At 42.4% G+C, this 144,179-nt stretch overlaps 1 protein-coding gene and 1 long non-coding RNA gene across 2 annotated transcripts; both read left to right on the top strand.

Annotated features, from left to right (window-relative positions):
- The first annotated feature begins 29,388 nt into the window (after positions 1-29,388).
- WDR11 (WD repeat domain 11) lies at positions 29,389-99,798 on the top strand. The gene is made up of 29 exons (XM_060241511.1): positions 29,389-29,696; positions 33,445-33,556; positions 34,205-34,358; positions 43,704-43,877; positions 44,757-44,943; positions 47,363-47,528; positions 49,728-49,842; positions 51,848-52,043; positions 55,014-55,117; positions 60,315-60,491; positions 62,380-62,464; positions 67,214-67,320; positions 68,850-68,925; positions 69,674-69,782; positions 70,189-70,313; positions 75,145-75,292; positions 78,701-78,807; positions 80,649-80,763; positions 81,969-82,140; positions 84,877-84,985; positions 85,760-85,822; positions 86,341-86,406; positions 89,656-89,830; positions 93,314-93,409; positions 93,637-93,802; positions 95,565-95,662; positions 97,348-97,493; positions 98,006-98,085; positions 99,049-99,798. Exons 1-29 carry the CDS (start codon positions 29,611-29,613, stop codon positions 99,204-99,206), a joined length of 3,672 nt encoding a protein of 1,223 aa, XP_060097494.1. The 5' UTR covers positions 29,389-29,610; the 3' UTR covers positions 99,207-99,798.
- Positions 99,799-100,134: 336 nt separating this feature from the next.
- On the top strand, positions 100,135-103,460 carry LOC132573764 (uncharacterized). Its single transcript, XR_009555562.1, has 2 exons — positions 100,135-100,977; positions 102,070-103,460. It is a non-coding gene; the product is annotated as an uncharacterized LOC132573764 (long non-coding RNA).
- The last annotated feature ends 40,719 nt before the right edge of the window (positions 103,461-144,179 follow it).

Genomic DNA, 144,179 nt, shown 5'->3' with positions numbered 1-144,179 from the left:
CCTCACTGGTTGATCTTCAGCTCACTATTCTCTCTCAGCATCACCTTCTTCACACATTGTTCCAGTGATGAAATGAAGGAAGAAGGAATGGCCTGTTTTAAATGACTTTTTAAATATTTGGTGATTTTAACTGTAAGTCACCTCAAGCAGGACTCACAAGAGTAAAAAATAAACCATGGACACAACCCCGAGCTCTTTGAAAGGATGGGATAAAAATCTAACAGACAAAACAAATCGCAAGATGTATTCCTAATAGAATTCTTGAGTGTATGCCTAAAATGTTGTCATCAAAAAGGCTTTTGGTCTGGAAAGTTGTTTTATTGTCCAATACATGGCCATTGAAAGCAGCAGCCTTGCATGTCCTCCTCCTCTGCTCTCCTTCATAGTTTAGCAATGCAAAAGCCTTGGTTCGATGCTATCACTTTGCACATTTCACCACCCTCTGCTTTACTGAATTGGCAGCAGCACTGAAACTCATCACATAATAACATCATGGTCTGTAAAGTGACTCGATGCCACTGGATGAGAAGGAGATGGAAGAGAACATAGGGCTTCTGGTTGGGCGGCTGCTATGCACTGACTGTAGCATAGGCCTTAGAGACACTGAAATCCTGCCATTCTTCCTGTATCATCTAGCAGCTCATTCACACCTGTTTGGAAACAAATATTCACACATATACTCATTCTAAAGGTTACTGGAATTGGTACTCATGCAAAGTCCCTATCTAATACAATACAAGCTACGGCTTCTATTCAAAAGATCTAATTACTAGTCAGAATCTAGAATTGCAGCAGAGTATAGGCACTGGGAAGGCCTCATTATATTTGTACAACATGTAAAATGGATGTAAAAGACTAGGAAAGACAGGAAATCTAGGAAAGCTATCCTTCCTCCCAGGAATAAACTACTGACATTTCCAGTCTTGACCTTTTTGAACCAAAAATACTGCAGTTAGCCCCTCCCTGATGAATATGTTTCACTAAATTTTGTGCACCTAGATTACAGAATTTCAGAGGTAGCCACTAATAGTGGATAGTGCAACTGCTAAATAAAAAAAAGAATCCAGAACACCAAATGTTAAATAAATTTCATTTTTTAAAATCCTAAGTATCCTTTGCAGGTTGAGTCTGACCTGAAGTATGGTATGCAGGGCTCTCTCTTTTCTTTTAGGAATCCCTTCCCTTCCACTATAGCTCCTACTCCCCTCCATAGAGATTTTGAGAGGATAAAATGAAAATATGGGGGTCCAATATTTTTCTCCATACATTGCAAATGAAAAGGCAACTTGGGGTGGCTGATTTAGAGGAAGAGGTTAAGCAGATTTTTCCTGTGTGTCTTTTTGCAACATACTCACAGCCTACTTTAGTGGAAAATAAACTCATGGATGCATTAATCACTGAAGACTGCATGCTCATGTAGTTTGAGCCTCAATGCTAATGAGAACTTTATTTATATGTTCCATTTAAGTTTTTTAAAAGAACATACCCATGATTATAGATCTATTCAGGTGATGTTTTGTTTCCAAGAGTCTCATACAATTGTCAGGTCTTACCTGGCTCCAGGTGAGGGATCTTCCTCACACACATGGTGCAATGATGTCACCAGGAAGTTCCACTGGGCAAGTCACGGGCAGATGCTTTAGCACTTGGGGGGAACCTCTATAGTTATAATAGAGTTTTTTCCAAATGCTGGAGCATCCCCCTGTGATGTGCCTGGTGTGATTACATAACTTCTGGGTGATGTCATCTTGCCAGGCATGTTGTGGCATGCCAGTGCTCTTTGGGGGCTGAGCTCCCCCCATTGGCCAGTTCCATGGTGGCAGGTTGAACCCCTGCCCCTGGAGGAAGGTTGGGATCTCTGAAGTCTCCCCAGCATAAAATTGGAATCAGGATTCAAACTCACACACTCCTTCATTCCCTTTTGCTCCCCTTACAGCAAGTAGAAAGAACAGAATGAACTGGGAAGGGTCCATATTCATGCAAAAAAATATTATTGTATTTATAAAAACATTTATATCCTGATTTTCCTTGTGGCTCAAGGTGGCTCACAAATTAAAAATATTCCAATTTAAAAGCAACAAACTGACCCCCCATAATACCCCACCAAGGAGATGCCTCCTAAAAATGTTTAAAGATGGATATTCCCGATTATTTTCATAGTACAAAACCTACTATATCAAACAACTACAATGCCACAGAGTCAGAGGACTGTCTGTCACAATAGGCCATCTAATAGTAACAACCAGAAATCTCCTTTAAAAAGCACAAACGGCAAGAGGTTGACATTGAAATACATGCAAGATAGTTTTGTTCCGTTTGCTGTACAATGTTGTAATGATGTGAAAATAGCAGTATTTTTAGGGTAACTTAACTTGGGGTCTTTCTTTCAGGTCAAGAAAAAGGATACATCTGAAAGAAAAGTTAAAAATACTTTCTGCAGAGAATGTTTTAGCCAAATTTATTAATAAATGAAAAAAAGAATAGTATTGTCTTGTTTGGTCAGAGGCCCCATGTCTGAAAATGCGAGAGAAAAGATTTAGTGGGAAAGAGTGACTCCTAAATTAGGCAATTTTGAGAAACAGTATTTTGTTCTCCATTTGTACCCAAATTCCCTTTATTTTAGAAACGTGGAGGCTGCTTTGTCTTCCCATGCCATTTATGGAAAAAAGAGCAATTATAAACAGAAACACTGTAAATATAGCCAAGCATAAGAAGGCTGCCAGTTTGTCCAGGAATTTGCCAGGTGATCCTCTTGTGATGCCAAAAGTGGTCATTAACACTACATGCATAAACAGGACAGGACAGTTCAGTAGCTGCTAACAGAGAAGGGACCATCTGTTATATCTTGGGGAAATGCCACTGTCCTTTCTGAGAAATTCCATGAAAAAGAGAATGAGGTATTTTTAAAAACCACACACTGTCAGAACAGATATGCCACTGACCAGGAAAACCACATCTAAGGGCATTTTTATATAAGCTTTGGAAATTGTTACTTATTACCTCAGACAAGAGGTGTCCATTTGTATTGAGAGAATCATGTCGTGAAATTTCTTAATCAAGTAAGAGACTCATCAGCCCAGATGCCTTTTCTGCTACAGCCATCTCCCATCTCATGTGTATTGTTTCAAACTGGGAAAAAAACAGGCAACGTAAACCATGACTGTTCCACATAACGGTTTTACCTGGTGACCGTATTTAGAATACCTTTGCCCCTTCTCTTTCCTATTTGTTTAATTCATAATAAAGTTCTCTGTATCTTCTCCAGTTTGGGTGGGAGAAGACGTTTTCTGCATGGAAGACTTAGACTAATAATGCATGGCAGTGCAGACCTCAGGCTCATCTGTTTACAGAAAATACCAACACCGCAGACCCCTTAATAAAATCAAAAACTAAGCACACTCAAAACTGCATCCACAGGTGCACAAACAGTATGAGAGAAATCCAACAAGTTTTTAGTGGCATGTATGGCCATCAGCTCTAAATTTTTGTATGTCCTAGACAACACACATGCAATGGGCTTCCCTGAGTAAATAGATCTCCCTCAGCAAAAAGCATGTTCTTTTCTCAACGCCATAGGTTGTAGTTTACTCTTTCTTCTTCTTGTCTGAGTACCAGCAACAGTGAGGAGCTGTGAACTAGGGAATTGTAGTGAGGCACAGGCTTGACAATAAGCTGTTCCATGGACCCCTGAGAGCTGCCCAACCTTTTCACTGCTGGCAGAGCAGGTTAAAATACTCTGAAACTGATCTTCTGTAAGGTTTTCTTTACATAACCAGGAATGTTGACCTTTTAAAGGGACAGTAACACCAAATCTATTTGAAATTTGTTTCTTTGGGTAAACCTCTGGCTCCAATGCACTATTCTATTTAAGTGATAAGCCAAAGGACAAAAATATAATGAAGATTGAGATGTCTATGCATAGTTTCTTTTGTAGGGTAACACTGTTTGGTCAACAATATTTGGAGATCACAGAGAGAAGGCAAGCAATATTTTATTTAACAGCATTTTTGACAACCACATTTTTCAAGAAGCTTAAGATATTTTCAACTGTACTAATGGATGTAATATTTCAGCAATGTCATTTTTCTCCCTTGAAGACATTTTGTAGGTTCAGGGCATTTTTATATGTCAATTGTAATAGTTCTTGTGAAGTTCTTTATTCCTACATTAATTTTTAGCAGTGAACATAAAACTTGCTTTTTCAGCACTATTTCAAAGTCAGATCAAATCATCAGTATGCTTGAGGGAAACATTTACATAAACCTTTCAAATCTAAAATTCAAATAGAGAACAGGTCGCAATAGGAAAAATACCATCTTCTGTCTCTTATTCGTTGCATGCTCCACTAAAATATGAAAATAATAGAAATAGCTTCTGTCAGTCAATGTAGTAATTCTAATAAACATTAATGAAGGGTAATAAAATTATGCAAAATTCTGTCACTGTTCATGAACCAACAGATTCACTTTTTATAGAGTTGTCTCATAGTATAATACCACATTACTTAACTATAACCGTGGTTGAGTATAGACACTGAGGAACTAGACAAGATTGATGATGAAGAGATTGAAATTGTTAAAGATTTTCCATTCCTAAATTCAATCATCAATCAAAGGGGAGACTGTAACCAAGCAATCAAGAGATTGAGGCTGGAAAGGATAGTCATGAAGGAGCTAGAAAAGATCCTTAAGTGTAAGGATGTGTTGCTGGCAACCAAGATATATATCATACTGTAGTATTCTCTGTTACTATGTATGGTTGTGAAAGTATGATAATGAAGAAGGCTGACAGCAAGAAAGTGGATTCTTTTGAATTGTGATGTTGGAGCGGAGTATTACAAACACTGTGGATCACCAGAAAGACAAAGTGGGTTCTAGATCAAATAAAGTCTGAGTTTTCCTTAAATGCTAAAACGAATAAATGAATAAAATGCTAAACTGAGGCTATCATACTTTGGTCACATTGTGAGAAGACAACTCACTGACCCCCCCCCCCCAATAATGCTAGGAAAAGTTGAAGTCAGCAGGAAAGGAAGAATACCCCACATGAGATAAATTGATTCAATAAGGAAAGTCATGACCTTCAGTTTTCAAGACCTGAGAAAGGCTGTTAACGGTAGGATGTTTTGGAGGTTGTTCATTCATAGGGTCACCATAAGTCAGAAGGGACTTGACAGCACTTAACATACACATAGACAAACTGCTTATCCCATGGTAAAACATTTCCTGGACTCTGTGCAATGCAGATAGGAGTTCACATGATTCAATATTCCCATATTTTAAAAAAAGAAATCCACTTAGAAAATTAAAAAGCTGACAGAAATAAAGTTTGAGAAGTACCTACAGATCTGGGAACAGAAACTGATAAGGGCAGGCTTAGAGGAGGGGACGGACCTCAGAAAGGTGTAATGCCATACAGTCCACTCTCCAAAGCAGCCATTTTCTTCAGAGGAACTGCACTTTGTTATCTGGAAATCAGTTATAATTCCAGGTTGTCTCCATGCCTTACCTGGAAGATGGAAGCCCTAATTTCAGTGACTATTTCCCTTGTTATATTAATTCACTGTGTGTATGGATGGGGGAGGGTATTCAAAAACACAATACCTTTTTGAAGTGGCCACTTTTACTTGTTACATACTAACCAGATCTGATCCAAGCTGGCCTGGGCAGATCAAATCAGAGCTCTCTTCAAACCTAAACTATGACTATATGCACTCTGCAATTGTGCCAAGAAAGCAAGAAATTTGGCATTTGGTGTAAAGCAGAATTCAGAGTCCTGAATCTCAGACTTTAAATTTTTTTTAAAGTTTCTAACTTTCACACACACACGTCTACCTCCATTACCCCTACAACAGAAGAGGGAAACAAGGCTTCTCCAGTGACTGTGACGAAACAATGCTGAGCTTGACGGTGACATATGAATGGATTTGCACAGAGTTCTGGTCATGTCATTGAAGGTAGGTTTGACTGAGACTCTCAAAATATTTGGAATGTTCTCTTTGGAAAATCCTCTGGAGCAGGTGTGTTCTTGTACTAGTGTTGGGTGCTTAGCATCCAATTACAAGGTTCAATAAATCAGCACATTTGGATTCAGGAAGTAATTTCCCCTCAAGTTATTATTCCAAGGTGCATTCAGCTGCCATCCTGATTATTTGCCTTAGTCAACTTTTTAATTCTTCTTTTTTTTCTGTGAAGCTGATGAGTCCTATGAGGAAAGTTTTTTATATATTGTGAGGGTATGTATCAGAAAGAAAGAGAAAAAATAGATGGATGGCTCTAGTTGCCTTCCAGTTCTTACAATTTTATGATTACCAAACTCTCTGAATTCCTTTTCAGTTGCACCTAGACATGATGTTTCTGCCCCCTCTGCTGGCCAGGTGTTGGATGTCTCCTTGCAATGTTCTCTTGAATCAAACTACACTTGTGTTCTGTTGTGTGAAAATTTCCTCAAAGTTTGTTATGCTGCAATCTGGAATGGAAGGTCATACAAAGGGGGCACATACATTACAGACTAGTTAAATTATGTTGGTCCAAACTTGAATCAGGACAGTGGCTGTTTGCCTTTCCCTGTAAGCTTCAGGAAGGGGAGTTGTGGAAAACTTGGGGAAATAATACAAAGGGGGAAAGGATTAGGATAATCAAGGGTCAACATTGATTAATTTAATCAGTAACTGCAGTGGCCAAGGGAACACAACACATTGCAAACCTGTTGGTAGTATGGAGGACACATGATGGGATGCAGAAGAATCAGGCCTCCTCTGTTCACTCATCTCTTATTTTTTAGGCAAGATCACTCTGGGTCTGAACCCCAGATTGTTGAACTGTATATGGCCCTGACTCTTCCTTACTGAGCATTTGGTAGTTCTTGAGAAAGTATGCCATGTCCTTTCCCCCAAGCAACAAGGTGTCTGGGTCCAGAATAATGGCACCTCTCAAAGGGTTCCTGCCTCGGACCCATAAAGACACCATAGTCCTAGGTTTCTGGTCTGGGTTTCTCCTTCACCTTTTTAATTGATGCCTCAGAGTGCTCGTAAGGTTTATACATGCAACTGAACTGGCATACAACACTGCAAGGGACTCATACTGCATGCAGATAACTCTGATTTAGTACAGGTGTGGCAATTCTTATTCCTCTCTAACCCTGGGCATCATCGTTTTTTGACGCTTTAGCATGAGCAAATTGAACAGAAAATGGTAGGGAATGGCAATAAAGAATTAAATATCAATATTAAACAACAACTCCCTAATAAATATAGCTCTGGAAATAGTAGACCCATTTTTTAATGTTAGGGATATGGGTAAATGGCTCTTCCTCCAATCCAAGATAAGGAATGTCTTTTAGAAATCTCTATAGTTCTTCGGGGGGGGGGGGGCTCCCTGCCCCCCCCAGGGAAAGTGTATGCACAATACATAGCCTCTCCTTTCCTGGTGTAGTGAATGCCGCGTGGTCACTGTCCGGCTATGCCTGGCAGATGGTCACTGCAATGGCCTCTCCTGCATTACTGCATCTGTGGCAACACCTTCCCGCTGGTCCCCCCCCCCCCCGTTTCTCAAAGAGTTTGCCACGTCATGGTGCGACCGAATGTCCAGCGGTATAACCAGATGGGCAGACTGGGCTCACCAACCTCGCCAGCCAAGAGAAGGAAAACTCTAACATCAAACCCGGGCAGATAGAGCTTGTTAATGTAACACCTACCACCTGGAGGACTCGCTGCCGGCATCCCGGCTTACTGGGCCATGGCAGATGACCCCAAGGTGAAAGGGTGGAGCCAGTACCACGCACACTGTGCTTCACCTAAAAATTCCTCTGCGCAGGCCTGAAGGGCATATCCACATCCACAACCCACAACACACCAAGTCCTGCAGCGATGGGCAAGGGGCGAAACGGCAGGTGGAAGATGCCACTGGAAGCCGCAGTCCCGATCCTGCATGTAGGCAGTTCAGGGTATTGGTCGCCTGATGCTGACCCGGAGACGAAAGCATCTTTCGGCAGCACCCTGAACGACCAAGCAGCCTTATCTAGGGACAGCACTGCTTGCTCCACAAGGACAGGGGCCTAGAAAAGGTGGCCTAAACAAAGCTCGTCTCCCCCCCCCCCCCAGTTGGTTAGCCGCGGTCAACGGGCATCCTTACTTGCGGTCAAAAAATAACAACAAAGAAAAGGCATGCACCTGCCTCACAAAGTGTGCAAAGACTTAAGCTTGTGTGTTGGAACATCAGAACCATGCTTGACACAGTAGACAGTGGTCGCTCTGAACGACGCTCTGCTCTAGTTGCCCACGAACTTCTCAGTTTGAATATTGACATAGCAGCTCTCAGTGAGGTCTGTTTCCCTGAGGAAGGTAGTCTTCAAGAACATGGTGCTGGCTATACCCTCTACTGGTCGAGTAAGTCAAAGGCTGAGAGCCGCCTTTCTGGAGTTGGCTTCATGGTCAGGAACTCCATTGCCTCCAAACTCAAAAACCTGCCAACAGGTCACTCAGATCACATCATGTCCATGCGCCTCCCACTTCAAAACAAGCAGCATGCAACACTCTTCAGTGTGTATGCCCCAACCCTTCAAGCAGATCCTGCAGAAAAGAACAAGTTCTATGCTGATCTACGCAACCTCGTATGGAAGACCCCTACAGAGGACAAGGTGATCATCCTTGGTGACTTCAATGCCAGAGTAGGTAAAGACTCGGAAGCCTGGAAAGGAGTACTTGGCAAACACGGCATTGGCAACTGCAATGATAATGGGCGCCTCCTGCTAGAATTCTGCACGGAGCACCAGCTCACCATCACCAACACTATCTTTCAGCAGAAGAACAGCCTGAAGACAACCTGGATGCACCCACAGTCCAAGCACTGGCACCTTATCGACTACATTCTGGTGCACCAGAGAGACCTTCGAGATGTCTTACACACCCGAGTAATGCCCAGTGCAGAATGTCATACGGATCATCATCTTGTACGCTGCAATCTCTGTCTTCACTTTAAACCCACACCCAGGAGAGGAGGTATCCCTCGGAGGAAGCTTCAGGTTGGCAGCCTTCAGTCAGCCGAAGTTAAAGCTGCCTTCCAGGCAAAACTCCAGTCAAGAATTGAGGACCCCAGTTGCCCCACAGACCCTTCTCCAGAAGCACTCTGGGAACACCTAAAACACCATCCTGTTGATCTCTGAAGAAGTCCTCGGGTTCTCCACAAGGAAAAACAAGGACTGGTTTGACGAGAACAATCAAGAGATCCAAGAATTACTAGCAAAAAAGAGATCTGCCTACCAAGCACATCTTGCTCAGCCCTCCTGTCCCGGAAAAAAAGCAATCTTTCGCGCTGCATGTAGCAACCTCCAGCGCAAGCTTCGAGACATTCAGAACGAGTGGTAGACCAAACTTGCAGAGAGAACCCAGCTGTGTGCAGACACTGGTGATTTAAGAGGGTTCTACGAAGCCCTGAAGGCAGTATATGGCCCATCATATCAGGCTCAGAGTCCCTTGCGTAGTGCAGACGGCCAAGTGCTCCTCACAGACAAGGCATCCATACTGAACCGGTGGTCGGAGTATTTTCAGGCTCTCTTCAGTGCCAATCGCGTAGTTCAAGATTCAGCAATCCACCTCACCCCATTTCAACCAGTGAAAACAGAGTTGGATGAGATCCCCACCCTAGAAGAGACTGTTAAAGCCATCAAGCAACTGAAAAGTGGCAAGGCAGCGGGAGTTGATGGAATCCTACCAGAGATCTGGAAGCATGGGGGCACAGTACTACATAGCGCACTTCACAAAGTACTTGTCACCTGCTGGGAACAAGGCAAACTACCACAGGACTTTCGTGATGCAATCATCATCACTCTACACAAGAACAAAGGGGGAAAGTCAGACTGCTCCAACTACCGGGGGATAACCCTGCTCTCCATCACAGGCAAAATCCTTGCCAGAATACTCCTGAACAGACTGGTGCCCACCATTGCAGAAGAACTCCTCCCAGAGAGCCAGTGTGGCTTCAGAGCTAGCAGGAGCACCACTGACATGGTATTTGTTCTCAGGCAGCTCCAAGAGAAATGCAGGGAACAGAACAAGGGTCTATATGTGACTTTTGTCGACCTTACCAAAGCTTTCGATACCGTTAGCAGGAAAGGCCTGTGGCAAATCATGGAACGTTTAGGATGTCCCCCAAGGTTCCTCAGCATGATCATCCAGCTACATGAAGACCAGCGAGGCCAAGTCAGACACTGCAACGACCTCTCGGAGCCCTTCCCAATAGGCACAGGTGTAAAGCAAGGCTGCGTTCTCGCGCCAACTCTCTTTACGATCTTCTTTAGCATGATGCTTCAAAGAGCCGCAGTAGATCTAGATGATGACGATGGTGTCTACATCCGCTATCGCACTGATGGCAGCCTGTTCAACCTGAGGCGACTAAAGGCTCACTCCAAGACAATGGAAAAACTCATCCGAGAGCTACTGTTTGCTGATGATGCTGCACTCGTATCACTCGGTATCGTATGCACTCGGTATCAGCTCTGCAGCATATGACATCCTGCTTTGCAGAGGCTGCCAAGCTATTCAGCCTAGAAGTTAGTCTGAAGAAGACAGAAGTTCTCCACCAGCCTGCACCCCAGGAAGATTATCACCCTCCCTGCATCACTGTGGGTGAATCAGTTCTGAAGACAGTCCAGCAGTTCAGCTACCTGGGGTGCATCATCTCCTCAGATGCCAAGATTGACAAGGAGATTGACAACAGGCTGGCAAAGGCAAACCATGCATTTGGCCAACTGCACAAAAGAGTGTGGAGCAACAAGCATCTGAAAATAGGCACAAAGATCAATGTTTACAAAGCGGTTCTGATGACAACCCTCATCTACGGCTCCAAATCGTGGGTTTTATACCGTCATCACCTGCAACTCCTTGAGCGCTTTCATCAGCACTGCCTTCGCACCATCCTCAACATCCACTGGAGTAACTTTGTGACCAACACTGAAGTCCTCAAGAGGGCGGAGGTTACAAGCATCAAGGCACTGCTGTTGAAGATGCAGCTGCGCTGGGCAGGGCATATTTCTAGGATGGAAAACCACCGCCTTCCCAAGATTGCTCTGTATGGCGAACTTTCCACTGGCCATTGAAATAGAGGGGCACCAAAGAAGAGGTACAAGGACTCCTTGAAGAAATCCCTTGGCACCTGTTGCATCAACCATCACCAGTGGTCTGACCTAGCCTCAGATCGCAAAGCATGGAGGCACACCATCCACCAGGCTGTCTCTTCCTTTGAGAACGCACGCATAGCTGGTCTTGAGGACAAAAGGAGATTGAGGAAGAATCGCACTGCTACAGCACCAACCCAAAATCAGACTTTTCCCTGCAGCCACTGTGGCTGGATCTGCCTGTCCCGCATTGGTCTTGTCAGCCACCAGCGAGCCTGCAGCAGACATGGACTACTGCACCCTTCTTAAATCTTCGTTCGCGAAGTCAAGCCGAGAGATAGTTCTTCATGGTGTTTTGCAAAGAAGTCTGTCAGTATTCTCTAGACAACAAATTGGTGTGTGCGTATTCCCTAGTTTATATAATATACTAATTGTATTAAACCCAGCGCTGGACCATGGGTGCGTGGCGGCCTAGGCAGGCACTCCCCCACTGCTGCTCCCACTGCAGTGCTGCAAGGCAGAGCTGTGCTCCATCCCACCCAATCTGAGGGCAATCACCTGCTCCCTCCCCTCCTCTTCCCCCCTTCCCTTCCTGTCCCATCCCGTTGCTGCCCATGTGATCGCTGTGCTGGGGCCCTGCCAGACCTGATGCAGCATGCATCTTATCTAAGATGCACGCTGTGTCGGTACTGGCAGGGCCCAGGAGCAGTGATCGCGTGGGCAGCAACGGGATGGGACAGGAAGGGAAGAGGGAGAAGGAGGAGGAGGGGTGGGTGGGTGCCTTGGCTTGGCACCCGGGGGGTGGGATGGAGCATGACACTGTGTTGCAGCACCATGGGGGGCGGCAGTAGGGGGCGCCTGCCAAGGGAAGGGGGGAAGTGATGTTCATTCCCTTGGAGTAGCAGCCTTTGCCACGGTTTGGTCTAGGGACAGGAAGGGAAGGGCACCTTTGGTCTAGGGACAGGAAAGAGGGGAGGAGGAGGGGCTGGGTGCCACGCCTTGGCATGACACCCGGGGTGGGATAAAGCTCCCTAGGGCAGCGCGCTGTGATTGTGCGTGTGGGTGGGTGGGTGGCGATGGGAAGGGAAGGGAGAAAGAAGAGGGGCAGGTGGGCACTGCTCCTTGGCATGGTAGGAAGGGGGGTTGGGATGGAACGTGGTGGGTTGGAGCGTGATGGGGGAAGGGAAAGGAGGGGCAGCTGGCACACACGGGGTGTAGGCAAGCAAACTAGGTGCTTGCCTGGGACACAGGGGAAGCCCAATTTGGTGCCCCCACCCTCCCAATGCCCTAGGCAACTGCCTAGTTTGCCTAGTGGGCAAGCCGGCCCGATTAAACCTATTCTATGCACATTTCCTCAAACTTAAAGGACTTAAGAGCTAAGGAATAACATTTAGGGAGGCACTGCATTTTCTAATGGATCTTTTCCTTCTCTCTCCATACCCAAGGTTTCTCCCTCCATGCCCACACCTAACTTAACCATCTTCTCTTGCTTGTACATAATTCTTCAGTTCTTATTCTAAGCCTAGTGGCATGAATATGTCTGCTATTGTGCAGAGCTTGGCTGCTGAAGGCACTTGATAAATATTAAATATTTATCATTGTTAAGAACTGCAACACTGCAAGCTGAGTAACAGACAGCAGGAAAAAAAGCAATGGTGAAGTGGAGAAACCAAGCCTGAAGGAAGTTGTTTGGACAAGGCTGACTAGTAGTATGTGAGCAGTTGGTAGAATAAAAAGTAGCAGACAGAAGTATGTAAAAGTGCCAGAACAAACTTTAAGTTAAAGTGTCTGATCAACTCCATTCCCTTTCTCTTGCTGTCTGTGTGCCATATGTCTGGGTTTGTGTATGGAGAGATGGGTGTGTGTGTGTGTGTTGTGTGTATATGAGGTGTATTTTCAGATTTTAAGAAGGTGGTATTGTTTTGAGTGCATTGCCCTTTCCAACTGTTATTATTTTCCGAGTAATAGTTCTCCAAGTTCTTACTTCTATTTATCACCAGCCTGTCATTTATCTTTGCCTCGAGACAACTGTGATAGCTAAATATTTTGTTCTGCTGAAGCATTCCTTTACCTTAATGGCTGCAAGTAGAACTGAAATAGGGAGATAACATAGTGCTTAATATTTTAGCCTGCCTAAATATCTGACAAGCTTGTTTCAGAGATCCAATATTATCTCAATTTGAAGGTAAGCCTCTTCTAGCAAAATCCCACTTCTCCATGCAATTGTAGCTTTAAATTTACCCCCCAGCTGCTTCTATGCCTCATCTTAGTGCCTCAATATCCCTGAGTGGACAATTTTCCAAGGTTAAGGGAATGGGGAAAAGGAAGAACATTATTGTCTTTCTCTTGGTTCAAAATGTGCTCTTTAATTTTTTGTCACAATAGTAATATTGTAATTATGTATTTGTGATAATAAAATAGAAAGAGCCATCACATTAGCTTTTAAAGAGAAAAAAAGGAACAAAGCTTCCCCCATCCTATGTAAGGCAGGTACATTGGAATGATGGGTCATCAGTAAGGAGACTCAGAGGCAAGAGCATTTAAATTATATGCATGGTAGCCCTGGGAAGCCTCAGTATTGCCTTTACTGCCCACACCTGACTGGATGCTATATCACTTCTTCAAAACAACAATGCAGACAATGCTGAATTTCTATAAGGCAGTTTCAGTTCTTGGAAAATCAGGCTCAAACATGAATGTAGAATCAGTCTCTAGATGTCTATAAGCAGCATGGAGAAATTAGAGTCATTCAAGATTAAACAGACTTGTGGAATCAACCTTGTACTTTTTTTACAACCCCCATTTATGTTAACAAGATCATGTGTAGAGAAGCCATGATTCATATGTATCTGAAGAAGTGAGCGGTGATTCATGATAGCTTATACCCTGCCACAAATTCTGCTAGTCTTAAAGTGCTACTGGGGTGAGGTCACACGTACCATTAGTGGCGACACAGCTCTGTCTCGCTGACGGATTAAATGTGTTCATTCAGACATCCACATCTGGCAATTGAGCGTCATCCAGGGTCATTCCGCCTTGCTGCGCCTCAATGCCGCATTAATTTGACAGCACAGAAAGTCCGGCCCTTTTTCAAAAAAGCAGCACAAGATCGGCTTTTTCCTGTTTGGACATCTCACACGCGATACTGCCCCTTGGAATGTTTACCGCCCCTCCCGCCTTTTTTTTTTTAAAAAAGCCCCAGCAGACATGCGCATTGCCAGATCATCCGGGAATCTGAGGTGACACTTCTGCTTCTCCAATCAACACAGGATCGGAGGGGGGGGGGGGGGGAAACGTTATCCCACTATTTAGAATAGGGAAAAAAATTTTTTTTTCAATGTGGAGGATTTCCAGATATCATTGTCACTGGCAGTTCCTTGGTTTGAATCGGCAACGTTAATTCCGGAAACTTTCCCCTTCCCCCCTGCCTCTGAAGCAATGTTTATTTCCCACCTCCAAACAGTTAGGCGCATGTTCAATGGACCCCCCCTCCCAGAAATCACCATCTGATCACGCATGCTCCAAGAAAAGAGTGTGATAGTACTGGATGTTTGAATGCTCAACAACAGAATAAGTAGCATTCTTGGATGCTTATCTGAACGACCCTGCATCGAATCAATATTCAGTGGTTCAAATCTGAGCGCTACACACCTGCTTTTAATGTGACGTGTGACCACACCCCTGGACTCTTACTCTTTTCTAGTGATACATAAAGGTAATTTGACTCTACCCTTAGACAATATATATAATGTGCCCAATGGTTTAAAAAACCTAATGAATTCCAGTAGTTTATCTTCGGGGCTGCTTCCACACCAGGGTGATTTTTTTTTGTGTGGTAGTCTTGTTGCTGATATGATTCTGTGTGAAATCGCCCTTGCAACAGAGATTCCAGAGTCAGTGCAGGGTAATACTTTTTTTCTCTGTTTTTAACAGTGATTTCCTTTACACGTCTGATGTGCATTGAGCCTCCCATTCTGAGGAGCATGGGTAACATGGTGCTGCATAGAAATAGCTCAATTCTTTTTAAAAACATTTTTTAAATTTATTTCAATAGAAAAATATACAACCAAACTGTAAAATGTAATAGCCAAGAATACCATCAACACTCTGTTACAAACCCTAAATTCACAGTTACGAACCATCTAGCTTTAGTTGCATCAAGGGAATTGTATCCTTATTGCACAAAAACTCTAAAACTGGTTTCCATGTTTCATTATACTCTGTTAAGGGAACTACTGCACGAGAGTCCCCCCAAAATGGATTATGTATAATCCTGCCCATCAAAAATTGTTCCCAGAGTTTCTGGTACTATTGTCTAAGTGAGGAACTTGTGGGGGACTTCCAGTTCCTGGCAATAACCAAGCAAGCAAAAACAGCCAATGTTGAGACAAAAGTTTTGATGGTTTTATCTATCAGTGAATCAGTCCAAAAATCCAGTAATAAGAATTCTGGGGAATAAGGCAATGGAAGACCCACCATGCTGGAAATCTCTTAATGAACTTCCCTCCAAAAATACTGAACAATATAGCATTCCCACCACATATGTAAGGTATTGCCATCCTGCTCACAAGATCTCCAGCATAATGGGCTCAAAGACTTGTTTCACCCTTGCAACAGAGATTCCAGAGTCAGTACAGGGTAATACTTTTTCTCTGTGTTAAATAAAATAGATTTGTGTGTGCGTGTGCACGTGTGTCAGTGTGTATGTGTAAAGAATAGGCTGTTAATGATCTGTGAACAAAGAGAGGATGACATGAGGAAACATGAAAAAACTGCATATGGGAAATCCTTGTTGTGGAAGCAGCCCAGATTTCTCATGGATTATGTTCTTCATTTTCTTGGTTGCTACATATTAGCAGTCTGTTTTTTGGATTTTAGATCATATGTATTGTTTTACATTACTCATTTAACATGGAGAAGAGACAGCTAAGAGGTGATACGATAACTATCTTCAAGTACTTGAAGGTCTGTCATATAAAGGATGGTGTGGAGTTGTTTTCTGTTACTCCAGAAGGTCAGACCAGAATCAATGGATTGAAATTGATTCAAAAGGATTTTTGGCTAAACATTAGGAAAAACTTCCTGACAGAGTGGTTCCTCAGTGAAACAGGATTCCTCGGGAAATGGTGGGCTTTCCTTCTTTGAATGTTTTTAAACAGAGGGTAGATAGCTGACAGCAATGCCGATTCTGTGAAGTTCTGTGGATCATGAGAGGGAGGGCAGGAAGGGTTGCATCAGTGCTTATTATCATGGTAGTTCCTTACATGTCCAAGGAAATCCTGATCACCACTTTGGGGTCCCACAGCATTTTTTTCTCCAGGTCAGTTTGGCCAAGGATCCTGGAGGTGTGGGTTTGTGTTGCTGTGTTTTTTGCCATCTTCTGGGCATGGAGCAGGGGTCACTGGGGCCAAGGGGGAGGTATTTGTGAATTTTCTGCATTGTGCAGGGGGTTGGACTAGATGACCCTGGAGGTACCTTCCAACTCTATGATTCTATGATTCGTCCATGAAGGTTCTCTTTTTGAAATTTCTTTTCTTCAGATAACTATGCCACGGAGACCTAACTGTCAGAAATACAAGCTTCTAAACCTACAATATTTCTTCATACACACCAGTGTTCACAAAAAGATGGTTCATAACAGCAATTGTGAACACAGCAACTTGAGAAGGGGCCAGTACCATGCAGTGAGAATGATTTATTATTCTGCTTATTAACCCTACAACAATAATTTTTTATTTCATGTACTTGTAGCAAAGATTTTCTGCAATATTCTAGCTTTTTTGACTGCAAAGGTGCATATTTGGAAACAGCATTATCCACTCTTTTTCTGAGCCTATATTCTGAACCAAGTGAAACTTCTTGTCATTTTTAAAGGCAGACGGGAAAGATGTTGTGTTAGTGTAAACTGGATATCACGAAATATATTACATTATGGCCAAGTGTGCTGTCTCTAGGAATGCCCTTAGTTGATGTACCAGCCTCTATTAATAAAAAAGCACACATGGTGTTCTGCTTTTCTATCAGAAGAGCCAGCAGTCCTTCCAAACTGGGAACTGGATGCTTCAGGAGACAGTAATCCACTCAGATTCTTTTTATATTTAATCCCAAAACAGCATTTTCCTTATTCACAGAACTTTCACTTTTCAATATACTTACCAGATCCAATTTATTTATTGATTTCAGACATTTATTTAAGGTTTCCACCATCAATTCAAATTTGATGGAAAGGACGGCTATGAAAGAATATCAGTTTTCCAGCAATTTCATGTAGATATTTAAAAGCATGAAATAAAAGTAGTTCTTCACCAATATCCCATATGTTGTCAGTGAACCAATTTCCTAACAATATTTGCTGAAATAGTTAACAGTGTAAAAACTGCAGTGTGCTCCAGAAAAATGAGCAGGACATATACGTCATTGGCCAAAGTATTTTCCATCCTGAATTTGTGTCAGAGGTCAAAATTAAATGGGTCCAAATAATCCATCTCATCCAGAAAATCTGGAGTTGCAGTAACATCAGAAGTTTCTTTTTTTACCTCCCCCCACACACAAAAAAAGCTGGCAACCAGACAGATACTGTTTTAAATCCATAACATGATTTAGTAATGTCCAGGGGCCATTTTGTAGAAAAAGAGGTTCTGGAACTCATAAGAACAACTCATCTGCATATTCCACACACACTCTGACATCACTGGAAGGTGTACTAAATTACATCAGCTCAGCATCTACCTTAAAACGCTTCTTGAATTATAATTGTCGTAATAAAACCTTTCTCCCATCATACTTTTTAAATTACTTTCTCCTATGTGGCTGCAATGGCACGATGAAGATTTCCATCTCTCTGCTTTATATGCTTTGTTTATTTTCCCATTTTTTGTAGGGAAAAATATTAGAAAGTTTGTCAAATCTCAAGAGTTCAGCAAAATTCTCCCAGGGGGTTTGAACAGTGGAGCACAGGAGCAAGTATTTTTGGGGGCGGGGGGAAGAGAAAGAAAGAGCACAATAACATTTTGTGGTTCCGGAGCTCTGCTCCTGTGAGCTCCTGCCCAAAATGAGGCCTGCTAATGCCAAAATGTAGTAAAATGGATAGTGAAGAGTTAGCTGGGACCTGATTATGGGTTGGAGTAAAACTCCACCCTCCTGGACTGTTTTCTTTTTTCTAGTTTCAGTTTCTGTGTTAGTCTGAAGTTGGTTGCAATAAAACAGTTGTGTCACATTCAGCAACTCCTGTGAGTACAGCAATTAATTTTATGATCACTGTGAAGTCACAAAACAAAGTATACCTTCTTTCATGATCATAGGAAGGTATCCCACTCTGAGGGAGTGACAGTCCTTCCCCTCAAAAAAGCTCCCTCCGGTTAATTTAATTGGCAAGGGTGGCAAAAGGTGGGTCCAAAGGAGACTTCAATGAAAGTGATCGATTTTGTCAGCAAAAGTGCAGACACTAAAAACCATCTTATACCAGTTTTATAAATTGGTCTGTCTACTATACTTTGACTAGGCTAGCCAACCCCCAGGTCCCAGCGGAAGTTCTTCTGCTTTCCCAGGCTCCTTCCCACCCCCATTCAGCTGGTCGGTGGGGGGAAGCCCCGTCCCCAAAGCCACCATGTGATTTTTTTCCCCTCCAAAAGCTCCAGTCTTCTATTGGAAAGGCTTCCTCTTGGGATGGAGTGTCTGTGTTGCTGTGAAGAAGTTGGCAGCAACTCGTGAGTAGAGAGGCCAATCCCCTGCTTCAGACTCACCAGAAACGGGGCAGGGGGAGGGAAACATCTGCTGAGCACTTCATGATTCCCTATGTGGAGATCGATTGGACCAGGGGGTCCAATTCTATGAGCCCCAAAAGAAGGTGCCCCTATCCTTCATTATTTTCTATAGAAGGAAGACATTTAAAAGGGTGTGCTATCCCTTTAAATGTGATGGCCAGAACTCTCTTGGAATTCAATTATGCTTGTCACACCCTTGTTCCTGTCTCTGCCCCCAATGTCTCCTGGCTCCACCCCAAAGTCTCCTGGCTCCACCCCCAAAGTCCTCAGATATTTCTTGAATTGGACTTGGCAACCCTAACTTTGACCAGCAATTGATCTCAGAATGGAGATGCTAGGGACTGAAGCTGGGATTTTAAACATGTAAAGCATGTGCTGTCTCACTAAGGTTCAGGGCTTTTTTTAGCAGGAACACACAGGAATGCAGTTCTGGCTGGCTTGGCATCAGGGGTGTGTGGCCTAATATGCAAATGAGCACTGCTGGGCTTTCCCCCCAAAACAATGGTGAGATCAGGGGGTGTGACCTAATATGCACATGAGTTCCTGCTGAGCTTTTGCTATTAAAAAAGCCCTGCTAAGGCTCAATTTCTATCAGTCAACACGTTTTTGTCATAGACTAAATTAAAAGTGAATATCTTTCTGTGGATTTTAGTATTGCATTCATAAGACATTACTTCCTGAGTAGTACTTATGTGCTTGTTCAACTTGCCTTAGTTTCAAATGTTTACAGCTTGACATGGGGAGGGGATGAATTTGCTTGCATGACTCCTCCATTCTCAAAAGCTTGAGACAAAGGGCAATTTCCTTGAAAAAAGTATGCTCCTAGTTAAGAATATGGCAAACTAGATGTATCCAGCTGGTAGTGTCTACCAGAACAGCCTGTTGTCTGGGAAACAGAATTATCCTATTATTTCCCCAAGCATTCATACTAAAAATGTGTTTATAGCTCTCCACCCGGAACATTAAACCTCCCAATTATTACAACGCATCATCGTAAAAATATATGACTCCAAATCCAATGAAATGCAGCCCCAAATTCTCACCTTGCTGCCTACAAATCTATTCAAGTCAAACAAAAAAGAGAAAATAGCAGCCAGCCTTTACAAACAACTTATCTATGCACAACACTATTTGCAATAGCAAAAGCTCCAGTAATTATAGAAAGCATGAATCAAGAATAACCAAGAGTAATAGAGCAGCGGAAGAGATCATCTCTGGTCTGCCCTTCCATGCAGCTCTTATACTGACCAGCTGCTTAGGCTCTTTTTTTGACTGTCTTCATGCACACACACCAAATCAGCATCTATCCACTTAGTGAGGATGAACCACTGCAACGCTACAAAATGTATGCTTTGCTTTCCATTTTCACAGAGTTCATTAAGCTAAATTATAATCAGAAATCAAGCAGATCATCCTTGAGAACAATAGTTTCATGCCAGATTTTGTTGCAGAACTGAGGGCTACACTAGTGGCTTGTGTCTGAGTTCCCTTGACTCAACCTGCTTTTCCTGCAGTGCAGTCACACGACAGCTGCAAGGAATGGTGAAAATGGCTTTGGACTGGCATATGATCAGAATTCCCACATACAACCCCAGAGTTATGTAAATAACTTTCTGCTAGGAACTTTTCTAGCTTCTCAAAATGGCAGGAGCCCTACCTCCCCCCACATCACAGTTCCAAGTGGAAAAAAGCCCCCTCTGATCTTTAAACTAATATTCCCTGCAGCAGCTACTGTGCAACTGTGGGGAATGCAAGTGGATCAAGTAAACTAAAACATAACTCACGTCCCAAACAATATTCCCTGTAAGCTGTGAAGTCTTGTGAGCAAAAATTCTACTGCCATTAAAGTTGTAAGCTACTGCATAAAATTAGTTTGCTCTGGGGTCATCTTCCTGAGCTAAGACAAAAATGTACGAGCTCAGCTGGAGGCTAAAAAACTGTGAGCTAGCTCACACTAACTCACCTTAGAGGGAACACTGCCCCCAAATGTAACAACTAGTTTGGCCCTGAGTCCTGCTTCTTCCCAATAACTTCAAGGCATTTACTGTATGTAAAGCAGTGATTTTCAGTGGCTGTTGCAACTTGCAAGGAACCTTAGGGTTCTGTAGATGTTTGGTAAGTAGGGTTGCCAGGTCCAACTCAGGAAATATCTGGGGGCTTTGGGGGTGGAGCCAGGAGCAAGGTTGTGGCAAGCATGATTGAACTCTGAAGGGAATTCTGGCCATCACATTTAAAGGAACCACACTTCTTTTAAATGCCTTCCCTACATTGGAAATGATGAATGATAGGGGCACCTACTTTTGGAGCTCATAGAATTGGACCCCCTGGACCCCAGCACACAGGGGATGCTCTAGCATTTGCGGGGGAAACTCCATTTGGGGAACTGCAGTGCTGACTTTTATTTATTTATTTATTTGTTTTAGGGAATCAGAAAGTATCCTGGCTCCACACCCAAAGTCCCCAGGTATTTCCTGAGTTAGATCTGGCAACCCTACTCTGGACACTCATTATTAACACATTGGATAAAACAGCCTTACAGTACCTTCTAATATTTGCAAATAACAGCACACACCCCTCCGCCCATTCCATAATGTGGAAACTATCAAAGGAAAAGCACAGGCCTTTAGTGATGCCATGAGCAGGCCACCTTTAAAGAGTGAACAACTTAAAGGTGGCAAGTTTTGAGTAATGACAGACATAACTCAAATGTAATGGAAGAAGTTGGGCAGATTCAGCACTGAAAACAATTGACTCACACAGCAGCAAATATATTTTCAAGACACTTTAGCCACACTTAAAATGATACAATTTGAGAACTCTGGGTTTAGATCGCTCTGACAATATAAACTGAAGCAGATATTTTCCTTCACTTTTGATATTGCTGGACTGTCTCTCAGGGCAAGATGTCTAGGACATTTATGCTCAGGGCTGGCTCTGCCACTAGGTAAACTAGGCCATTACTCATGTTACTTGGTAACATTATCGGTGACTCAGTGACACTAGGCTCCCCCCTGTGACTCAGTGACATTATCAGTGAAGGGGGAGAGGGCGTCAGAAGTTAGCCATGCCTAGGGTCCCAGACAGTCTAGGGCCGGCCCTAAATTATGCTTGGACGCAGAGGAAAGAAACACTAAGTCAAAGGTCACTGGGAACTAACAGGAACTCTTGTCAGCATTTTGCTATGCTGAACAATCTCCTTGGAGACTTAAGTATTTAACAATATGAGTAAAAAATTTTTTGTGTGAAAACATGTCTATTACTCTTTGCGAGAAGAAAGATAAATGAAAAGCATGTCTCTCGTGCAGGAAGGACTGAAGTCATGAGAGATTTCACATAGAATGCAAGTTTGTGGGATGTATTTGGCTATTTTGTTCTTTATTTCTTATCTCATTTCATAGTAAACAAACTGACAGAGAACATCTATATAAGGTGACACTCTGCCTTTGAGCATCTTATGTATGCAATCACCACCTCCTTCTAACAACATCAGAACAGAAATAGTAACTGTATGAACACTATAGAGTGTCAGGTTTAATGCACTCTATGTGGGTCTGCCTTTGAGGACTGCCCGGATGCTATGGTTGATACAAAATGCTGTTGTCAGAGTGTTGACTGTCATAGGGACTGTCTTGTTCCATCTATGCTGGCTTCCAGTTTGGTTCCAGGCTCAATTCAAGATGCTGGTATTGTCGTGTAAAGTCCTGGGACCAACATAGCTTAAGGACCACCTTCCCCCGTATGAACCTACCCACTCATTCTGGTCATCCTTAGAAGCTCTGCTTCAGTTGCCCACACCATCTGAGGCTATATGGGTGGCAACCAGAGAAAGGGTCTTCTCTGTTGTAGCATCAGAACTTTGAAACTCTTTCCTCAGGGAGATTTGACTGTCTCCCTCTATCAGCGTCTTTTGCTAGCAACTGAAGATTTTTTTGTTTTGTCTGGCATACCCCCAGTAACAGTTTTTGGCCCTCCTTCTAGTGTTGTTTACGTGTTTTAATAGAAATTTATACTTCAACTGTATTTAAATTGCTTACATGTTTTTCTTTGCACTGCCTTGTGGATTCTGATTAGGTGGAAAGGTCGCACAAAAATGTTTTAAATAAAAAATAATAAAATCTGACCACCCCTATAGGCAGGGATTTTGGGGGTGGGAGCTCCCAGGAGTGGAGCTCCACCTGAGTTGGCCAGGGCTCCAACTGGCAAGCTGGGGAAGGTGCGGCTTCAGCTCTAGGAAGGCATGGGGGAGCTTCTGCTGGGCTCCTCCTGAGAGCCAGTTTGATATAGTGTTTAAGTGCATGGACACTTATCTGGGAGAACCGGATTTGATTCCCCACTCCTCCACTTACAGCTGCTGGAATGGCCTTGGGTCAGCCATAGCTCTTGCAGAGTTGTCCTTGAAAGGACTTCTGGGAGAGCTCTCTCAGCCCCACCTACCTCACAGGGTGTCTGTTGTGGGTGCGGGGGGAGGAAGGTAGGGGGAGATTGTGAGCCACTCTGAGATTCAGTGTGAAGGGTGGGTATAAATTCAATATCTTCATCATTTTTTCCCCTTTGCAGCACAATAGGTTTGAGAAAGGTTGGAGAAGAGTTGGGGAAACTCCAGAAGCTGTGCAAAACTACCTCAATGACATGGGGAAGCAAGGGAAAAAACCTATTTCCAACAGCATCAAACCCAGGACATATAACTTGTATGGAAATAGGCTATATAGCAATAACAGCCATTTTGCAAGCAGTTTTGAATTAGACCCAGATTTGAAGAGGAGCTCAGCTCAAACTGAAAATAATGCATTATTTTATCATTATATAGGAAAGCCATAATATCAGGCAGAAATAACTCAAGGAATGTTGTTTAATATGTACTGGAATATAGAGGTCAAAGTACAGGAACTGACAGTTTTTGTATAAACTGACACCCTTATATCCAGGGGTGGTCTGCCTGACGTGCAGTGCAACCTTAGACTATTGCCTAGCCTAGGTCTCCAGGGATGCTTTTGGCCCCAATGCTGCTGCCTTAGCCATCTAGCAACTCAGAGTGCAGGTCAGTTGGCTGGCCGCCTGGATGGTGGTATGGGATTCCTCCAGCTGACTCCACACTCACTTATCCATTGATGTATTGGAGGAAAGTGTGGAGAGGAATGGTGATGGAAACTGTTGCAGGGACAGGGTCAACGAAAACAGCTGCCATGTAGGTTGGAAAATCTGGACTTTCCTGCATACATGGGCATTTCTGGGCAATACTCTGGGATCTCCAAATCAATATGGTCTTTACCATAGATTTCTAGCATATTACTCAGAAGTAGTGTCACTTCTGGGTTCTGATGCCACTCCTAATTTTCTCCTGGAATGTTAGTGGGCAAGTGAACTTTGGTCTACCCAGCTGTTTGTACATGTCTGTGTTCAGGCTAGACCTACCAGGATGCAGAAAATTTTGGACTGGCCCTGCTTATGTCTATGCCTGCTTACTTTCAGCAGCATAGGCAAGTTAAATTGAAAAACATATAATTTTAAACTGAAATTATTGTGTAATGTTTTTCCCACCTCATCTTCCCTGTGAGTGGTGTTCTTACATTGCCAATTGCCCTTTTGCAAATATATTTGAGGATACCTCAGATGTGTTTCCATTTAACCTCATTTTGAAATACTAGGCTCTTTGAAGACTGGATGCTTTGTACTTCTGCAGTCCTTTGCCCTTGTTCTGCACAAACGGAGGCATTAATATGTATGATACTTCATGCACAGTAGAATGAGCATCTGCTCAACAGAGATCTTGCTAAATAGCAAGTGACTATCTATTAATGAAACAAGAAAGCTTTTATTTCACTTAAAACAACAAGGGGGATGTCAATGCTATCTTACTCCAAGTGATCTGAGCAGGGGTCATTTTGTAGAAAATAGGTGGCAGAGCTCATTAGCATAACTCATTAGTGTATGCCGCCCGCCCCCCCACCCAACCAAAAGCAACCCTATGCACGAAAGGAGAGCCCTGGGTGAGCCAGGCCTGCATGGGCTGGCTAGAGATCCAACCAGCCCAAGCAGGCCTCACTCACTTAAGGCTCCACTGCCCCCCCCCCCCCCAGTTAAAAGGCCAGCGAGCCAGCTCCACCCACCTTTGCCCCAAATCACATAAGAAATGGTGAAAGGGTGGAGCAGGCTTCTCCAAGGGTTAATGAGGGCTGCTGGGGGCATGCGAAAGCCCTTGGTGGCTGGCTGGTGGCCCGCTCTCCTAATCCAGGGATTGTTATGCAGTTGCATCTACTATTCAGTGGACAAGGTAGGTGGGGAGGAAGACAGGGAACCGTCAGGAAGGTTCAGGAGCTGTGTTCCCTTGAGCTCCTGCTGAATCTGAGACCTGGATCTGAGTTTCATGAGTTCCATATTTATACAGAAATGATATTGAAACAAGATAATCAGCTGGCAAACCATTACAGCTTATATTGTTTATACACTGGCTTTTTTTGAGGGCTTCATTGCTTTACTGTTTGTTTTTTGGAATTTTTCACAGTTACCTTTTGTTTACAGACAGGCCCATATCTACAGGAGGAGTGAAGGGGGGCAGGCCGCTCCACAGAATACCCCCCCTTCCACCTATATGGCCTCTCTTTTCCTCACTGCTCTCGTTGCTGCTGCTGCTTTCAACACCCTGCTCTCCCCACACTCTTGGTGCCCCACTCTCCCTGCCGCCGCTGCCCTGCTCTCCCTGCCACCACTGCTCTTGCACCACTCTCCCTACTGCCACTGCCCCATTCTTGCCACTGCAGGTTTCGCCGCCCCGCTCTCGCCTCTGCTCTTGCTTCCCAGCTCTCCCCGCCGGTGTTCCCCCACTCTCACTGCCGCCACTGCTCTCACTGCCCCGCTCTCCCTGCTGCTCTCGCAGCCCTGCTCTCCCCGCCACCGCCGCCCCACTCTCCCCACCGCTCTCACTGCAGCCACTGACTTGCTCTCACTGCCACCACTGCTCTTGCCGCCCTGGTCTCCCTGCTGCTCTCACCACCCCACTCTCTCTGCTGCCGCTGCCCTGCTCTTGCTGCCACTGCTCTTGCCACCCCACTCCCCCTGCTGCTCTTGCTGCCCCGCTCTCGCCACCGCCCCGCTCTCACCACTACTCTCGCTGCCCCACTCTCCCTACCGCTGCTGCTCTCGCTACCGCCACTCTAGCCACCCTGCTCTTGCCGCCCCACTATTCCTGCCACCGCTGCTCTTGCTGCCCTCGCCACTCTTGACTGAGAGCGGCTAGATGGCGCATCAGCAGCGCTCTCCACCAAGCCTGGTTTCCCTTGCAAAGGAAGCAGGGCTCGGAGGAGAGCACACTCCACCCAGCTGCTCTCGCCTTGAAAGCAAGAGCAGCCAAGCAGGGCACGTTCTCCTCCAAGCTCAGGTGAGAGCAGCCAAGCGAGGTGCCTTGTTCTCCTCTGAGCTAGACTTTCCTTGCAAGGAGAAAGAGGCAGTGTGCGGCAGCAATGTGCGCACTGCTGCGGGCGGTGGGAAGGGTTGGAGACCTTGCCAGGGGCAGCATCTCTCCCCTGGTCCAGGTTATTAGCAGCCCTGCCCACTTGTCCTCCCCTCTCCTGGAATAAAAACCCAGTTCCAACCAGAGCCAAAGCAAAGCCCGTTTTTTTGGCTGGCTGTGAGTATGTGTGAGGCAGCAGCATCTTGACTGGGGTTTCAAACCACCCCCCCCCACCACCACCACCTATGAGCGGGCAATCTCAAGAGAGAGACAGCTTCGGGGTTTTTGTTTTCAGATGGATATGCATATTCACTTCGTAGGGGACCATAGCAGTTTGGACAGTTTTCCCAAATTATAGGCACCAGAGAACTTTAAACTAAACCACAGATATTTATTTCAACACAAAGTCTTAAACTGGGGATATGGGTGATATATACACAGGCTATAAAGTATCTCACGTAGTTAACAAGTTGCTCATTAACTTCAGGCTTTGTCATATATTCTTTCATTAGGTCTCTCAGGTTTTACAGTTCATTCATAATACACTCTCCACCACTAGTATAGGCTGGCCTCTTGGGTATACTGTGCCAAGTCTTCCAAGTCGACTGGAGCCTCTACTCCCAGCCCTTCAAACTTTCAGACCCACATATATTCCCTCAACCACCTCTCTAGTTCTTAAGAGACGTATATGTGACCGTTCAGGTCTTCACATTGACTCTCCTTCTTAGTCACACACACAGCCCCTTGCTGTTTTTATAGAGCTAGCAGTCAGCTTTTCTTCTCATGAAGACTCTCCACAGCTACTGCCCCAGCTCCCTCAAAGACCAACTCTCTCAGTTTCTGACAGACCACACACTCTCTCTGGCTCTGTCAGGCACTAACTCTCTTCAGCCTCTGTCAGGCACTAACTGACTGCCTCAGCCATTAGCTGTCAATCTCACACTGAGAGTTCTGAGCACTCTGGCCCCCACCCTCAGGCCACCTGACGCAGGCTCTATGCATCCTTGGTTTTATGTTTAACCCATTCCTTACCATCACAGTTACCAATTACCAGTTGGGGGCAGGGAATCCCCTGGTTTGGAGGCCCTCTCCCCACTTCAGGGTTATTAGGAAGTGAGGGGAGGGATGTCCACTGGGCACTCCATTATATCCTATGGAGACCAGTCCCCATAGGATATAATGGAGAATTGATCCGTGGGTATCTGGGGTGGGGTGGGGACTGGTTTTTGAGCCTTAGTCTTTCAGCCCTAATGTCAGATTTTGAGTGAGGTGATGATGATAGGACCAATACAATTGCTATTAACTGGTGAGTAAAAAGCATTCTGCACATATTAAGGCACCGGTATAGCTTGGGGTCCTTGCGAGCTTCTCAGGGCTGGGCGGGAGCTGACAGCTGTGGCTGTGGCAGGGCGAGGAAGGGGGGGGGGGGGTCTGGGAGTTGGCGGTGGCAAGACAAGCTTCAGGGGAGGGGCAGGCGGCGGGAGGGTGAGCTTTTTTGGGGGGGGCAGGCAGGAGTGTGGCAGGCAGGAGCTGGCTGTGGTGGCGACAGGCAAGCAGGAGTGCGACAGGCAGGTGGGAGCTGGCTGCAGCGGCAGCAAAGCGAGCTTGGGGGGGCGGGCTGAGGGAGCTGGCTACGACGGTGGCAGGGCAAACTTTTGGGTGCGCAGTGGCGGGGCGAGCTTCTGGGGACGGGTGGGTGCACGGCAGGCGGACAGGAGCTTGAAACAGCGGCGGTGGGAGGCAAATTAGGTGGCTGTCTTGGGCACCGGGAGGTGGGGGAGCCCAATTTGGCGCACCTCCCTCCTGGCACCCTAGGCAACTGCCTAGTTTGCCTAGTGGGTGAGCCGGCCCTGTTCCCTGAGTCTTGAGCTCTCTTTCCCTGCTCTAGGTCTCCGGGCTGCCTCTGTGGTGTAAACCTGCCTATTGCCCCCTCCTTCCCTGCTGAGCAGGGGCTGCAGTTGAGCCACGTTTGTGTTTTCGGAATCACTCAGAGTGTCTCCGGGAGTGCACTGCTCAGGCATTCTCCTCCAAGCGCAGCTTCCCTTGCAAAGGAAGCTGAGCTTGGAGGAGAACACGCCCTTTCGCCTTCAAGGTGAGAGCAGCTGGGCGGGGCGCCTTCTCTTCTGAGTCCTGCTTCAGCCACGACAATACCCTGCCCAATGCTTTCACCTTCAAGGCGAGAGCAGCTGGGCAGCGGGCATTCTTCTCAGAGCCTGGCATCTCTTGCAAGGGAAGCCGGCTCGGAGAATGCACACTGATGTCCCACCCAGCTGCTTTCACCTTGAGACAGCACACGCCAATGCCGTTCTCAGCTTTCTGGGTCTCCCAGTGGTTCCTCATAGGCAAGGGGAGCACCTCAGGCAGCCACCTGCCTTACTTACTCCCAAGCGCCAGTTATTACTCCCACACACTGCCCACCCCATGGAACACCCCCAATCCCCTCATTAAAAGATGGGACCTGGCAGCCCTATCTAATAGTTACTGTTCTCCAGGAATCTTTCTAATTAATAAAACAAACAAACCTAAATCTGGAAACTCAAAGATGACATAACATTTTTCAAAGGGGGGCATTAAAAATATGCTCCATATGGCTCTGTTCCCTATAGCTACTATAATGAGATATTTTAGAATTTAGATATTGTATAAAACCTGAGGTATCTGTAGCTACTATAGCACTGGCATTTATCATTTTTATTTTATTTGCATTTTCACAATGAAAAATATTCTCAGGTTTCCCTCCATGTGTTTTAGAACTCCTTACAACTCCAAGCAGTCCCTCTCTGCGACAGAGCCTTTTGCCTAAGTAGCATCCCAGACATAAGCGTTTTTTACTGTACATATAAATCGTTAAAGAAATGCTAGGAAATGTTTAAAGGCATCTGGTACTTTTCAGCACACTCAGGTTATTTTCTGATTCATAGTGTGGGCAAGCTAATACTGTCTGGCTTCACTTTCTCCTACTGAGCATGCCCATATGAAACTTGCTCAGTAGTAGTAAACAGGTTCTAGAAGAGACCAGAAAGGAAATCGGGTCGTGTGCGGATGTATGGTTAAGAAAAGAACGAACTTCAGCCACGATTAATTTCCCCTTTCCACGCAAAAAGTTATCCTGGGTGCCGGAACCGATCGTCTCCAGCTGCTAGGGAAACCCGGATCGTTTGGGGGCATGGATCGGCGACGCTCAGGCCGCAGAGGTCGCTTCCTTCTGTAGTCTCCGGTTTCTTCCTTCTTTCCTTGGCCTGTCAGCCGCTCTACGAGGTGTGCCTTGCCTCTCTCTTTCCTCCAGCGATGCAGCCCTACATGGTTAACATCAAGCTATCAGCTCGGACACTCACAGGAGCGCTCAGCTCTCAGAACCGGGGCGCAGCGGATTGGTGAGTAGAGTGGAGAAGATATGGGCGGGGAAGTGCAACATATACACTGGGCGACAGAGTGCCTTTAGGGTGCTTGGGGCTTCTTAATACCGTGAATAGAAGGTTGAAGGGATGTTTAGTGTGCCTGATCTAGTAGTGAGAGGAATTTTATAGCACTGCTTGAGGGGTTTGCTAGGTAAAGGGCGTTCACGGACGTGAGGAGTGGTAGTTGGTTAGATCGTACTGATGTGGATAGAACACAGGAAAGAGAAAAAAAGAGGAGGAGGATATGGATCAGATCAGTCGCCTGTCTAGTTCAACCCCATATGTCTCAAATTGTAATTGCAGAATTTGTAGTAAATACACCACTAGAGCTCTGGTCTTCAAGTAAACTGTGTCTTGAGAAGCTGTTGTCATAGCATGTGTTTTTGTCTCTGTCATTTTTAAAGTTTTCACTGTTAAGTCCTTAACGTAATCGTATTGAGTGTGGTATTTATTTTCCTGTGTTCTCAGTTACTAAACCTGTTGAACTTCACTTTTTAACAACATGTTGGTTTTTTTGTTGCAGTCTACCCAGTATTAATATTTCTATGCTATATGTGTAGCTCTGTGGATTTGACCCTCTTATTGAAGTTTGGGGGAAAGGTATTTTGTCCCTGAGAGGGAGCTGTAGGAGAGTTCTAAGGAAGAAAGAGAAGGTTCTGATGAGAAAAAAGGACACAGAAGTAATCTGGTCTGAGGGCATAGAGTGACCTGAGAAGGAGCCTCAAGACAGCTGCAGCCACTGGAGATCTGCAGCAACACAAAAAACCTGAAGAGCACAATACCACAGACAACTATGAAATGGCTGAAAAGGGGTGAAGATACATTGCACAGCATACTAAGGATGACAGAATTTCTATTACAACTGGATGAGCGAGCTTTGCCAGACAATGAATCTTTGCTTCTCGCTTATGTGCACTTCATAAAAGATGAAAGTCTAGCTTAAGAATTGTTATTTTCAAGGCAGCTAAGAACACATACTAAAGGGAATATTTCATTTTGTTGAGCAGTTCTTCAAAGAGAAGGAAATTCTGCTTTCTAATATTCTTGCTTGTTCAACTGATGGAGCACCATCAATGGCTGGTCACTAGTATGGCTTTGTTGCTTGCCTGAAAAAAAAAGTGCCAGATGTTTTTACCATTCACTGTGTCATTCATTGATAATGCCTGGTTGCAAAAAACCTCAGTGATTACCAAGTAATTTAATGCTGTCATTACTTGCAGCGAATAAAATTAAAGCCCATGCTTTCAATATTGACTATTCTGCAAACTTTGTGTTGAGAATGATTTTGAACATATACTGTGACATGCTGAAGTGTGATACACTTTTATGACCTTTTCGGCACTGTTAAGGAGTTCTTTGAAGACATCAGTGCTTTGTTCAAGTGATGAACTCAAAGAGATCAGGCATGACATTCCTTATTTATCAGTACTGTTTGCAAAGTTCAATGGAATTTGGAGTTACAAAGAAAGAAGGTCAATTTTATTAAGATCAGCCTGCCTGTCATCTCTGCATTTATTTCAGAGTTAATGCTGTTCAAATGCAATATAGACAATCATGAGCTATACCGATTTCCAAGCCTGTCTAAACAGGAAGAGAAAAGTGGAATACAAGATGATGTTCTGCAAGGGGTGTGTGTGTGTGACCATTTGGATATGCTGCATGAAGATATGTCTGAGTGATTTGAGGATCTTCTTTCAATGAAAATTCTAGGTTGGGTGATAAAGCTATTTTTAGTTACTAAGGAAACCACAGTAGTGGAGGAAGAACTAACTGAGCTACAAAATAAGGCTGAACTGAAGCCAAAGCCAAAGAAATTGTACCAAGAGTTTTGGTTACAGAAGGAAATTTCTGATTGCTATGTATTACTATGGACAGTGGTTAAGAAACTTCTTGTTAGCATTTCCAACATCATCATTGATGGAATGGGGTTTTAGTGTGGTCATTCAAGTGTAGTCATCTCCAAGCAAAGAAATTAACTCCAAATTGCTGAACATTTTGATTTAAGACTTCTACTGAGTGACTTTAAACCAGACATTGGGAAACTGACATCACTTCATCAAGCCCATCCATCATGTTAGGAGTTTACTAGATGTGGTATCTAAGATTCTTGCTAAATGAATATCAGACTTTGAATAGCTGGTATCACTGGATCAAGTTAATCAGTTCTGATGAATAAATTAAACAAAAAAGTTTTAATTGAATTTTGAATAAATATACAATTAATTGTTACTGTTTTGAATTTTATTTTTATTTTCTTTAGTGGGTCATGGAAACCACTATTCTGAATAATGCTTTGTTATAGGGTAGCATAGAGGGCACTGTGGATGAGTTTATGGGACCAAGGGATTGGTGGCCTGAAAAAGTTTGGGACCCACTACTTTTTAGCATGGTATCCCACTGAGCTCCCTATCCTCCCCAAACCCCAGCCTTCCCAGGCTGCGCTCCAAATCTCCAGGAATTTACCCACCCAGAGTTGGCAGCTCTGGTGATAGGATTACAGTGTATGTCTGTTTCACCTTGTTATGTTTGTTTCACCTTGTTATGCCATAAGTGAATTGTTCATACCAGACAAATGTGGTTGTTTTTGTTTCATTTCAGTTTAGTCCCTTGCTGTCTTGATAGCAACAGAGCATAGTGTAGGAAAATGTACTATGAGATGAAAGTCTGGCTTCAAATATTAGTGGTGTCATAAGAGGCTTGAAGTAATCCAGTCTTTCAGTCCCCCATCTGTAAATGGGGATATGGATGATAGAAGTCTATCCCATAGGGTTGTTGGAAGGATTACTAAACTGTACTAAATTATATAGACACTAAAGTACTATATAACTGATAAATATTATCTTGTTTATACATTCTGCAAATGCAAACTCTTCCTCCTTTCCATAATTGTGCTCATTACTCCTTTAATGGTATTAAAGATATGTAATTTCAACTGATGTTTTAACAATAAATCTGCCAAAACTGGGGTGGGGAGTTTTGAGATGGAAGCTGGTTTGTTTGATTGAGAAGAAGGCATGTTTTGTTTTATAAAATGAACAGGGATTGAAACATTGAATGGGAGTGATGGATGCAACAGTAAAAATAACACTGAAAAGCAAGGCTTTTTTTGTAGCAGGAACTCCTTTGCATACTAGGCCACACACCCCTGATGTAGCCAATCCTCCAAGAGTTTACAGGGCTCTTAGTACAGAGCCTTCTGTAAGCTCTAGGAGAATTGGCTGCATCAGGGAGGTGTGGCCTAATATGTTTTTATTTATTCTGCATTTTTATATTTTCAAGATTGAGGTTTATATCAATACTGGTTTTTATGTGACTTTTATGGAATGTAAGCTGCCCTGAGCCTGCTTCGATGGGGAGGGCAGGATATAAGCTGAATAAATAAATAAAGAAGTTCCTGCTACAAAAAAAGCCAAGCAACCCTGCTTAAAATAAAAGAGCTCCTGAAAGGTGTACTGGAGGAAGGGCATATGCAGTGACCACACAGAACAGAGGCAGAGGGCTATCATCACTAGAGGATTTTTAAAATTCCTCTTACAAATGGTAAAACTGAGCATATTTTACTGGGATATTCATGTTATATAATAAGTAGAACTCTGGATCATGATGTTTAATCTTACAGTTACTGTGTTTTACACAGCTTTGTCTTCTTTGGGAATCACACCTACAGCAGTTCAGCTAAGTTTCAAGGAAGATTAAGTATAGACTACAATTGTCTTTCTTTCAGGGGCTGGCAAGGCTTGATTGCATATGGATGCCATTCTCTTGTTCTAGTGATTGATTCCAAGACTGCTCAGACCCTACAGGTTTTGGAAAGACACAAAGCTAATGTTGTAAAGGTAATGTTCTTTATTATCTGTCTGTCTGTCTATTTTCTATCATCTGTCTTGGAGGATAGCAAAATATTTTTATCATTTAATATGAAAAAAATGTGGAACCTAAAATTAACAAATTAGCAAAAGTAAAATCTGAAGCAGTCTTTGGATTGGCGCTTGAGGGAACAAAGTAGGATGTAGTGTAGAGATCTGTATGAAGAACTGAGGGGTGGGGAATTGGCAGATGTACTCCCCTGCACACTCCTGTGTGAGTTCTTGTTCTGTTCATGGAAGAGGGGGTAACTTATTTTTCCTCAAGCTGCAGCCGTCCAGCATGCTGCATCAGTTCTGTTCCAGACATTTCAGAATAGGAGGGGGGGGTTTGGTGGGGGCAGGGAGGCAGAAGGATTGAAGAAGGGAGAGAGATCTGTGAGCTCATTCTGTTTTGGTTCACATTTCTAACCCACTGTGTTATTCATGGGGTTGATAATTTGTAAGAAGATTTGTTGCTTATTTTTTTTTTAATTTATATTACTAACCTGACAATAGGGTAAAATCCCATTTCTTTTGTAAACTTGTAATGCTGCTTTGTTGTCAGCCAGAAATCCTTTAAGATATTAGTTGCTCCAACTTACATTACAAATGACTGTCAATTTTATTTCATATCTTTAGGTTAAATGGGCTAAAGAAAACTATCATCACAATATTGGGTCACCTTATTCTCTGCGCTTAGCTTCAGCTGATGTCTCTGGAAAGATCATTGTTTGGGATGTGGCTACAGGAGCTGCTCGCTGTGAAATCCAAGAACACACAAAACCCATCCAGGGTAAGATAACTGCTCTGTTTGTGTGTTATATTGTGACTGAACAGTAAATGCACTTCCCATCTAAAAGAAGAAATGTTGGCGAGGAGTTATGATTCTTAAGTATCCAGATGTTTGAGAAATTGTCTTTTATTTATCATATCTGTGTACAGTTGATTTATGTTTAAGTAAATATTTGTACTTTTTGTGCACATACTGGAATAGTCTGTTTGGCATTTGTTTTGAAATGTTTGGTTGCTGTTCCAGGGAGGGGGGAAGAGAAAGAAACATTTTAAGTACATGTGTATTTCATGCTTTCTATGGCCAATGAGGCTTTATTTTACTTCTGAAAATAGTTTGTCTTTTTGTGAAAGTTAGTGATGCTTGGAAAGCATTCTTTATGACATATTTTAAAAATACTGGATTTTTCTTTGAGGTATTGTTAGATGGGAATGTCATGTGTATAAAATATGGCCTAGGGGTTGCTAAGTTTTTTCATAATTAGTAGGACTTTCTTTCTCTCTCCCCCCCCCCCCCCTTTACTTTTTGCGGCCCTTAAATAAGTCACTTAAGATTGTGGCTTGGATGCTATGGTAAATATCTACGAATTGGGTGCTTGTGGCTTTTTAATTCCTCCTCCCTCCCCCCCCCCCCAAAAAAAAAAAAAGATCTCTAGGGTCATTTTAGGCTGCAACAGGAAGAGGGAAATGAAGAAACCATGTTCTGCTGACAGAAATGTCTACTGTTAGTAGAGGTTTTCTACAGGGTCCAGGCCCATGACTCCTTCTCACTCTAGCTCCTCTAGGAACCTCCTTATGTAATGCTTCCTTCCTGCTTTACAATTATGCATTCTCACATCTGCTATCCATAGCCCCCTCTCTTTGATTTTATTTATATGCGTGTTTACTTCTCCCTTCCCTTTGTCCCATATTGACACTGCCTTGCTTTAATCTCATTGCTGAGGTGTTATGATAAATATGTCACTCTAGGCTTATGAAGTGCTGTTACATTTTAATGAATGTGTTTAATTCAATTTAGCAGCCCCGTGGCTCAGAGTGGTAAAGCTGCAGTACTGCAGTTCAAGCTCTCCGCTTACAACCTGAGTTAGATCCCGGTGGAAGCTGGGTTCAGGTAGCCGACTCAAGGTTGACTCAGCCTTCCATCCTTCTGAGGTTGGTAAAATGAGAACCCAGCTTGCTGGGGGGAAAGTGTAGATGACTGGGGAAGGTAATGACAAACCACCCTGTCATGATGCGACATCACCCCAGAGTCGGAAACAACAGGTGCTCGCACAGGGGACTTACCTTTACCTTTTTGAAAATTTAACTTGCTGTGATACTTCCGTTTGTTTAGATTAGTCCTTTGGGGAGAGGGCTATAGGGTCTGCAGAGTAGGGCCTGTTTTCTGTTTCAGTTCTGTTACATAAGGCAAACTATGGTCCCTCTAAGCATGTTAACAGTTGAATTAAGAAGAGAGCCACTCAGTTGCTAGACAACAGGTTAAATTGGCATTACCTCTGTAGCTGCCTTTCACTAGGTGGTGATGCTTGTAAATGTGTGAGAAGTGATTGCTTTGGTATTACTGTAGCATTTAAGCCTGCACACTTGGCCTCATTCCATGTTTTTTTCCCATTTTACACCTGTAGAGGTGATGGGGAGATTTTTGGTGTTTCTCTCAGGTAGAAAGACACTGGTTTTCCCAAACAACCTTCTGTCTTTCCTTCTTTTCAGCTCTCTGAATGCTCTTTATCCATATCAGTGGAGCATTAGAGGTACATGGGAACATGTACAGACAGACAGATATGAGTGAGAATAAAGAATGTTGTGCTGGCTTCCCTTGTTTGCAGACACAGAGTTGGATCCTACCAAGTTTTCTTTCAGTACAAGGTGGAAGAAGAGAAATATTGTTCTGTTCCCCTTCTCATGCAACTGAGTCCATTGTGTTTTTCTTATCCACATGGGTCTCACAATCCTCAGCATAAGTTCTTCGGGTCTTTGTAGGGGGCTCTCGCCCTGCCGCACCAATTGAAAAGCTGTTACCTATAATCTGTAGTTATGGTTGTCTTTATTATTTGTGCTATAAGTCATAGTATTACATATGCATTGTTACACTTAAGTATTTAGCTGGTACATTTTTGGTAATCTGGACATGTCTGCATGTAAATATTCTACAGTGTACTATAAAAGTCGGTATATATTTAGTAATTACTGTGTACCAGTGATGGTGCTTAGCTTTAAGATGAAAGAGAAAGCTAAGGCCACAGATTGTTAATTTGGTGCTTTAATATGCCTTATGTGTAAGATAAGTATCCACAAAATAGACAGACTCCTGTTGAAGTACAGTGTTAAACATTGGTTTAAGGACAAATTTGCCAAGTCAGCAAGTCTCTGACTCCTTATAACAGACTCTGAACAACAAGGCTGTAAAGCTAGCTAAGGTTTCTTGCTTTCTAATGTGTGTTGCTTCTTAAAAATGTAAAGTCTATGCAGTAATTCTTAATCATTTCCCATGGAGGCCTCCAGATAGCTCTTTTAACATATAATGATGTACGGTAATTTGTTGATCCTAGCACTAAAAACTAGACCATGCCTTGTTATTAGATACAATTCCAAGGAGGACAGTTTTGGGGACAGTTGAAATGTTTGATTATACTGTGTCTGTTTACCTGTTTTACTTCTCTTCATCATAATATTTGGGCTCAGTGAATTAAACTGAAATAATGAAATTACAATAATTTCTTCACAGTTTGATAAACTTTCCATATATTGGCATCTTTTCCCTTCGGAGGCAAAATGGTTTGCATTTCTTGGAAAATTTACTATGAACAAAGTCAGGGTGTGATGTAACGTTCAGATGGCCAAGCTGTTTAGATGTAACAGTAGTTTCAGCAGTGAAAACTTGATCCTGTGGATTTGTTCATAAAGTGAGAGAAATAGAGGGGGAGATTATGTAGAAGTGGCAGTGCAACAGATGAAATGAGGACTGTGCAGCTCTAGTTGCTCTACTGTGCACCACAAGTGCATGATTTGGCTGTTTTATTATTGAATTATAAATCTTCAACAGCATTAGCCATCTAACTAGAACATAGAACTGTGGAAACTAGGAATGGGCACAAAACATCTGATGAACTAAAGTTAGTCATGAATTTTGACCTTTTTGGGGTTTGTGAACTGAAGTTCATGAACTGAAGAACTGTGGGCAAACTACCACAATTTTATGACACAATTAGTGTAGGTTTGTGACAGTGCTTTCGATCTTCCTGAGAAACAGCTGAGCATCTGGGAGCTCCTCACCACTCAGCTGTTTGGTTTAAATGGCTTGGAGCCATTTAAACTCTGCTTTCAGCTCCCTGCAGCTTTTTGTGGAGTTTAAAAGGCCCTGCTTTCTGCTCTCCAAAGCATGGGGTGCAGAAAGGAGGATATAAATGGGAGGGGTGAAGTGCCTTCCTAGAGGCATTTCACTGCCACTTCAGGCTCCCTAGTTCAGTCCCCTTAAACGGCCTGCATAGGGGAGCCTGAAAAATAGCTGGGCCAGCAGGGAAAGACTTCTCCTTGCTGGCCCAGCTGTCTTGGCCTGGGCTCACTTGTGCAGCCCATTTAAAGGGGCTGCAGCAGGCACCCCAAGGCAGTTGAGCTAGAGGGGAGAGACTTCCCCATGCTGGCCCAGCTGTCTCAGGTTCACTCACACAGCCTGTTAAAAGGTCTGCACCAGTGACCCTGAGGCAGCTGAATTGGCACAAAGAGACCTTCCTGTGCCAGCTCAGCTATCTCAGGCTCACTCGTGCAGAGCTCAAGACAGTTGGGCTGGCATAGGGAAGTGTCTCCCTGATGGTTCAGCTGCCTCAGGCTCCCTGGCACAGCCCCTTTAAATGGGCTACATAAAGGAGCCTGAGGCAGCTGAACCATCAGGGAGACCCTAATACCTTAAACAGAAAGGAAGGGTAAAGTGCCTTCCCTTCCCTAAGAAGCTATACACAAAAAAGGAGTAATTGGTTTTCACCCACAGCCTTTTGAAGACGTCTTTTAGGTAGGATAAATTGGGTCAGAAATCTGATGTGTCTATGTAACTGTGACATATTTGCACTTGCAGATATTCTTAATTAATGTCTTTCAGTCAAAATCTCTAATGGATATATTTTTGGGGATCCCTCCTCAAGCATTGGATGATGGGAACATGAGGAAAAAGAGAAACAATGTATTCTACATTTTTATCTTTTAAATAAATTTTTATGTTAATATTTTACACTATCTTTAAGCTCTCGTGTGTGTGTGTTTTACTGAAGAAGCTGTACATCTGCTGTTTTTAGAACTACCCGCATTCATATTATTGTCATCGTTGTGGATTGCTTTTATTCCTGAAGTAAAATTCACAGCATCTTGGTAAAATTAAATTTCCAACATGTGCTTTTACAAACAATTGGTAGTTTATTTTCAAAGCTGTCTCATAAAATGTTTTGTGACCCAGTGTGACCAAAAGGTTTTTCCTTTCTCTAACTGTATTGCCTGAAATGTCATTGAAGTAATTTGAATTTTGTTTTGATTGCTTCTTATGATGAAGTGGGAGCAACATGGTAAAAGCCTAATTTGAAGACACAATAATGAATAATGTTGTGTAGGCTTAAGGAGAGGGTTTTTTTTCAGTTCATGCATGAATTACTACTGGTGTCATTTCATTTTGGTTCTTCAGTAGTTTATTTGAATACGTTTAAGGTTTGGTTAGTACACAATTAAAGTGATTTTGTGTTATCCAAAGAGTGCCAAGATTAAGACAGTGTCAATTTATTCCTTCACTCTACTTTCAGATATCTGAAGCCCATTATAATTTAAAATTCTCATTCCCTCCAATAATTACTTCAGAGGTTTCTTTGACATTCATTTTTCTTAGGTCATATCAGTTCCTCCTTTTACAAACAAGCTTTGAAAATAAACTATCAATTGTTTGTAAAAGCACATGTTGGAAATTTAATTTTACAAAGATGCTGTGAATTTTACTTTGTTTTCCATTTCCAAGGGTTAAGCAGCAATATTTTTTTTTCATAACTAGCAATTAGTTTTAAGTGATAGTGATAGGAAATCAATATGGTGAGGCAAAGGAGAATACCTTATGTTTCAGGAAATGGTATATACTGCAATAAATCATAATCAATTGTTGGTTATCATTGGCTTGGAGTCCATACATGTGCCTTTGATGGGCTGCAGTGAAATAGCTTAAGGGGAAAGGGTTTGTAATCCTTCAATAGTTGTTATTATTTTACTTACTGAGTTTTAGGATGTGTCATATTATGGTGTTTTCCCATGTAGTGGGATGTAATCCAGTGATTTTGATGCAAGTATATATTGGTCACTAGTAATGCCTCTTAGACTGCATAGCAGAAGGGCTGAGAGTTTCACTGATTAAGAAATGCTGATGGCGTCTTGAACTCTGAAAACTGCTTTAAAGAGTATATATATCTAGTACACTTTATACATCTCTCCCTCAAAGAGCTCAAGGAGTATACATAACTTTCCTTTCCCTATGTTATCTTCACAACCACTCTGTGAGATCTGGAGAAAGTGACTATTCCAAGATCACCCAGCAACTGTCATGGCAGTGTAGGGATTTGAATCCATTCCTCCCAGATCCCAGCTGAAACACAAAATATTATACCACAGTGATAACACTCAGAACATCTCTGTATTTATTTATTTAATTCCATTTATATCCTGCCCTTCCCGCCGAGGTGGGCTAAGGGTGGCTTACATGGTCATGCATGTGCATGAGTATAGACATAATAAGACATATGAAGCTGCCTTATACTGAATCAAACCCTTGGTCCATCAAAGTCAGTATTGTCTTCTCATAAAAACCATAAAACAGTTTAAAAACATAGAAGCTTGACATTTCGGTGCTATGATCTTACGTTTCAGATTGATGTTCTCTATGAAGCAGATCTTAGATAGTCCTCTCCGCTGCTGCTGTAAGGTAGATTGCAAGAGGTGGTCCGTATGTTACCTAAAAACTGTAATGGCAGGTGGTCTAGTTTACAAATGCCTGGTGGAAGAGTGCCATCTTACAGGCTCTGCAGAACTGTATGAGCTCTTGCAGGGCCCTAACTTCTTCCTGCAACTCATTCCACCAGTGGGGCCACTACAGAGAACTTTAGTTGTCATGAGGCTGTCCTCTTTATGGCCGGGAATTGAGAGTAGATTTTGTAATCCAGACTGAAGAACTATCCAGGGAACATGTGGGGAAAGGCAATCCCTAAGTATGCAGGCCCCTGACCATATAGGGCCTTAAAGGTGAGAACCAGCACCTTGAAACGAACTCAGTATGTGATAGGCAACCAGTGCAGTGCTTTCAGCACAGGCTGAATGTGCTCTCATAAGGGAAGACCCAGTAACATCCTGACTGCTGCATTCTGTACTAGTTGAAGCTTCTGGGTTTTAGACAAGGGCAGCCCCATGTAGAGGGCATTGCAGTAATCCAATCTTGAGGTGACCGTGGCATGGATCACTGTCGCCAAGTTGCTGCGTTCGAGGTAGGGGACCAACTGCCTTATCAGCTGAAGGTGATAGAAGGCTAATCTGGCGGTGGCTGCCACCTGGGCCTCCATATTTAAGGAGGGATCCAAGAACACCCCTATGCTTTTAACGTTGGGCGCTGGCATAAGTGGTGCCCTATCAAAGGTCGGTAATAAGACCTTGGTTCCTAGACTGCCATGACTTAGGTACAGGACCTCTGTCTTTGTCAGATTCAGTTTCAGTCGACTCAGCTTGAGCCAGCCAGTCACAGCTTGGAGTGCCATGGTCAGATCTTCTGGGGTGGAGTTGGACTGGCCGCCCATTAGTATGTAAAGCTGGATGTCATCTGCATACTGATGACATCCCAGCCCAAACCTCTGGGCAAGGGGGCGCATGTAGATGTTGAACAACATCGGGGAGAGAACTACCCCTTCTGGCACACCACATACAGCTGGGTGCCATTGAGACAATTCCTCCCCTATCGCCATCCTTTGTGCTCGACCCTGAAAGAAAGAGGAAAGCCACTGTATCCCAGCGTTGGCTGCTTTGATTATTTACTCTGAGATGATAGCCATGTTAGTCTGTCTGTAGTAGTAAAAAAGAATAAGAGACCAGTAGCACTTTAAAGACTAACAAATACCTACCACGAATTTTGTTGGTCTCTTACTCTTTTCTTCTGATTATTTACTCATAAGCTTGTTAGGTGTGTGTATACATTTTTCTATAATAGAATTAAAGAGGATTATTTGTCTTCAAGTGCTATCTTACTTTTTAGGGATGTTTGCTAAGGCTGGGATTGAGATCAGATCTAAACAGCAATGTGGGAGAGCTCCAAGGGCATAGTGGGGCTTCCGAGGCCTTCTCTTTTAACCACAGCTTCCTGTAGTTAAAGTTAATGTGCTTCTAAAATGTGGTATCTGGAATAGCACAAGGAGCTGCACTGGAAAAAATTGTATTTGTGCCAGACATTTTGATTACTTTTTCTTGTTTACGCAGTAATCCCCTTTAAATGTACTTGGACAGTATTTGACCATTCAGTTGGCAAATGGTTTTTGACCAGTCAAATGGCCAAATATATGTGGGTCCTCCAAGCCCTGCTTAATAAACAAGTACTGCAGTGCCTCTCAACTTACAATACTCCTTGGTAAAGTTTATGCCAGCTATGCTTTTGGCAAGTTAGCAGGAAATGGGCTGGAATTGTGTGAACTCCTCAGGCCATATATTTAGTGGAGAATGAAGATGATACCTGTGAGTTGTTCAGATAATTTTTTTTTACAGGAGTGGAGTCAATTGTGTCTCTATAGAAGAAATGGAAATTAAAAAACCAGTGATGTTTGTCATATCCTCCTAACCTATGATAGAGAATGTCTGTTCAGACTCTCTCCCCCTCCCTCATTCTTTAAGTTTTTTCTCCTTGTAAATCATGAAATATTTAGCTTGGTGGTTCCAATATGTCACTTACTTTGATTTGTCTTAGAAACACAGCAGATGAAAAATGGTTGGTAGAAACTATTATCAAGGACAGAATGAGTAGGCACATTGATGAACACGGGTTATTGAGGAAGACTCAGCATGGGTTCTGTCAGGGAAGATCTTGCCTCACTAACCTGTTACATTTCTTTGAGGGGGTGAACAAACATGTGGACAAAGGAGACCCAATAGATGTTGTTTAACTTGATTTCCAGAAAGCTTTTGATAAAGTTCCTCATCAAAGACTCCTTAGAAAGCTCGAGAGTCATGGAGTAAAAGAACAGGTCCTCTTGTGGATCAAAAACTGGCTGATTAATAGGAAGCAGAGAGTTAGTATAAATGGGCAGTCTTCGCAGTGGAGGACGGTAAGCAGTGGGGTGCGGCAGGGCTCGGTACTGGATCCCATGCTCTTTAACTTGTTCATAAATGATTTGGAGTTGGGAGTGAGCAGTGAAGTGGCCAAGTTTGCAGATGACCACTAAATTGTTCAGGGTGGTGAGAACCAGAGAGGATTGTGAGGCACTCCAAAGGGATCTGTTGAGGCTGGGTGAATGGGCGTCAACGTGGCAGATGAGGTTCAGTGTGACCAAGTGCAAAGTAATGCACATTGGGGCGAAGAATCCCAGCTACAAATACAAGTTGATGGGGTGTGAACTGGCAGAGACTGACCAAGAGAGAGATCTTGGGGTCGTGGTAGATAACTCACTGAAAATGTCAAGACAGTGTGCGATTGCAATAAAAAAGGCCAACGCCATGCTGGGAATTATTAGGAAGGGAACTGAAAACAAATCAGCCAGTATCATAATGCCCCTGCATAAATCGATGGTGCGGTCTCATTTGGAGTACTGTGCGCAGTTCTGGTTGCCGCACCTCAAGGTTGAAACGCTTGGGGCTCTTTAGCTTGGAGAAACGTCGCCTGCGGGGTGACATGATAGAGGTTTACAAGATAATGCATGGGATGGAGAAAGTAGAGAAAGAAGTACTTTTCTCCCTTTCTTACAATACAAGAACCGTGGGTATTTGATGAAATTACTGAGCAGTCAGGTTAAAATGGATAAAAGGAAGTACTTTTTCACCCAAAGGGTGATTAACATGTGGAATTCACTGCCACAGGAGGTGGTGGCGGCCACAAGCATAGCCAGCTTCAAGAGGTGATTGGATAAAAATATGGAGCAGAGGTTCATCAGTGGCTATTAGCCACAGTGTGTGTGTGTGTGTGTGTGTGTGTGTGTGTATATATATATATATATATATATATATATTGGCCACTGTATGACACAGAGTGTTGGACTGGATCGGTCATTGGCCTGATTCAACATGGCTTCTCTTATGTTCTTAAAAAAAAACAAACAATTGTTGCTATTAGCTTCAAATCTGGCTCCATTTTTCTTTTTGACAGACATGCAGTGGCTGTGGAGCCAGGATGCCTCTCGGGATCTGCTACTTGCAGTTCACCCTCCAAATTACATTGTTTTGTGGAATGCAGATACAGGCACCAAACTTTGGAAAAAAAGCTATGCAGAAAACATCCTTTCTTTTTCATTCAATCCCTTTGATCCATCCAATTTAACATGTAAGTACTATCTAGAAGAATATTCATCACACTTCTGGCCCACAGGAGTGAGTATTATAGTTGTACAAAAGGTAATTTTAACACCTGACATAGGCAGAGAATGCAGTGAGAAACATGAGAGCAGAAATGACCTAGGATAATCATTCATTAACTTGGCTGCTGTGCAAGAATTCAGAAATGACTTAGAAAATATGACTTCATGTAATGAGAACACTGGCCCATAGTGTACCTTAAGAGAAGTCCAGTGTGTACTGAAATAATATTGACATATATGGCCTCATCCCACTTATAAAGGTAAGAAAACCTGGAGATATTGAGAGGATAATGCTTAGAGCACAGTTTTCATTGCGCTATCACTGCTTTTGGCTGTATTCTATTTCGAAGGAACTATGAAACTCAGTGTGATAAGCCAATGTGCAAGGGTAATCTTATATTTAGGACTAGATTCAGCAGAAATGTTCATCATTAGATGGGGAGTTGGGCAGTGTTCTTTTAGGTTCTAGAGGTAGCTTGCGGTGGTTGTGGAGGAGGCTGTCTCATCAGATTTTCCTCTATGTAACTTCTTGTATGGTGCTCCATTTTGTCATAGCAGCCCCGGGACTGTCAGAGAGGACGTGAGGGACAAAAAAGAAGGCTGCTGGGGAAAGGGAAGGCAAGGAAAAACCCATTCTGAATTTTGCAAGCCTTTCCACTGAATCCAACCCTTAGTTTTTTCTTTTAATTTTCAGAACTGACTTTATTGACTTCTACTTGATTGTAATTATCTGTCTGATCTTTTTCCTGAACAATACTTCCACAGGTTTGCTTGCATTTATTCAATTGTTGATCTGTTTGTTCCTCTTATTTTGCTATAACAGCTTTTTTACTCCCTTGTTACAGTGCTTACAAGTGAGGGAATAGTGTTTATATCAGACTTCTCTCCTTCAAAGGCTCCTGCCAGTTCAGGGAAAAAGGTTTACATTTCCAGCCCTCGTTCTAGTCCTGTTCATAACAAGCTGGTGTCTGCCACAGGGGCAAAGAAGGCTCTGGACAAAGTGAAAATTCTCATCACAAATGAAAAGCCAAGGTAACTGCTAAGAGCATGTTTTCTGTGTATGTTACCAGGACTTTGAATGAACATATATTTTGCCTTTCTTTTCCATCCTGAAGCATCTTTTCAGTTTGCCAGTGATTCTATGAACAGACTCATCAAGCTGCATTGTGAATCAGCACTTAGCACCAGATGTTTGTCTAAGTCCTACTTAGACACCAACATCTGGTGCTAAGTGCTTCATGGTATTTCAGGTTGTAAGCCTTTGCAAAAATGTGATCTTTTTAATGGTATCTTAAATGGTTTGAAAAGCCCTGTTTATTTCTATTTACATTTTAGCATGTAAACCATCAGAATTGTCTGGAGACTGGCTATGATACTAGTATATAAGCTAACAGAGGTATTAACACTGGGTATCTGGAGGTGACTGTTGCATGGATCACTTGTAGCTAGGTAGAAGGGAAGGGAAGGGACCAATTGCTTGGCTTGAAGCAGATGGCCTAATGGCCTAAAAATTCAGAGGGGCTTAGGCATGACTAACTTTGCCTGAATTAGAGCATCTGTTTGCAAGTATAAAAAATGTGTACTTGTTAAGTTCTGTTTTTTCCTTTCCTCCACTGAATTTCAGTAATTGTATTTAATAATCATCCTATTCTGCCATCCAGCCCAGAGGAAAGAGGATTCACACACATACATATCTTGGGGTATTTTACACCTTAAATCAGGGGTGTCAAACATCTGACCTGGGGGCCGGATCAGGCCCTTGGAGGGCTCCTATCAGGTCCCTGAGCAACTGCCTGTCATCTGCTTCCTTTTCCCTCTCTCTTGCTTCCTTTTGCATCACAGCTTGCTTTGCCAGGCTTCCTCAATCGCACAGGAGCTACAGAGCAAAGGCTCTATTTTCTCAATTGGCTGAGGCTCCTCTTGGGGAGGAAGAGGGGGAAGGAAGAGCTTGCATTGTCAGGTTATCACAACCACACAGCAGAGCTACTAAGCCAAGCCTCTCTTCCTTCTATTGGCCAAGGCTCCTCCCCCTTTTCGCCCCCTGGGGAAGGAAGAAAAGAGCCAGAGCTTCCTTTGCCCAGTTCCCTGGATCCCATGAGAGAAATACAAAGAAAGCACCTTTAAAACCAAGTGCTAGTGTTTTAAGCATGTTTTAAATAATTAATTGTGCTTGTCTGTACCTTTATAAAGTTTGTATCTCCGCTACCTAATCTTAAATAGGTATACACATGGCCCGGCCCAACATGGTCTGACCCGCCAAAGTCTCATTTATATCAGTTCTGGCCCTCATAACAAATGAGTTTGACACCCCTGCCTTAAATGATGTCAAGCCACATAATTGAAATGTGACACATTTAAAACCAGTGCTGGATCTCCGATAAGGCTAACTCTATTATTATACACATATTTATCAATGCATGTTGAGCCAGTTTGGTGTAGTGGTTAAGTGCGTGGACTCTTATCTGGGAGAACCAGGTTTGATTCCCCACTCCTCCACTTGCAGCTGCTGGAATGGCCTTGGGTCAGCCATAGCTCTCGTAGGAGTTGTCCTTGAAAGGGCAGCTGCTATAAGAGCTTTCTCAACCCCATCCACCTCACAGGGTGTCTGTCGTGGTGGGGGAGGGGGGAAAGGTAAAGGAGATTGTGTCTGCTCTGAGATTCAGAGTATAGGGTGGGATATAAATCCAATATCATCATTATCATCATTATCACCATGTATAATTTTTATCACACCTTTCCTTCAAGGAGCTCAGAAAGGTATACATAGTTCTCCAGTCAATTACTCGTTTATTACAGTCATAGAGTAGCAAACTAAAACATATAGAATAGAATGTCTACAAGAACAATCTTCTATTAAAATATATATTAGTGAATGTGTCACTTAACATTGTACATCAGTAGATTCTGGCAGCTGCACAGAATCTGGTAACTCTATCTGAGGTTTCGGAGCCAGGGTTCTCCAGAAGAAAGAAAGTTTGTGATTCTCATATCCCCATTTTACCACTCTCCAATTTGGTAAGGTATGTTAGTCTGTAGATTAGTGCCTGGCCCAAGGTCACCCAGGGAACTTCATGGCTTGATGGGGATTTGAACACAGGGCTCCAGTTGTAGCTGAACACAGAAACTCCACTGCCTCAAAAACATAAGCGTCAGAAATGTCTCACATGGCTTTCAATAGCCAGTCACTATTTTAAATTAAGAGAACAAATGAAGCCTTTTCTTGGCCCAGGTGAAATATGTGTTTCCTATTCCCATGGAGACTAAAAGTGTTCTTCTAACAAATATGCTACAGTTCTGATAGCTGCACTGCAAGCTGTTCAAGAGCAGAAGCTACAAAACAAGCTTGCTTTCATTGTCAGAACTCTGAATGTTTTGATGCAAATGATAAAAGTTTGTATCTTTGTATTTTTGAAAATGTGCTGAAAAGAGGGTTGTTTGTGGTAAATTCCAGTGCTGAATCCGTAACACTGAATGACTGCCTTCAGCTTTCCTACTTGCCTTCCAAAAGAAACTACATGTTGTTACTCTACCCAAGAGAAATATTGATTCTTGACCTGGAAGTAAACCAGACAGTAGGTGTGATAGCAATTGAAAGAACAGGTGTGCCTTTTCTACAGGTAAGAAATCCATCTTGCAGATAGGCAGTATGTGTTTGCATGTGTGTGTGTCTTTTAATTGATCTTTATTTTTTTTTATTTGACCTTTTCCCCCCCAGAAATATTAGAGGCAATTACAGCCTAAATAGTCAGTACTGTTTAATCTGGCTATAGGGTGAAAGGCAAGTTTGTCTCTTGGCCCTTTTGCCCAGCTTCCTTATGGAATTTTGGTGTTCCTGTTAATAGGCAGAATGCATACAGCAGTTGTCCTCCAGCATGGAAGCAGTAAATCAGAAGGTTCATAAAGAACCAGACCTCAAAGGAGCATTACAACTGATAACTGTAACCCTGAGGATAGTTAGGGTTTTGTCAAAATAATTTTCAACACTTTGATGTGTGCAAGTTGCTGATTGATTGTGGGTTCAAAAATAGAGAATTGTAGTTAATTCGGCAAAGGTATATATTGAAAACACATACAGTAAGCGCTTACCCTTTCTTTTTCTTTTTTCTTTTTTTACTGTTTTTGGGATGGTACATCTTTGTGGTTAGCTTGAAATACAAAGCAATAAAGAAGGTGGAAGAAATTAGACCCTGACATGTCAAACACTGTTTAATTCAGCTCTCTAAAGCCTGTTGCAAATTCCACCTTATTTTGTGGCATTATAAAAATTACCAGAGTGGAAACAATCCTGTGGTGAAAGGAAGTTTGATTTTATGGTTGTTTAGACTTTTCCTTCAGCAATGACATGTGATTTTTCTGAGCATCTGCCTCTGCTTGGCTAGGCAGCTAAGTCAAGCCTGAGGGCTTATCTGAGCTTATTTGATCTTATGGAATCATTAATTTATGTGGGCTAGAAAAATATAAAGTTGAACATCACAGCTATTGTAAATGTGTGAAAATAAAGATGTGTGCTCATGCATGTGGATGGATAAACACTGGAACAAATTTATGACAGGAAAAATTGTGGCATTTTAAAGGTATTAGTCACAAACATTTTCTAGCCCTCATCAGTAAAATATCCTTCATTTGACTCACCTCAGAAGTTTAAAGCAAGATATTGAAACTTTATTCTGCAGATATACTGCCACTCTTGAAACCTGTTAATATAAATTCCTCAACAATCCCTGTGAAATAAATTATATTCATATTTTGAAGGGTTTCCCCTCCTGTCTCCTCTAAAATCTCCACTTGTATTTCACATAAATTGACCTCAAAGGAGCATTACAACTGGTAAATTTCCATATGAGGCTGCACCGGAGTAATTTCAGCCTTTTAAATCCCAGCCCTTTGTTTTCTTGTGCCATGATCTGTACCCCAACCAGCAGAAAAGCAGTAAGAACTCTGCTGGTAAGAAAACGAACTAACTATGTCAGAAAGTAGGGACTGTGCTTGGTGTTCTGCCATGATGATGGACATGCAGTTTTGTTGAGCAGAATTCTCATTGTGTATCTGTGCCCAAAGTGGTTGTGTCTTGCCAACCTGAAACTGATCAATTGCATATTACTGTTGGTATTCAGGCTTAGTATTTTCATTGAGAATTAAAATCTTTCACAAGAGAACAGTATAAATTATTCACCATCTTACTATTCACTACATATACAAAGTACTTTGGTCTTTCACCACATAATATGTATTGACATCAAAGCATGTAAAGGGAGAGAGTGCTTGTTGGTTTTTTAATTTAGTCACCAGCTAGTGAGTATGAAGTTTACAAGCATAGGCTTCTATCCCTATGTCCAGGATGGTATCCTGACAGTCTGTGGTTGGGGCCTGTGGCAGACTCATACACAATTGGAAAAGCAAGGTAGCAGTTTTGTGTGGGGTATAAATCCAATATCATCATCTTCTCTGAAACTCTTAACTCTTGACTCTGTACTCAGTTAGGGTCCAAAACCATTGCATTCAGGGCCACTTTGAGTTCATTGTAACATTCTTCTATGATAGTTTTGAGAATAATTATACCTCGTGGAGGCAGATAGCTGAGGTGTTGGGATTTTTCTAAGAAAATGTTCCAGATTTGGTTACATATGAAGAACATATGTTGATGAGCAAATTGATTTAATCCAAAATACCACCATGGTAGCACCAATAATTTACAAAAATTTAGACATGTCTGATTGTGCTCATTGATAACAATGGGATTTGTGTTGGCTTATTTTTTTTTACCTTTAGAACCTTGGATAAAAATGTTAATTGAAGTTACTTGTTTTAATGGTTAGGTAATCCCATGTTTTCAGCGTGATGGCTTGTTCTGCTTACATGAAAATGGTTGTATAACTTTGCGAGTTCGCAGATCAGCCAGTAATATAAGCAGTACACCAAGTGAAGATCCAGGTGAGGAGTGTTAATATCCAGTGTATGAGACCTATAAATTAATGTATATGTATAAATAATGTATGATATCTATCCTGCTTAAGGGACCTATAAATTAATGCATATTTTGCCATCTTTTTATTGGTTTTTAAGTAATTTACATGTTTTAATGACTTTGTAAGTTTTATTGTTGTTACCCACCCTGAGCCCACTTGTAGGGAGGGAGAGATATAAATCTAATAAAGTCTAGAAAAACAAAACTTTAATACTTTTTTCAACATGGTAGGTAAAAGTTGCATTTGTAGTTGTTGAAATTTGACCAATCAGTTTACCATGTTGTTTGTGTTAAAGATTTATAGTCTGCCTTTTGACCAAGTGATCTCCAAAGTGGCTTTCAGTATATTCAAATAACAGAAGAAAGATGACTTCTAGTGGAATGCATCTCCTGTCTCAGCTCTGAGCAGCTCTTGCTGCTCTCCTGATGGGGGCTGTAGTTAAAGTCAGTATTATAGCATCACTGTATATTTTAGAACCTCAATAGCTTGAGGTTATTTGACTGCAATAAAGATAATCTCTTCAAAATAAAATGTCTTTTTAATTTATCAGACTGGATACTGTTAATCTGATCTGCTAGCAGAGAAGCTTTCCCATGGTGCAAAGAGCTTTCACTGACAGAACATTCAACTGGCTCAAGTCTCCTCGCACCAAAGGAATACTTTTTCTCAAGCACAATATATTCACAAGATGTGGTCCCTTGTCAGAGATTAACATAAATTGTTTACAGAAGTCTTGAAAAGGGCTTAATGGGCATAAGCTACAAATGTAATTGTAAATGTAAGCAGTCTGAAGTTAAATCCATTGAAGACAGACTTCCTGTGGCTGAGAACAGGAGAACTGGGATTGGTTATTCAGCTCCTGATCTTGAATAATGCCCCCCTGACATCAGTACCAATGCTGAAGAGTCTGGGCATGATTCTGGATACATCCTTGTCAATTGAGGGCCAGATCACAACATGACCAGGTCAGCATTCTTTTACTTAAATCAGGTTCAACAGCTGACCCCCATCCTACCTTGGTTGGACCAAGCCATTGTGATCAATGCAATGGTCACCTTCAGACTGTATTATTATAACTTGCTCCATGTAGGGCTCCCCTTGAGACTGACCCGGAAATTCAGCTGGTCCAGTGACAGCGAAGGTCCTAACTGGAATCCCTAGTAGAGCAAATATTCAGCTGGTGCTCCATCTGCTGCCCTGGCTCCAGATTGAATTCCAGATCAAGTTCAAGGTGTTGGTTTTAACCTTTAAATCCCTTTGCAGTCTGGGACCAAGATATTTTTGGGACTATCTCTTCTGGCATACCCCCCAAAGAGTGTTATGGTCCTTAGGTAACAACATGCTGAAGGTCTTGGGGCCAAGGACCATTCACCTGGCTTCAACTAGAGCTAGAGCCTTTTCAGCAATAGCTCCAGCTTTGCAAAATGTACTTCCAAATGAGATCCAGGTCCTGCAGAGCTTAGCTGAATTCTGCAGGACCTGTAACATGGAACTGTATCACCAAGATAAGACCTATTTATTCAGTGTCCTCTGCTTCTTTCCCTCCTCTCTCTCCCTGATAATCAGTGATATAGTTATACACCATCTGGTCAATTGCTTGAATTGTATGTATTGATTTTAATTGTTTTTAAACTGCTTATTTATGTTGTAATGCGCTCTGAGTCCCACAGTTGTGGGGGAGAGCAGAATATAAATTGAATAAATAAATAATTAACTGGTAAATGTGTACATACTTTTTTCCTTGAGCTTGTTTAGTTGTCAGTTGTGTTGACTTTATTTTGTCTGTTTATTCTTCAGTGCATGGTGCAATGGAGCATAGGTTCCTGTATGCTAAAATTATCTACCCTACCTAGCTCAATATTATCTACAAATAGTAGCACTTCATATATTCATGCAGTGAAAAACAGTAGAACTGGCAAAAGAACTTGCATGTTGTGAGTATTTGACATCCAATATTTTGATATTTACAGACCCTGATCCCATTCAGGAACTCATCTATGACTTACGAAGTCAATGTGATGCTATCAGAGTCACCAAGACTGTTCGTCCATTCAGTATGGTGTGTTGTCCAATTAATGAAAATTCTGCAGCTCTTGTAGTTAGTGATGGCAGAGTAATGATATGGGAGTTGAAGTCCACCATTTCAGGCCGAAGTCTACGCATTAGGTAAGATGTCAGTTTTTATTAATTTTTAAAATAAAATTTATTTATTAAATCTAATTCAATACAAAGGGAGGATAGGGAAAATAAATAATAAAAATATAAATCGAACATGCAAGGATCCAATTTAGACCATTGGATGCATATAACAAACAATTTACAAAAATAGTACATAGTATGCTAGGTGTTGAGAAATAGCCTATAATTCATTCTATTAGCCAAAAAAAGAAATTTTCCCAAATAATTCCAAACCTGGGCCCAAAGCAAATCATAATCCATAGCCAAATAAATATCATTTTTGAAGAAAGGATTATCCATTGTCTTTCCCATACTGGTCCCATAAATTATCATACCACATTTCAATCGTGGGGGTATGTGGGGGTTTCCAATTTTTAGCAATCGTCATGAGAGCTATCGCCAACATTGTCGAGATTAAAGATTTCTGATCTTTGCTCGCCAATTTATTAGACCAGATATCAAATAAAAGAAGTTTAAAATCTATTGGAATGGTTAGATTGAATATAAGTTTTATTTGCTCTACTGCTTTATTCCAAAAATTTGACACTGTTGGACATTCCCACCACATATGATATGGGGAGTCTTTAGTTTTGCAATTCCTCCAACAAACTGGACTTGAGACCCTAGAGATTTTACTCATCATGACAGGGTTTAAATAACAAAGTGAATACATTGTTAAAAATTGGAGTTGGATATAAATGCTTTTAGCCTTAATGGAAGGGGAGTTCCAGATCATTTCCCAGTCGCTTTCATCTAGTCTTTGAGGTAGCATTAAATTTCAATGTATACTATAAGAGGGTGGATTTGAGTTAAGAGGCCGGGCCCAGGGGCTATTCCTGTGCTGCGCCCCAGAGCATGTGGCAGACAAGCGTCATTTGGCTGGCCAGTCCAGCCCGACGGTAGGAGCAGGAGCTTTGGGGGTGTCGGTGCTGGGTGGGGCCTCCCGGCATCTTCGGTGGACCGTGCCGTCCTCAGGCACTCATGGGGGTCCCGGGGGTCAGCAGCATGGGGTGGGGGGAGAGTCCTGGCTGGGACCAGTCGGGACTATATTAGGCCACACACCCCTGAAGTAGCCAATCCTCCAGGAGCTTACAGGGCTCTTAGTACAGGGCCTACTACAAAAAAACCCTGATACTATTGTACTAGTTAATATTGATAACCAAAGTCATGGACCATGGTACAGCTGTGGTAGCTGATACTTAGCATAAGTACCATAACGTCCATTTTACACTTGCTGTTTGTTGCTACATGAGCCACAATTATCTACTTTATGTATGACATCTCATTTTTTAGAAATAGTGATATGTTTTGATGAGTCCTTTTTATCATCTTCAGATTTAAGGGCTTCTTAACCTTCAAACAACATTGTAATTTTATTTGCGGTATAATTTCCATTCCGTTCCAAGTCAAATGCTGACGTATAGAAAAAGTCCCACAAAGCTGTTTTTGTTGGTGGTTGCATAAATCATTCTGCTTTCACAGACCTAAAGCATCCAGAACTTGAAAACACACTTTGATATGAGGCAGAATTTATCTTTTGTGTAGATTCACATTTCTCCTTTTGCATAAGGAATATCTCACATCAATGTGGTTCTTTTGCAAAGCTGTTTTTAATTTATTTTTTATGGTTTGAATCTAAGAGGCAGTTGATAAACTTCCATGAATTTTAAAGGACATCACTAAAAAATCCAAAATTAATAATTCCAAACACTTTTGGTAACTTGCATTTTTTCTACCCAACAAATATTACTCTGTGGTGAAGTAACTATTCTTCAGGTTGTCAGGAAGGGCTGCATCTCTCTAGAGCAGTTAAAATGGTTTCTTGTATCAGAATTTTCTTAATGAATTTCTTGGGGTGGATTTTTTGCCCCCGATATATTCCATGGATTGGGATGAAAAAACAATCTCAATGTCAATATGCATAGACTTCTGGACGTCCCCCCCCCACCCCCGTTTTTTTTTTTTTGTTATTGTTTATAGAAAGCAAACTGTGACTGGTTGGTAACTGTCTGTGGTTTGAAAACCCTGTATAGGTGGGTTTGTGAAGGTTTGTAGTTCGTGGGGTCTCACAAACCACAAACCTTTCTGTTTACCACTAGTCAGTTCAAGGTGATGCTGCACAGCTTGCTAAAGCCATTTGTAGGGGTCCCTTTAAATGGGTTTTGCAAGCCACACAGCCACTGTAGCACAACTCACAAGCCACACCATTTCTTCTTTAAATGTCCTCTTTAAGCCCTGCTGTGTCTGCTGACTCGAACCACCCAAAGCTGCCTGGGAGGGTTGTGGGGGTGGGATAGCATGACTCGAGGTTCGCAAACCATGAACCTGGCCCAGTTCATATTTTGGTTCCTACTTTATATATCCCTACTTTACATATCCCTACTTTAGTCCACTTTTCCCTGCATTCTGCCAAAAAAGGACAACCAGGATATAGAAATAACCCACAACTGTTTATTGAGGGTTGTATGTAATCCTATCTGTTTAAGACATGGTCTTAAAACAGTAGGCTACAGCAACACTAAACTGAGCAGAGAATGCAGGAGAGAACTGATCAGCCTTATCTAGTTATTAAACACTAATATGAGAAACATCACTTTTTGCATAAAAAGTATAACTTTGTCAACTGAAATAATATTTTAAAATTGTTAACCCATTGTTATGTGCTGTGATGTACATAGAAGTCTTATGCATTACTCAGTATTTCTTTGTGCCCCCAAGAAATTTCTGTCAGTAGCAAGCTGGCCATCCAGTATTAGGACCTGATAGGTGTTTACCTTATCTGTAACAAAGACCTCTAGTACAGTATTTTGCCAGTATTTCATGTCTAGTAAGGAAAAATATAATAAATCTGCCCTTGGTTGCCTCCTTTGGTCGACAGTCAAGTTCTCTACTTCCATAGCCCATTTTGGTTATATTGTTGCTTGACTGAAAGTCATATGCTGTGGTTCTCTTTTGCAGCGGTTTGAGTGCATCACCTTTGTATTCACCTGTGTCATTCTGTGGAATTCCTGTGGGACCATCACAGAACAAACTTCCAGATTTGTCACTAGATAATATGATAGGTATGTGTGAAGGCAGGCGTTTACTAGCTGCTGAATTTTTAAAAAATCTCATGGTGGAAGCATGAATGAACAGCTGATTGATTATTAGTTTAAAACTGAATGTTGGTTTTTAAAAGTGAATGTTGGAAAAATGACGTTCCTTATGTATAGCCAACCTTGTATTTTCTATTGGACCCCAGGTCTCATTGACATGAAAACACCATTTCTTGGTACAGTTTGAAATCAGGGGACTTCTCACTTCTGCAGAATTGAAACAACTATTTAGATTGATCCATCCTTAGCAAAAGACTCTCTGACCCTCAGTTGCCTCTTGACCAAAAACGAGGCTGTTGAACATCCAAAAATAAGGCTGGGTCTAAAAGCATCAACTTGAGAGCCAGTTTGGTGTAGTGGTTAAGTGCGTGGACTGTTATCTGGGAGTTGATTCCCCAATTCTCCACATGCATCTGCTGATGTGACCTTAAGTCAGTCATGAGTTCTTGCGGAACTGTTTCTGTTGGAGCAAGAATCTACATAAACCCAGTCTGACAGCTACAGTATGACAGCTGGTGATCTAGCTGCCAGGCTAGGTCACAGTGACCTGATCAGCAGACCGGCTTGAGCCGGCAGAAGCCAAGTGATGCAATCTGCTGAGTCAGCACGGCCAGGATTGGCTGCTTGGACTATATATGATCTGTGTGTGCATCACACAGGTCTCTCCCTGTGAGATGGTGGTTAGGCGAAGCACTTTGTCCGTGGAGGTGATATTGTATAGACTGCACAAGAGAGCACTTGTTGTGTATATATGTTAATACACCTTTTGGCACTAGTTGCACGTGTCTGCCTGATTTTCTTTCCTGAAGCCCTGTGTCGGGCAAGTCATCTCCCTCACTCTGCTACTCCCGCTCCGACAGGGTTATGGGCCCAGGGCGGTTCCGCTGCGCGGAGGAGAGAGTTGAGAGTTGAGCTGACTGTGAGTTTGGAAAGAGCCGGAGGCGAGGAACGCCGGTGAAGGACACAGAAGCACCACCGTTCTCTGTTTGAGAGCCAGAGGGACGTCGGCAGCCAGCTGTGAGGAGGAGTCGGCACGATGGCTCAGCAACAGCTTGGAGTAGCCGTTGAGAAGCTCACCTCAGCCAACTACGCGGTGTGGAGCCTGAGAATGCAACACTACCTCAAGCGTGAAGGGCAATGGCTGTTCGTGAGTAACCCCCCTGCCGACTTATCTCCTGCCGAGACTGTGTTATCGGATAAGGCACTGGCCAACATAGTGCTATCTATAGGAGATGACCAGCTGGTTTATGTGCGAGGGAAGGACACTCCCAAGGCTGCCTGGGACGCGTTGAGTGCGGTGCATGTTAGCACCACTGCTGGTTCCCTCATGGCCTTGACAAGGAGGATGTTCCGCACCGTTATGCCGGCTGGAGGGTGTGTGAAAGATCACATCAAACGGCTAACGGACTGTTTCGTTGAGCTGGAGGCAAGAGGCAAGACTGTAGCTCCAGACGACAGAGTGTACATTTTGCTGTCGTCGTTGCCACCTGAGTACACTCCCCTGATAACTTCTCTGGAGACGGTGGACGTAGCGACCCTGACCATGGAATACGTCTGTGCCCACCTGCTTGACTTCCAAGAGAGAATTGCGGCCGTGAGCTGTCCGGGGGTGTCGGCCGGGCAGCGTGCTGTTATCGGTGTGTCCGGGAAGACAGCCAAGAATGAGCCAGCTTTTGCTGCTGGCAGGCGTCCGAAGGTGGAGGAAGTGGAGCCGACTGCGTTTGCAGTCCGTCGCTGCTATGGATGCGGGTCGTCGCAGCACCTGCTCCGAGCTTGCCCTGAGAGGGAGAAGAGGCGGGGGCGTGTGCGGCGAGAGCGGAGGACCGCCAGCCCGTGTGAGGAAGCAACCCGGCTGGTCACGTCTGCAGTAGAGAGCACAGGGTCTGCTTGGATTTTAGACTCCGGGGCAACGAGCCATCTCTGCTGCGAGAAGGAGTTGTTGAAAAACATTGACAGTCCTGAGCATAAGTATGTGAGATTGGCTGATGGGACCACTGCCAATTCTGTTTGCTCAGGCAATGTGGAATTTCCTGCACTGAAATGTATGTTGCAAAATGTGTTGTATGTACCCTCACTGCAGTCTAACCTGTTGAGTGTTAGCACACTGTTTGACCAGGGATACCAGGTGAGATTTGAGAAAACCTGCTGCAAAATCCTGGGAGGTGGGGGAAAGTTGCTTGTGACAGGAAAGAGGGAAGGTAAACTGTATGTGGTCCAGAGTGATTGTGCCCAGGTGGCTCAGGTGTCGAATGAGCCTGTGCACAATAATTGTATACATTTGCTCCATAGGAGACTTGGGCACTGCGGATTTGGGGCGTTAAAGAAAACCCTGGAGCTTGTGCCTAGTTTGAAAGTAAATCCTTGCAAATGTTACTTGGATTGCCAGGTCTGCAAGAAGACCAAAAGCAAGGCGTGTGCTGTTGCTAAAGAAAGCTCAAGGGAAAGCACACGAGCCCTGGAACTAGTCCATTTAGACGTTATTGGCCCATTGCCAAAGAGTCTGTCGGGGAGGAGATACTGCTTGGTGGCCACCGACGACCACACGAGGTACGCGTGGGTTTTCACCATGGTGCATAAGTCTGAGGTGTATAAGACATTCACCAAGTGGGTCAAAGCAGTGGAGAGACAATTAGGGGTTAATCTCCTAGCTGTACAAACCGACAGAGGGGGGGAATTCTTATCTAACCAGATGAAACGTTGGCTGGAGAACAAGGGCATTGCCCACCGTCTGACGAACCCGGCAACGCCCCGAGAAAATGGGCATGGGGCTGTATTGCAGAATGTGATGTATTGCATGTTAGAGGATGCACAACTGCCAATGACCTATTGGGCAGAAACCATACATGCAGCTGTTTTTTTGCAAAATAGGGTTTGGTGTAATACTGTGAAAAATGTGCCTTACAGGTTACTGTTGAACAAGACCCCAGATTTGAGTTCTTTAAAAGTCTTTGGGTCACGGGCTCGGGTTGGCATCCACTCCACGAGTAGCGGGGAGGGGGATGTCCGGGCAGAGAGCCTAATTTTTCTGGGCTACAAGCCAAGGGCCAGGTGTTATCGTTTCTGCAATAGCAAAAGCAAGATAACACTTAATAAGAGTGCCCAGTTCAATGAAGAAAGCAGCTGGCCAAGGTTGCACTCCTTGCAGAAACAATTTGTCCTGCTGCCAAGTAGCGATAACGATGTTGGAGCGCAGCCCAGAACTCCAGCCCAGGAGGTGGCACCCAGTGGGGCTGGAGAAGGTGAGCCGAATGCTGGCACAGAGCCTGACGAGCAGAGTCAGGAGGCAGAGCCTCAAATGCAGGAACTGGAGGTAAAGTGTGAGAGTCAGGAGGTTCAACACCCAATTACAGGGGCAGAGCAACCAGCCCAGGAGGTGGGAACAGAGCAACCCGAAGAAGACAAAGCTGGTCCAAGCACAGGGCCACGGGTGTCTGCCAGGTCCACCAAAGGCCAACGTCCCGCTAGGTACAAGTGTCCCTATGTCACTCTGACTGTCAATCCAGACCCACCCGGATTTGAGGAAATGTTAAAAGAAAAGGCTAAGAAATGGAAAGCCTGGGTGGCAGAATGCGAGGCAAGGGAGAAGGAGGCTGAAGCCAAGCGTCTGAAAGAGCTGGCTGAACAGGAACACGATGATGTGTTTTACAATCATGATGAGTTCCTGAACGAATTCCGGAAAGGGTTCCGAGCTACGTAAATATGAACTGTAATGTTGCTGGTGGACATGTATGTAAACTGTGTAAAGTGTTTTGGTGTACTGGGTTTAAATAGATTAGGAGGTGTGTTGGAGCAAGAATCTACATAAACCCAGTCTGACAGCTACAGTATGACAGCTGGTGATCTAGCTGCCAGGCTAGGTCACAGTGACCTGATCAGCAGACCGGCTTGAGCCGGCAGAAGCCAAGTGATGCAATCTGCTGAGTCAGCACGGCCAGGATTGGCTGCTTGGACTATATATGATCTGTGTGTGCATCACACAGGTCTCTCCCTGTGAGATGGTGGTTAGGCGAAGCACTTTGTCCGTGGAGGTGATATTGTATAGACTGCACAAGAGAGCACTTGTTGTGTATATATGTTAATACACCTTTTGGCACTAGTTGCACGTGTCTGCCTGATTTTCTTTCCTGAAGCCCTGTGTCGGGCAAGTCATCTCCCTCACTCTGCTACTCCCGCTCCGACAGTTTCTCTCAAGCAGTTTCTGTTAGAGCTCTCTCAGCTGCACTTACCTCACAGGATGTCTGTTGTGGGGAAGGGAAGGGAAAGGAGTTTGTAAACCCCTCTGAGGCTCCTTTGGGTAGTGAAGAGTGATGTATAAATCCAGTAGTGATGAGCTGGGTAAAAATCCAGCTCTTCTTTATCATTAAAATATGAACCAGTTCCTTATACACTGTCCAGAATGACAATAAACCACAGCCCTGTTCTGTACTCCAACAACAGTATCTCTTGCATTCTGCTTCCATTTATTCAGTTTCATTGACCCCATTACCAGCTCCAGGCACCTGTTCAACATATTCACCACTATGCCTGACTCAGTGAAAATTGGAAATACAACTGAGTGTCACTTACTGTGGCCCAGGTTTCAAGGACTGGAGTCTATTTAGATGCATGAAGCTCAGGAAACAAGTATAAAAGTTTCTGCTAGTCCTTTGAGATGCCATAAGATTCTTGATTGTGTTTGTTTCTTCCAGCTAACATGGTTGTCCCTACTGAATTTAGTTACTAAGCAATCATATCACGTTATTTCACATGAGCTTCAGTATCTAATTTCTCTGAATATTGTCTTTCCAAATAAAAAGCTGGGTTATTGCAATGAGATGGAATTTGAAATATTGTCTGAGCTCAGTATTAAATCAACAGGTAATAAAATTGTTCTGTTTTGTTTTTTCTTAAGTAAAAAGCTATTTAAACCTGCAGTTTATGCAAACAAATGACAAAATCTACCAGTGACATCTCTTGCACACTTCCACTGAAGTAAGTGCGTGTTGTCCTTGTGATTCCTCTGACATGAGCACAATTGATGCTTGTTTAATGAGGATAATGCTTGATGAGAAATGTGATGACATTTCTAGTTTATATAGTTCATTGTATTTTGTATTTAGTAATTATGTATTGTCAAGTAAAAACCAGAGGTTTTACATGTCTCTTCTGTTTCATATTAAAACAGGCCAAGGCACAATTTCTAGTGAAGAACAACTGAAAAATTACTGTTTGCAAGAAGTGCACCTCAAATTCCTGTTAACAGGGCTTCTTTCAGGACTTCCTTTACCTTCATTTGCTATCCGTATGTGCCCACCACTTACCACAAAAAACATAAAGCAATACCAGCCCCTCCTTGCTGTCGGTAAGTGTAATATGTCATGAATTACAGAGATCCCTATTTAAATCTGACTCCAAGTGGTAACTGGTTCAGGAAGATCTGACATCTGTTTAAATCAAGTGTTCTCTTCAGCCAGAATACTGTGCTTCACTGTGCTCTTTGCTATGCCAGGACCCCTTCTCCCTCAAAGGACTAGTCTGGTATCTTGGACAAGGTGATGGCAGACAATTTTCTTTTTTTCAGCATCTAGGAGGGTCTGCAAATAGGATCAAAATAGGTCCTACAATCACATGGAATGTGTGTCATAAAATACTGGCCAGAGGCTTTTCTGCGAAGAGTGATCCTAAAATTCAAAGGTCTCTTCTCTTTTTTTAAATTCATCAGTACTAAAGATTAATTTCCAGAAAAGACAGTACAACTAACCCATTTTCGCACCTTGCCTGATTTTCCCTTACCTGGTTTATCCTATGTGAGTCTATAGTCAAAACTATTTTAATCCCATAACATCTTTTTATAATAGGTTTCCTGTTATGTCTGTTAGAATTCACCAAACACAATAGACATTTTCACCTGAATGATACATTGCATTTGCAACCCATGGGAAAGCTATGCAGCTTCCCTAGTACATTGTTTCATTCACACAATCAAAGCATTGTTCTAGGAACAATCACGTCATAGCTCAAAGGCTATAGCCATATGCACTCTGGTTCTTGTTGGTCTTTCTCTCTCTTGTTGTGAGTAAGTGACTGTGTGTGTGTGTCTGTTTATGTATGTGTGTATTATCTGGACATCCACTAACTTACATTCCCAACACAAAACTAAGTACAACTTCTTCTTTGAGTGGAATGTCAGTTTATTCTCATCTTTCTCCTCAAATCTCTGTTCTAGAATAGTTTCCTTCTTGTCTCTATACAGCTATCACCTTTATTTTCTGAACTTGTATGAGTGTTTATAGAGTGCTTTTTCAGTTAATAAGTTTTATTGTTATTTCTTTTAATTTTCTTTCATAAAAGCATTTCATTAATTAAGGCCTGATTCATTTGAGAGTGCTACTGAGCGAAAAACCCTTGTAAACATAGGTGGAGATCCTGCTTGTTGCCCCCTCTTGCTTGTTTGGGTCTCCTAACTCAGGAGATCCTCATAACCACTTAGGGTAACATCTTGCATCAGTCCAAAGCAATTAGTGGCTTTAATGACCAATGGTTGGCCTAATTACACACTAAGTATGATTTGTCCTCGCCATACTAGTGCATGCTTTTTTCGGGGGAAGTGGGGGCGCTGCACCTTTGATAATAACACAATCAGTTATTGCCAACTTAGATTTCTTATGGTTAGACTACTGTAAAGTTTTTAATCTGGATTTCTTATGACTCAGGGTGAATCCTTTGAATTCTAGCCTTTCTGATCTGGTGTTAATTCCTACTGGCTGTTTTAAAGAAGCACCCATATATGAAATAAATCTTAAGGCCAGTGCAGCAATTTTACCTGTCTAATAAAACATGTTGAGTCAAAGCACTCTTTCTCTTTATTTCCCTAATTTTTATTCATCACATTGAATGATCGTGAAGTTTGCTAATGAATGAATCACTTTGGGGCTGGACTTTGTAACCTTTAGTGCTTTTCAGAGCCTTGAACAACAACTTACAATTTAAGCATTTCAGTTACTGCAAAGCTCTGCGGTACAAGCAACTGCCTAACTCTTATTAGATTGCTGAGGTTATCCAATTTTCCTAGTATATTTGGGCTACCAGCTGTAAAATGTGGCTAGTGTTTAGTTCAGCGCTGAACTGTGAATGAACCGAGTGCAGGGAAATCTGTCCATCAGAGTACATTAACTTTGTTTCCCAAGCATGCATTTAAAATATTTGTGAGTTTCTGCAGATTTTATAAAAGTTCTAATACCTTTTTGCAGGGACAAGCAATGGCTCTGTCTTGGTGTACAATCTTACCAGTGGACTCCTGCATAAAGAGTTAAGCATTCATTCCTGTGAAGTCAAGTGAGTCTCTTTTAATTGCTAATGGTCCTTGGGGAGAAGAAGATTAAAGTGATTGATGTTCATAAGCAATGTGAGCTTTTGGCACCATGGTAAATAGGAAGACTGTTCAACAGGGTAATCTTCTATAACTAATAGAACTGCAGTTTTGTAAAAACAACTCATTGTGGAAATTAGTTTAAACCTTGTTTAGAATTACAAATATTTGAAGTAGTAACAAATATGCCAGTTAATCAAGGTTGAGTAGGACAAGCAATTTCTTCCCTAGAACACTGCAGCAGGAAGAACTCTGCCTAAATAGATCCAGGTGGGCAGCCATGTTGGTCTGGATTTAGTGGGGTGTAACTCTGCCCACGATACCACCACGCATCTCCTTTTGCCTCCACGAGTTGGAAAAACAACTTGATAGGGATGGGTTGACCAAACCAGTCCCATGGCACCCTTTCAGTTAGCAGGTGGTTAACAGGAACACGTATTTCCTGTTTTCAGAATGCAGTTGTCACATTTTAATGACATTATGTCCAAGGTTACAGTTGACAGCTTTCCTTTTAACAGAATAACTAGATTATGTACAGTATCATTCTTTCAGTTGCACATGTCAAGAGTGCTTTCCCCGCTACCTGGCATCATGGAAATCTGAAAGTGACATATGTAACAGAAGAGAATATACTGTTAGCTGTGGTGTGTGGCAGACAAATTGGAGGTTGGCTTATCAATGTGCTAAATACTCCAAAATACCTAGCAACAATTAATGATGGTAGTAATGAAAGTCCTGCTGTTGGCTAGATCCTATAAAGGATTTGTATTGTGCAGAGTAGTCACTGGAGAAAGCATACTGACTTTGTACCATTTCTTTTTCTGTTTCTAAACTACTAATATACTATAATCATTTTTATATTTTGTTATTCAGCCTTTGTTGTATTTTATTAACATTAAAATGCATTAACATTAAATACCAATGGTAATATTTCACAAATGTGAGTTTAGGAACCATTTAAAATGCTTTATCTCATTAAAGTCCAACCAGTGTATTTAGTTCTATATGCAAAGCTTTAAGCGTAGCTATACTTTCATCTTTTTTCCCTGCTTAATAATTGATACTGTAGCTTCAGTTTTTCCTAATCTTAAATGCTGTGGTATCCAAGTATTAAAAACATTTGAAGATTTTTAGTTTTAGGGATTTTTTTAGTTTTAAATAAAATTAAATTGAAATCTCTATGTGACTCTGATCTGTTGGGAATACCTCAGTAGAATATGAAATCACACACAAATATATTTTTAAAGAGAAGCAGAAGAATGAGAAAATGAGGACCTGTATTTCTTAGCTACAAAGATTATAGAAATGATTTGTGCTTCTCGTTTCCATATATATATATATATATATATATATATATATATATATATATATATATATATATATATATATATATGAAGTAAACAAAATAAATTTTGTTTTATAGGAAAACCCATCCATATGAATCTTCATATAGTTTTAAAAATTGTGGATACCTGGTCAGTTTTTATTTTTTTCTTTGTACATCTAATCAGTTTAGCTCTGATTCACCTAAAAGCACCAGCTTTAAAAATGTGGGCCTATTTTTGGACAGTTAGGTCTGTCAGCCTTAAATGGGAATCATAGCTTAATGGATTGTTTATATTCAGAAGAATGCAAGTATACTTATGAATACCAGGGACAATACAAACAAAGAAAAGTCTGTAGACTTACAGAAGCACCAAAACAGGTCAAGAAGGCATGTGTGTGGCCATCACTGGAAATAGGGTTGTGGACAAGGTAGATCTTAGTCTGTTGGTTGGTGGAGAAGTTGCTTAAGGACTGAGGAGCCAGTCTGTGCTAGGGTGAGTTGTACTCATCCTTAAAAGAGTGGGTTTATAGCTTGCAGGTGCTACTAGATCCTGACCTACAGTTGGAGGGTCAGGTCTTCTCTATGGCAAGTAGTAACTCTTATCAGCTGATTGACAAGCTAACGCCATTTCTTGAAAAGCATGATCTGGCCACAATGACCCATAGGGCTTGACTTTGAAAACTGCTCAGAGATTCAAAAATGTAGTGGCTAGGCTACTGTCAGGGCATGGTATAGGGATCATATCACCCCTGTGCTAAAAGATCGGCACTGGCTACCCAGCTGTTTCCAGGCACAATTCAAAGTGCTGGTCCTTACTTTTGAGGTCCTAATGTCTTGGGGCCAGGGTACCTGAAGCACTGTCTCCTCCCATACTGTCTAGTTCAACAGTTAAGATCAGTCTCCCGAGCTCTGTTTTCTGTGACCACACCTTCAGAGATGAAGTGGGTGGCAGTGAGCAGTGCCGGCACGTGGGAGTCGGCAAAATAGGCGATGGCCTAGGGTGCCGACTCCCAGGGCTGCCTTCCCCCGCCATGATCGCCTCCCCCCCGCCGCTGCCCTCCTGCCTCCCTCTCTCTGTGGCGCTGGAAGCCAGGGCCGTGCTCCACCCCCCCTGCTGACATTGCCACCACTATTGCTTCCCTCCCTCCCGGCATGAATTGCCTTCCTCCCTCACCGCCACCCTCCCTCCCTTCGCACCATGCTCCAGCGCTGTGCTCCCCCCCCCCCCCGAGCCTAGGCTGGTCCTTACCAGCTGCTTTCATACGTGCAGCTTCTAAGCCTTTGAAGGGCCTGCGATAGGAGAGTTCTCTCCTCTCACTTCCAGTTCCAGGAAGGAGGGGAAGCGAACTCTCCTCCTGTGGGCCCTTCAAAGCCTTAGAAGCCGCGCGCATGGAAGCAGCTGGTAAGGACAAGCCTAGGCTTGCGGTGGAGGGGGGGAGCAGAGCGCGGCGCAAAGGGAGGGAGGGAGGAGGGTGGGGGGAGGCAATCGTGCCAGGAGGGAGGCAGCAGCAATGACAGCAGGGGGGAGCATGGCGCTGGCTTGCAGCCCGTGACCGAAATAGGGCGGGATGGTGGGCAGGGGGGTGGGCGATGGAGCGAACGGAAGGGGGGAGGGCGCGAAAGTTTTTTTTTTAAAGGAGGGGGCTGGGGGCAAATTCCAGCCTGGGGCACTGGAAAACTCAGCGCCGGGCCTGGCAGTGAAACAAGGCAGTTTCTCTAATGGCATTTTAACTATGAAATACTCTTCTCCTCAAAACTCATCTATCACCTACTTTGCTTCCTTTTAGATGCCAGGTGAAAACACACCTTTTTAACCTAGGTTTTTAATTAGACGTTTTATCTTTCCAGCTTTTTAATGGTTCAGTTCTGTTTTATGGATAGTTTGTAGGCTACTTATGTCTAATGATTTTTTAATGGCTAGTTATTTATACTGTGGGTTTTAATTGTAAACTGCCTCAAGCAGGACCATGAAGAGGCAACATAGAAATATTCCAAATAAGTAATTAAATGGTCTGATACAGAAAGGTTCTTACTCGAGGGAAATTTTTTATCCACCGCAGCATTTCCACACTTACATTCACTGATACTTATTCTTCCCATGCAAAAGACTGGAAAAGTCTCAAAAGCACTGACTATTTTACTCTCCAGGGTAATATTACCTGTCTCTTGAAGCAATATACTTGCATGTTCTTAATGCCTCATTTCCAAATATCACAGGTAGGATTTACATTCTGAAAGTTCAGTAGGGGCAGTCTTTGTGTTAAAGCTGGAATTTAGAAGTTCAGAGTTGTGAGACTTTAGATCTCTTTATTCCATAGCTTCATTAAAGGGAATGTCACAGATTTCAGTTTGTGTAAAAATCCATGAGCCTTCCACTTTTAAAGAATAGATTCAGTCTATAAAACTAGTGTAGTGTGCCTCTTAATTGTACCCAGTGAATGGTAGCTAGTTTTTATGACAATACTTACGAGGAACTAAAATATTCCATCAGGAGTGCATGCTGTTGGATTCCTGTATTAAAACTAAAGCACTCTAATTTAATGCACTGAAGTAATGCGTGTCACCTCTTACTCAGGACAGTAGCAAAAGGAAAGCTTCAGCAGTGCAAACATTTTTGTTGGAAGCATGCCCATCTCTATTTAGTGAAGCAAATCACATCCAACCCAGGTTATTTCATAGTGTATATGTTCAATAAAACACACGAGGATGTCCTAGAAGGCTCCAATAACAAAAGTTCTTCCTAGGACTTGATTTATCATGCAGCCAACTGGCAAGTGGCTGATCTGTGCCTGAAATACTAAGACATACAATATTTTACCCACAAAGAGGACAACAGTTTGTTGCCTTTTTTCCATATTTGATCTGTGTAGTTGGCTTTTGGATGACATAGAACAGAATATTCTGTTGTCAACTGTAGAGATGTTATAATAATAATCTTTCTACTGTGTTTCCCTAATACCTTGCACTATTGTGGAATCATTTATGGTACCTAATGTTGTAGACATCCTAATGTAAAGAAATTAGATATTTTTTTTTACTTAGTAGCACTTTGCGCATCTGTGTTCTGTGCTTTCCTCCTGCCTTTTGGTTTCTTCTCAGCACCTCAGAGGATGATGTTTTCCTTCTTTGTTCTTAGCTGATGAAATGTGAAAACTTTATATATGTTAGTGCTTTGTACTGCTGTCATTGTTCTGTTGTATTGTGTAGGAGTCTTTGTAGAGTGAGTGAGCTATATTTTTGTCTTCATATAGGAGAAGAGCTTCAAAGTAGGTTCTCCCACTGTATACACTGCAAACTAAGCCACAATACATTTCTCACCCTATTAACCTGCAGCATTTCCTACTGACTTGAATATCTCACATACTGTATGTCAATTCTTCTCTGACAGGGGCATTGAGTGGACAAGCTTGAATGGCTTCCTTTCTTTTGCCACATCAACACCTAATAATCTGGGGCTAGTGAGAAATGAACTACAGCTGGTTGATCTTCCTACAGGTAACTATATTATGAAACGTACCTATTGACAATCAGATAGGTATTTGACATCTGTGAAAGTTTGCATGCAGAATCCTATCTGTTGACTATTTCCCTTCAAATGACAAAGATTGAATGTGTGGAGTGTTTCGTATGGTTTTTGAAAAACTGGAATTAAACATTCTAGGCATCTCATCTCTGCAAGCTGACTGAAGAGTCCATGAATAATCTTTCAAGCGTAAATTAGAAGAAATTTTGATAGCAAAATATTGAGTACTATTAAAATGGTTTACATTTTAACTTCATCTGAGACCTCATATATATTTGGCACTGGTCTAAAAATTCAGTTAACTCATGTTTCTCAGACTTTCTGAAATCTTGCCTTCATCCTAACTCGTCCCTAACTCATCCCTCATCCCTTCATGCTAACTCATCCCTGTCACCATGGGTATCTACCTAACTCCTGCTGCCCCCTTCACTGCTTTTTGCCTGCCCACCTCTTTCTACACACACCATTTTTTTCTGTCTGTCACATTTAGAGGAGTATACAGGGTTCTCCCCCTCCCATTTTATCTTTCAACAACCCTTAGCCCAACCCTTATTCACTGAACAGCTGAATAAGAATTTGAACTCATCTCTCTTCAGTGCAGAACCTTAAATTATTCTTGTCACGTACTCCTCTCGTACCCATAATAAGCTCCCAGGAATGGGGATCCTGCAGTTGTTTCTCTCTCTCCTTCTCCCTCTCCCTTCTTCCCTTCTTCCCTCCCCTCTGACTAGTAACAACAGGAAGCCCTCCAGTGCAGTGACAAATATGTGGACTCTTCAGGACACTGGTGCATCCCCTAGTGTCTTTAGAAAATCAATCTGTTTCTCTGTGTTCAGTTTCCTACGGTTTTCTTAGGAATAGCTTGTATGATCGAGGCACATTAGAACTTTTCAGTCATGAGTACTAATTGTTCAGCTGTTGCCTGCTTGAAAATTCCAGCAAAATACAGTGTGACACTGGAGGTGATAACCTTGTAGAACTTTAAGTTGAAAGGCTGTCTGTAATGGAATGGGCTGAAGCTAAACTAAAATGCTCATAATGCCTCATACTGGGCACTGGATTCTTAATTTACAATTTATGATTGAGAAGATGAAATTTAATAGAAATAGAGAAATTAACAGGCTCTACATTTATTGCCTTGTGGTAGTGGACTCTCACCATCGTTCTCCAATTCTGACATATTTATTGCCATTGCTGTTTTCCCACATAAGGGATGCTATCCAGAATAAACTTGGTATTCTTGCATTTTGTTAGTTTCAGTATTTTGCCACTGGGTTCTAACTTTGTACTGTTTTGTGTGCTTAACCATTGCCCACTAGCTAAATGTAGCACTGCTCACTGTACCTCATTTCATCATCTGAAAAAGTATGCATGCACATGAAAGCTTACATGCTGAATAAAACTTTGTTGGTCTTAAAGGCGCTACTGGACTCCAATTTTGTTTCAGTGGCTTTGCTTGTGCGCGTTACAGTACGCCTTTTGTGTCTTCCTTGTGCATTAGGTAGAAGCATTGCATTTCGTGGGGAACGAGGCACTGATGAACCAGCCATTGAAATGATAAAAGTATCTCACTTGAAGTAAGAAGACTATCCTGGAGAAAATTGATGTGTTATCTTGTGCTGAATAATGTTAAGATCTTTGTAGCAGGCAAGAATAATACAGTACATAGAGAACTGTGTACAGTAGGAAGACAATTGAATAACCAGTATTGGTTTGGCATTCAGATATTCTGCATTCCTGTGTAGGCCATACTTGTGCAAAAGGACAGGAGTTATCTCTGTAATATTGTGCCCCATCTACCTTTGCTTCTTTTCCCCCAGGGATGGTATTGCTTTTGAACTTACTTTTGGCTGCTTCTCATACTATCAGACTACCTGGTATCAAGCCTTACCTGGTTTCGAGCCTTACACTATAATAGTTTCATAAAAGCAACAGCAAATAAGATGTTACATTTGTAGAAAATTTAAAGCTGAATCAGTATATATTTTTATTTTTTAAAAGGCAACATTTTTGTGCAGTACTTTATTACTAAAATTAAAATAGGACAAAGTTTGAGTCCAGTGGCACCTTTAAGACGAACAAAGTGTGCATGCACATGAAAGCTCATACCTTGAATCAAACTTTTTTGGTCTTAAAGGTGCTGATGGACTCAAACTTTGTTCTACTGCTTCAGACCAACATGGCTACCTAGCTGAATCTAAAATTAAACTATTTATTAATATAAAATGTTATCATTTCTAAGCTTGCTTTGTAAACACAAAACAAACTGCATATAATTTTATTAGTTCACAGCATTAAAAGCTCTTTCTCTCTCTTTGTTTTCAGGCAGTATTTGGCAGTTGTGTTTAAAGATAAACCTTTGGAACTGTGGGATATCAGGACGTGTACTCTTCTGAGAGAAATGTCCAAAAACTTTCCTACAATCACTGCTTTGGTAAGCAGTTTTGGTTGTTGTGCTTTTCTTTCAGAAAACTTAAGGCAATGTACAAAAATATACAGGCCCTAACCAGACCGAGGCCAGTGTAATGTCAGGTGCCCCCTCCCCTCCATCTTACTATCTTACCAGTCTAAACCTTGCATTGTTTGAAATGCAGCTATATGCTTCTGCATTTATTTATAGGACACATTTCCTTTGGTGTTGAAATCTTTCACCTGCTTGTCTTCTTAATATAAACAAGCTAGCAAAGAAAAGGAGAGGGCCTGATTCAAATATTGGGCCATTCCATAAAAAACATTGTGCTTATGTGGGTAAATCTGAGTTGAAAATAATCCTTAAAAATTAAAAGTTGTAAATGATTTCTTTATGTAGATTATAAAGATTATACATTCTCTTCTCCCAGGAATGGTCACCTTCACATAACCTGAAGAGTTTACGAAAGAAGCAGCTTGCAGCTCGTGAAGCTATGGCCCGGCAAACTGTTTCTGATACTACTGAACTGAGCACTTTAGAATCTTCTGTGATCAGGTATCTGTGCTGTTCAAGTGAGAAATCACATCCACTTTTCAGCAGCTTGATGTTTTGCCAAAGGTTATACTTAATAGCTTTGTGAGTTTTCACATGAATAAAAATGAAATATTCATCCAAGCTGGGATTTTTGAATTCCCTTTGCTGCCTGAGAGAAATGTAAGGTAACAGACAAAGCATGAGCCAGAGTCAGACTCCCAGTATTACTGTCATATGTAAATTTAAGTCAAGCTTATGTGAGTATGAATTATATGAAAACTATGGTGCATGGATAAATAAGCTAGTGAATATTACTTGAGTCTAAACCTGATAAGACTTGTTTTAGTGATCAGTTGCTCAGAATAATATTCATGTGTGCCCAGCATGCATTGGAATGGATTGCACAATCCTTGAGCATAAGTATGGGGGAAAGTTCTAGCATTTCCTTTCCAACCCCAGGAAATTTAGTTGTGGAACCATATAGACTGAGGGACAGGACTGGTTCTGCCACTAGACAAACTAGGCAATCACCTAGGGTGTCAGCCTTCTGGGTACGCAGAATTGGGTGACTCAGTGATGTTATTACTGCAGGGGAGGGGGGCACCAGAAGTTAGCCTTGCCTAGGTTGCCAGGTAATCTAGGAATGGCCATGTTGAGGGACTTTATTAAGGAGGAGCAAAGAGGAAAAAACTCCCTGCCTGCAGAAAAGGGGACAAAGTCGGTGAAATTGTCCCCTCTTTTGAAAACACCAGATTTTTGTCTGCTTCTCTCTCACTATTTCAGCTCCCCTGAACCCACTTGGTTATTAGTTCAAGTGCACTCTGTAGCCCGAGAAATCAACTTGCCCAGGGACACCCAGGACTGCTGAGAAAGAACAAGCAGGAAGGATCTGTGACCTGACAGATTGCAGGAACCAGCCCCATTGTGGTTGACATGTTTGTAGCTTGCTTTAAAGGAAACTAAATTCTGTGCTCAGAACCTCAAAATCTAGGTTTACAAGAACTAATGCAAAATGAGTTTGCATAAAACATTTCATTGGGGATTTAGAGAGTTTGGAATATTTTTAATAACTGGTTGCATATGAGATACAGAAAGGGAAACAGAACAGGTGACACATTCATTCTCTTTAACATTGGTTTAAGAACATAAGAGAAGCCATGTTGGATCAGGCCAATGGCCCATCCAGTCCAACACTCTAACCCCCTCCTGAAGCTGGCTATGCTTGTAGCCGCCGCCACCTCCTGTGGATAAGGAAGATGGTTGTTGACTGTGCTGATTGTTCTGTGGAATTTGCTGGTTGTTCAACCATCTTTGGTTGAATTTGCTGGTTGTGCAACAACCATCTTCCTTATCTTCAAACGCCTTCCAACCCTCCCAGCAATTAACACAGAACAATGGTCACATTCAACAGCCAGTTTCCTTATCACTACCCTTCCAGGAAGCCCCACCAAACAATGGGCACATCCACAAACTAATTGCCCTTTCATCACACCCCCTCCAGCCTAGAAATAGCAGCTCTCCAGCAGCCCTGGCCCCACTCAATGCACAGCAGCCAAGAAGGTCTGAGCGCCTGCTCCGGCTGCAATGCCACTGAGGATGTTCTCCGCAGCTGAGAACGAAACATCTGGAAGGAAAACTTTCTCCAGTAGAACACAGCACTTGATCCCGAAAGATTCTACAAACCCTAATGATGTTACCAGCCGTGGAAACCTGAAATCTTTGATAGTCCTTCTTACCTTTTACAACTTCCATTACTTTGTTTGTTAACCATGCAGGCCTTTTCTTATACCTGCTTGTGCCTTTCCTAACTTGTGGTATATATTTTATCTGAGCTTCTAGGATTGTAGTTTTAAATAGCCTTCAAGCTTCCCCAAAGGACTGTATTTACCTCTCCTTTCAGTTTCCTCTTCACATTCCTTCTCATCTCAGAGAATTTACCCCTTTTAAAGTTAAACGTGGTTGTGCTGGTCTTTTGGGGCAACTCCCTATTTATGCAAATGGTGAGATCAATAACGTTATGGTCACTGCTCCGAAGCGGTGCAATCACTTTTACATCTCTCACCAAGTCTGGGCATTACTTAGGACCAAATCCAGAATCGCCCCACCCCTGGTAGGTTCTGTGACCATTGCTCCATAGCACAGTCATTGAGAGCATCTAGAAACTCAATCTCTTTCTCTGACCAGAACACATATTGACCCAATCAATCTGTGGGTAGTTAAAATCACCTATTACGATACAGTTTTTACGTTTAGCCACTATCTTTAATCTTTCCATCATATTATAATTGTCCTCTATCTTTTGATTTGGTGGGCGATAACAAACTCCCATAGATTTCCTTTTGGGCCCTCTGTTTCAACCCAAAGCATTTCTAGAAGGGAATCTAATTCTCTGACCTCAGACTTACAGAGCCTCAGACATACAGAACCTCCTCATCTCCAACCCTTCCCTCCCTGTCCTTCTGATATAACTTATATCCAGAAATCACTGTGTCCCACTGATTCTCCTCATTCCACCAAGTTTCTGAAATTCCCACAATGTCTGTGTTTTCTCCCAACACTAAACATTCCAGCTAACCAATTTTACTTTGAATACTTCTAGCATTTGTATACAAACTTCTATAATTTCCCAGGCAAGCTCGGCCTGCAACCTTCCTCCTGCTGCTTCGAGACTTTGGCAGACAGTCCATACTGTTTGTCACCATCTCAGTGGACAACTCTGATCCATTACCCGGTAGAAAAGTAAGAGCTAACCCTTCATCTCTTTGAGATGAGTCCTCCCGAACCAGAGACATTTCATCTCCTGTTGGCTTTCCCCCAAGATTTAGTTTAAAAACTGCTCTGCCACCTTTTTGATTTTAAGCACCAGCAGTCTGGTTTCATCTGGGGATAAGTGGAGGCCGTCTCTTTTGTACAGCTCCCGCTTGTTCCAGAAAGCATCCCAGTGCCTAACAAACTTAAACCTTTCCTCCCTACACCATCGTCTCATCCACACATTGAGACTTTTAATTTGTGCCTGTCTCTCCTGCCCTGCACGTGGAACAGGTAGCACTTCTGAGAAGGCTACCTTGGAGGTCCTGCCTGGCAGCCTAAGTCTCCTGCCTGGCAGCCTAAACTTTTCCTCCAGGACCTCACAACTGCATTTCCCCACATCGTTGGTGCCAACATGCACCACGACACTGGCTCCTCTCCAGCACTGTCTATCAGCCTATCTACTACATGCGTAATGTCCTCTACCTTCGCACCAGGCAGGCAAGTCAGTACGCAGTTTTGCCACCCAGCTGTCTACTTGCCTAAGGATTGAATCACCAGCTACCAAGACCCCCCCCCCTGCCCATGGGTGGTTCCCTGGCACGAAAGGATACCCACTCACCAACTGAAGAAAAGGTCCCTTCTGAGGGCGCATTCCCCTTACCCTCAGCACGGAGCCCTGTTCACTCTCGACCCTCATGCTCCCTGGCAGCAACGGGGCTGCCACGTTCAGAGTGGGGCTCATTTAATATGTCCTCGAGAGTCTTCTCCGAGTGCCTACCTGACTGTCTCTGCTTATCCAGGTCAGTCACCTCGGCCTCAAGGGTACGAACTCGTTCCCTGAGGACCAGGAGCTCCTTGCATCGAGCACACACCCAAGACTTCTGTCCTGTGGGCAGATAGTCATACATGTGACAGTGCAAAATACTGGAAAACCCCCACCCCCCTGCTGGCATTCTACCTTCATGATAGCTTTTTAAAAAATATACAGTCCCCTTTTAAATCCTGTTTGTTTATGTGGCTCCCCTTCTGGAGGGACAACTTACCTTATTGGGAACACAAGGAAAATAGGGATCTGGATTCCTGGTCCTTACACCGCCCTCAGGCTAAGAGTCATGGGCCAAGAGCCCTTTAGCTCTCGTGCCAAAGGCTCGCGCCTCTGGTAAGGCGCAGCTTAATAATGCAAAGAGGGTGGGGAACACAGCCACTCCTAATCAATCAGCAACAATCACCTTCAATCACCTTCAGTCGACTCAAACCAAACAGACAGCAGTTCCCCAGCAACCACAAACTCAGAATTTTCAGCAGTCACACTAACTCAGAAATTCTCAGCAACTTCCCCAGCTGCTTGGAAAGCCAAACCTCACCCTTATAGCACTTATTCTCTGCTCTCAGAGCTCTCTGAAATGACCTTCAGTCACCTTCAGCCCACTCAAACCAAACAGAAAGCAGTTCCCCAGCAACCACAAACTCAGAATTTTCAAAATGGTTCTGTTTGAGTTTCCCTGTCATCTTGTTGGCAGACACCTGAATCCAGCAACTGCTCGCTTTTGTGCTAAGGCTTTCCTGTTTGTTTTAAAATGGTGATTTCTGTGCACAGCTGCTGATTGTTCCTGATGCTGACGTGTACATGAAAGTCCTTGTGCACAAGAATTCCATGAGCATGTTGGATATTTTTTTTGAGAACTTCCGTGCAGGATAAGCGAGTGTGCACTTTCTAGATTTTCTTTGTAAATACTTGTATAAGAATCTTATTTCTAAAACATACTATATTCTTCAGATACTAAACCAATTTCAGTATGGTATGGCATGAATGGCAATACACAACTGTGGCAAGCTTTTTGGTAGCTTCTTGGTTCCTTGTTCATATCTTTCAACAAATTGGTTTTGTTGTAGAAGGGCTCATGTTCAACCTATTGAGACAATACATCTTTTTCAACTTATATTATATTATATTTTATATTATTTATATTGCTATTTTACTGCTAAATCTCTTTTATGCCAATAAAGGCTTGCTGTTTGCTGTTTGCTTATTTATGTAAATATGTCTGAATCTGAACTATAAGTAAAGAAAATCTTTGTTTTGTTTTTTTTTCTTCACTAGCTTACTACAGGAAGCTGAGAGCAAATCTGAACTGAGCCAAAACATTTCTGCTCGAGAGCACTTTGTGTTTACAGATACTGATGGACAAGTTTATCACTTGACAGTAGAGGGGAATTCTGTCAAAGACAGTGCAAGAATTCCTCCTGATGTGAGTTCATTGCTGAAGCTCTATTTCATCATATTAATAGTTATAAATGGATATGGCTTTCATAATAGATATTTATTTTAAAAAGAACTTTATAGGAAAACTCTCTTGAACAGCACACATACCATAACGTACAAGACAAAAATTGTTGGTGTAATCCAACCATTCCAGTTTCTGTGTAATAACTACACGTTTGGAAGTCCATATTCTCTCTAAAGGATGTTTATAAATGTCTGTGTGTACGAATGGAGCATTTCCATACATTGATTGATTAATTTCTGCTGGTGATGCACCTTATTTTGTTTTATCGTTCTCCTGCTTTGGTTTTATTGTATTGTTTTAAATTTGACGTGTTGGTTTTTATTGTCTAATTTATGATGTGATCCGCTCTGAGCCCGTTATGGGAAAGGGTGGAATATAAATTCACTAAATAAATAAATAAATAAAGTAAATTAATTTATAGACCACCCTTTCCCATGCAAGGCTCAGGGTGGTGAACAACTTAGTAAATAGTTTTACAAATCTGATTAAAAGCACTTAAAACAATAAGCAGTCACAATTCCAAATTTATTCAGATGGTCCTTAAGAACCAATTGTGTTCTGCCTTCATAGGGAGAAGAGAATTGGAAAAACCTAGGCTCGATGACAAACTGTAGCTGTCCTCAACCTCAGGTCTGGCAGAACATCTCTGTCTTGCAGGCCCTGTGAAGCTGCACTAGGTCCTTCAGGGCATTGATGTCATTAGGCAGAGAGTTCCACCAGGGCAGGGCCAGGGCAGAAAAGGCCCTGGCTCCAGTTGAGGGCAGCCAAATATCTGTTGAGCCAGGGATCACCAGGATGTGTGGTGATTTGGACTATGCAGTGGTTTGTAACAGCAGAATTCTGAAGCTCAGTACTGCATTGTCCTGCACTACCATCTCTGTGAGAAAGGATGTTGGACTAGATGCACCACTGGTCTGATCCAGCAGGACTCTTCCTGTGTGATTGCTGTGGAGTCCAGCAATGAGAGTTTCAGAATGTGCTGTTTATTTGCCTTCCATTTGCAGAAGTATGCCCAGGTATGCTGTTGTCTTGAAGTTAGAATTATGTAAGTGAAATGCTGACATCCTGTGGTCATGTAACTTCACTGTTATTACTCTTTTGTTGTTGCTGTTGCTCTAAATCACATCTCTTAGTTACACATTTGGGCCACTCACCGGTTCTGAGGGTGCAGATCTTGAAATATCAGTGTCTTGGATCCTGTGGATGTTGCATGCATGCAAGACAGTTAGCACTTCCATTTCTGCCAAGGGTCCATTTGAAAACCAGTGATCTTGCTGAAGTAGAAGTGCTAGTGGAAGGAGAAGCATACTCCCTGCTAGAGGCTGTTTAGTGTACACAGAGCTCATCCATAGGATTGCTGCCACTACAGTCTGTTTTCCCCAAGTTCAGATGAATTTAACTATTTTCTAACAGAATAAAACTTTTTTAAAAAAAAATCATCATAAGAGCATGCAAAACATTCCAAAAAACTACTGGTTTTCAAGAATTTCTGTGTAGCTTCTGAGAAGCATGAAAAAAATGCCTTTGGCTGCTTTTTGCCTTCATGTACATTATTCGACTGGTAAACACTTCAGAAGATCTTAAAAACCTTATGTATCTTCTAAATTTCTGGGGTGACTGAAGGAAACGCATGAAGTTACCCTTGCAGAAGTGCAGCAAAGGAAATATTGCCTCTATACCCTAAATAATTATTGTTTGGCTTCCAAGTGCCACCACATTAGAAAGTCTCCATTTGCCTCTTTTCATTCCTTAAAAGTTAAAGGATCTTTAAGTTGAGGCTTATTTGCTTTGTGTTTTGCTCTTAGTAGGCCAGCAATCAAGATATTTCAGAAGTCCTGTTCAAGCTGCTAGGCTGTGTGTTTTCAGAGATAATAGCAGCTTTCACAAAGAACGGCCATCGTTTAAAGATCTAGTTTCTGATGGTGTTAGTAAATATCCTACAGTGGACATTATGTGCTGCAGAGATAAGAAAAATAGCTACCCAATACTATTATGTATTGTGGACCTTTTCCCTGTTTTCATATTCTGTCTTGCTGTGTATACGAATGAAGACTTTAGAAATGCAAGGCAGCTTTTAATCTTTTGTGTGTGTGTGTGATTGCTCTTGGTTTATGGCAAGGTTTACTGATGTGATAAATACATTGACTGCATACTGTGCATAGGGAAGGTGATGTGTGCATACACATGTGTAACAAAGGTATTTAAGTTCCAGCATGATTAAATTGTCTGTGTATATGCTGGATTGGCAGTCTACTGTGCAAGTCCACTTTTGCATTCTGTACAATCTATAGTACTAAAAGTTATTGATGGTTAGTGGCATGAGGGCCAGATAATGTGAGTGCAGTAATGTATTTTGGACTGGTTTGGGTATCCCAGACACAGTATAAATTATTCCATCATCAGGTAAAAGAAAAATGGCGTATCTAACCTTGACCTCTGTGGCAAATGTGCTTTTTTCTGGTTCCTAGTAACACCTGTTATCCCTTTTATTTGACAATTGAGCTTTGTCACTTTTGGTATTTCAGTGCTTTTATTTTAAAATGAGGGGCGGGTATTAATGAAATAGATCATAACTATGTTTTCTGCTGATGGAAGGCACTTCACCAGTTTGGGATCTAAAAGCCAGAGTGTCTAGGTAAGCATTGGCATATAACAAGTGGCGGATGCACGAGAACTGGGGGACAGAGGAGAATCTCATTTTCCCCTCTCCCACTATTTTGCCTGAAAGTTTGGTGAAGTGGTTAAGTGTGTGGACTCTTATCTGGAAGAACCGGGTTTGATTCCCCACTACTCCACATACATCTGCTGATGTGACCTTGAGTCAGTCACAAGTTGTCACAGAGCTGTTCTGTTCAAAAGCAGTTCTGAGAGAGCTCTCTCAGCTCCGCCTACCTCACAGGGTTTCTGTTGTGAGGAGGGGAAGGGAAAAGAGATTGTAAGTGGCTCTGAGACTCCTTTGGGTAGTGAAGGGTGAGGTATAAATCCAATCTGTTCTTCCTCTTCTGCTTCTTCCAGCAGAAAAGGAGGGACAATTTTTGCTGGTTTCTCCCCCTCAAATTTCCACTTTAGCACCTAAGGTATTCCCAAGGGTCCACCAGTCTTTAGATGCATGACTTCAGGTGGAAGAACAGCATATAGAGAAAGTTCTCTTCCCTGAGTGCTGTTCCTCTTGTACTAGATAGGATTCAACCCCACGCATACTACAATTTGTATGACCTTGTACTGCTGATCAAAGAAACTACCATGTTAAAGGAAAGGTTTACAGATGGCATTCCAAATGTTTGGCATATTTCCTTAAATATTTATTGTATATTTATTATTTATGATTGGCATTATTTGGTATAATTTCTGTTTTTGAAAATTTTGTAGGGCAGTATGGGCAGCATTACATGCATTGCATGGAAAGGCGATATCTTGGTTCTTGGAGATGTTGATGGAAATCTGAACTTCTGGGATCTAAAAGCCAGAGTGTCTAGGTAAGCACTGGCATATAACAAGCGGTGGATGCACAAGAACTGGGGGACAGGGGAGAAACTCATTTTCCCCTCTCCCACTATTTTCCCTGAAAGTCCCAGTTTCTCCCTTTTTCCTGCTTCCTTCTGTACCAACTCCTTTGTGTTCAGCTGTTGGTCCTTTCCTCCCCCTGGTAACTTCTGCCTGGGAAAAACAGTTGCACTGTGCCAGCCTCCTGGCCAGGCCCTATTGTTCTGTGGAAGACCTATAGGGGGTATCTCATTTCCCCCCCGAATCCCATTCTCCAATAATTTCCATCTTTCCCTTCTCCTGGAACTCCTCATATCCTCGTCTTTCACCTTTCCCACTCACCAACCTACCTTTTTATTTATCTGCCACCTGCCCCCCCCCCACATTCAGCCATATTTATTTATTTACTGAATTCTCCATAATGAGGACCCAAAACATTCCCCTATCCTCTTTTTTTTAATCTTCACAACAACCTGTGAGGTAGTTGGGCTGGGAGTGAGTGACTGACCCATGATTTGCACAGCAAAATGGGGATTTAAATCTGGGCTTCCCAGATCCTAGCCAGAAACTCTAACCACTGTATAACAGTGGATTTTGCGGTGGCTGTTGTTGAACAGTAGTAAGCAGCTGGGCCTGTATAAGTTATGGAATTTGGGTGGTTGCTGCCAGGCTTGGTCTCAGTGAACCCTTCCTCAAAGGCCATAACAGCCCTGGAAAGGGCCCTGCCCTCTCCCCCACCCCCTTCCTCGCCACCTTTTACTGACAGAAACCAATACTTGAATGCTGGCAATACTATTGTGGTTATCTAGCAATGGCCACAGAAGGCATTTTCTCCCTTAAAGCTACATGACCACAGAAGGCATTTCCCCCCTTAAAGCTACATGACCTGCTTCTATTATTTGAGGGGTTTTAATCCTCCAATGTATTTTTGTTTATATTACAGATTTTTATGCACACCAAGGGTCTTCTTTGGTTTATAGAAAGATCTGTTTTGTCTGTTCTTGGCTCCAGTCTCTGGGTTTAATTATCCAAAGATTTGGTCTCATTTCAGAATTAAATCATTGATTCCAGTGTGATATAATTCAAATGTTGCTTTAGCCTAGGCATTTTTTAAACATGTGGAGTGATGGGTAAGAGATAAAATGTTGCATGGTACAAGTTCATATGTTCTGACATGTCTAAAAATCAGCAGTATTTCACACTAGTAGCTTACCATACCAGACAGCTACTCTGTCCAGTTAACACAAATGTGGCTTAATCGAATGTTTTAGCACCATTGTAATTTGTAAATTTTAACTTGTAATTTGTCTTAACTTGGATTTTATTTGCAATTTATGTAATCTGATGTATAATGTATTTTATGTTGTAAGCCGCCCTGAGCCTGCTTTGGCGGGGAGGGCGGGATAGAAATTAAAAGTTATTATTATTATTATTATTATTATTATTAATTTGGGGGATTGTATTTCAAATCACTTTTATTTGCTGTCCAAATCTGAATCTAAGTTACATTATGAGACTATATCCTATTTTAAAGGTAGGACATGAGAACATCCTATTTGAAAAATAAACTCTTTGATATCCTCGAACATATAGTAAGCCAACATAATTCTGTTGGCCTTTGGTGATACTCTGCTGATCTTTTGTGATCAGGTAAGAATTCACCATGTTGTGTTTAAGCAAAACAAGAGTAAAGGCAGGCAGCAGAAAATATAGAGGTACTAGCATACCTTTTCACCCCATAGACTTCCATTTAGGCAGTTCTGTGAATTTGTGCAAAATCAAAAGAAAAACTCAAGGGTTACTTACTTCTTATGTCCTTATGCTTATCTTATAGAGGCATTCCCACACACCGGGGCTGGGTGAAGAAAATACGCTTTGCCCCCGGAAAAGGAAACCAAAAACTGATAGCTATGTACACTGATGGTGCTGAAGTTTGGGATACAAAGGAGGTAGTCAACAATTCTGTTTGCTTTTTCTAAGTTTGCTTTGAAGAGAACAGGAGAAATGAAAAAGAAAGGAGGTTAACGTACTTAATTGGGACTTATCAGTAACATTAGTATGCTTGAGTTGTCACAAAGGACTTTATTCCTTTCCAAGCTCTTTCAAACTGCTGTCATTTTGCTTTCATGTATTCCAACCAATCAAATGTTGCTAAGCTCTATTTTGTTTTTAATTATGACTTTCAGAACAAAGGCACTGAGGCTCCCTCAGAAGTTTTAAATGCTATCAAATTGTGGATTCCCTTGTTTTTCAGGACTTGTTCTTTGCTTAATAAATACTGTGTCATTTTTCAAATTACCTGAATCCCAGTCTTTCCATCCTCCTCCTCCGACACCTCCGGTGGTTTATATAATGGCCATCGGTTATTGAATGTTGTAGAGAAAAGTGACATAGACATTTAATCTCGGTAGTCAGTCTTTCAGCAAATAATTATTATATAGTGACTGTCAGTGTGATTTCTTAAAATAACCTTTTGTCCTGCAAATATCCGTCTATGGTACTTGTATCTTGCCTTACCTTTAGGGAGCTCAAAATAACTATGCCACTACCCGGGATAAAGATTGACAGTTGGCACAGAAAAGACATAATATGTACAGGCATTTGGGTGGTTTCATGATTGTGGAGACCTTCACTGCCCTTGTTAAACATCAAAGTCCAAATTGGAGAGCCAGTTTGGTGTAGTGGTTAAGTGTGCGGACTCTTATCTGAGAGAACCAGGTTTGATTCCCCACTCCTCCACTTGCACCTGCTAGCATGGCCTTGGGTCAGCCATAGCTCTGGCAGAGGTTGTCCTTGAAAGGGCAGCTGCTGTGAGAGCCCTCTCCAGCCCCACCCACCTCACAGGGTGTCTGTTGTGGGGGAGGAAGGTAAAGGAGACTGTGAGCCGCTCTGAGACTCTTCAGAGTGGAGGGCGGGATATAAATCCAATATCTTCTTCTTCTTCTTCAAATATTACCAACAGGCTTTTAAATGTAAATGTTAACATTGTAAGATGAGCTTTTACATCCCCTTCTCCCACTCTGCAAATGAGAGAAGCAAATTTAATTTGTAAAATGCTGTATAAAGCCCTTTTAGTAAGTCAGTTCATACATGCAGAGAGAGGTTTGTTGCTTGTAAAAGCCTTTCTAAAGGTGTAGTGTGATGCATCTTTCAGGTACAGATGGTTAGCAGTTTAAGAAGTGGAAGAAATGTCAACTTTAGAGTACTTGATGTTGACTGGTGTACCTCGGACAAAGTGATCCTAGCTTCCGACGATGGATGCATCAGAGTGCTAGAGATGACAATGAAATCAGCCTGTTTTAGAATGGAAGAGCAAGAACTATCAGGTATGCAAGAATGACCTTCTTTTTCTCTAAAACTGCAGTAAATGGCATTTTAAATGGTAGATGCAGGAATGCTCCTTGATTCAAACTAACTAGAAATGAGATGGCCTCTTATTTAAACCAAGAACCATGATTTATATCGTAGACATAACATTGTGAGCAGTTTTATAAATGTTTCTCAACCCACTGAGATGAGATTCAGTACTAAGAAAAGCTCCGCTAAACACAGAGTAACATTCAATAGCCTTAATTATGTGTTTGCTTATGGTGACAGAGCAATCTTCATAGCCAGTCCAAAATTAAGGTTAACAGATGATTAAAGTAATTTTAAATCATGTCAGCAGTTCCCAATAGAAATCACTGTGCATGAGCAGAAGGCACTTCCAATTCTCTTCCCTCCCCAACTTGCATATCTTTGCATCACATTGCTTGCCACATCAACGTGTGTGCATGAGAGGGCAGCAGTAGAATAAGGGGACTAGGAAAGCCCCAGTATGCTTGCCAAGTGCATCCACTAATTGGTAAGCATCTTTGGCACTTGCATTTCCATGCTTCTAATAGTTGGAAAGTGCTCCAGTACTGTATGCCTGCTGGTTTTCTTAATGTTGCTTCATGTCCCAGAACTATTTAAATCTTGGCCGTTAAAGGATATTTAATTTATAATACTAACACAGAAGAAAATAGAAATTGTTTATTTGGGAACTACATCTTCCATCTTTTGCAAATTAGTCAATGCAGCTTCACTTGTGAACTAAAGTGTTTTCTGTCAGATACCCAAGAGGCTGAAACTGGTTTTATGAACACTTGTTCTTCAATTATATCAAACAGCTAACCGCTTTTCAAAATACTATTCATGTGGCATGGTGTGACATGAGAGGTACAGAAAGTTACTACAGTGGTGCCTTGCAATAACTTGAGGAGGTCTTTAGATCCAGGCTACAATTCTGAAATATATTGAATGTATTAATTTAGAAAATGCTTCTGTGCAAGAGTGGCTTCTCACTTGACCCTTGGATGATAACTAGTGTTTTTATCATCAATATAATAACAGAAAGGTCTCTTGCTGTCTCTCTGTATACTGGACCCCTCTTTAAAATAAACTGAAATCTTTTAGCAGGTGGATTCAGGTTTTTACATTTTCACAACCTATGCCTGTATAACTACATATCTATAAACATATGCTATATATCTATAAACATATGCTGCATCTCTACTTCTAAAACATGTTGTGTTGCCTGAATTAAACCTGATGCTCTTTGCAATTTGGTTAGAATGTTATTGTGTAGGAAGTATAAACAAAATCTATTATTCCTTACCTGTTTACATTTTGACTTACAGTTCCAGATTTTCTGTTGTATTTTCTGTTTTTGCATTTATCTCTTAAAGTATTTGTTCCCACTGAATAATATGAAACTTAAGTAAAGTACCTTTCATTATCTCTGCACTTTGATAAGTGATCCCTCTAGTACTGCCATTGTATAATACTGTCTTACCTTTTATCTCCAGTGTTCAAATCTGATTAATGAACTAGAATCAGAGTAGCAAAACTATATTATTCTAGCCCCCCCCCAAAGTCCTTGGAGTGAACTCTGATGTACACAAAGATAGCCCATCTCAAATCCATTTTGTACTTGGCGTACTTATAGTTGAGAAGGAAAATGCAGGTCTGCCGAAAGGTTGGCCTCTGTACTGATCAGCTTCTGAAAGCTGGCCTGCAATCATGGTTTCTGCTAAAAGATATCTGTAGGCCAAATATTTCCAGAGAAGCACGAACAAAATACAAAAGCTTCTCAGGCTCTCAGTGCATCTAGACACCAGTTTGCAGCCCCTATTGAAATCTTCCCACTAAATACTCTCAAATATAAATTGTGATGATCCCATTAGTCAGAGCCCCATGGCACAGAGTAGTAAGCTGCAGTACTGCAATCCAAGTTCTGTGCACGACCTGAGTTTGATCCCAGCAGAAGTTGAGTTCAGGTAGCCGGCTCAAGGTTGACTTCCATCCTTCCAACGTTGGTAAAAGTTGTGGCCATTTTATTCCACATTTTGTTCCAAGCATTGTGTGTGATTGTGTTATTGGCAGGTTGTCATAAAGGAGGTCCTCACCTTTTCTGCCCTCCCTCCTTCACAGGCAGACTGCAAATGACTGGATGAAATCAAAACCCTCTCAATGAACATTTTCTGAAGCAAACTGTGTTACATGCCTTCCAGCATCTTGCCATTAGTTCTGGCAGTTGTTGATGTTACCAAAACACTAAATAAAGTTAAGATACTAAGAGTTGAGTTTTCATGAACCTAGAACCCACTTCAGCAGTTGCATGATGTAAGCAACTGAAGTTTTGTGGGTTTTTCAAAATCATGTTCATATAAGATCATTCTATGTAACTGTTTTCCCCATTAGTTCTCACTTTGGTCTGTTCTGTTTGACTATCCTTAGGCGAGCCACTGTCTCTTAGGCTTCCAGCAGGCATGTATTAGTGCAACTCTTTTCATCAATCAAAATAAGCCACATCATACATGTGCAAGTGTGTAGTAAGTGGCATAGGTCTCAACAAGTTTTACAGTTCAATCAAGCAGAGTTGCACTCTTTAGTTCCTTTGAAGCCAATGGTCTGAAAAGGGTACAGCTCTTTTTAGGATGGCAATCTCCTTTATCCATACAGTGGATCTTTAGTTATATTCTTTCTGGATTGACTCTAATTTTTTTTCTCCCATCTGTCCTCCAACTTTTTTATTCTAGAACCTGTGTGGTGCCCTTATCTTCTTGTTCCAAGAGCTTCCTTAGCTTTAAAAGCCTTCTTGCTGCACCAACCTTGGAATAATAAGTATACTCTGGATATTTCAAACATGTAAGACATCTTTTCAGTATTCTGTTCAAACTACTGGTTTTATAAAATGGAAACACACATGCTAAAACTATGAAGGTATACTGATGCCTCAAGAGATTTGGGACTCAGTCTCAAAGCAGATTTGTTTCACACAGGGATAGTTATAGGCCATCATTTAGTGTGTGGCTAATGCTCTGTAGAGGACAGTTTTATTTCTGCTGACATATTGCATTTATTTTATATGACTCAGCTGGGTCACAAAATGCGGAACATATTTGAGTGGTCCACTGGCTCCTGCAAAAGTTTTCTGATACTTGTATATTATTTTATCTGCCTACATGGTTTTTATGCATGGAGGAATAGCTCACAGATGCACTCCTTTGTGCACACGATGCTTAACACCCCTCACTCACTCTACAAAGAAGCAGGTCTGGAGGCACAAAGAACTATATGCATAACTCTGCATCTGGAACACCGCATCCATATGTTTAGTTCAATTTGCCTGGTTGCAATTCATAACCTGAACATGACACAATGTATTTATAAATGGAAGATACATTAGTGCTGTTTAAATCTAGCTGTATTGTATAGTGCCTCATACATTTTGAAACTGCAGTGAAGATACATTAGTGGTGTTTAAATTTAGATCCATCTAAGAGCTGATTCTTTTCCAGATCCATTCTTTTTTAAACTTTGAACACAGCAGTGGGTTTGTGGTATACTTAAGAGCAGAGCTAGATCGTTTAATTTCAGGCTGTCTATACTTGTCTATTAAATCTAATGTTTGCTTTGCAGAAATTATCCAGAGAATGAAAATATTAAAAATTTGTTGCAAGAACAGTTGTACTCATTGTCCAAGTAAGCACCCGTTTGTTTGTTTTTTTGCAAAAGACTCTTAACACAACATGTCGAAAGCATATAATTATTTTTGATCAAGACTCTTTTCTGTTAAATCAAAAGTTTGGAATTAAATATGGATGCAATAGTTTTAAGTTTTGTATTTGCTGGTTTATCTAGTCAGTTGGATAATTTTGGGTATGTATAGTAAGAAAGAATGTTTAACTTGGAATTGTAACAGTGGCTCTCAGTCTTGAAGTTTTATATTTCTTTTTTCTGTTAGTGCTCTTTCTAGCAGTCAAGGTTATATGGCAGCCAGGTCATTGTTAAATATTGCCATAGCTGACAGGCATAATGGACTGGAACATAAATCATCTGTTGGCATAAATTTCATGTTGTGAAATATAATTTAATTTTTGTCTCAATTCAGAACATTCTAAGTTTGTGTGAGCTTTTCGCCTTTAGAATTTGCAATATCTACATGTGTTTGAATATGCTGAGCAGTAAATTGCCAATAATACCTGGCTTTCTTTTTTTAGTGACATCAAGAAACTTTTACTTGATCCAGAGTTCACCCTCTTGCAGCGATGTCTCCTGGTTGCAAGGTAGGAGACAACATGCTGAAGTCAAAAGAGCAACCTCTGTCTTGCAAATACTTGTCTTCATCTGCACCCTTTGTTTTTTTTTCCTTTAAAAGTAGTTGATTAGATTACTCTTAGTTTAAGATCATGTAGAAGCTTTAAGTTAGAAAAATCAAATCTAGTTTTTAAACACATTTCTATAGTGAGAGGTATAAATGAGCTAATTTTGCAATAAAATAAAATCCTTTAATGTATGTATGTGACCATAGCTGTATTTTGTATAACAAGGGCCACCAGCCAGTCATTCATGACATACAAGTAGCTTTCTGGCTTCCCAGGATCTCTTTCTGATCCCAGGAAAGTTTATTGCTACAGGAAAAACTGAAAATATGGTCTTATTTTTTCATATTACACATTTGTGTGAGCAAAGCCTTAAGAATTTTCCTTATTACAAAACAGAAACTATTTCACAGAATTATTTTTTTCAGTGCTTTCTAAAATTTCACATTTTTCCCACTGGAAAAGTTAGGAACACACACACAAAACCTGGCTTTTTGTAGCTGGTTTGCAAAGTGTGACTGGCTTTGTCCGTAGTTACTACAGGTGTTAGTGAAATATTATGCAGTGGTTAACACTGATATTCATGTATCCGAGAGGTCATGTAAGAAGAATATGGAAAAGAAGATCAGATCTATGCCCCACTCTAGGGATGTGCAAAAAAAAAAGTGGATTCAGAAATATATGGGGGAAAAAATATGGAATCCCGTATATTTCTGAATTCCGTAGTTGGAATAGCCGCATATCCGGTAGATGCGCGGCTATTTCCGAATATATGGCCCCATTATACCCTATGGGCCATTGAAATTAATGGCAAATAGGGTATATTTGAAGCCGCCTGGAGGAGAGGGGGTTTGAGGGAGAGCCCCCAAATTTGCAGGGGACCTGCAGGAGATTCTCCCCTACAAACCCCCCAAGTCCCAAAAAGATTGGGCCAGGGGGTCCCATTCCAGGGGTACCCAAACAGGGTACCCCTATTCCACCATTATACCCTATGGGTATAATCACAGAATCAAACACAGAATCCTTTTAAAACAGTAAAAAACTTAACTTTTAACAATACAGGAACTTGACCAACACCTCCCCCCGCCCCCAAAAAACCCCCTTCACCCTAACCCCAAGAAATCCAAGCTACCCAAATCAGGAAAAGTAAAAGGACACTGCATTTTAAAAGTCCTCTCACTAAAGTAAGATATTGGCAAAATGCCCCCCACCCCAGGCCCCCTCCCCCAGCAGAACACCTAACCCTAACCCCAAATAAGCTACCCACTACCCAAATCTGGATAAGTAAAGGGACTTTGAGTCTTAAAAAGTCCTTTTACCAACTAAAATAAAAACAACCCCAAGACTGTCTTACCTTAGACGTCTTCTCTATTCCAGGCAAGTCTGGTAAGGCTGAGAGAGAGCAGCAGCAGCTGAGGCCAAGGGCCAGCACAGCACAATCTCTCTCTCACACCAACACACACCAACACAGCAGCAATGGAGGAGTCCAGCCAGGCAGACTCCTTAAAAAGGTTCTCTGGCCCTACAGAGAGCAGTTTCAAAAAATAGCAGTGCTCTGTGATTGGCCAGACAACAGTGCTTACTTGGATACCCAAGTAAGCAAAAGATCAAAAGAACAACAATGTTGCTGATGGCTGGGGGATCAGCTACACAACAGCCCTGCAAAGCATGCATTTGCAATGCATTTTGCAACTGCATGCTTTGGATTGGCTGTTGGGGCTCCTCTTCCCTCTCCCCCTCCCTCCCTGATTCCAGGGAGGCTATGGGAGAGGCGGGAAAAGGCTACCAAAGGTGAGAAAGGAGGCAAGCAGCTCCCCTGAGGCTGCAGAAGCCCCTTTCCCGCCTTTTCCATGGATTTCCATATACTTCCGAATATCTATATGGAAGTATATGGGGAGCCATACTCGGCTCCCGCATAATGGGCCCCATTTGGATTCGGCTGTATGCGATTCTGTATACAGCCGAATTAGGGGTGATTCGGCGGTTGATTCGGTTTGGCCAAACCAAATGCGCACCCTTACCCCACTCCCATCTCTAGACTCCAGTTAAGATATGGCAGCATTATGTTTACCTTGAGCTTGCTTCTCTTCCCACATTTTATGAACAGCCTCATCTGTCATCTATATCTGAAACGTCTTTTTCCAGCCATGATCACAAAATGGATATTTCTCCAAAAATATGTTCATGGCAGAAAGGTACTTCAAAGCCCTTTCGACTAGGATTAGATCAAATTTTATTTTTGTTTTTCTTTTGACTGAATCATGCCACACTCCTACTTTTGAACATTTTGATCTGCCATACCTCTCTATAGCTGCAGTAGTGCTAGGATTGCCTCCAAGTGGCACCTGGAGATCTCCTGCTAATATAGATTATCTCCAGAAGACCCAGATCAGTTCCCCTGGAGAAAATGGCTGCTTTGGAGGGTGGACTGTGGCATTATGCTTTGCTGCGGTCCCACCCCACTCTCCCTAGGCTCCACCCCCAGATCTCAAGATATTTCCCAACCCAGAGCTGGCAGTCCTAAGCAGTGCAAGCCTCTGCTTGATCTACAGTAGTTGCTGCCACGTCCCTTGCAAGCTAGCGGGGATGAAACATTAGCTGCATCTCATATGCTTCCTACTCCCTTTTCTAGAGCAAAAGGTGCACATTTGTCCAGTGTACAGGATTGTTTCCACTTCCTTAAAATACTGTTCTGTGGGTCATAGGCTTTCTCCCTTCCCACCTCCAGGTAAGACCTTTAAATGTTGCTACTGTGACAGTCCAGGAGGTTGTCTAACTCCTGGACCCAGATTGAAGAGACAAGGATTTCTCTTCCTCTGCAGCATAGCATGAACTCAGGCCCTTATTCTTCCGTACTGACTGTACTTCAGAGAGATTGTAGTACCATCTTCCTGGAGTGTGCCAGTTCAGAATGCAGGTGCAACATAGTAGGACTGAAATGTTCCTCCAGGTCATATATGTATGTCCTCATGGCAAGAAAGATTTAATTTAGTTTTCTGTATGCTGGAAACTTTTTGACAGGGGGAATCTTTCTGTATCTACTTTTGGAAGAAACAGACCTCTGACAAGGCTGTATCAACTATTGTTTCTGTGCAACATCCTGTTTGCAGTGGAGGACAGTTTAATAAATCACCTACGTTTATCAGTGCTTGCAGTGTTGTTGTGTTTAAACGCATAATCATTCACCGTTAATTTAGACTTTTGCTTTCCCAGACTGTATGGGGATGAATCCGAGCTGCATTTCTGGACTGTTGCTGCCCATTATTTGCATGCTTTTTCCCAGGAGAAAACATTAATGGCAAAAGCAGAAGACCTTTTTTCTCAAGAAAAATGGAGCAATCCATTAGACATCTGTTATGATACGCTCTGTGAAAACTCGTATTTCCAGGTACCGAAGCATCTTTTCAATAAAAGCTTTGCTTTTATGTAACACCCTTCTTGCTGTTATTTGAGCCTCCCTCATTGAGGAATATGTAACGTTTTTAACTCATGGCAATAGCTAAGTTTATTATGACACTGCCTGTTTCGTTAGGCTGTGGAATGCAAGCTCTGTTGATTTCCTGGAAATTCTGTTTCAGAGTGAGGTGGGATAGGCTTTATTCTTAATTGTAGCCTACTGCCAGATCACAGCACTTTCACTCAAAACAGTAAGTTGAATCATTATCCTGACAGTCTCAGAAACAAATGCGAAAGGCTTGGAGAAACAAGGAGTTTCTTCAGATGTCTGTTTCTTAATGTATAAAAAAGATAAAATTTCCATTGATCTTTCCTTTTGGATATCTCTAGTGCAAAGAAAGTCCGGCAGCAGTTTTCCATATAATAATTGAAAAGATTTGAAGCGCTGCATCATAAATCACTTGAGTTCCTTAGATGTGTGGTACTTCGTAGGGATGTTAGCCTCCAGATGGGACCTGGGAATAAACTGGAATTACAGGTCATCTCCAGACTACAGACATCAGTTCCCATTAAGAAAATCGATTCTTTGGAGGGTGGACTGTTTGGCTTTGTACCCCACTGAGGTCCCAGGCTCCATCCCCAAATCTCCTCGAGTTTCCCAATCTGCATTTGGCAACCCTACCCCCATCTCACACTGGTGGCCAAAGAGGACCTGACAACCCTATCCTCTGCTTCAATTCTGGATGCTTGCTGTTTCCTCTTTGATATTCTAAGAACATAAAAGGAGCCCTGCTGGATCAGACCGGTGGTCATCTAGTCCAGTATCTTGTCTCATACAGTAGCAAACCAGTTCTTCTGAAGGGCCAACAACTGCCTTCACCTCATATTTCCTCCCTGCACTGGTATTCAGAGATATTCCATCTGTCCTCAACTAGGGCCAGGGCCTTCTCTGCCCTCGCTCCCACCTGGTGGAACTCTCTGCCAGATGACATCTGTGCCCTACAGGATTTATTATCTTTCTGTAGGGCCTGCAAGGCAGAGATGTTCTGCCAGGCATTTGATTGAGGACAGCAACAGTCTGGCACTCTAATACTCCGACATCCCCCCCCCCTTGTTCTTTTCCCATATCCTGTCCATCTAGGGGGGTTGCAGATACTGAAACGGCTGCCATCTTGAACATATGAACATATGAAGCTGCCTTATACTGAATCAGACCCTTGGTGCATCAAAGTCAGTATTGTCTTCTCAGACTGGCAGCGGCTCTCCAGGGTCTCAAGCTGAGGTTTTTCACACAATTTTGCCTGGACCCTTTTTTGGAGATGCCGGGGATTGAACCTGGGACCTTCTGCTTACCAAGCAGATGATCTACCACTGAGCCACTGTCCCTCCCCTTGAATATAGGATGTAATATAATTTGTTTGATAAACTTATTTTTAATGTCTTCTACTATTTTTATTCTATTTGTATGTATCTGATTCTTAATATATGCTGCCCTGAGCCCTGCTTGCAGGGAAGGTTGACAATAATCAGAGAGTAAGGGGGGAGGGATGGGAAGGCAGGCATATTGGTGTTTTACAACTCTGCCATTGGCCCATGATGCTCACCTCCTCATCCAGGAGAGCCAGTTTGTGTAGTGGTTAAGTGTGCAGACTCTTATCTGGGAGAACCGGGTTTGATTCCCCACTCCTCCACTTGCACCTGCTGGAATGGCCTTTGGTCAGCCGTAGTTCTAGCAGAGGTTGTCCTTGAAAGGGCAGCTGCTGTGAGAGCCCTCTCCAGCCCCACCCACCTCACAGGGTGTCTGTTGTGGGGGAGGAAGGTAAAGGAGATTGTGAGCCGCTCTGAGACTCTTCGGAGTGGAGGGCGGGATATAAATCCAATATCTTCTACTTCTTCATTGGCCTGTCAACCACCACTCAACTGCACTAACAGCCCATTGGCTGGATGAACTCCTCTTCCCTGCCCACTGCTGGCTTGTCTTCCATGGCTAAAAACCCCCTGTCTTTCCTCAGGTGGTGGCAAGTCTGGCAGAAGATGGTGGCAATCTAGAGGAGGCCTGAGCCACACAAAGAGGCTGCTGTTGCCACCTGGGCAGCTGGTGTGGGCTGCTGGTCTGCCTTCACATCCTATTTGCCCATCCCTCCAGTGGCTGTTGCTAAGCAACCATAGTATTCCAAGCTTAGTTCTGTCAGTAAAATGCAGGGGGAGGAGGCCCTTTCCAGCCTTATTTTGGCCTTTGCAGGATCAGCAGTTCCTCTATGATAGCCAGTGTGACGTAGCAGCACTTCAAAGCAGGGTCTGCCAGACCCAGGTTTTTGGTATGGAAGCTGACTGGGTGATTTTGGACCAGTCACAGACTTTCAGCCTAACCTGCCTCACAGAGTTGTGCAGATCAAAAGGGGGAGAGAAGATGATGATTTTGGATTTATATCCCACCCTATACTTGGAATCTCAGAGTGGTCACAATCTTCTTTTACCTCCCCACCCCCTCAACAGACACCCTGTAAGGTAGGTGGGACTGAGAGAGCTATGGCTGACCCAAGGCCATTCCAGCTGCTGCAAGTGGAGGAGTAGGGAATCAAACCCAGTTCTCCTAGATAAGAGTCTGCGCCAAAATGATGTCAGCTGCTTTGGTCCCCACAGTGCCTGTGTGACCATTGTCATGCCCCCTCGCACACACACACACCTCTATAATTATTTTTCCTTATATCCACTCTGGGCCTGTTTCAGGGCTTTGAGCTACCACAGACATGGGGACACACACACACAATGCTGGCGGGGGGTGGGGAGCTGACATTTGTTTCAGATGCAGGGTGCGTGGGAAGATAACAAAGTTGGGGGGGGGAGTGAAGGCCAATGGTTGGCATGTGGATTGGGGTGTTGCCCCTGCTTTTCAACTTGCTAGCCATCTCTCAGTTCCCTTAATGTGCTCTCATTTTTTTTTAACCATTCACCGAAAACTTTTCACTTTTCTTTGCTTTTCTGCCGTATTTTTGAACATCAGCAGAATTTACTAATCACAAGAATCACTACTACTTTCCTCCTGGGGAACCACGGTTGCCAATTTACTAATCACCAGCGTCACTATGATTTCTTTGTTCTCCCCCTCCCCCATTTTCATTTTTTAGTCTTGTAGCTTCTTTTATCTCCATTTCTCTCTTTTTTTTTGGTCTTGGGATCAATTTACACAAATTGATATGCTGAAGTGTTTTTAAAAAAGAATACATTGAAAGCTCATGTTTTCTTTGGGTTGATGTCTGTCTTTCCACATAGGGCTCTTTCACATACCTTGACAGGTGAAAATGGTGTGGTAGTGGTAGTATTGCTTCATATTCTTAACATATAAATTATATGGATCACTGATTTGTGTGTTTATACTGGCTTTGTATGTTTATACAGTAGCAGGTTGCATAATTGTTGTTTTGTGAATGATCATTGTCAATTTTCATAACTGTTTACATATTATTCTCTGCAGAAATTCCAGCTTGAAAGAGTCAATCTTCAAGAAGCTAAGAGGTCAAATTATGATCACACCAGGAAGTGCACTGACCAGCTACTTCTCTTGGGCCAGGTCTGTATAGACTGTTTAGGTCTCTTGTGGTCACTTCTGTTTAATTTTGGATAACAAGCATGGCTTAGCAAAGGAGGGAAGAGGGGTAAACAGTATCGACACTAGACAAAGGGTGACTGGCTTCTTTCTTTCCATTCTTTTTTTTTAAAAGTCTCTTAAACTAGGCTAGTAGGTTTTCTGAGCTGGGTGACTGGAAAGCATTGTAACATCATTTCTCCCCTTCTTAGACTGACAGAGCTGTGCAACTGCTTTTGGAGACAAATGCAGAGAACCCCTATTACTACTGTGATTCACTCAAGGCATGTTTGGTCACAACAGTCACTTCTTCTGGTCCTTCCCAAAGTACCATAAAATTGGTAGCAACCAACATGATTGCAAATGGAAAACTGGCAGGTGAGACTTTCATTCTTTTCCTTGAACCTATCAGCAAGATCTGGTGGATGACTGTGGCAGGTTTTCTTGAACATGTCACGCGGAACTTGATGTAAGCAGTCCTACACATGTAAACAGAGGATGGCAGGAAACAGCTGCTGAAAAAAATTATATTTTCGCCCTGTCCTCTTCTTATGTCCTGAGCCCTTCCTTTAAAAGGAACATAGCTTGACCAGTGACATTGATTGTAGCTTTATTTAATTGTATTCAGTGTGTCATGTACAAGAAAAGGACAGTGAGTTGAGTTAGTCTTGGGCTGAATCTTCCGTCGTCTCTGCAGAGTATGATGTGATTTATCATTTCGTTTCCATGTATGAATTCATGCCTGTGTGATGCATGGCCAAGGACCTGCTTACCTTGGGGACCGTCTCTCCTCACATGTTCCCCAGAGAGTACTTAGATCCAGAACACAAAATCTATTATCTATCCCCTGGCCTAGGGAGGCAAGATTAAAATCTACCAGAGAGAGAGCCTTCTTGATAGCTGCCCCCTGTTGGTGGAACCATCTACCAGAGGAGATTAGAGCCTTGTGGGACCTCGTCCAGTTCCACAAGGCTTTTAAGACAACATTATTCCAGCTAGCCTTTGACTGAATTCTTGATATGGTAAGTGGATACCTAAGAACACTGAATGCCATCGGATTTTAACATTAACATCAAACTGTTTTTAAATTGCTATATTACTGAATGTTATATTTTAAATGTATAATTAATGTTTTATTCTTAATTTATTTTGTGAGCCACCCTGAGCCTGCCTCGGTGGGGAGGGCAGAGTATAAATCCAATAAACCATAAACCATCTTTTCCTTTTGTGTGTATGAGTTTCCTGTGTGTTTGTGTGTGTGAAAAGCTTGAAATGTTCAGGACCTAATTTTAAGTAGCATTTCCATTACATTTATGAACAGATGCATCTGTACGGCTGCTGTGCTTTTAGTCAGTATGCAAAAATATAATAATAAATACAGAGCTGAAGATCAAATATGAAACCAACCCCCTAAACTTAAATATTAGTGTGGTATCGAAGCTGTACACTAACTAGCAGATTAACAGCAAGTCATTTTCAAATGGAATAATAACTCTCTTGGAGACTTAGGCCCAAATGGGGAAGAACAGTAAGGAAAGAAAGTAAGTCATTTTCAGATGGAATGAATAACTTTCTTGGAGACTTAGGCCCAAATGGGGAAGAACAGTAAGGAAAGAAAGTAAGCAACCAACTCCACTTAAAGCTGGAAGAGAAGGAAAAATGTTGGATAGTTTCTGGAGTCTAAGAGTTGCAAGATGTATTTGTGCAAGGCACTGAAGATTCATTGGAATAGTTCAGTCAACAAAGCACTGGATCTTAAGTACTTGTATGTCGCAAAATTATGTTGTCAGGATAAAGCTGCTATAGGGGACTGACATATGCCTATATACATAAAAATAAACATATGGCCATTAAAGCAGAGGGGGGGGGAATTGAAAATTACTTCCAGAACCCAATGCTGTAACCAAATGTGTTCTCTTTAGAAAGTTTCTATGATGTGTTGGTCTCTTTGCAATGAATTGCAAAGCCTGCAGTGTAGGAAGTGTATCCTGTGCAAAAGATTTCCAGTGAAGAGACATTGGTCTTTGCACTTCAGAGATGGCTGTAGTGATTTTTCTGCTCTCATTAAGTGGCATAGGAGAATCTTTGGCTCCTTTTATTTAAATTGCAGTTAACTAATCTTAGCTGATTTCTTTTTCAGAGGGTGTTCAGTTGCTGTGTTTAATAGATAAAGCTGCTGATGCCTGTCGTTATCTGCAAACCTATGGTGAATGGAATCGAGCAGCATGGCTTGCAAAAGTAGGCATTGTTTACAGTCATACACATAAGCTACTTCTTGTTAATATATGACCAGTTGTGTATGCCAGGTAAGCTAGGGAGATAAACAGGCCTCAGATTCAGTGGGAGCTCACAGGAGCACAGCTCCAGAACCTTTCTGAGAGTTTCACCTCCTCCTTCTTAGAGTTCTACCTCCTTGTCCATTGAATAGTAGGTGCAGCTGCATTACAATCCCTGGATGAGCTCCACAACCGATTTTTCTGCAAAATGACCCCTGGAAATGAAAGATGGAACATTCATAGTTTACTTACAGTAGCAGGCAAAAGTTCCAAAACTTAAAATGTTTAATGTGGGGTGAGAAAAGACCAACGTAAGTTCCTCTCTCACTCATATGCTCATGCATATTGAAACATTGGTGACAAATTACATATTAAAAGACATATTTGGAAGAATACATGTCCTAAAAATATGATGAAATTAGTGGGGAGGAGATTATAAACCAGCATCCTTGGCATTATGTGCTTGCTGCTTATGAAAATTAGCTACTTAGAGTTGAAGATATTTCCTAACAGAGGGCTTGCTGTCTCTCATAGGACTGTGTAGCCATGACTCCTCTGACTCCTCAGAACTCGGGATGCCACTCTTCTCTCACTCTATTTTATGTGGGTGTATGCCTTCCTGATTTCTTACTCAGCTTGCTGTCACTTATTTCATGCTGGACCACTCTCTGTCTTTACAAAGACTTGGTGGAGCTTCCTATGGAAGTTTTAGGTTTGCAATAAAGCAGTCTTTTAAATAAAGTTTTGTTAAAACTTGTATTTCAGTACCATGGCACACAGTTGTGAAAGAAACAATATATTCAATAGTCAATATGCCCCAATCTGTTGATATTTAAATCTGTGAATCAGGCCATGTAGACACAAGACACATTTCTACAAACCTGGGAGGACACCCAGACTTGGAGAAAAATCCTAAAACCAAACATAAGGGGGAGGGCGTTTATCTTAAAACTCTTAACCAAAAACAGTTGACTGCAACTGCAGGAAATTGTTCTCACAATGCAAGCATTTGTGCAAGGAGAAAGAGGGTGAGAGAGAAGGAGTGGAAGGTGCTGCCCAATCATCAACCAGTGAGGGTGCAATGCTGCAGGCAGTCGGGAAGTGGCACAGAAGCACATTGTTACTCCCACAACTTCCAGGGCCACAACGCTGGAGCTCTGTGGGTGTGGGATGTTGCAGAGGACACTGCGCCCGTCAAGGTGGCAGTGCCTGAGTCAGGAAAGGAGGAAAAGAAGCCTCTTCACCCACTGGGACAGCAGAGCTGTGGGTGCATGAGAAAGTAGGTATTACTGTTCTTCCTACATTACATGAGGTGAATGGGCAGGGGAGCTACTGCAGGATGCAGATGGCACTTCTCCTAGGCAGGCTGCTAAGTGGCTAGCCCATAGAGTGAGGTGGGTGTAGAGATGGGTTCCCCTTCCCACCGAGTCTCACAGGTCCCCATTTGTATCTCTGATTTTCCAAATAAATAGGATTCTTCTCATTATTTGTCAGATAATTTTGTTTTAAAAGAACTTCTGACCAAAGGAATTTCCTGGTACACATTGAAAGCAGCGTGCCACAAATAATGAATTCTTGTGGCTTACTGCCTGCATGGGATGATCTGACTTAGACTGTCAAAAATTAAATATTTCCAATTGCTCCTAGGTTCGCCTGAATGCAGAGGAATGCGCTGATGTTTTGAAGCGCTGGGTTGACCATCTTTGTTCTCCACAAATCAATCAGAAATCCAAGGCCATCCTTGTTCTCCTTTCCCTGGGTTGCTTCATAAGAGTGACAGAGATGCTGCACAGGTAAATGGAGATCTTTTGTTGTTGTTGAACTTCTTTTTATGTACTTTATTACAAATATTAGCTCTTTCTGTGTAGATGGAGTTCTGTACAGTAATCAGAGTTTTGAAACAAACAGCAGGTAAATTCAGAAACAAAAGAAGAGAAGCAGCAAATAGAATTACACAGCAGTAATACTTCCAAATTCCTTTTGAAATTGAAATGCTTTTCTCTTTCTTTAACTGTTTTTGTCTTAAAAGAAAGTTACTACTTTTTCTACTTTCTATAAAAGAAAGTTACTACTGTCTCACAGTATTACTTGTGTGGGGTGGGGGAGCCATTGTCTAAGTTTGTGCTGTAAATTCTTGCTCAGAACTAGGAGGCTGTACCCCTGGCCCTTTTAAAGCTTGCCATCAAAGACCTCATTGAGTGATCTGAATTTTTGTGGCAAACCCATCAAGGGGCTTTGCTAGAGAGTGACAGGAAACACTTTAAGCTGCCTTTACATCCTAACTTTTTGTTCTCCTTTTCAACAGCATGAGGTATTTTGACAGGGCTGCATTATTTGTGGAAGCCTGCCTTCAGTATGGTACCATTGAAGTTAATGAAGACTCAAATATCCTTTTGTGAAAGTGTGCACCGAGTCTCAGTTGCTTTATGTATTAATAGGAAAGCCAGCGGCAGCTTGGAGGTTTATGCAATATGTCCATAAATTACTGAGTCTAAGGGGAAAGGAAGAATGAGAAAATATGCATTGTTAAGAAGAGAGTTACACTTTCAGAAGAAGTTAATTGAAGCAGAGGATCCAATGGATGAGCAATCAGGACAGGGGGAGATCATAGCAATGTTTTTTTAATTATAAAAAACAGCATACTCTCATATTTGTTTATTTAGCTGATTACAAAATTTATATCCCACCTTTCTACCCAGTTAGGTTCCCCAAGATAGCTAACAATTAAAAGAAGAACATTATAGATCACATTATATAAACAATTAAAATCAAAAGTAAAATAGTATAACGAGAGCCAACAATTAAAACATAGAACAGGAATGCTGGGTCATTGAGGGAATGCCATATGAACAAACAAACAAACAAAAAAGCCCTCTTGACCCATTGATAGAAGTCAGTGTTATAATTAGAAAGATGAACATCCCAGATGGAGGGAGTTTCATAATTTTGATGCCACAGCTGAGAAGGCCCTCTTTCGGGTTGCCACTCACCTAACCTCAGAAGGTGGGGCATCCAAAGCAGGACCTTAGAAGATGAGTGTAGTGGTCAGGCAAGTTGTATGGGAATGTGTGTGTGTGCTATGCTGGACTCAAAATCATATAGATCTTTAAAGGTTTAGTTGGGCTCAGAAACAAACTGGAAGCCAGTGTAGGTAGATCAAAACTGGAGTGATATACTCTCTACAACCTCTATTATTCTCTCTACTCTCTATTATTCATGAGTAATACCAGTTTTAATTATCAGTATCTGCAGACTTTCTTTACTTGTTTGAGAGAGAGAAGTGGTAAAGAGATCTAGTACCTGTTCTCTCCATCAATTCAGTTATGTATTTCTTAATCCTGATTTTACAAAAATTAATCCATGCAGTATTTGCAGATTATGCCAGAAGCTTGAAGACTCTGAGCTTTTTACAGGCTGCAACTTTGTTTGCCTCCAAAGCAGGGGCAGCCGGGGAAGAGTTGCTGAATGAACTCCAACAGCTTAAAGAAGAAGGTGTTACAGAGTGACAACCCAAAATGAACCACTAAAAACTAATTTTGCCTCTCAGACTGAGTCATCAATGCAGTAACTCTTTGCAGATGATAAAGGGGGGGACTTCCTCAGTGAAATGAATATTCTTGGTCACAATAGAAGTTATATAAATACAGAAAGTCATGTCTGAAGGTTTGTCTTTCACAGTTGGTGGATACAGCATGGTTAATGTTAAACAAAAGTTTCTATTTCACTTTAACCAAAAGTTCAGAATGAAAGGGCAAATAAATGCACATCTGTAAGATGTTTCAGAAACTTTGTGAAAAATCATAGAACTTAGGCCTTCCCCAGATATTTTGCTACTTGAGACAGCTATACTTCATGAGATGAGATGTGTGGCCCAAAATCCCTAGCAAATGCTGATGATGATGTGAAGACAAAACTTTCAGATGGCACAAAGACATGTATCATGCAACATTGTTTCAACATTGAAAAATGGACAGAAAGACAGTCTAATATTTCTTCATAGTTTCCCCTAAAATATTTCTGCCCCAAGCAACCATTTTGAATTGTGTGTATACTAGAGTTGACATTATGCAAGAAAATACAACTATTACTATCTCTGGATTTCTTGTCCAAGCTCTGGTCTCTCTATATTCATAGCTCAGGTTGCTGAGCAAAAGCACCCCAAAGGTGATAGTTCCAGGGAACTTTGCATCTCCTGGGATAGCCAGCAGGAAACCTAAGAGAACTCGCAGAGTTGGAAGCAAGGAAGCTATGCAGTCCATGAGCTTGCTTTACCACGAAATGTGGGGAGCTCTCAGTCTGACTGAGGTAAAGTATACCTGGAGCAAATTGATAATCACTTCATAAGCTCTTCCATCGCATACCTTGGACCATCATAGATATAATGATTTAAAATCTCCCTTTAATACCCTGGTTAGTTTACATCCTTTACTTTCTTTGCATTCCATGTGTTTGCATTTTCTTTGTGTCTCTAGAAGCACAAATTCTTTGTTCTCAAGCACTTGTAAGTAAGTAGATTTGTTTACTGGATTAAGTTATTGATTACTTAACAGTGTGATAGGTTGCTGTGGAACAAATATGTCTTTAAATCTCAGCAACTGCAAACTAGTCTGTCATTCTTAACAGGAAGTGCTGCTTTCAGGCAGCAATGAAATACTGAAGAACTGTGCCAATGGGAGAACAAAGTGACCCCTTGCAAGTGCTCATGAGAAAAAATGCTCTTTTGCTTGCATTTTCAAAGGCAGTTCTGGAAGCTGGATAATCGATTCTCAGCGAAGTGTAATGTTCATTGGACTGTGAATTCATTTAGCTGTCTTTGAAAATCTCTTCAGGCTTCGTACCATATGGTTTAGTTGATAAGATCAGTACACTAGGCAATCTTTTGATACGTCCCCTGTCATTTAATCAGCAGGGTGTGATTTCAAGAGCTCAAGGGACCAGAGCCTGAGAATAGTCTTATCCTCATCTTGCTGATTTCCTGAAACGCACTTTTGCAATGGTTCAACACTTCAATGCTTTAAAGTTTCTCGTGGATAATGACTGTTGAATGAATGTCTTGCCTTCCATTGCAAGTAATAGTTGTTAATATGGTGGCCTGAGTAAAATAACAGACCTAGTGTTTCTTGCTTCAGCACTTAAGGTAATTAGAGACATGCTGAAATCATCCCAGGCAATTATATCTTTAGATAGGACTGCACAATTATATTTTTGGAAGCATTGTGCTTCTCTGGCATGATGATAATCAGGTAAAAACACTACTCATTGAACTACTCTGCAGGGGTGTTGAACTGATTTGTTATGAGGGGCGAATCAGACATAAATGGGACTTTATGGGCTCAGGCCATACGTAATAATATGTAATGCCAGGCAGTGGAGATATAAACTTTATAAAGGATGCAGAGAGACACAATTAAAGATATTTTTTACTTAAAATACAAATATTCTTAAAACTCTTGCAGTGTTTTGTTTAAAGTGGAAAGATGAGGATATAGAAGAAGTGCGGATTTATACCCCGCCCTTCTCTGAATCAGAGACTCAGAGCGGCTCACAATCTCCTTTATCTTCCTCCCCCACATCAGACACCCTGTGAGGTGGGTGGGGCTGAGAGAGCTCTCTCAGAAGCTGCCCTTTCAAGGACAACTTCTGCGAGAGCTAGGCTGACCCAAGGCCATTCCAGCAGCTGCAAGTGGAAGAGTGGGGAATCAAACCCGGTTCTCCCAGATAAGAGTCCACGCATTTAACCACTACACCAAACTGAATAGTGTGATTTGGCAATGCAATTTTTAAAATAATGCATCAAGAAAAAGCACGAGGATCACAGCAGTAACTAAAAATGCAAACCAAAAATATAAAATGCTCTGGGCTTAGGAAAACATGAAATGGCTGGACACTGCAAGCTTCTCCCCCTGGTCTACTCAGATTGACAGTGACTGTTCAGTTCCCCCTTTGCATCTGGGTTCCCAGGTTAGAGCACCCACTAGACACCATTCAGCAGAGACACGCTGGCTCAAAGCATCAACCCTTTATTTGCAAGGTCCCACAACTCCAGCAAGGAACAGCTTCTAACTGGCTATATAAATGCTGAAAAGTGAAACTGAGCTCCACTCTATTAAAATACATTGCATCACAGACAAACTGCAAGGAAAACATGGAATGGATCTTTTTTGCAGCTTTGCAAGCCCAGAATTGCTTCCTGCTTCGGCCTCCAAAGATAAGTAAGAAGGGGCTGGGAGCTTCAGCAACCTCAGAGATTCAAGGGTGAGGATGGTGGAGGGCGGGGGGAGAGAGAAAAGAGCCATGCAGGCCTGATTAAAGCCCTGGGTGGATCAGTTCTGGCCCAAGGGCCAGACATTTGGCACCTGTACTGTAAAGCCTACAAGACCTGCTCCATGGCTTTCAATAGAAATAGTACATCTGTATATATGCATTGTTCTGTGCATATAGGTCTGATGCATTCACCAGAAATTCATGAGCATGTACCCTCATTAGTAACACTGCCATATCTGCAAACACCTTTGGATCAGTTTGGAGTAGGATAGGTGCAATGAAGTACGTGTTGTATTTTTTGTTCACTGTGGATTTCTCCCTTCCCCTGTTCTGCATACTGGACCAAACTTTCTGTTTTGGAAATGCAGGCTGCTGAAAATACGCATGAAGTGTGACATAATTTTGTCCATGAAATCTAGTTGATACTGTTTAGTTAATACTGTTTATTTAGTATTGATGTAACCCCAGTATGGAGTACCATTTTTAGATGTCTTCCAAAAGTCCATAATAAGTTTATCAGTCTTTCTTCCCCCCTTTCTGTATGTTTGTCTTCTAGCTTTTTAAAATGTCTGACCTTTTTGCTGCTGTTTTGCTCACTCTCTTCCATCCAAGAGGTGTATATCTTCTTTGAAAAGCTTACCTCTGCTTTTCTCAGATCTATACGTTGCATAGTTTCTTAAAGGTACATAGCAGTTTCCCCCATGTGATAACTATAGATTTGTGAGCCCATTTCACCCAGGATAGCACCTTTAAAGGAGGGAAAAATGAAAGAGGCGTTTTCACTACACAATGATATATATATGAATAGAAGATGTCATTGTCTATACAAAGCAGGAATTGTTTTAATTAGAATACTTTTGAATTTTTTTCTAATGTCTAACTTATTGAGACATGGAATTCATGGCTGCTTTTGAACCACAGTTCCCTAGCAAGATGTCTGAAGAATCTGAGTCATTGGCAACCATGGAGACCTAATGCATATTTAGGCCCTTATCAAGACTATATATATTTAGCATTGAAAAACTATCAATAAAACTGGCCTTTATACTTTTTAATAAAGAATAGACTAAATTTGATTATATTACTAACATTACTTATGCTACTCAGTCATTACATTGAGTAGAGCATTGGTTCTCAGTATTTCAGCAGCAGTCTTCAGTAATACAGTTGTGCAGGGGGTGTTTTTTACCTTAGAAACTGATTTCAGGATGTGTTTCCAGGTTTTAATGTCTTACCTTGGAAGTTACTGATGTTGAGGGAAGTGTTACTATTTGTATTTCTGTGTGTCCAGTTCTGCACATTTACTGAGAACTAGGTGTTGTTGAGCGCAGTGGAGTTTCTTTCTCCAGTAAATGTGCATAGGATTACAGTCTTAGAGTAAGTATATTTTGCACAACACGGAAGTGACTTCTATTGATCTCTTGTACAAAGATGAATGACATAAAATGCTTTTCTATTAAATCACAAGGTTATTAAAATTGGATTTAAAACTTAAATTTGTTGTGATTTAATTCCATAGTATATCTTCATGATTTTAATATATTTAATGAAAATTTATCATGTATACCTTAGAGGCATTGATAGCAAATACATAAATTCTGAATTATCAGTAAATAGTTAATTCTGGATTCTGCCCAGCTAAACAGCATAGTGATTTTCATTTAATACTGTGGAAAATTTCAGAATGAAATGGTTTTGATTTCATGTTATATTCATTACTTCATGGTGTAAATGCTTTTATATCAGATTATGACTGCTTTTGCTTGTAAGCCCTATTTAATTACTGGTTAACTTTCTGTGCCCTGGCTTGGATAGCCCAGGTTAATCTAATTTTATCAAATCTTAGACACTAAGCAGGGTCAGCACTGTTTAATATTTGAATGGGAGACTACCAAGGAAGCCCAGGGTCAGAACTAGGGTTGCCAAGTCCAATTAAAGAAAAATCTGGGGACTTTGGGGGTGGAGCCAGGAGACATTGGTGGTGGAGCCAAGAACAAGGATGTGACAAGCATAATTGAACTCCAAGGGAGTTCTTGCCATCACATTTAAAGAGACAGCACACCTTTTAAAATGCCTTTCTTCCATAGGAAATAATTAAGGATAGGGGCACCATATTTTGGGGCTCATAGAATTGGACCCTCTGGTCCAATCGTTTTGAAACTTGGGGGGTATTTTGGGGAGAGGCACTAGATGCTATACTAAAAATTTGGTGCCTCTACCTCAAAAAATAGCCCTCCCAGAGCCCCCAATACCCATGGATCAATTTCCTATTATTCCCTATGAGAATCGTTCTCCATAGGGAATAATAGAGTGCCTAGTAGACATTTCTCCCCCACCACGCTTTCTAAAGGGGGAGAGGGCCTCCAAACTAGGGAATCCCCTGCCCCCTCCCTCTCACACACACACTTACCAGATCTTCCTCCGGACAACTCTACTTCCTGTGAAAACGAAAGCAAAAGAAAGGGAGGGGCCATTCTCAGAAGCCCTTTCTGCTTCCTGCTTCCTGCCCAGCCTTAAAGGGGCAGACATTTTGCAAATGGCTCAGGAGCTCTACAACATGAAGCCTAAAGGTATGTTCTCCCCCCGCACCCCCGCTTCCAGAGTTTTGAAGAGCGGGAGATGAGGCTGCGAACCCAGAAGTCTCCCGCCAGAGCGGGAGGTTTGGGAAGCCTAGTCAGAACGCAGAGGCAGGCAATAGCAAACCACCTCTGAATGTTTCTCGCCTTGAAAATCCCATGGAGTCACCATAAATCAGCTGTCACTTGATGGCAAAGAAAACAACTTCCTGTGATGCTATGCAATGAGAAATTTTATCAACAAAATATTCATAACCCCCAAGTAAGAGTCTGTTGTGGGAAAAGCTGCTGCTGAAGAAGCTGTTTAAGAGGGTTGAGCAGTTTAGAGTTGGAGAATAAAGGAGAAAGGGACATCTTCAAACTGGCAAGCTAAGGCACAGCGGCAGCTAGCTGCAAGGAGAAAATTAGACTACATAGCCTTAGGTCTGAAGGAAAGTGAAAGTCCTGAAAGAAGGAGGAGCCGGTAAGAGGAAGAAGCTGAATGACTACTTAAAGTTCCCCACATAATATAAGCAGAGCTGAAACAGGATAAAGATAGTAGGGCCTCATATAAGCAGGCAAGGAACTGACAGACAAAGGTATTTGAAGGCTTGATGACAAGAAAAAAACCTGAATGTCACATTAATTTGAACTATCTTGGTAAGGGCCTTAAATCATTCTTATTTCTGTTAGTAATCTTTAAAGCAATGACTCTCTATACTAGATAGATATCTCTTGAACCAGTGTCTGTGTGACAGATTATGTTAAAAAGGCTTCTAATGTAATTTTTTTTAAGTATATTTGGGAGAAGAAAGATTCTCTGATTTTCTACTTTGTGTGAAAAGCCAGTAAATTATTCTGGCATTATAAACAAGTAATTTTAGCAGCTGGTTCTATAGTCCATTCTCTAGACTAGGGGTGTTAAATATAAGGCTGACCCAGAAGCCAGAACTGGCCCATCTAGGGCCTTTATGTGGCCCACAAACAACCAGCGCAAAGGAGGAAACAGGAGGATGCTTGGGGGAGTTGGTGGAGCCAGTTCAATTGTGGCTTTAGCATCCAAAACAGTCTCATTTGCAGCAATCAAGCAGAACCCTTTCACTTAAGTGGCAGCCTTACTGTTCAGTTGGATGCTGCCAAAACTGCATTTGTGCTGACTCAGGTTTACAAGGTGAGCTTGCATGCCTGCAGGATGCTGTCCTGGATGGCCATGAGGATTGGCATTTGTATGTGGGGGAGTGTACAGTATGTCACAGAAGTGAGTACACCTCACATTTTGTAAATATTTAAGTATATCTTTCCATGTGACAACACTGAAGAAATGACACTTGGCTACAATGAAAAGTAGTGAGTCTACAGCTTTTATAACAGTGTAAATGTGCTGTCCCCTCAAAATTATGCAACACACAGCCATTAATGTCTAAACTGCTGGCAACAAAAGTGAGTACACCCCTAAGTGATAATGTCCAAATGGGGCCCAAAGTGTCAATATTTTGTTGGCCACCATTATTTTCCAGCACTGCCTTAACCCTCTTGGGCATAGCGTTCACCAGAGCTTCACAGGTTACCACTAGCGTCATCTTCCACTCCTCCATGATGACGCCATGCAGGTGGTGGATGTTAGAGACATCTGTTTCAGGATGCCCCACAGATGCTCAGTAGGGTTTAGGTCTGGAGACATGCTTGGCCAGTCCATCACCTTTACCCTCAGTTTCTTTAGCAAGGCAGTGGTCGTTTTGGAGGTGTGTTTGGGGTCATTATGTTGGAATACTGCCCTGCGGCCCAGTCTCCGAAGAGAGGGGATCATGCTTTGCTTCAGTATTGCACAGTACATGTTGGCATGCCTGGTTCCCTCAATGAACTGTAGCTCCCCAGTGCTGGCAGCACTCATGCAGCCCCAGACCATGGTATTCCCACCACCATGCTTGACTGTAGGCAAGACACACTTGTCTTTGTACTCCTCACCTGGTTGCCGCCACACATGCTTGACACCATCTGAACCAAATAAGTTTATCGTGGTCTCATCGGACCAAAGGACATGGTTCCAGAAATCCATGTCCTTAGTCTGCTTGTCTGCAGCAAACCGTTTGCGTGCTTTTTTGTGCATCATCTTTAGAAGAGGCTTCCTTCTGGGACGACAGCCCTGCAGACCAATTTGATGCAGCGTGTGGCGTATGGTCTGAGCACTGACAGGCTGACCCCCCCACCACCACCCTTCAACCTCTGTAGCAATGCTGGCAGCATTCATACGTCTATTTCCCAAAGCCAACCTCTGGACATGACGCTGAGCATGGGCACTCAACTTCTTTGGTCGACTATGGCGAGGCCTGTTCTGAGTGGAACCTGTCCTGCTAAACCACTGGTCTTGGCCACCGTGCTGCATCTCCGTTTCAGGGTCTTGGCAGTCTTCTTATAGCCTAGGCCATCTTTATGTAGAGCAACAATTCGTTTTTTTCAGATCCTCAAGAGAGTTCATTGCCATGAGGTGCCATGTGGAACTTCCAGTGACCAGTATGAGGGAGTGAGAGCGATTACCCTTCACACCTGATACCTTGTACCACTAATGAGTCACATGGCATAAGGGAGGGAAAACGGCTACTTGGGCCCCATTTGGACATTATCACTTACGGGTGTACTCACTTTTGTTGCCAGCAGTTTAGACATTAATGGCTGTGTGTTGCGTAATTTTGAGGGGACAGCACAAGTAAATGTAGACTCATTACTTTACATTGTAGCCAAGTGTCATTTCTTCAGAGTTGTCACATGAAAAGATATACTTAAATATTTACAAAATATGAGGGGGTGTATTCATTTCTGTGACATAGATGATCTTCAGTTGGTGGCCAGCACCATCACTGTATTTGCATCCCAATGCAGTGGCTATGCTTTGGCCCATAGGGAGGAGCATTCTTTGGCAGTTTCTTCTGCACAACAACAACCTTTATTGGCATAGTTTCTTCCACACATAAAGTTCTAGTCCTGCCAACAAGCACACGACTCAGTGGCCAGGCTTTCCGCCCCCTTGGACCACCCAGTGACCTTCAGCCATACGCAGTTGCTGTCTTGTGGTGGAGTGGGACTGGCAATCTCTGGTTATCCTGGTCATTGGGTGACCTTCAGCCTCTGCCTTATGTGCATGGTGGCTGCCCACCATGATCCAGCAACAGCATGGCTCTGTTGGAACTTGCTGATGATCTCTGGCTTGAAACTCCAGCTTCACTCCACCATAGATCACCTGTCAGCCTTGGCCAGAGGCAGCCACTGCTGCACAGCTTACCAGGCTTTCCTTGGCCTTGGTCTAGTTGTTCACATGTCCTCGAACTCAGGCCACCCGCCTAGCTTTTGCAGCGGCAGGGGTTAACTTAATTTGTCTTCCCAGTCCCCTTCCATGGTGGCTTGGGAACAGAGGTGACCTCACAACACCCAGCAACTTAGAATTTTACCTGGAATCTCTTAGCCAGTGTGAGAAAGGGGGGGGGGGGGGAAATGTCACGGACAATGGAAGGATATCCTAACCCTAAATTCTACCCCTAACCCTTGTCCATAACTCAACTTGAACCCGAACACTAACCCTCTCTAACCTGAACTCTAAACCTGCTGCTATAGGGGTATAACCCTCCCCTAACAATAACTTTAATCCTAACCTGAAATTGAACTCTAACACTGACTTGAAACCACAAACATAAGAAACCTGAATGCTAATGTGAACTAAGCCAACCCTAAACCTACCCCTAACCCAAATACTAAGTGGAAACCGAACTTGAACCTGAACCCTAATCCAAACCCTAACCAGAACCCTAACTGAACAATTTAGCTTAATGGTCTTTTTTAAAGATCAATGAATTTTCTTTTGGGTTAAAGATCCCTTTCAGAGATCCATAATTTCAGTAGAACCAGTTTTTAATGTAGATATGCCCTAAAAGTCCATTGCTCTCACAATTCCATCACAGCAGTGACTATTTTGGAATCTCTTATCTTTTGCTGCCCCTGGTGATATTCAAGCAGTATTGCTGGAAGAAAAATCCTATTAGCAATTCAATTATCAAGCTGTTACAGGTCAGCTGAGCCATTCAACAATTCACTGGCACAATGCAGGGTCAAGCTTTTGTGTATTAAATTTCTTTACACACAAAAAAACATACGCTGCAAGAATGTGTGAATATTATCCTGTAAATCATTTTACCTGCAAGAAAAAAAAGCATTCTAGTGCAATGAGAGTGGTGTTGCTTGAAAGTACACTGATAACAGCTTACATTTTATCAATTTCAGTTGTCTCTTTGTCAAAAGGGGAATTTATCAGTTAAGCCAGAATAAAATTCTTTTCTTTACTACCAATCTTAGTAACACAAAAATAGCATGATGGAATGAACAAAGACAGGAGAGGCTGAAATCTAATATCAGTAGAGAACACTGACTTTTTTCAATGTACTGTATCACAATACTCTTGTGTTAGGCTAGGGACTGGTAGGATGAAATGGAATAATCAGAAATTAAATTGTAAAATACTGGGAACAGTAGCATAATGAATTATGGAACTTCACAGAATAAGGTGACAGCACTGTATGAATCAAAACTCCAGTCTTCCAGAACATTTGTGAGTGGTAATCTGGTAATGAAAAATGTCATATCACATCTACTGTCCTGGGTGAGTATAATTAGAAATTTTAATGATCTTTTTCAAAATTTGGACAAAACATGTCAGACTAATAGTCTAGAAGAAAGAAGTCTTCCTGCTGTCTGTCTGAGATCTAAGCTCTTGACAAGCCATAATTTTGTATTGTGGGACAAATCAAGTTCTGAAGGGGATAAACTCAGAGGTTTTTATGGCTATCACAGAATTTATTCTTTTGTGAATGCCTTCTACCCATAAAGTTTCTCTACAAATGGAATAGCTAATACAAGGTGGAAGATACAGCAGAGGTGATAGGGAGTGAGTTCCTCACCAAGTTCCCTGAGTCCACCTAACATCCAAACCCCAGCAGGGAGATGAGTGCACAGTCAGGAGAATATAAAATGTGGATTCTCACCCAAGGCAACCAGTAGCTAAGTCTCACCGCTTGGCATGAGCAGAGGTGGAATTTCTCACTTGTGACCAAGATTAAAATAATTCATACTGTCGTATTTCCCATTACTATGTATGGAAGTAAAAGCTGAAGAAAACTGACAGGAAGAAAATTGATTTATTTGCAATATGGAATAGGAGGAAAGTTTAACAGATATTGTTATAGCCAAAAAGACACAAGTGATTTCTAGATCAAATCAAGCCCGACCAAACTGATGGTATTGTACTTTGGTTACATATGAGAAAACAAGAGTAACTGGAAAAGGCAATAATGCTAGGAAGAAGGCAGCAGGAAGAGAGGAAGATCCAGGATAAGGTGAATTGACTCAATAAGGGAAGCCACAGCCTTCAGTTTGCAAGACCTGAGCAAGGCTGTTAACGATAGGATGTTTTGGAGGTTATTATTTCATAGAAAGATAGAAGGCAAAAGAAGGGGATAGCAAAAGATGAGATGGCTGGACAGCGTTACTGATGTAACTAACACAAATTTGAGCAGACTTTGGAGGATGGTGAAAGACAGGAGGGCCTGGTGTGACTTTGTTCATGGGGTCACAAAGAGTCAGACTCGACTGTGCGACTGAGCAACAAAATTAATAGGCTTGCCATCAGTTGGAAGTGACTTGACAGCACATAACACACACAAGTCTCTATCCACCTCAGCTCTGAAGGTGGGGTATAAACAACATGGCTTGAAAGACAGATCTTAACTAGTGGGTTGTATGGTATGGAAGGAGATGATCCTTCAGCTACCCTGGCCCCACGCTATTTAGGGCCTTAAAGATTAAAAAACAGCTCTTTGAATTGTGCAAGCCAACAAATGGGTAACCATTACAGATCTTTCACCACAGCGGTGATACAATCCCTGTAACCAACCCCCAGAAGTAACCAGGCTGCTACATTTTTCCCCACTGCCATTTCTGAATTGTTCTCAAAGGCAAACACACAGAGAGCACATTACAATAATCTAACTTGGATATTATCAGAACATGGATCACTGTGGCCAGTAATTAAGTGTTACTGCTGTAATTCTGGGTTTAAAATTGTTAGCTAAACTAAATAAACAATTAAAATAAAATTATTTTACACATTCTTATCATTTTCTACTTCTGAGCAATTCATAACAGCCTGAAAGGACTTTAACTAGCAGAGAAGGCCAGGATCAAGGTTACAGATGGTTGTATTCACAATTCCTAGAGGACAGTATTTGACTTTTTTGCTTGTGAATGTCTACAAAGCACCATGCATGTTGACAAAACTGTATTATCAAGAACATTTATCTGTAAGGTTATATCTGTCGGGAGTTAAAAATGTAAGTCAGAACTAAACAATTTCAATGGAAGAAACCAGAGTGTACATTATGAGAAGTACATTTCTTCTCAAATAATGGCACAGGTGATTTTGCACCCACCCACCCACCCCTTAGAAAACTGAAGGCACCAAACTTTGGGTGTGGGGAAAGAGAAAAGTCAGAAGATTACTTAAAAGCTGTTCCTTCACTGTTCAGCATACTTTTCTGCTGCAGAGCTTCCCACACTTCCCTCTCTGCGGCAACCATCTGGGATTAGCCAGTAACTTTGGGGCCAAGCAGATGTTTTGTCCCTATCTATTTGGTTGGGATAAGGGACCTTTTTTTGTTTTCTTCACAATTGTTGGGGGGTTGGGGTTTATAAATAGGCTTGATCCTGAGAGGGTTAGTCCTCAGTGCTGTTGGCAGGATTTGTGTGGGTGAGGTATTTGTTGATAAATTAGATTGGCAAACACCTTGAGGCATTAAAGGAGGGAGGCAACCAAATCAATCACTAATGGCTACATGGTTCTAGAAGGCTGGTGGAGGTTACTCTCTCAGTACTCTTCACATGATTACCCGGCCCCTGTGGTGGCAGGAGATTCCCTGCCCCTAACTTGGTTTTCCTGTTATGACTCTCTGGCACCCATCAGGAGGAAAGAAATCACTGTTGAGCAACAGTGTGACATCACTTTCAGGGAAAACCCAACAGTGAAATCTACTAAATGAGTCACCAGGAACTGTACAGTTTTATGGTAGAATTTTTAGAAAGGTGTGAAGTTACTTTCAGGTTTTCCCTGAAAATGTTATCCCACTGTGCTCCCTGCCATTCCTGCCCCCTCTAGACTCCTGGCTGGCAACCCTATCTACTCATTGATGCTTGACATTTTATACCAGATGGGGTTGATATCCTTCAGCATATTTAGTGCAGCTGGAGAGAAGCAGTTAAATTCTTGTTGGCTGTTTGCAGTCAGGATGGGTTGCTCAAATGCTGGCAAGCCCAATAGGCAGTCTCTTAGGAACCCCACACAATTTAATGTGTAGTTCCTATGGTAATTAGTACAAAGAGTCCATATGGTTAGTATTCTACATTTGTAATATTTTAGAGTTACAGAGCCTTACACACTGCCAGTCAAAGTACCACAATAGACCTTACTTACTAATATGTGCCCCACATAGACTATTCAGTAACAAAGTAGGAATACATATACAATACTAATATCAAAAGCATTGTATCCTCTTAACAAAAACCTAGTGAGGTAGGTTAGGCTGAGAATATGGGAGGGTTGCTAGCTTCCAAGTGGGGCCAGATATGTCCTGGGATTACTACTGATCTCCTGGCAACAGAGATCAGTTCACCTGTCAAAACTGGCCACTTTGGAAGGTGCTTTATATGGCTTTATATGCCAATATGGCTTTATAGCCCAATTGAAGTCCCTCTCCTCCCTAAACCTTATCCCCCTCGGACTCTAAACCCTTCCCCCCAATCTCCAAGTATTTCCCAGCCCAGAGCTGGCAACCCTATGTGTGACTATGTATAACCCAACACAAATTTTTTATCATGCTTTATTCTCTTTTATGTGATGTCTTTTAGCCTTAAGTGAAACCCTTTGACCTGGACTTGTAAAGGATAAGCAAAACCTCTTTCATTAAAAGTAATCACTGCACAAGCATTTGTACATACCTAGTCCAGCAGAGAGCAGCAGAGAGCAGGGAATCGTAAAGAATTCTTTGATTATTTCAGAATAGTGATCATGGGGTAGAACAAAAGCAGCTAATCAAACTCCTTTTTATTGAGATCCTTCCTTATCTCCTATCCACCATGTTTTGAATAATGTGGTAGCCCCAAGATTACAACTGAGCAGAAAAGCAAGCATTTTTCCTGATATGCAGTTTTTTCTTGCCAGGAAAATAACCAGCTTGATGTTTATTTATTTTCACTTCTTAAAAGAAAAATGGGAAAAGAAACCAAATAGATGATAGAAGATGCTAACAATTAAAATTGTGAAAATAAGCCACAGTGGAAATTGATTGAATTAAATGGAGCGAGTTTATTATTATTTTCTTTGGGTTCAAAAAATCATGTATTGGGTTGCCAATTGAGAAATTCCTGAGGATTTGAAAATGGAGGCTTGGGAGACCAAAGTTGGGGGACAAGATGGAGCTGAGGAGAAATTTCATTTTTTCCGCCATGGCAACTAATTTCTATAGTGCAGAGATCTGTTGTAGTTCTGGGAAATTTCCAGGCCCTACTTGAAGATTGGCAATCCTACTCTAAAAGGGACAAGCTTCAGATTTTTGTTCTCATGTCAAACAATGGGTGAACAAGTGAATAAAATGAAATACCAATATCCTTCTGTCACAGGTTCCTGATTTCAGAGGCCACAAATACCTGTACTGAGAAAGAGTGGACTAAAGAATGTGAAATATTCTAAAGATTATGAGCAGGATCAAATTAAAATTAAATACTTTTAAAACCTACTAATTTCAGTGGGAGAGGTTTAAGAGTATGATTAACTCTCATTGGGGCTAACAGAAGTATTTATTGTAGCTGGAATTGTGCCCTATATATCTATTATTATCAGGTCATTAAGAAAAAATCCCTGTTAATTTTAGCCAGTTAATACTCTGTCACCCATGAATTCTCTCTGAGTGATGAAAGCATGGGTACTATGAATGAACACAAACCAGCTCATGAACTAAAGTTTATAACAAATTTTGGCTGGTTCATGGTTTGTGAAGTGATGTTCATATATGAAGAGCCACCACAAACTTCCATGAATTTTGATTTGGTTTGTGGTGTTTAATTCAGAAAGCAGTGCCATTTTAACCTCTGCTTTTTGCCCCCCCCCCAATGCTTTTGGCAGTGAGCAGAAAATTGGGGGGGGGGGAATTGGAGCCATTTAACCCCCTGATTTCTGCTACCCACCCCTTTTCACAGACAGCAGAAAGCAGGGATTGAAATAGCTCATGAATCTATATGAACCAGTTTAGTTCACAAACCGGCATATTAGTTGGTGGTCAGCTGCAAAAATGTAGTTTGTACCCATCCCTAGTGGGTACAACGTGCACAGTAGTATGCATTTACGTTAACACACAACATTGGGCTCTACACATGCTGCCATTTCCCCTACCCCTTTTAAGAGAAGAAGGAATGCATGAAAACAGCCATATGAAACTCTCAAATCCCATGTTACTGTATACAGTGGAGATGAATGTATGTACCTTCTTCACTCATGAAAAGAACTAAGTGTAGGAATTAAGTGCTTTATCACATGTAGAACTGACTGAAATACATAGTATAAACATTTGTTTCAGATCATTAAAAACACTGCATTTCCATGGGACTTCCATAGTAAAATCCTGTCTGTTGAAAATAATTAAGCTCTTAAAAAAACAAAAATACAGACAATGAAGATATGCAAGTGTTCCAAGAGACAGTTATATTTTCCTGATTCTGCAACAAAGAACAACCTGTTTTGAAGTAATTTGACCTGGGCTTGAAGAACACATGGTCTTGAAATGTGTGTTACTTAGATCAGTTTACACATTTTACCCAAACAAGAAAGAAAGTATTGGAAATTTATGGCAGGAAAGATTGGTATGTCAGAGAGTTTTCAGAGACACATATCTATAAACTTGCTTATACATGCATGGTTTTATTTTCTTCACTTCTGATGAACAGCAAATTGTTGCTGCAGTGACTGATTACAGATTTAGACCTTTTCAATAAGCTATGACAAGGTAAGAGCATAAGTAACCTCAGGTGAAAGACAGCAGTTATTGCTAGGAGATATATTTGTTCAATAAATCATCATTTCAACAGCCAAGTTGCTTCAGCTGCCAGCACTTACATCACCTGCTAAGTATGTTGCTTTGAGAGCTGTTTTTGAGGAGAAATCAAAATGTTGTTTCTGCTCCTCCTCCTCCCCTGTCAATTTCCTCAAATAACATATAATTTAAAGTCTCAATTAAAAGTTGTTTTGAGCCCATGAGAGAATGTAGAGAAATTCAGGGTACTGGGACTCAACAGCACCTTAAAGATTCCACTGTAAAGCCATTTGGTAATTGTATTTGGTATTCTGTTGGCATTATGCTTTTTTCACTCAGTGGAGCTCTCTGTGTTTCCATCAAAGTAGAACCCAAGCCACATCATCTTTTTGAAAAATCTCCCAAGATTGTTTTGGAAATTTCAAAATCAGAAACACATTTAAAAATGGAATTAAAGAGGGAAAAGTATTTATAGTCCGAAAGATGAGACAATTTGAACACTGGTGACATTAGACTTAAAATATTACAGAGTCAACAGAGCTGAACATCTCCTTTAGGAGGGTTTGGTCTATTATAGCTAAAACTTCAATGAATTTCAGGCTTTCTTGGTACCATAAAATCCAGTAAGAACAAAGTTTTATGTGGGGTCACATATCAACATTAGTTCCTTGGTGTATTGTGATGGTAAGTCAGCTTCCTGCAATATAGTCCTATCCACCAGAAACTTCATTACACTAAAGATTTAGGCCAGAGCTCGGCACCCTCTACTCATTGTGGCATCAGTACCAGAGATGAATTGGGTTATTCTCTGGCCATTCTGTCATTTGGACTTCATTCTCAGAATACCAACTCCTTAAAAAGGAAAGTATTATGATTCATGGCACCAGCCCTGCTCTTGAATTCTTAGCATGTGGGAGCAGTTTTCAGCTAGGAGGGAAAAATGCTCTAAACATGTTCAGAGATACCTTTCCTTATTCATATCTCTTCTTTTTAAGGAAAGGATCTGGCAACAGATGGGATGTAATGGTGCTGAGTGCCTTAAATAGCTGCATTTCATTTGTGCTACATCATAATGTAATGGTGAAGATTAACAAGATAATCATAAAACCCTAAGTACTAAAATGCTGTAGACATAGTAAAAACAAACAAAACACCCCTCATTCTCTGCTTCAATAGCGCAGAAGAAAGGAACAGAAAATACATGATTTCATGATAGAATTTGTGTAGCGGGGTACCTTTAGAGCTAATATGAGCATACATGTGACTGTGTTTGTTGGTTGAAGAAGACAGAATTCTTGGAAGTGTTATCAAAATACAAGGTTATTCTAATGTTTATACAGATGTATAAACAGACTCCTGTCCTTTTGTTCCTGCTGAAACACTTTTTTTTTGGGGGGGGGGTGTCATACCCTTATCACTGAAGATCTTTTTAGACATGAAAATATGTTGCTTAAAAATCCTAACATGACACAAGATGGCAGTGTTTAAAAGCACTTCTTCCAAGCCTGACTGAGTAGCAGGCAGTCTTTCAAAGTGTTTTGAAATGCCTGCTTTAGAATACTGTGATGTCCTAAATGAAAATGAATTGAGGTGCAATCCAGCTTGATCAATATGATGTGCATAAACAGAGCATTGCCTCAGTGTGCTGGTAACACATTCATGGTGACAGCAGCACTAAACTGCAATGCAACCTGGTCAAATGGACCCAATTGTGCAAATGAATAAATCTCAAAGCACTCCTGGAATTATATTTCTGTATAGCTGGATGAAGTCCAGGGAAGGTGTTTCTTTTTAGGAAGTCAATAGCCCCACTTAAAAAAAAAATCAAACAGTTGTTTCAATAAAAGTACACTCAGTTGTCCTATTGATAATGAGTTGTTAGGGACAACTCAGCCCTGACTAGAGCGTAGCATGGTCTGGACTTGAAATAAAAGGCTTTTGTTCAGTTTTATGTGTGATTCAAATATGGCCCATCCTGATGTCATTTGATAATATTAATGAACGCTATGACTGGAAAATTATCCATCAAATAACAGTACCATTAACTAGTCCCCTTAATAGATGTTTCAGCTGTAATAGCACTGGATATAGTTTTTAAAGCCCTGTTTTTGTTCCAAGCCATGCTTTGTCTTATGCTCTAGATTCTTTATTTCACTTTGTACCATATGCTCTCCTGAAGACACCAAACCAAACCACAACATTTAAAGCAGATAATAAAATATGAAACACACTATCTAAATGTACCCAAAGCACATTTGTTCTCTGCCACTAAATGCCAACTAAAATAAAAGGACTGTGCATCACTTTGGTGAATCTTCAAGGCCACATCAATTAAGTGTCATATCAATTAAGAGCATCAGTTAAGAATAGCTCTCTACAAGCATTTCTCATCCAAACAATTTAATTACAAAAGTCCCCTGCTTATTCACATCAGAGCCTTTCTAGTCAACTGAGTGTGACATTTTCTGGGAAAGTTTGATTCATAAACCTGGGTCCATTGGGTTTCTGAGCACTATGAGAAAGTGTTCATTCATATGTTGGACACCTGTTGGCTAGTATTAAGGACAAAAGTATCCCTCCCCTTCATCCTAACAACATTCCCCACCCTGAACTTTTGGAAAATATGATCTTTTTTCTTTGTATTATGAATTTACCCAGTGCACAAGAGGGGGGGGGACCTGAGAGCCCTGCATCAACAGGCTGAAACAAGGACACTGAGGAGTAATAAAACCTGCCCAATGACTCGACTTATTGGGGGCACCATATTCTGTCTCTGACCAATTCCCCATTAGGCTTATTCCCCTCCACCACTTCCATCCAGTTTTGCACAAGCTGCCGCATTGCAGCGACTTGGCCCGCCACTTTCCTGTGGCAAGCAAAATCCTCTCGCCACAGGAAAGAGGCAGGCCAAGTCACAGCCATGTGGCAGCTTGTGTGAAATCAGATGGAGGTGTTGGGGGTGGTGGTGGGGGGGAAAGAACTCCGACACCAGAACAAAACTAGTCTCTGTGTCCTGCTGCCTGTCTTCCAGAAGTGTAGGCAAAATGTCTCTCTCTGTGCCTACCTTGTTTGACTTCTTCAGGATGCCAAATGCAAGCTACTGTTTCCACTCTAATACTGCTGGCATTCCTGGGGTGCCAAATGTTTTCTTTTTTTAAGTCTGTGGTTTATTCTTGCCTACTTTCTTATGATAGCTCCTACATCACTGTGCTTTCTCTGTGACACCGTTTGTTGTCTGGGTGGTCCCAAAAGTCTTCTTCTGCTCACTTGCTCATCCCAGACTTTCTAAGAATTTGAGCAAGCAGAAAACATAACCCCCATCAACAATGCACTACAGAACTGCCAAAGCAATCTCATGATTTCACCTTTCTCTAGATATATCCTCCAATATCCTACCATCCTCCAGATGATGGCTGGAGGTCTCTTGGGAGTACAACTGATCTCCAGGTTACAGAGATTAGTTCCCCTGGAATGGTTGCTTTAGAAGGTGAACACTATGGTATTATACCCAACTGAGGTCCTTCCTCTTGCCAAATTCCACTATCCCCAGGCTCCACCCTCCAAAATGTCCTGGTGTTTCCCAACCCAGAACTGGCAACTCTACCTCCAATAGGTTGTCTACATTCAGTCCCTTCCCGACTATCCAGCATTAAGTGAGCAAACAGCAAAGTGCAAATACTCCACTGTAGGGGTCGCTTTGTAGAAACATAGGTGGTGGAGCTCATCCAGGGATTCCTGCTGAATCTGAGGCCTGCTCCTCTGCTTGAAACATAATTTTATTGCAACTCTTAAAAATGTGCACTTTTTATCATATATTTGGAATTCTTCTGAACTTTATTGCAACTATTTTGCAACCAAACATTTTTGCGTTCTTTCCTGTAGTTATTACTCATCTCCATGCAATCAATCTCCCCTGCCCCCCCCCAAAAAAAACTTCCAAAAGAGGTGCTCTGCATCATTGTCTTAATTTTGCAGAGATGAGCATAAGTAAAAGCTATGTTGATTTTCCCTCTGACCCTCCACTGTTGCCCATTTGGCCAGCCTGAGTCTGACAGGCTTGCATGTTTCTGTTCAATTACTAATTGAAACATTCTTGAACTTCTGTCTGGGAACTAACATTTGATAGAATGCTGCTGTCTCCACAGATGCAACCTACAACTCTTAAAGGATACATGCCCATGATGAACCTTGAGCATGTAGAGTCATGGCTTGGCTCCACGAGACCATTCGGCAAGCCGAGCTCCAGGAAACTGCCACCACAGCATAACTCGGCCGGTAAGCCTGGCCGGTGAGCTGGGCTCCAGGAAGGTGACACCACAGCTTTGGGAGGAGGGAGAGATCCCTGGCCATACAAGGTAAAGCTGTGCTCCAGCTCAAAAAAAAAAAAAAGCCCTGTATGGAACCCAAGTCAGCCTATAAATTGTAAGCCTGCACCCACAAGTCCTACTTGGACAGCCACCATGCTGAATACTACCAGTGGTACAGACATACAGCCACTCTAAACACTGCTCATTTTAAAATTCTAACAAGTCATTAGAACCCACAATGGGGTGCCCATTTCTAAAGTTAAAAAATCATTGCAAATTAAGTAAGTTCTTTCTTGAATATCTTGCAAAAATATAATCATCATGAGGAGGAAATAAGACTTCTATTAAGGCATTATGAGGCTTTAAACTATGTCAAGTTTAAGAAGGCTTATGGCATCATCACTCCTCCCCCCCAAAAATATGGTAACTTAGTATTTTTTTTCTATTTAGAGCGTAAATCAAGAATGGAGATACTGAATATGTCTTGGGGAAGGTAAACTAAGTAGTGTTAAACATATGCCAAGAGAACCCCTTTGCTTTTCTCAGCTGTTCTGCCATTAACTGATTTACTGGTCCTCCAGAACTGAAATGCACAGACTGTGTCTTTGCTACTAATTTCCACAACAACTTAGACCAGGGGTGTCAAAAATGTGGCCTGGGAACCAAATCAGGCCCCCGGAGGGCTTTTATCAGCCCCCCCCCCCAGCAACTGGCTGTAATCTGCTTTCTTCTCCCTCTCTTGCTTCCTTCTCCATCACAGCTTGCTTTACAAGGCTTGCTCAACCGCACAGGAGCTACAGAGCAAAACCTCTATTTTCTTCATTGGCTGAGGCTTCTCCCTTGAGAAGGAAGGGGGTGGGGAGGCAGAGCTTGTTTTTCTAGGCTCTGTCACACAGCAGAGCTACTGAGCCAAGCCTCTCTTCCTTCTATTTACTGAGGCTCCTCCCTTTCCTGGTCCCCTGGGGAAGGAAGGAAAGAGCCAGAGCTTCCTTTGCCTAGTTCCCTGAATCCCATGGGAGAGATACAAAGAAAGCACATTTAAAACCAATGAGCGCTAACGGGTTGCCAATCCCCAGGTGGGGGCAGGGGATCCCCCAATTTGGAGGCCCTCCCCCCACTTCAGGGTCATCAGAAAGCGGTGGGGAGGGGAGGGAAATGCCTGTTGGGAACTCTATTATTCCTTATGGAGACTTATTCCCATAGAAATAATGGAGAATTGATCTGTGGATATCTGGGGCTCTTGCGGGGGGGCTGTGTTTTGAGGTAGAGGCACCAAATTTTCCGTATAATATCCAATGCCTCTCCCCAAAATATCCCCCAAGTTTCAGAAAGATTGGATTAGGGAGTCCAATTCTATGATCCCCAAAAGAAGGTGCCCCTATCCTTCATTATTTCCTATGGAAGGAAGGCATTTAAAAGGTGCACGGTCCCTTTAAATGTGATGGACAGAATTCCATGTGGAGTTCAATTATGCTTTTCCTAACCTTGCTCCTGGCTCCAACCCCAAAGTCCCCAGATATTTCTTGAATTGGACTTGGCAACCCTAGTGCTAACATTTTAAGCATGTTTTACGTTTTTATATATATATATAATTAATTAATTAATTGTGTTTGTCTGTGTCCTTTATAAAGTTTATATCTCTGCTACCTAATCTTACATAGGTACACACATGGCCTGGGCCGACCCAACATGGCCTGGCCCAACAAGGTCTCATTTATATCAGATCCGGCCCTCATAACAAATGAGTTTGGCACCCATGACCTAGATAATGTTCTTGTTAGTAGTGTTTGCTTGTATCATATGGATTCAAGAAGAGTGCTAATGGCCTGTGATAATGAGAGCTCAAAGTGATACTTATTTTAAATTCTTATATTCCATCCCTCGGCAGCCTGGTGCAGACTCTTCAGCCTGGTGCAGATATGTTGGATCACTATGTGTGAGTGAGAGCGGGCATGAGCATGATTGCACAGTCGTCTGCAGAGTGTGACTGAATAGAGGAAATGCACACTTCTCCCCCCAAAGAACAATGTTTTGAAAAGTAGTGCTGATGACCACAGGGTGCCCAGTTCCTCTGCTTGGTCGCACTCTGTAAACATAAAAGGTAATCGCATGGAAGCAGGTGATGGGGCCCCCGATGCTTGTGCCCACTCTTCCTTCCTGCACAGTGAGTCAATGCACAGTGGGAGTTATTTCTACCAGACTGCTTAGAAAGCTGGTTTGCAGGGTGGATAACGTTTTCAAACAATTAACATTACAACTATAAAATACCAAAACTCTCAGAAGCATTATAACAACAGCAGATAAAACATCAGAACAAAGTCCTAGTCAAGTAGCACTTTTAAGATAAAACAGCAGAATGTAATAAGCTAACAATTCAGCAAAGTCATTTTAAAGCAAAGGGCATAAAATCAACAGCATGTGGGGATGAGGGGAAATCACTGACCTAAAATAATTAAGTTTTCACCTGGCACCAGAAAGATAATAAATCCAGTGCCAGGCAAGCATCCAAGGGAAGGGCTTTCCAAAATGGGGATGCTAAAGCTGAAAAGATCCTATTCCTAACTGCTATTCACCTCACTTCTTAAGAACAAAAATATCATAGAAGAATTACATATGAGTTTATATTTTAGTCCATTAAATCAGTGAGAGCTCAAAGTGATTAATTGGATTACCCCCTAGTTCTTGCTTTCTTTCTCAGTACCTAAGTTCTGCGTTCCAGGTTTTGGTTTTATTCTGGAATCAGCTATGGTCGCCAAAATGTAAATATATCCTACCCCCTCCTAATTCTTCAGCATTAGGTGAAGCGGCCTTAGCTGTTGGCCCATAGGATTATTAACATCTGTGTCTTAGGTCAATTATGGGGCCATATATAGGATGTTTTGTATTGCAATCCTGAAATTTTAATTAATTTTATCTGATGTTTTAACCCATTATGTTGTATATGCTGTATTGATTGTAATTTTATATGTTGTTACCTGCCCTGAGCTCATTTTTGGGGAGGACAGGTTATAAATAGACAATAATAAACAATAAATAAATAGATAGATATTTCAGGAAAAAGTACTTCTGATCATTCTGTGTTAATTGGCAATTATCTAGGTGCCAAAAGGTTTAAAAAGAAAAAAAGAAAAATCTGGAATGCTTTCAAATGTTAGCCATTTTATATTTTAAAAAACTTTGGTACAAAATAGAAATGGTATTTATGAATGATGGCTGCAGCATGAACTGAAAATTATTCTCCATTAAGTGTTGTTATCGTCATTCCTGGTCAGATGCCAAACCAAGCATTGTGGCCAGTGACAGTTTTAAGATCTCATACCTCCAGAAGAAAGCTAAAGAAAGACCTGACTTGTGCTATTAGAAACTGCAGAATCCCAGGTGTACACAGACTTCCTTTTTAGGCCTGATGTCCTCAGACCCCATTGCCTCTGCATTACCTCATTCCAATATACAATCTCACTTTGTCCCTCCAGAACTCCCAACCCACCTGGTGTGGTATAATATTTGTTGTTGCTCATTTTATGAACTACTGTGGCTAGAACCCAATGAATCCTTAATTATAGTGTAAACTGCCTCTCTGCTACAATACTTCCTGTCTTTCTCCACAGGGAATGTGTAACATTTTCACTGAGGTAAGAATTTGATTTAGGTTTTTTCTCCCTTGCCTTGCAAAGAATGTCCTTCCCTCTGGAACTCTCCAGAGTTCACAACACTGTTTATGATAATATTAGAAAATAAGCTTATCATTTCCCCTTGAACAGGATGAGGTCATAGCTGTTTTGTAGATGTTAATCCTTTTAATTTATGCAGGCAATAACCAAGAAAGGTGCTCTATGGATGCAAACCTCAGCTGCACATGAGCTGTTGCATGCACTCTCACAGTAATCCACAGGAGTACTTGTGTTAACAAAGTGGGCAAATCAATAACATGGAATTGCTACTCTGGTTAGAATTGTTACATATATATGCAAAACCCCTGCTTAATAGGGCCTGCCCACAAATCTATGCCATTCATAGGCAACCCCCAGCAATATGTAAAGGCATTAGAAATGCAAATCCCTCATGTCTAGGCCCTTGTATGAAAGATAGCTACATGAAGTCCTGATGTCCTGACCCCATGGGGGCTCAAAGGCTCCCTATTTATTTTACTTGTAGTGATAATGACACTCAAATATTTAGGCAACAAAACATTTTTTTTAGATGTATGTAAACTAGGAAGCCTCAGGAGCCCTGTGGTGCAGAGTGGTAAGCTGCAGTACTGCAGTCCAAGCTCTGCTCACGACCTGAGTTCAATCCCGGCTGAAGCTGGGTTCAGGTAGCTGGCTCAAGGTTGACTCAGCCTTCCATCCTTCTGAGGTCAGTAAAATGAGTACCCAGCTTGCTGGGGGTAAAGTGTAGATGACTGGGGAAGGCAATGGCAAACCACCCTGCATAAAAAGTCTGCCGTGAAAATGTCACTCCAGAGTCGGAAATGACTGGTGCTTGCACAGGGGACTACCTCTGCCTTTAAACTAGGAAGCAGCCCTCAGTTGATTTACCTACACCATAACTATTTTACACAACTAGCCTCTTACAGGGTTTATGAGTTTTGTTGGATTCTTTGCAAGATTCCATCAGATGGACTGTTAGCACTCAATGATTGTGCAGGCCTGAGGTAAACTATGATGAATAAATGGCAACATAGATACTCTTAGCTGACATTGCCATTCTGCTACTCAGGGCTTTTTTTGTAGCAGGAACTCCTTTGCATATTAGGCCACACGCCCTTGATGTAGCCAATCGTCCTGGAGCTTACAGTAGGCCCTGCACTAAGAGCCCTGTAAGCTCTTGGGGGATTGGCTACATCAGAGGGTGTGACCTAATATGCAAAGGAGTTCCTACTACAAAAAAACCCTTACTGCTACTCACCTTCATCCAATGAATGCACAAGTAGCATTGGTGCTTATGAGTAATTGGTGCTACTTGCCCACTGAGGGAGAGGAAGAAGAAAAGGGCAATGGAAGGACAACAATAGTAAGTCATGGCAACTCCATGGTAGATATCCTTGCAATGGAAATGTACTGGATGAATTTTGTCTGGACACCCATTCTCAGCCTAATCTACCTCACTGGTTTGTTGTTATTCCTCATCTAAATAGTTCACATTGTTTTCCTACTGAGAAAGACTGCACCATGACGGCATTAGTACAGTTAAAAGCATAAGGCCCTGGTATAAAAGCATAAGGGACCTGCCTACCTGAAGGACCGTCTCTCCCCACACGTTCCCCAGAGAGTACTGAGGTCTGGGACGCAAAACCTTCTCACCATCCCCGGGCCCAAAGAAGTCCATCTCAAGACAACCAGAGACAGGGCCTTTTCTACAATGGCCCCCACATGGTGGAACCAGCTGCCGGAAGAGTTGAGGGCCCTGCGGGATCTTACTCAGTTCCGCAGGGCCTGTAAGACAAGCCTCTTCCAGTTAGCCTACGCCTGACTAGATAAATGTAGCTTATCAGACTTCAGTGAAATATACTGTATAGTTTTAACATTAAGATTTTAAGGTTTTTAGGTTTTTAAATGCTTCGACTTTTTAAAATGTAATAACTTTGCACTCTGTTTATTGTTTTATCGTTTGTTGTCATTGCCACCGGGTTCAGTAAAGGGGGAGGGGGATGACTGGCTTTGACCCACAATTTGAGAGAGAGAGAGAGAGAGAAATTTGTTTCAAAGTTAAAACCATTTATTAACATTAAAACCATATTGCAGAAACTTTTAATCATAGAACATTCTAGTATGAAGCATACAGAATTAATCACATTAAGCAAATACCCTAATTAAAGTGGACTGTATGGAAGATGCATCTTGGTTGCTTCTGCCAAGGACCCATGAGGTGTTTGCCCAGAAACAAGAAACAAAAAACAAAATCACACATTGGCTGCGATCACATGCACTAATTAATGCACTTTCAATCCACTTTCCAATTGGATTTTACTGTGTGAACTGGCAAAATCCAGTTGGAAAGTGCATTGAAAGTGAGTTGAAAGTGCATTATTTAGTGTGTGTGATCATAGCCATTAAGTACTTTTTCCATCCATAGGAGATAATGTAACTGTTAGATCTGTGATGAGCATCTGACATAATGGACAAAACCCAACCCCTATCCCACAATAAGGCATGAACCTTGATCGAACCAAAACAATAGTATGAAGGCAAGAAGCCCCATCACTTCAAATAATAACAATCTGTATAGTCAATGGAATTCTTGGTGTCAAAGGGGAACCATGAAGATACATAGATATTATGACTTTAAGGGTGTGCATGCTCATAAAAGATTATACCTTGAATATTACTCATTTAATATTACTTACTCATTTAACAACATTAAATGTATCACTTATAATGTAGCATATAAAATTTTACTACTGGCATAGCTATGCAACATATAAAAGCTAATGATTTTTATCCAGGAGAATTAAGTATTCATTCGTTTGTTTGTTTGTTTAATACATTTATATCCTGCCTTTCAGCCCTCACCAGAGCCAGCAAAGTGGCTAACAGATTAAAAAAAACACTTGATAAAAACACATATTAAAAGCCATTGAAACAAAACAAAAACACATAGGTAAAGCAATTAAAATCAACCTATAAAGTCTGCCACGAAAATGTCATTATGTGATGTCACCCCGTGGGTCACTAATGACTCAGTGCTTGCACAGGGGACCACCTTTATTGGGGGGGGTGGTTTATAATACACATACAAACACATGAAAAACAAATAAAACATAGGGCATGAAGGAAGGACCTCTGAAGGAGAGCCAGATAAAACAAAACAAAAAAATTCACCAGCTCCTTGAAGATGCAACAGGAAGAGACAGTTCAGGGAGTTTCAGAGTTTTGGTGCCACAACTGAAGAGGCCCTCAAACAGTTTGTTACCTGCCTAATTTCAGAAGACAGGGCACCTGAAGCAGAGCATCTGACAATGACCATAGTGTTTGGGTAGGTTCATAAGGGAGGAGTTGGTCCTGTAGGTATGCTTGTCCCAAGCCATATAGATCAACACCAGCACCTCAAATTATGTCTGGAAACAAATTGGGAGCCAGTTTAGATGGACCAAGACTGGTGTGATATGAACAATTCCAGTCAACATCCTGGCAGCAACACTTTTAAAGTTCAATCCCACATAAAGTATATTGCAGCAATCTAGTTTAGATATAACTAGGACATAAACTGCAGTAGCCAAATCTTTTCTTCCCAGGAGAGTTCATAGCTTCCTAACCAGTAACTCCTGGCCACAGCTTTCTCCTGCTTATCCAGCGTAGGTCTGGGTGCTCTCGAACCAAACTACAGACCTGTTCTTTCAAAGTGCAACCCGAACCAGAACAGGTGATCCTTAAGTCCCGTGTCAGAACTTCTGCTCATAAGTGGCACTTCTGTCTTCCCAGGATTAAGTTTCAGTTTATTCATCCACAGGGCTTTTTTTGTAGAAAAAGCTCAGCAGGAACTCATTTGCATATTGGGCCACATCCCCTGACATCATCATTGTTTAACATAGGGCTTTTTTGAAGAAAAAGTCCAGCAGGAACTCATTTGCATATTAGGCCAAAAACCCCTGATGCCAAGCCAGCCAGAACTGTGTTCCTGCTAAAAAAAAAAAAAAAGCCCTGTTCACCCACATCCACTCCAAAATTCCCCCTAGGTAGGGATGCCAGGCCTCACCTCCTATCATCCCTGCTCTTTGCCAGCTGGTGCGTTGGAAGAGGGAATGGAACACATTTGGGAGGGACGGTGGCTCAGTGGTAGAGCATCTGCTTGGTAAGCAGAAGGTCCCAGGTTCAATCCCCGGCATCTCGAACTAAAAATGTCCAGGCAAGTAGGCATGAAAAACTTCAGCTTGAGGCCCTGGAGAGCCGCTGCCATTCTGAGAAGACAATACTGACTTTGATGGACCAAGGGTCTGATTCAGTAGAAGGCAGCTTCATATGTTCATATGCTGGTACACTGATGTCACTTCTGGTAAAAATGTAAGTGAATACTCTGTCATTTTAAAAAAAATCTGTAAAATTCATGTCAGTCTGTGGCATGATGCCAGCATGTCAGTCCCCACCCCCAATTTTTCCTGGGAGTTGCCAGCTGCATCCTGGCAATCCTACCTCCAGACACCACTTCAGTGTTTCTGTTGCCTGTGTTTGCATCTGTGCATGCATGTAAGCATGTTCTTTTTCAGTGCCATCACCCCAAACTAAATCCAGCTATGACAGACTGCACTTTAAAATCTTACAAGAGCCATGTAAACAGATAAAGGGTTGTGAAGAGAATTCCTCACAGAGCCAGAGAGCCTTGAGTGACAGGCTCCAAGAGATCTGATTGGTTAGCATCAGTTAAGCAGAGAAAGACTTGAGAGCTGAGGAGAAGGCAGTCTGAATTCATCCCTGACTGAGAAGAGTCTAGTACTGACAAGTCTGAGTCTAGCACTGACAGAGAAGGCTTTAGTACTGACAAGGTTTGTGTTTAGCCCTGACTGAGAGCAGTTTAAGACAGATTGTGAACTGGGGAGGTTGGCAAGAGGAGTGGGTAGATAGAAGACTCCCACTCAGGCCAGATAAGGGGATAGATCTTCTGGTGAGAGAAGAATTTCCCTATCTAGTTAAAACAGGGAGATAGTTCTGAAGAATGGAGAGATTCCTTGTCCTTTTAAATCCCAAAGAGTCAGTTAAAAAAAATTAAGAGGAGTACTGATGTGTTTAGTGAAGGAGTTTGGGTACTGGACAGAATATCACTGCCCTCTGGAAACCAAAAGAGCCAAATATGCTCAAGAAAGTATACTGGCGTGTTTAAAAACATGAAAACAAAAAAGCCTCTCATCTTAAAGATTCTAAGTCACTGTGAAAAACTTAAGAAACTTTCAGTTGTTTCAAACATATAAATTGTAGTCTGTGGCTATATTGATTTACCTCAGAAATTTTACCCCTGATTTTGTTTGATCTTTCCCATCTATGTTGATTTTTAAAATTATTTTTGAACTTTAAAAACCTTTGAGTGCCATTTCAGTAGTTTAAGTTAAAGGTGGATCTCAACACTTATCAGGTTTTTGGACTGAGCCATAAGCAAAATTCCATACTGTGACAGGGTGGAACAGCCATTGTTCTTCAGAAAGGAAGAAAATAAATAAATAGGGCTGCTCAGTCAGAAAGGGAAAGAGAAATGGAGAGAAAAATCTTGACTCTGAGGGAGTGAAGTGGGTGAGATCATCATACCAGCGTATCATGTTTACCAGAGGTTTTGGGAACACTAGTAAAGACTGCTTTTTAGTAGAGTTTCTCAATGACTTCAGCCCTTCCTCTGCACATGCATGCATGAATGAGGGCTAGGCATGAAAGAAGATATTTGAAACACAGCCTGCTCTCTTAAACAGGAGTTTATTACAACAGTTTAACAAACTAGAACAAAAGAGAAGGGAAAATGACTGTCAGATCTACTAGTTACAGAAGATCCGTGAAAATAAAAGGGAAAACCCATACCTCTAAACTAATTTTAATGACACAGATGTTACCTCAGCAAATGCTGATTCTGGCTCTCTATCTGTTCCATGCTGGGTAACCCAGTACCTGATGTTTGAACACCATTAGCTAGGTTGTTCAGACCCTTTAACCCTACCTACCATAGCTGGCTGGAAGTTCTTTGCCCAATCCAGAGTTAGGGAGTCTTCTCCTTGGGACTGTGAACTTTTGCCTCCCAGAATCCCAGTCATTAAAGAGTGCATGTCCCACACACTTCAATACTCAGATCCTGTATTAATAACTGCTATCTATCTTGTTTTTCTTTGGCAGTTAGAGCAAATGGTTATCTCTTTGTGGAAACACAACTCTGCTCTTGCTGACACTTTTGTGCATTTTATGGCTCCTTTCCTTGGAAAAGCAGGCTGATCCAGAGCCCCAGGAACCCCCTGGTGACCTTCAAAGCACCTTACATCTCTGAGTCCATGATAAAACTTACCTGGAATCCACCAGAAGCATGAGATAGAAGTGAGTGTCATCCACATATTGGTGACAGCACAGCCTAGATCTCTGAGGTTTGATGTAGATGTTGAAAAGTATAACAGATAGAATGGAGCATTGCAGGATCCAATAAGTCAAAGGCCAAGAGGTTGAACAGCATTTCTGCAGCACCACCTTCTGAAACCTACCTTACAAGTAGACCTGAACCTCTAAAAAACAATGCCTCCCAGTTCCAGCCAAGAAGGACAGTCTAGAAGGATACTATAATCAGTGGTATCAAAAGGCTCTGAGGCATCCAGAAAAACCAACAGAATCACAGTTAGGTTCTCCAGGTTCCTCCTGGCAAACGGTGGGGGATGGGGGGGACTTAGGAGAAGAAGAAAGGCCTAAGCCTTGTTGTGAGCATAATACAGGAAGAAGGCTGTAGATTTATATCCCACCCTTCTTTCTGAATCAGAGACTCAGAGTGGCTTACAATCTCCTATATCTTATCCCCCCACAACAGACGCCCTGTGAGGTGGGTGGGACTGACAGCTCTCACAGCAAACTCCCTTTCAAGGACAACTCCTACAAGAGCTATGGCTGACCCAAGGCCATTCCAGTAGCTGTAAGGGGAGAAGTGGGGAATCAAACCCGGTTGTCCCAGGTAAGAGTCCACACACTTAACCACTACACCAAACTGCCACCATCACCTCAACAACATCTGGGTGACACTGGTATTTGGGCAAAAACTATGGTAAAAGTGGTACCATGAATTTTTGCTCAAATACCAGAGTATCACCCAAACACTGCTGGTGTGAGGATGTCACTTCCTGTGCAACACCAGCCATAAAGCCTAGACCTTCTCCTTTCTCCTGGTAAGTATCCCCAGCCAGCTGATTGGCAATTGGGGATAGGGCCTGGAAGCAGAGGACCTCTGCCTCCAATGGGGAAGTCTGCCAACTCAAGTCGCACTCGCTCTGTCCATCTCCTGGTGCAGTTGATCCACCAGGGCACTCAAGGCTGTTTTAATCCCACAACCAGGTCTGAAACCCAATTGGAAAGGATCTATGCAGGAATGCTTCAGGTTGTCTAGCCAACACTCTTTCGGTTACCTTACTCAAGAATGGAACACTGGAGACTGGTCAATAGTTATTGAAATCTCCTGGGTTCATTGTACTGGATGCATTCATTATTACTGGATGCACCACAGCCTGTTTCAAGACTGGGAAACAATCTCTTTGCTCAAAGACACATTCACTATTTCTCAGAACCAACCAGCCCAACCTCTCTTGCAGGTTTAATTAGCTAGGAAAGGAAAGGCTCATACAAACAGGTCTAGGATTGCCAGTCAGCAGCTCACAACCAGCAGAAGTCCAGGGGAGATGGACATGAGTAGCACCATCAAGCAACAACATTGTGTCACTTTAGTAATCCAGCAATTCTTAGAGTAACATGATGTCACTTCCAGGTTTTCCCCCAAAGTGACAAAATGCAGTTGCCTGAAGACATTTTAAAATTTAGTTGGGGTGAAAATGGCAAACCTATGTGGGCCTCAAACCCAGACATACTGTATTGGTATGTTTGCCACCCCCTTTCCTGTGTATTGGTGACCCCCCCCCCTTACTTATTATGACCAGGCAGAATTTTCTATCCTATCTGAACTCTTTCTGATGTCCATGTTAATTTGTCAGCTTCATCATTTAACAGTTCACACAGCTACACCTTTCATGAACCAACATTTGTGGAACCCTTGCTCTACCAGTCAACCATTTGGTACCCTGATTATTGACATGCAATGTAGAGCCATCCAGATTTGGATAAAGCATAGTCCCTGCTGTTTTTCATTGCACTGCAATGAGCACTTCACTGGGCAAACCACTTATTATCAGATCCTGACATATGTAGTTCCTCACTCATCCTCTCTGATATGTGGCACAGAAGCAAAATATTTTTTCTGTTGGAAGACAATTATCACAAAAACCAAAGGGAAAAAATAACAGGCAGAAAATTTCTTACATTAGGCACATGTTGCCACAACATGTGTAATAAAAACAAGCATCCCAAGTGTCATTGCTACTCACATGCTTTGATAGTGTTCCAATTCCTACATTATTTTCAGGTCATTTAACAAGAGAGTCCCCAGTATGATCCGTGGCAACATACATTGAGTGAAATTTGTTCTGCCTCTATGCTACCCACTTGAAAATCAGGGTCTGGCTCCAAGGCAAATGTAAATATTGTGAAACTTCTTTTGTTTAGTTTTTTCCATGTGGGATTTGTCATCATTGCCTGCTAGTAAATCCCTGTCTGTCTCTTCCTTGTAAGTGATCATGTTTTTGCATTATGTGCTCAGTGGTATCCTTACTGCAGGATATTCTTCCAAATTAAACTTTTAAGATTCCAGGAAAATTCTAACAAATGTTTAAATCACTCAGAAGCTAGGGCTAATGAGAGGAAAAAGAAAACTTTCCCTTCTTGTACAGAACTTACCTTTCGTCTGTCCACACATAACACCACTTTAATCTCCGTCAGCCAGAGTGACTTCTCTGAGATGACATATAGCAAAAAGGAGGTGAAATAAGGTTAACTTGAATACATGGCAAGAAGATGCTTACCTGCAAAGACAGATGATGAAGCACTGTCTGTTTCATGAAAAAAAATCAAGCACCCTTCCTGAATTTAACAGAATACAGTGTAAAGACTGAAGAAACTACTGGGCAATGCAGTTAAACCACAGGATGCTTTTATAAAAATGATCCTACCCAATCCAGAAAGCATTAGACTTGGTGGCTCATTTTGCTGGGATCTAGTGGTGGCTGTGGTGGCTCTTAGTAGCCCTGACTGGATTTGGCTGAACATTTTGTCTTGCTGTATCAATTTTCTGTATCTATCAGCTCCAGCTGGATCATAAGCAGTAGCTATTAATTTGTTTTCCCAAAATCATCTGTCATTTTTAGACTGGGAGAGCAGGCTGTTACTGGACTACACGTTCTTAAAGGGTTGCCTCCAACCATAGGAATCTGCCCTTTAAGATCTGCCCTGTCTTTAAGATCTTCCTCAGAAGATCCATGTTTCCTGGCTTTCAAAACCCAACAGGTAATGACTAATACATATTTATTGCACTTATATCCCACCCTCCCCAAACAGGCTCAGGGTGGCTTGGGTTGGGTCCTACAATCTTTTTGATGGTATAAGAGCCTGGCAGCCTGTTTTGTCCTTTGAAACTACTGGACCTAGGGTTGCCAGCTTCCAGGTGGGGCCTGGATATGTCTCGCTTTTACAACTGATCTGCTGACAGAGAGAAAATGGCAGCTTTGAAGGGTGGACTCTGTGATATTGTACCATACGGAGGCCCTTCCCCAAACCCACCTTCTCCCAGATCCACCCCTGAAGTCTCCAGGTATTTCTCCACACAGTCCTGGCAACCCTATGGGGCCCTCATAGACAAAAATCCATGTGGAACACTGGCAGCAGTGAGGAGGGAAATCACATAAGCTTGCCTCTACTTGCTCCAGCAGAAAAACTGTGAGGTTCCAAGCCTTTGTCTGTGTTAATAATACCCTTCCAATTTATGAAACACCTATCCAAATACACTTGTACTGCACCAACACCGTTACCTTTTAGGCAACAAGTTAAATCTATTGCATCTCCCCAGATATTTATTGACTCCCCCTCCCATGTTCCTGTTGCCACATTTTCTTTGGACTGTTGTAGGTTTCTATGTATTATTTATAGTTTTTAATACAATTGTTTTCTAACTGGATTTTATTTTATTTTTGTTCTGACAGCCATCTTGAGAACTAGGCAATGGAAATGAAGTAACTTACTTAATCAAAAATAATTATTTAAAAATTTACCACTAGAGTTAACTTCGTAGCACAGGGTAAGGGACTGGGACTCTTTATTACTACACTAGTGATATAATCTGAGTGTTGGTATTCTGATAACTGGTTCTGTCATTTTTCAAGGGATTTTCACATAAATTGCATATCTCCCTAAGTGCAAAATTCTTCAAACAGGCTTGGTGGTCTATTCAAAAGATTGAAATCCCACAAAGGGACACTTACTCACATACAGGTATATTAAATATCGAGTGGGAACAGCAGTTTGGGAGAGTTTTAAAATATCAAGTTCTGTTTGCTCAATGTTGAACTTACTGCTTGCTGTAATTGGAAATATAAGATCCTGCTGAGTTTGTTAGTTCAGTGGAAGCTGGCCAGAATACTGGAGCTTCAAGGAAAGCCTGCTAAAAATGCACTGCAGCTAAGGTTAGGTCACTGCAATGCCACGTCCTGTGCTGCCTCTTACTATCTTTTCTCCATTATGGTGGTAGCAAAAGTCCTGCAGAGTATATGGTATAGTCTGCACCATGGATGTTTGTGGGACTGATTTCTTTTTCATTATCTGCCTGTATATACAAACCAGATTTGTTAGAGGGGTGACTAAAATCCTTCTCCCTGCTGTTCTAGTTTTTCACATGCAGAGCCGCTTTTAAAACAAAATTCAAGTAAACAGTTCTTCCTCACGCATGTACCACAATAATATGTTCTCAGGAGGATAGTACTGTGTTTCAGTCATCTCTGTTCTCCTCAGTTTCAGAACAGATTTGGATTGGCTGCTGTCATTTTCAGTCTAACCAGGATTATGTTAAATTTCCTTGGGAATTTTTTAAAAATTGTAATCAGGTCTAATACTCAAGTCTTCCTCATTCAGGGCTTTCCTTTTCTTGAGCAAATTATCACAGCTAAAAGCTCACTTAAATTTACCCAACATTCTGCTAAAGGTGAATTGACCTTCTAGGGGAAATCCATAAGTTTCAGATGGACAGGCAGAAAAACAATTTGTAAAAACTCCATTGTAAAGTTGCAATTCAAAGCATACTCAGGGCTTTTTTTGTAGAAAAAGCCCAGCAGGAACTCATTTGCATACATTTGCATCACACCTCCTGATGCCAAGCCAGCCAGAACTGCATTCCTGTGCATTCCTGCCCCCCAAAAGCCATGACATACTATTATGGAATTACTGAGACTTTCTTTGGAGTAATCCTACTTAGGTTGATGCTATAAGCATTCTTTGGAGGTAGGAATTCCTCTACACTCATGGAAGACTAATATCTACTGGGAATGGTTAGGCTTTGAACTCTGTTGCATATTATGCTCTAGTCTAATATTCTTAAATTCCTGGGCTCTGCGCCAAAGAGTCTGGTGTGCAGTGGTACATTCAGATGGCTAGTTACTTTGATTACATGCCTGATTCGCTTGACAGAGCTGACCAGCGCTATGCATGTGGTCTGGAGATAAGGACCTGTGCATATACTGCTCCATTTTGGAGCTATGGAACCCATCTGAGATCTATGCTCCTTCCTTGCTGGTTCAGAAAAATGCTTACTTTGCCTTTTGGTATAGCTTTTTGGAATGTTCAGAGAACAAGACATTTTTCTGTCTCCCACACTAAGAAAAATGTGTGTGTTCCTATCCAGTTCTGTACTGTCTCAAAGCCAAGAGCAGTGAGAGTTATTTTAGTATTGAAAGAAAATGAGGGTATTGTAACTGGTAAAATTTTTACCCTAACAGTGAGTTGTTTCTTACATTATCTGACTGTTATTTTGCATGTGTATATTGGATTCATATTAACATAGTTTATGTCAAATGAATTACAGTTTCATGGATGATCTTAGCAGATGTGCATTCATTCTGGGTTGTGGTTAATCGTTTTTCACTATGAAGAACATCTACATTCCTTTCAAGAAAACAAGTAAAACATAACACAGATGACAACATGCTGGGAAGAATCATCTTGATCCCTATCACTGTAATGCTCTCTACATGGAGCTACCCCGACTCTGACTCAGAAACTACAGCTAGTGCAGAATGCTGTGACGTGGCTGTTAATGGGGCTCCCTCGTTGGGAGCACATTCAGCCAGTGCTGAAAGAGCTGCACTTGCTACCTATTGTGTTCCGAGTCCGTTTCAAGGTGTTGGTGTTGACTAAAGGTCAATACTTGCTGTTCTAGTTTTTCACATGCATCTTGAGAACTAGGCAATGGTCTATCTGCCTTTTTGGTCAGGGGCCTGCCTATCTATGGGACCGCCTTTCTCCGCATGTTCCCCAGCGAGCACTGCGTTCAGGGACATAAAATCTACTGTCCATCCCTGGACCAAAGGAGGCCAGGTTATGCTCCACAAGGGCTAGGACCTTCTTGGTTGCAGCACCAAGAATGTGGGATGCCCTCCCAGAAGCTATAAGGGCTCTGCGGGATCTTTCTACCTTCCACAGGGCCTGCAAGACAGAACTGTTCTGACAGGCATTTAACATCTGACCCGGGAGACTATCACCCACATCTCTAAAGAGCTATGAGCCAGTTTGGTGTAGTGGTTAAGTGTGCGGACTCTTATCTGGGAGAACCGGGTTTGATTCCCCACTCCTCCACTTGCACCTGCTGGCATGGCCTTGGGTTAGCCATAGCTCTGGCAGAGGTTGTCCTTGAAAGGGCAGCTGCTGTGAGAGCCCTCTCCAGCTCCACCCACCTCACAGGGTGTCTGTTGTGCGGGAGGAAGGTAAAGGAGATTGTGAGCCGCTCGGAGACTCTTCGGAGTGGAGGGCGGGATATAAATCCAGTATCTTCTTCTATCTTCTTATCTTCTATGATTACTATATGATCACCATCGCCATCAGGAAAAGAATCCGCCTCTATTAAAGACAGAACCATAGAATGTTTTTTAGAATGTTTTAATTGTAACAGTATTTTATTGGTTTTTAAACTGTAGATGTAGATATCTGAATTGACTATTAGCTGCCCTGAGTCCGCTTGTGGAGAGGGTGGAATAGAAATTTAATGTAAATAAATAAAAAATATGGCCTAGTTGATAGGTTTTACAATTTTTGTGAAACTCCCTTTGCATGTATAAAGTCTAATTACAGTGATTTATAGTCAAAATTTGTTAATTGTATCTCCCCTACTCCATGCAAAATGCCATTCAGAACACTGAAGCAGTCATGAAGGCCTCAGTTTATAATTATGAATCTTAACAGTGCTGCTCAGTACAGTTCTGTAGTTAAGTCAAGTGGGATAAAAGACAAGGGAAAGTAACTCCACTGGCATGGACAAACAAAGTGCCAAATGCTAAAGAAGCAAGTATGAGTGTGACATCATCCTTCAGCCAATATAATTTGTCTTTCTATAACAAATTGTCACAATTTGGGGATGTACCTTGATTTTTTAAAATAGAAAAATTTAATTTCTTTGATGTGAGGTAAAAATATGGTGTGAACTATACTTAACTGTGTGAACTAACTATTCCTATGGAGCAGTATCTCATGTGCCAACATCACATATGGTATAATGTCTGAACTTAATAATATACTCAGACTTGTCAACACCAGAATTATCCATGATTATTGGGATTCTTAACTTCTGCTGGACAAACAGAATGTCTCAAGAAATAATTAACCAATTTATTAGTCCCAGTTATCTGCAGAGGTTTTGGGCTGACTGATTAGCATGTATTTGTGGGCTCGTGATCATAGATGGTTATGTCTGTTTAGCTAATATGGAGCAGCTTCCCATCCCATGCCAGGACATGCCAGTTTTGCTGAATCAGGCACAGCAGTACTCAGTATCTTCAACAAAGGCTTACAAACAACAGTTTAGGGTTTGGCTGGTGATATGCAGCCTGATCCCATGCATGTTTACTCAAAAGTAAGCCTTCCTGATTTCAGTGGGATTTCTTACCTACTTTACGAATTCTAGATGCGTGTATGGTGTTAGAACTAGCAGTGTCTATCAGTATGCTTTCTTCTGTACCCATAAAGATTGTACAACTTTTATACTTATAAATAAACAGTATTTCTATACATTTCTTTCTCTTCTAAAGGAAACAGACCCTATGCAGGCCACCCTTAATTTCCTGCTTCTGGGTGGGCCAGAATATGAATATTAGTTCTGTGATGCCAAAGATATAACTTTTAAACTATCTTTATAGATATGGGTAAATGTGATCATTCATCATAATTTCTGTGGAGTATTATCTTGCTGTACTATCTTGCAATCCTTTTTTGGAGGAAACCTGTAAAGTACTGGGGTCGGCGCAGTAAGAGACCAGAGTCGGAGAGTGATTTCAGCAAGCTTTACTTCAGGAACACCAACACAGACTGAGCTCTATTCAAACCTCCCGCTCCTTTTATACAATTCTTGCCCCCTTCTGATTGGACCTTAACTATGTACATGGATTGGCTATTTACAGAGGCCTAAGGGCCTATCAGGGTACAGTATGAGCCTAGATGTTGATTGGCTACTTATGTTTCAATCCTTCCCCTGATTGGGCACGCTTAGGCCTTCTCTGGAACCCTGGTGTGGAGTACAAGCTTGGCTTGTTCAGCTTCCCTCCAAAAGTAACAGTTCCCTCCAAAAGTAACAGTTCTCCATTTGAACCTAGGACACAACACCCCTCCCCCCATAGTTCCAGCTATCAGGTGACATAGTCCTGGAGATATGCCGGAGGGCGGCGGTCTCGTGTCGAGCGTCGGAGCTCCGAGGGGACTGGGCGTTCTGACTCGGTTGGTGGTTCCGTGGCTGCAGAGCTGGAGACATCTGGGACGGCGGCCCCGGAAGACCTGGGTTCAGCTGCGCGGTCGGGGGTCTCCTCCTGCTGGGCCGAAGCGGGCTCCACGGAACCCTGTTCTGTGTCAGGCTCACGGGGACTTACGTTGTCCGGATCTGGAGCCTCTGACCTTGGCTCCCCGGCAGGCAGGCGACCACGGAGTTGGTCGATGTGTCGCCTCAGGAGATGTCCACCCTCCAAGGTCACTGCATAGGAGACCGGTCCTGTGACGTGGTCCACCTTTCCAGGGAGCCAGGCGGGGCCAGTGGTGGCATAGTTCCGTGCCCACACTGTCTCACCTGGGTAGAACCCTCTGGGGGCTTTAAGGTGTTCCGGCGCCGGTCGCCTGTCTGGGGCTCGGTCAGGGTGCAGCTTGTCCAGCAGGGTGGTGATGCGGCGGCCCATGAGGAGTTCGGCTGGACTGCGACCTGTGGAGGCGGTGGGTGTGGTCCGGTAGGCCATTAGGAAACACGCCAAGTCTTTTGGCCAGTCTGAGGGGCCCAGACGGTTCAAGGCCTCCTTTGCTGTGCGCACCATCCGCTCTGCCTGGCCGTTGGTGGCTGGATGAAACGGGGCAGAGCGAATGTGCCTGATGAGGTTCCTGGCTAAGAAGTCCTGGAACACTGCGGACGTGAATGCTGTGCCGTTGTCGGTGACGATGGTCTCCGGCAACCCGTGGGTTGCAAAGATGGCCCTCAGAGCCGTGATGGCTGCCTGCGATGATGGCGAGGGCACCTGGACCACCTCCAACCACTTGGAGTATGAATCCACTAGTATGAGTAGAGTCCGCCCATGGAAGGGGCCAGCAAAGTCCATATGCAGTCTTGACCAGGGGGTTTTGGTGGATTCCCATGGTTGCACTGGGCCACGTGGGGGGTCAGGCCTTGACACCTGGCATGTCGGGCACCTTTTAACCCAAGCCTCAATTTCTGCATCGAGGCCGGGCCACCAGACATAGCTTCGTGCGAGAGCCTTCATGCGGACTATGCCTGGGTGTGCCTCGTGCAGGGCTCTAAGCACTTGGTCTTGCAAGGGTTTGGGGATGACGACTCTGTTGCCCCATAGTAGGCAGCCTTTGTGGGTGGATAGTTCGTCTTTCCGGGCTGCAAACGGAGTAAATTCCGGCCCAGTCGAGCCCTTGGGCCACCCCCTCCCCACCCAGTCCAAGACACGGGAGAGGACTGGATCACGAGCGGAGCGGGCAGCAACGTCGCGGGCGAGCAATGGCCTGTCCGGAAGCATGTCCATCAGTAGGATCTGATGAGCCGGGGCTGGATCGGGATCCACGTCAGGCAAGGGCAAGCGGCTCAGGGCGTCAGCATGGCCCATTGCCTTGCCCGGGCGATGCACTAGGGTGTAAGTGTAGCCGGCTAGAAAAATGGACCAACGGAGGACCCGTGGGGACAACACCTGAGGGGTCTGCCGGTCTGATGCAAAGAGGCCCAAGAGGGGTTTGTGGTCCGTATAGAGGGTAAAGGGCCGGCCGTAGATGTAATCATGAAATTTTTTGACGCCGGCCACAACTGCCAACCCTTCTTTGTCGATTTGGGCGTAGTTCCGCTCCGCCGACGAGAGGGTCCGCGAGTAGTACGCGATAGGGACTTCGGTCCCATCAGGGAGTCGGTGGCCCAGAACTGCCCCCATGCCATAAGGGGATGCGTCGCATGCAAGGACCAAGGGCAGGGTCTCGTCGAAATGGGCAAGGACGGAGTTGGACATCAGGAGGCCCTTGATATCCTGGAAGGCTTTAGCGTGCTGGCGGCCCCACGCCCAGGGTCGGTTCTTGTCTAGAAGCCGGTGCAGGGGTTCGGCCACCGCTGCCTTGTGGGGGAGAAAAGCATGATAAAAGTTTAGGAGGCCGAGGAAGGCCTGGAGTTCTTGCTTGTTGGTGGGCGCTGGAGCATCTCTGATGGCACGCAGCTTGGCGTCGGAGGGGTGGACCCCCTGGGCATCGATGGAGAACCCCAGGAATTCCACCCGATCCACGCCCAGGAGGCACTTCTCCCGTTTGACCTTGAGGCCGGCTGTTTCAAAACGTTGTAGGACTCCTCTAAGGCGGGCGGCGAATTCTTCAGGCGAGGCTGCAGCGATCAGCACATCATCGAAGAATGGAGTGACTCCGGGAAGTCCTTTTAAAAGAGAGTCCATGAGTTCCTGGAACAACCCCGGAGCCACACTCACGCCAAATTGCAACCGCTTTACTCTAAAGGCCCCCCGGTGGGTCACAATTGTTTGGGCGTTGGCCGTGGCCTCATCCACCGGCAGCTGTTGGTAAGCTTGGGCCAAGTCCAACTTGCCAAAAATTTTTGCGCCGGCTAGGGTGGCTAAAACGTGGCTGACGATGGGCACAGGGTATGCGTGGGCCTGAAGAGCCTTGTTGAGGGTGCACTTATAGTCTGCACAAATCCGCACTTCCCCACTGGGCTTGACTGGAGTCACGATGGGCGTTTCCCAGGCTGCGTGGGTGACAGGCTCTAGTATTCCCTGTGCAATCAGTTTATCCAGTTCCTCTTCAATTTTAGGCTTGAGCGCGAATGGAACTCGCCGTGCTTTAAGCCTAATAGGCCGCACTGTGGGGTCGAGGTGTAGTGTAACCGGGGGACCCGTGTAGCAGCCCAAGGTGCCATCGAAAATGGCCGGGAACTCTTCGCAAACCTTGTTAAAGTCCACTCCGACAGTCTTATTGACCCCCCTGATCTCTATTCCGAGGGGCTTGAACCAGTCGAGACCCAAAAGGTTTGTAAGGTGGTTCTTGACCACTAGCACTTGTAGCTGGCCCTTGAACCCCTTGTATTCGACTGGGACCGGGCCCACTCCCAAGATAGGCACCTTATTCTTCTGGAAGTCCACTAAGGTAAACCCCGGGTCCCTGAGACGAGGCCTCAGCCTGGTGGGGATTTTAAAAAATGTCTCTGCCGCTATAATAGATGATGCTGACCCAGAGTCCACCTCCATTTGGCAGGGCACCCCCCCGATCTCTACATTGACCCGGATTTTGGAGGGCCTGACTGGCGAGGGTAGGTACTGTACCGGGTATTGGTGGGCGTGGAGAGCGTCGGTCTCGAAGTCTGGCTGGCCTTCGGAGTGCGCAGATCTTTGCGGGACGCGTGCTCGGGATGTGGATCTGCAGGCGCAGGCGATGTGGCCTTCCTTGCTGCAGAGTCGACAGGTGGCATTCCGGAATCAGCAGGTCTTTCGCTCGTGCTGGCCCCCGCAGCTTGCACATGCAGGTGGTGTCTTGTGTCTCATGCCCTGTGGGGCATGGGTGGTCTTCCTTCCTGCTGAACGATAGCCGGTTTGTAGAGCTTTGTCCTTGTCTGAGTCCTCTGTAGATGGTTCAGGGTTGATCTGGTGTGCCGCAGCCTGTCTTGTCAGCCGTGGCCCTGCTGATCTGCCCTTCTCCCAGCTGGTGGCCACATCGATTGCCTTTGTTAGGTCGCACTCGGAGAGGGACAGGAGTTTCTGTACTAGTTTTTCGTCCCTCAAGCCCCATACAAACTGGTCGAGAAGGGCTTCGTTGAGGTCTGCGAAACTGCATCGGCTTGCCACCCGGCGCAGGCTTGTCAAGAACGCCATCGTGGTTTCGCTTGCCTTCTGTGTCCTTTGTCGGAAGTCCCAGTGCCGGGTGAGCTTGGTTGGCTGGGGCTGGAAATACTTCTCCAGAGCGCTGATGATGTCGTCCACCGGCGTCTCTGAGAGCTTCCTGGGTTGGAGAAGAGCCCTGGCTAAGTCCACGGTCTCCGTGCCACACGTACTGATAAGCAGAGCTCTCTGCATGGTAGTCTCTGTAATCTTCCGGAAGGTCAGGTATGACTGGAAGCCTTCGACCCACGAGTCCCACAGCTCGGGGCGATCGATGCTAAAGGGCTGCAGGAGGTTGGCTGGAGCCTCCATTCTTGGCAGCGTGTCTGGGCGGCTTGCGAGATGGGGTGTGCGCAGAGCGGAGGTGGGGACCCAGATGGCTTGGATTTAGCCACCTTTCCGTGTTCCTGGTTCTGTTGCTGGTTCTTACTGGCATCCCATCCTCGTCGCCAGTGTAAAGTACTGGGGTCGGCGCAGTAAGAGACCAGAGTCGGAGAGTGATTTCAGCAAGCTTTACTTCAGGAACACCAACACAGACTGAGCTCTATTCAAACCTCCCGCTCCTTTTATACAATTCTTGCCCCCTTCTGATTGGACCTTAACTATGTACATGGATTGGCTATTTACAGAGGCCTAAGGGCCTATCAGGGTACAGTATGAGCCTAGATGTTGATTGGCTACTTATGTTTCAATCCTTCCCCTGACTGGGCACGCTTAGGCCTTCTCTGGAACCCTGGTGTGGAGTACAAGCTTGGCTTGTTCAGCTTCCCTCCAAAAGTAACAGTTCCCTCCAAAAGTAACAGTTCTCCATTTGAACCTAGGACACAACAAAACCAATGTCAAAAATTGAGTGAATGGAATTGTGCTACTGCAGATGGCTGTGATGCAGATGAAATACTTTGGGATATTGGATTGGTGCAATACTTTGGAATATTGCATTGGTGCAATTTTCACAAAACAAATTGCAGATTATTATAAAGAAGATAAAAGGCATTTTTTATTTTGGCACTCCTACCTCCCCTAACAGGACAGTGTGCAATGCATGGTACACACAGTTGCTGTCACATATGCACATGTGATCAAAACCCCTATAAAAATCATGTCTGGAGGCAGCAGAAGGTCCCAGGTTCAATCCCTGGCATCTCCAACTAAAAAGAGTCCAGGCAAATAGGCGTAAAAAACCTCAGCTTGAGACCCTGGAGAGTCGCTGCCAGTCTGAGTAGACAATGCTGACTTTGATGGACCAAGGGTCTGATTCAGTATAAGGCAGCTTCATATGTTCATATATGTTCAAGTGTTTCCCTTTTGTCATAAAATGGTAGCCACATGTATTGGGAAGATCACATATAGTACATTTTTTCTGATATGTGAGCTAGGAGTGCTGTCATAATAATGATAGAAAAACATCAAGCTAAGAATTAAATGCTGTGGATTAACTATTCTGTCTCATAGTCTATTTCCCAAGCAAGCATGTGCCGATCTTTGCTAAAGTACCCTACACGCTGAAACAGGATGTATGTGCATGTTTATCTAGTTTGCTAATAGCATCACACCCAGTCAGCAAAGTGTAATGATTATTAAAGGTAAAGGTAGTTCCCTGTGCAAGCACCAGTCGTTTCTGACTCTGGGGTGACGTTGCATCACGTTTTCATGGCAGTCTTTTTCTATCGGGTGGTTTTACCATTGCCTTCCCCAGTCATCTACACTTTCCCCCCAGCAAGCTGGGTACTCATTTTACCAACCTTGGAAGGATGGAAGGCTGAGTCAACCTTGAGCCGGCTACCTGAACCCAGCTGCCGCTGGGATCAAACTCAGATCATGAGCAGAGAGCTCAGACTGCAATACTGCAGCTTTACCACTCTGCACCACGGGGCTCTTTGGTGTAATGATTATTACACTGAATTATTTTCCCTATCCACAGAAAACTTACAATGTTTTTAATATATACTGCATAGATTTCCCCTCAAGTAATACATTATTGCTTCTCAAAGCATTCATGCAACTTTCCAGGTAGTTTCTGTATAAAGAGAAATTTCTAGTGGTACATAAAAGAGGGAGTGGAGAGTGTACTTCATTTCTTGATTGAAGAGTCTGGAGCTGATGCCAAGCCATACTTCAAAGCCCCATTAAACTTCTTCAGTGAGCGACTGCCAGCAGCTTCTCATTGCTTTATCATGAACAGGCCTGACCATTTACATCTTTGGCCTCAGCTTCATTTGTTTCCAAGTTTCCCTCCTGTGCTTAAGCTAGCAAAGACCGACCAGTCTTGCACGACATTCTTTCCTCTTACTCCTGCAGCATGCTTATCTTAACAGAGTCCAGGCTGGGTGATTTCATAGAAGTCATGTTATCTGTGTTATGCTTCTATATTTAAGCAGGGAGGAGCTGTGTTACCAGGCTAATATAAAACACAATGCTACTAGGTGACTGGCTTGTAAGAAGAGAGCATCTATCACTTTTATGTGACTGTTCAAAGAAGGAGGCTTTTAATAAGGCTGAAAGACCAAGCCAGAAGCCTCAGTTAATACAGAACCAAGAGTTTAATTATTAACATTTCTGAGTACTAAATCAGTTTAAGGGAGGACAAAGACTAGACAGCATGCTGCTTAGGGCAAAAGGTGTAGAGCAGCACAAGATAGGAATATTATTTTTGAGGCTTTAAAAAAACATCTACTACCTATTGAATGGAATTTGTGTTGAGTCTTGGGTATCTAAATTTCCTTCTTGTTCATGATACAAGCCTCCAAGAATTTCTTCGCAACGCTGCTGCCCTACATAAACATCAGTCCCATTCATCTATATTTCTGAGTATTTGGGACAATTCTGTAGGAGGCTAGATGCTATTAAATTCCAAAATCCAATTAAAACTATTGGCTCAGAGAGAAATATATATTCCTCTCCTCACAACAGTTCAGCTGTTACCTTGACAGGCATATTTGGGCTGGAGATGGACCATGGTATAAATAGGCTGCTTTCACTGAAAGGAAACAGAAGTAGTGACACTGGAAGAAAAGGATTATTATCTCATTGATTCATGTTAGACCGTGACTTCTGCCACCATCCCTTTAAAAAGACATGAAAGCCTATGAAGGCTTTT

Source organism: Heteronotia binoei, chromosome 6, assembly GCF_032191835.1.
Source record: "Heteronotia binoei isolate CCM8104 ecotype False Entrance Well chromosome 6, APGP_CSIRO_Hbin_v1, whole genome shotgun sequence".
Classification (NCBI taxonomy): domain Eukaryota; kingdom Metazoa; phylum Chordata; class Lepidosauria; order Squamata; family Gekkonidae; genus Heteronotia; species Heteronotia binoei.
This window is presented reverse-complemented; position numbering and strand designations above follow the sequence as displayed.

What these genes read in the sequence shown, in the direction of transcription:
- WDR11 (XM_060241511.1), top strand. Translation starts at nt 29,611, where the DNA reads ATGCAGCCCTACATGGTTAACATCAAGCTATCAGCTCGGACACTCACA. An exon ending in GTCACTAGATAATATGATAG is followed by an intron (nt 55,118 to 60,314) that starts GTATGTGTGAAG and finishes ATATTAAAACAG; the next exon opens with GCCAAGGCACAATTTCTAGT. An exon ending in GTGACAGAGATGCTGCACAG is followed by an intron (nt 97,494 to 98,005) that starts GTAAATGGAGAT and finishes CCTTTTCAACAG; the next exon opens with CATGAGGTATTTTGACAGGG.